The 142,159-nt window shown below is 41.7% G+C and overlaps 3 protein-coding genes across 3 annotated transcripts; all 3 read right to left on the reverse strand.

Moving 5' to 3' along the window:
• Window positions 1-12,341: 12,341 nt before the first annotated feature.
• On the reverse strand, window positions 12,342-16,932 carry LOC135212490 (charged multivesicular body protein 5-like). Its single transcript, XM_064245978.1, has 3 exons — window positions 16,787-16,932; window positions 14,942-15,103; window positions 12,342-13,992 (listed from the first exon to the last, which is right to left on the reverse strand). Exons 2-3 carry the CDS (start codon window positions 15,092-15,094, stop codon window positions 13,492-13,494), a joined length of 654 nt encoding a protein of 217 aa, XP_064102048.1. The 5' UTR covers window positions 15,095-15,103; window positions 16,787-16,932; the 3' UTR covers window positions 12,342-13,491.
• A 2,980-nt stretch (window positions 16,933-19,912) lies between these two features.
• On the reverse strand, window positions 19,913-107,877 carry LOC135212491 (symplekin-like). The gene is given in 21 exon segments (XM_064245979.1): window positions 19,913-20,889; window positions 21,370-21,465; window positions 21,915-22,091; window positions 31,678-31,865; window positions 33,555-33,678; window positions 34,117-34,277; window positions 34,836-35,014; window positions 35,800-36,044; window positions 38,218-38,434; window positions 38,636-38,855; window positions 39,752-39,817; window positions 39,820-39,994; window positions 42,559-42,635; window positions 43,205-43,370; window positions 51,214-51,450; window positions 52,368-52,531; window positions 53,005-53,153; window positions 60,815-60,970; window positions 61,215-61,448; window positions 73,980-74,176; window positions 107,719-107,877. Coding segments are annotated over 21 exon segments (3,267 nt in total). The 5' UTR covers window positions 107,752-107,877; the 3' UTR covers window positions 19,913-20,883.
• Window positions 107,878-112,740: 4,863 nt separating this feature from the next.
• LOC135212492 (mitochondrial intermembrane space import and assembly protein 40-like) lies at window positions 112,741-120,994 on the reverse strand. The gene is made up of 3 exons (XM_064245980.1): window positions 120,860-120,994; window positions 114,971-115,057; window positions 112,741-113,720 (listed from the first exon to the last, which is right to left on the reverse strand). The coding sequence occupies exons 1-3, from the start codon at window positions 120,879-120,881 to the stop codon at window positions 113,437-113,439; spliced, it is 393 nt and encodes a 130-aa protein (XP_064102050.1). The 5' UTR covers window positions 120,882-120,994; the 3' UTR covers window positions 112,741-113,436.
• Between the last annotated feature and the right edge of the window lie 21,165 nt (window positions 120,995-142,159).

Here is a 142,159-nt window from a genome sequence, read left to right on the forward strand (position 1 = left end):
CGCCTTCCAGCAGTTTTAGTTATATTTAATTAGTAAAGTAGCAGCCATGCCGTCTCCTGAAGCTACTGTTGTTGGGAGAGTGTATGTCGTAGGAATGATATTTCCGGTCTGACGGAAGCTTAGGGTAAGAGAGGCAAGTCACAGGAGTAGCTAGGCTTCGAGATGGATTTTAGGGACTTCTACAATAAGACCTATTTTCCTTCCCAATTTGCTGGCGTTGTGTTTACCACCTTTCAGGCAATGCTCGAGGCAGTTTTTTTTTTTTTTGGAAGACCCCCGTGATTCGAAACACCAAGCAGTATCGGTCTCAGTCGGCTGCGAGACGTGATCTCGGACAGAGGTCAAATTGCCAGCCTCCCAAAATTAGGCCTACCCACGACGCACTGGTGGACACGGACCCCAGACCTGAACAGAGGTCGGGACCGCATTCTTCTACAAAGGATACACAGAATATTGCATAAAGATTCCATGAGTCACGTGCCGTCTCTGCCCGCAAGTGTGCATTAACCCAAGTGAATGAAAATCAGCTTGAATTGAATGAGACTATAAGCCCCAACGTGGGGGCCAATATCATTTAACTTTTCTCCAGGCCAGCACGGGCCTTTTTGTAAATAATAGTTTTAAAGTAACGAGCTGAGTTTTCTGGCGACCTTCCCTCTAAAGAAAGTTTACGGTAAGTTCAAGCAATTCCCTCTTGAAATCCCTAAATTACTTCGTTTACGTATCTTAGTCTACAACCAAGGCCCTATATACGTAACATTGTCGACCTCGCCGAGGATCGAATCCGGGCTTGCTTAAAAAAGCTTGTAAATCGCGTTATCTGTTGTAAAACGTAAACTGTAAATTATTTTACAAAACGTAAATCAAGCACACTTGCAGGGAAAGAAGACACACTGACTCACGGTAAGGTATTCCATTCATTAATATGATTATTCTATAACCAATGTTAGCTTAAGGTACGTTTAAGTATTTTTATTGTAGAAAGTGTGTTAAACAAATGCGTAGGTAGAAATCTTATTATTTGTAACGGCGAACGCGCCAGAGCTTTATTTTAGCGGCGAGCAAACAATTTGCCCCGCGAATTCTCTGTTACTTTGTGCTGTCCTCGTCGGACGAGACAGAGCACGTGGTGTAGAATAGAATGCCAGAAAGAACCAGATCAAAAACTAGGAAGTGCTTTGCCAGGGTTTATTGCTGTGTTTGAAAGCCTAGCTAGTTTAGGAGTGTTTTACTAATAGTTACGGCAAAAGAAGTGTACAATTCTTTGTCTGTGATATGTTAGGGAATCCATTTTTAACTTAGTTTCATTCAAGTGTTGGTAACCGCTTACCTCGCTCTCAGCTTAAATTCAGCTTAGAGCATTTTCGCGCCTGCCGCGGTCTCAACCAGCTTTCGTTTTCGCTCACAGCGGCAGCCATGTTTTTATCCCTTTAAACATTACCTAAACAATTTTAAGCAAAGTAAACGTAAGTCTCAAAGTTTTAACGTAAATAATATCGATCTCGGTACTAGTATCTACGTTCTGCCAGAGAAATTAACGTAATTCGTCCTTGAATAAGAAAGTAGTATTTTGTGTTGTAAATTGCCTTCGCATTTACAGAGAACCCGCTCTTCTCCGCCTCACGTGTCTCCTCGCATCGCTCACTCGCGCGCTGAGCGAAAAATTTCATTTCACTTAACGTAACCTCATTTACAATTGTTTGCTAACATCGTTTTTCAAATCTTACCGTAATTTTTCACTTTGTCCTTAACGTAGTTAACGTAACATCTTAAAAGTAAAGTCACTTGCAAGAATTGTTAACGTAAAACGCGTCTTTGTAAAAATTCATATGAAACGCAAATCATTTCATAAGCGCGAGCCGCAATAGTAACGTAAAAAAATCGTTCACCACGACCCCGCGCGTTATCATTTTTCATTACTAAAACTTATCCAAAGCAATTCTTTCATTTCACGTTAACGTAAGTAAACAAATCATTTAACGCAAGTTGCGTCATATTAAACTAAACGTTAGTAGTTCAATTCAATATAAGGGAGTTCATTCACATAATCATTTTTTCACCCTCTCCGAGAGAGAGAGAGAGAGAGAGAGAGAGAGAGAGAGAAACCAGAAACCCAGTATTCACGAAGCCAAGAGTACTACATCTTACCATTAATTATAGCATGCCGAATTAACCTTATTTTAGGTCTCTTGTGTCTTTCATTTACACAGCGTGATACGTACGCGCATGTGTCCAGTGCAGTTTGCAAACATTTATTTGTTTCATTTATCGAGTACTTCAGCGAGTGACTGAGCATTTCTAAAATTTCCATTACCTGTCGTTGCCCGAGTGGTCTTTTCATTTTCTTTATCACGAAAGACTTGCGTATACCGCAGCACAATTCGCACAGTGTGCCACGCCAATTCATTACTCCCAGACAGGGAAGTCGTTACCAGTTTAGGACTGGCCACCCACCAGTGCACGTCAGGTCTTACCATTTCACAGTGCCACTAATTTTTGACACTGTCCATCGACTGCTGCTGAAGTACTCCCACCTTTTACTTTCTCTCCTCCACTATTACCCTCTGCCATGAGCAGTGCCATTTCACTTCAGTAATATTTAAGTATACTGCATGTAGTGTCCGGGACACACCAGCTCACGATACCAGTGCTCCAAGGAACGCCTCCATAAATGCCATTGCACTTGTACAGGCCGTACAGGTAGCCATTAAACCTGCGTGTCCGTCCTTACGGAACGCCCAATAATTAGTGTGTCCGTGTACAAGGGTCAGTGATCCTTCGGAAACACTCAACAAGGGAACGCCTCCCAAAAGTGCGCAATACCAGCACTACTAGTGCTGCCCAAGGAACGCCTCCTCATAAGTGCCGCGCACCTGTACAGACGTACAGGTAGCCCCTATACCTGCGTGTCCGTCCTACGGAACGCTCATTCATTATAGAGTATCCGCCATTTTGGATCATTGAACCAAGGAACGCCTCCTCATAAGTGCCGTGCACCTGTATTTGGACCTACAGGTAGCCCCATTCCAGCGTCTCCCAACTTAGGAACGCCCTTAAGTGTGACGTACGCCGTACACTCCATTTGATTTTTTCACCTCTTTAGAAGGTGCCAATCCAGAAGTGCCAACCAACTTAAGGGACACTTCCCAAGTGCCACAGAGCACCCATCTTCTCAGACTTTTTCTCTACCACGTCGCAGAAACACCTTTCCAAGTGAGGTGCCACTTTCCACAGTAGGCACTCCTATTCCATTCCGTACCCTTCCTGGCCATTATTTTCATTTTCATCAGAGCCTCTACTGCAGCCTAAGGGAAATGTCTTCCCCTGCTTCCCGCGACTTCTTTGCCGTAGAGCTCGAGAGGCTCCGAGTCCTCATAACTCTGGGCAAGGAGGCTGGTTACACTGGACCAGCAGACAAAGACGCAGCAGGCTGCTGCGCGCCAGCAGGGAAGGAAAGGGAAGAAAGCGAAGCAGAGAGGAAAGCCGCAGAAGCACGAGAGAAAAGAAAGAGTAAGCAGGAGGATAGCAGGATAAGCCAGAGAAGCAAGGAAAGAGAAAGAAGGAAGGAAGAAAGGCGATGAAAGCATAGCTAGCTCCCTAGATGACGCAATCTCTCTGCTAGTTTCCAAGCCCCAGACCATGAGCTGGACTCCCGGTAAGAGGTGGTTGCGGAGGTTCTGCACCACTTGTTGTGTGCGGTGGGGCATGCTGTGGATTCCGAACCAGTGCCCAAGTCGGTCTCTACCTTGGGAGGAGAGCTTCCAGGGTGAACTTCTCCAAGGCTACCATGTAGCCCTGCCTGATGAACAGTCTCTACGGCCTATCAGTGGGTACAAGTCATGGCCGACACCGAAGCCCAGGTCTCCCTTATTTCCAGAAAGGCATTGCCTAGGGGTGCCAAAATCCAGACGAACGAAGAAATTCAGTTTGAATGGATTGACGGTAACCTCTATTCTGTTCCTTCGGTCCTTCTGAATGTGGAAATGCCCTTTCTGGACCAGGAGACCAGGGAAACCACATTGTGCCGCCTGGGCGTAGTTGACCAATTTCATGATGTTTATCAGGTGATATTGGGCCGAGATCTACTAAAGCCGTATCTCCCCTGGACGCAGCTCCCACTACCAGATGCACCGGACACCTGCAGCATGCCAGATAACCACACCTCAATTTTTATTTGGTTCAGAGGCTAGTGCCTCCGATGTCCCCGACATCCTGTCTATTTGCGAACCCTGGCCCTGACCCAGTATCAGAGCCACCCGAAGTTTCTTCCGCACCATCTCAGCCTCTTACCGGCATTTTAACCAGCCTACCTCCTCCCTTTTGGAAGAGGTAAGCCCACCAGTTTGACCCCGGCTTGTTTCCGAGGGTGATCCAACAGAGGACGTTTCACCTGTGCCAGAGCACACTGCCAGCCTTGGTGACTCCACAGATTCGCAACCTGTGGGGCCATCTCGGTCTTATCATCCGTGTCCAGCCCAACTGGAAGAGGTTCTGGAACACGTTCTGCCGAGACTGGTGGCCGCAAGGGTCACATGTCTGCCCAACTAGGAGGGTGCGCAAATTTAATATTCTGCCATCGCAATGGCCGTCACCAATCCTTCTTCTCTAGGACCCCCAGCTAAGGGCCCTATAACCGTCGCACCCCTCCAAAGCATTATCAGCCAAGCCACGTCAGAGCCTACGACGACTCTGGCGCTCAAATCTCCCTGATACGGGAAGACCGAATCCCCCGAGGGGCTAATATTGACAGACGTCAACTGATAACTATTGAAGGCATCAATCACATTTAAACTGATCCTCCCTTCCGACCGTCCAATTGAGGGTCACCAGACCTCACTTCTCCAAAGAATGTACTCTTGCAGTTGCAAGCTACATCCCAGGAGGTTACGACCTCCTCCTAGGGCAAGACATGAAGTCTCCCTCACAATTCAAAAAGCCTAGGGGTCCTAACCCCATGTCAATTCACTCCAAAGCAAGGAGTCATCGAAATTCTACTTCCTCTAGGAAGTACGTCAAAAAAACACCAACAGTCTCCCCCGCTACCAAGGAGGGAGATTGATCATTCACAGTTCCGTTGCAAAACCTGCAACGTAATAGCTGGACTCCACGAATTGGCCTAGGTGCCCTAGCAAAGTTATGTGCAGCGGACACTGTCCAAAGTCCCACAAGGCTTAGCCATTCCAAAAGAGACAGGAGCCTCTGTCTCCCATAACCAAGGGCCGGGCAACGCTGAGAGGTATTGCACCTCCGGTACCCCCACAGGTCCAGTCGACCTCAACTCTCTGCCAGTACCACTTGGCAGCACTGAGCAGTGCCAAGCTCCGTCCAGCCTGGACGTAGAGCCACCACCGAACTTGACCTCTGCGCCTGGCCCCGAGATAGTGCCGCGCCTAACCTTATCAAGGATCCTCCTACAGGAGATCCTCCAACAGGCATGGAGCTTACCACAGCCCATGGCCAATCACTAGTTTCAGTATTCTTCACCCTCACCACTGTCGCCCGAGGATGAACCTCCGGCAGACCTAACATTCATACCTCCTCTGGAAAACCAGGAACTGCCCCGGACCAGGAGTCAGCCTGGAGTTTTCCCCTTAGACGGGCTGTCGCAGCAGCCGGAGTGAGGGCCTCCCCTGCAGTAGTTCCACCTCTACGACGGTTGCTGCAGATACCGAAGTAGGGTGTTCTCCTGCAATCCTTCAGGCTACCGCTGCCTCAGCTCCTGCCGGCGTTTCTGGCCTTACCCCAGAGTCGTTGCCTCCGTCTACTCCTAGGACTGGTATAGCCAGGTCCTGGAGGAATAAGAAGAAGAAGAAGAAGGGACGTAATTAACATATTAACAAAAAGAGCCACATGCTCTCCTTGACACCTGTGCCCGAGGTACAGTGTCGCATTCATTTGCAGAATGATCCTGGCACCTACCCAGAGAAGGTAGCCAGCCTGATCTCTGCCAGTAGCACTAACCCTCTAACCCCTAGCCATTGTAATACTAACCCTTACTTAAATATAACTACCTCATTGCATTTCCCTCCTGGTCAACTAACCACTCATCATCCCCAAGCATCATTACCTCTTATCATGTATCTTAACAATTCCGTCGCTGAACTACTGCTGTGCGTACCACACTCTGGAATGATTGCGTCTTCATTTAACTGTATTGAGTAGGTTAGGCTAATGATTTAGTACCAGGGCATTAGGTTAGTAGCAAGTAGAATTTTCAAGTAACCTTATCTAGGGGTAGAGTAGATTGTCGTCACAAGACAACCTGTAGTTATTTATTAGGCTAGACTACATCACTATATTAAGTTAGTACACTTAGCATCTTTGCCTATAAGTTAGGTAGGCCATTGTAGTCAGCCGTATCGCTGCTCAAAAAACTTCAAGTTAGAGTAGGAGAACTGGGTAGTCGAGGCGATCAACTTATTTAAGCCAAGACCTTCACGCCCGAAAGGGAGTGAATGCCTTCTTAACAGGGGGAGCTGCTACGTCTATAGAACGCCTCGCCTTCCCAGCAGAGTTTTAGTTATATTTAATTATAAAAGTAGCAGCCATGCCGTCTCCTGAAGCTACTGTTGTTGGGAGAGTGTATGTCGTAGGAATGATATTTCCGGTCTGACGGAAGCTTAGGGTAAGAGAGGCAAGTCACAGGAGTAGCTAGGCTTCGAGATGGATTTTAGGGACTTCTACAATAAGACCTATTTTCCTTCCCAATTTGCTGGCGTTGTGTTTACCACCTTTCAGGCAATGCTCGAGGCGGTTTTTGGAAGCCCCCGTGATTCGAAACCAAGCAGTATCGGTCTCAGTCGGCTGCGAGACGTGATCTCGGACAGAGGTCAAATTGCCAGCCTCCCAAAATTAGGCCTACCCACGACGCACTGGTGGACACGGACCCCAGACCTGAACAGAGGTCGGACCGCATTCTTCTACAAGGATACACAGAATATTGCATAAAGATTCCATGAGTCACGTGCCGTCTCTGCCCGCAAGTGTGCATTAACCCAAGTGAATGAAAATCAGCTTGAATTGAATGAGATATAAGCCCCAACGTGGGGGCCAATATCATTTAACTTTTTCTCCAGGCCAGCACGGGCCTTTTTGTAAATAAATAGTTTTAAAGTAACGAGCTGAGTTTTCTGGCGACCTTCCTCTAAAGAAAGTTTACGGTAAGTTCAAGCAATTCCTCTTGAAATCCTAAATTACTTCCGTTTACGTATCTAGTCTCTCACGAAGGCCCTATATACGTAACAATACATATATATTATATATAATATATATATTAACATAAGCAGTGTGCATTCCTAAGCTATTGTCCGCCAGTTACAAGGAAATTCTTAATTTAATTCCAGGCTAATGAGCAGGTGGGCATGGCTGACTCTTCCATCTGTCAAAGTTGGTTGTCAACGCGATTCAAGAATATTTTCAAATCCTCATTTCAATTGTTGACAAAGAGATACGTTAATGGGGGAAACTCTGTCAGTATTAAAACCTAAAATTGATAAGTTAAGAAGCCAGTAGACTGCTCATAGATATGGACTACGTCCATTTTGTTACAAATTTTTCGAAATAAAAGCAGCCTCCCACTAAAATTCGTGTTCCACAGGCCAGCAAAGCAAATAATTACACCTATACCGTGCACGGCTGTTCGCCTAACTAATTTTTGCTTACTATCAACCGGTATTTAAGCTATTGCTCTATTAACTGCAGAACCACTAATGAACTAAGTTTGCGTATTTGCCATTAAATAAGTTCGTAAGGCATCGTTGCTGTCATCAGCCAACAGTTTTAACAGAATTTTTCAAGAATTTAATGGATTTTTGGCTGACTTTGCCATATTACCCGAGACCGGAAAAGAACAGTCAAGAGGTCGTCTCTGGTGTTTTAATAAACCAGAGGGCTACGTTAGGCCTCTTAAATTTCAAGTCTGGCCCCTGTTGCTTTACGCTTGTTCCATATGAATGGGGTTCCTGTATATAGCAATATACTACTATATAATAATATTGTGGACTATTTTTCGGTAGATCTAGGTAATACCTACTGCGCGTCGGGCATTTCTTTGGAAATTACAGGTTCAAATAGTATTTGGGTTGCTTATAAAGAACTTACCGTTATTTATTTATTTTTTTTTTTTGGTGACTGTATTTATCCCCCAGCGGCTAGTACTAAACACGGCGAAATACATTAGACATCCCCAATCCCTAGTGGCTGTCGTATGCGCGGGAACGTTCCTTGCAGCCAGTGCGGAGTTATTCCTTGAATTGCCTATTTTTCCAATGGGGTTTATCTTCGGAATAATAACAGCAATACTTCACACGCGACAAAAGTTCTGTCATAGACCCCAAATCACAGATAGGTCCCAGAGCTTAATAATGTTCACAAACGTTTAGGTCATAATTTAGTGTTTACGGTGGCATTTAGCTTCGAAGGGTGTCACAATTACCCAAATTGTCGAAATCTTACAAAATTATGCATTCATTTCCCTAGACATCCCTTTCAATGGGCATTTTCAATTAAAACCCATGGTTAGTCTAACGACCAACGTCTATAAATTCAAGTATATTATCTCTCAAAGAATATAAGAAAAACTACCTTGGATTGCCTTTGTCCTTACCAGAGCCCTTGCCTTCATTTCACAAGCACTTTTTGTTTACATGCACTACTTCCCAGTCTCCTCTTTAGAACTACACTGAGGCTTCCAGTCTCTGGAAAAGGAATCGCTTTGGCCAATCAGAGGCCTCCACCATGCTCAACTTCTCTGTTCCAGTCTTGCATTGGCTGAAAACTTTAGTTTTAAGTAAACGATTTTCCCATTGGCAAGTGGGATTAGACTTAATTTTCTCAGAATTTTTCCATAGGGATCATTGTTACTTAAGCATTTAACATATATGAATAGTTTGTGAATATACGTGCATAATTGTGGAAAACAAATTAATCAATAGATCTGTGTATAGATGAAGAAGAAAAGAAAATGAGAGCAAATATAATACTACATGTATCCTAAACATACATATATGTATATGAAAGTGACTGTGCCTCTGCAAGTGTAATACACGTGTACTTCACACATTAATATAAGTAAGCCTATCTAATTTTTATGTGTCCTTATTTGCGACTTTCTTTGATATGTGGGCACCTTCCTTGGTAGTGGGCACCTGTATCTGAGACGTCTTCTTTGCGAGCATCAACCAAACTGACAGGACAGATCACTATAGGTTACAGTAGATAAATGCCATACAGGGTTTATACATTGCTTTTATGTTTTCTGAAAATTTATAGGGCGATTTAACCAAACCACCGGGTCTGAATGACCAAATCTCACTAGTGTTGCTTTGAACGGTTTGCCTGTAGTACTAAAACGTTAATATTATGCATTTAATTGCGTAACTCTTCAAAAGTTAGGTCAATAAATTTTACTGATAAATTCTCTTGATTTCAGTCAACATCTTTTGGGTATTTTACTGCCTAAAGAAACATATCCAAGAGCATTACAGCTTAAGAAATTCTTTGATGCGTTTATGGACAATTCTGTGATCTTACATCATACCTTGTCAATCACTAATCGTCAGATGTTGTGACGCGCCACAAAGATAATAACCTGATAGATTCATGAAAGATAAGCCTCCAACAGAAATTTCTTTGAGGTAACTTTTGCATTACCTAACAGAATTGCTAACGTTAAAAAATATGTAAAGGAAAACATTTCTGTTATGTACTACCATTTTTATCAATTTAAAAAATACGTTTTAACCGTATAAGAATTACATGAACGTAGATGGGTTTCCCTACATTGATGAAAGACCATGTAAAATTCTTAACCATAAACTCAGATTTTAATTTATATTATGCATTAAGTGCAGCCCTCAAATTCTGTGGACACGAGCAATGGGTCTTGTGGGTTTATCATATATCTATTGGTCAAACAAGAGTGCATAATTCAAAAACAGTACAGAATCGCTTTAACATGGTGCTCACATTCTTCGAGCACCACTCATTAAAGATGATGGATTTTGGAGATGTTAAAAATTTAATGGCCAGATACTGTTTTTGGTATTGTCTCAATTAACCTTAATGCCACTATGGTCAAGGATCCAACATACCTTCGCGTTTTTACAAACTTCATATAATTCATAGGATAAAAACCATATTTTTTTTATGATGAGATGTTAAAAATTTAATGGCCAGATACTGTTTTTTGGTATTGTCTCAATTAACCTTAATGCCACTATGGTCAAGGATCCAACATAACCTTCGTGTTTTTTTTGGTTTTTCAAACTTCATAAATTCATAGGATAAAAACCATATTTTTTATGAGATTTTTTGAATTGTTCAGAATACCTTCTACAGCACTCCTAGAGCCACTGAAGATGACCAAGTTCTCTGGTGACATACTTCTCAGACAATGACTGCTGAATTTATTTCGCACAGTTCGGTGAAAACAGAATTAATGTTTCCTAGGGAGAACAGAATTGTCTTGTTGGGTGATGTGGCAATGACGTGGCAACAAATCCTGAGATACTAAAGAACAGAGAATTTGTCATGCCACCTACATGGTTCTGTCAATTCAAGAAGGCTCACAGTGAAGGTGACACCACTATCAAGCCGAGGTAAAAGGTTACAAAGGAGAGGCAACAAATAACTATGCAACCCTCTCTCATGGAATGAGTTGCCTTTGAAGTCCTTACAGGAAGTAAAGACCTGTAGGAGGAGGAGGAGGGACAAAGTACCAGGATCGACCCCCAGCAGCACAAGAAGAAAAGAGCAGCCACCCTACCCTCCAGAAAAGTAAAATTACAACTGACATTCCTAGCCTACCTTGCTATGTTCAGTCACACAGGTGACTACAGTGTTTAACATGTAACATCATTATCAAGACACAGAAAAATGCAACACCTCAACTTAATATATGCCTGTACGTAGTTATCAGCAACATTATCACCATCATTATATTTTGCTATGTTTTGTTTGTCTGGCGTTTTTACATTGCATGGAACCAGTGGTTATTCAGCAACGGGGCCAACGGCTTTACGTGACTTCCGAACCACGTCGAGAGTGAACTTCTATTACCAGAAATACACATCTCTCACTCCTCAATGGAATGGCCGAGAATCGAACCCGCGACCACCGAGGTGAGAAGCAAACACCATACCAACCATTTTATAGGTGATGCATTTTCGATAACATAGGGTCTTTGTTACTTGCCAGAAAGCCAGACCTCAGTGTCTGTGAAACTGAGGTGCTACTGTGAAAAGCTGCTAGTATACAACATGTACAAAGTGCAATTAAAAAGTTATTAGCATTAAAGGAAAGAACTGATGTCAAAGTGTACAAGGAAAATTCTAGTAGACAAAATTACTGTACTGTACTCATAACTGGCTGTGACTGGCATAATTGATACATTATTTTTAAAACAAAAGTGAAAGGTAAAAGTGACTCATGGAAAAGTAAATTAGCAGAATAACACAAAAAATTAAAGTGAACATACAGTACTAACTCGCTGTCATCAAAGATAAAACTAAGGGGGAAGTACTGTATATTTACAAAACAAATATAATTAAACAGAAAACAATGAAATGTGAACAAAAATGTAAGTAATGATGGCTATCTCTGGACCACACAAGCATAACGGGAAATGGAAAGTTAACAAGCAAATGTGAACTCACTTCCATACACCAACTATTTGGTGACAATAAAAATGGATTTTCCTTGTAAGAACAACCTGGCAAAACAATGCAATAACAAGCTGGAATGAAAAAAATATACCAAAGAGCCACACATACAAGATGAAAAGGGGAAATAACTCGTTGAATAGAATGTTACAGACTATGAAGTAACATGTAAAAATTGCACCAACTACTTACATGGTAGAAAAATCAGTGACCACAATAAACTGGCTTCAAATGATCTGAATGTTTAGCAAAGAAAATTGAGGTAAGCTGTAATATCTACCCAAGACTCCAGTGAGATTAACTCATGTGTATGGAATGTAAAATCTAGGCCAAAGGACAAGCACAGGAACCTATGAGGTCATTCAGCACTTAAGGGAAATCGAGAGTAAAATAATTTGAAAGGTGCCACAAGAGGAAAACCTCGCAGTTGCACTATGAAAAAATTGTTAAAAGAGGGTGGTAAGATAGTTGAAATAAAATAATGAAGATACTGAAGAATCAATGTACGCCATATGCATTTTGCACAAGTTTTCTAATCAATAGCACAAGTATACTGTGTATGATATTAACTTTGGCGTTATAACCTACTGACACAGCAAACACAGCAGCAGCTGTAATTAACAAAAGCAAGTGGTTTGCGTCATGTCAAACCCTCACAAGTATAAATAACAGATCAGACAATGTGGTATATAGCATTTAATTATTTTAGAAATAAGACAATGACATTCTTAATTATACACAATTTAAAAACTAAGTCTACAATAATTTTTTTTTTTACAAAATCTATAGCTGTTTTAAGAATGGATGCCACTAAACAATAAAAAGCTTGTATAATGTTTGACCATAGTGTACTGTACTCATTACAAAATCACATATTTTACTTCAATGATAATAAAACTTGCATTACAGACAGACCCTTTGCTTTACAACATATCACAACATAAATGTAAAATTCTTGCAAGCATTTTTTGTCAGCTTAATAAGGCATTAAAAATCAATGGTCAAGTTCTGCGTGACAAAAGCATAGAAATGCACCTTTGACAACTACATGAACAAACATAATGTGTTTGTTTTTGCAATCACCTTAGCTATGTTGACTATCCACTCTGATGAAAATGAAAATGGTATATTCATGCACAAGAATCATAATTATGTTTCTCAATGACAGACCATAGACATACAACCTCCTTCATTGCTGTTAAATACGTTTTCATACAGAATTTATGAATTGAAAACATGATGATCAATTTATGTCCATTGATACTACAATATAATGTTTTTATGATCATGTATTAAATGCTTTGACAAACTTTATCACCAATATATTCAATTAAACCAACAAAAATATAAAATATACATAGCTTTCAAAATTAAAATTCAGTGAAAAACCCAATACTATTAACCAAATTACTAACTATTCAACAGTACATTTTGTGGGCAACAGTGAAAATACATGAATAGAAAATAATAAGACCCCATTTTGTCTGGCACTATCTGGAACCATTGCAGGTTCTGATTCCATGAAACAACAGACAAATAAATCATACCTCCAGCAGTTCCTTTATCTGCGACTTCTAGGAAGCAAACTGTTAAAAATAATCAATTTAACTATTTAACCACCTGCTAAAGTTGATCAAACAGTTCATATTTCCAAAAGAAATGATAGTTTAGTAGACTAGAACAAAGAGTTCAGACAAATGACAAAATTATACTGCCCACCATTCAACTTCTGACAAGAATAATCATATCACCCACCATTCAAATTTGAAAATGATAAGCCCATTGTTAGCCTTTCCTCTTTAACGCAGAGCGCTGTAAAACGTAAACTTCACTAAGTAGTCATCTGAGGTAACCCAAACTCATCCACCGGCAATCCGTCCTTGACTGTTTCTGCTCCTGGCTCCTTCTCTGGGGCATTGGGGATGTTAACGTCGTCTAGGTAAGATGCGTCATCATCCACCATGATGTCGTCTCCCAAGGCATCGAGTTCAGCTGCAAGGTCGTCCTCATCAATTTCTGGCATGCCATACGTGCGGCCCAGTGCTTCCTGGACCTCGTCAGCTTGCTCCAGCATGTCTGCCATGTCATCCTGCAAGTCCTCTATCTCGTCGATGTTGATCTTTTTGTATTCCTTCTTCATTTCCTTGACTCCAAGCTTCATGGCGGTCACTGTGGTCTTGGTGTCTTTGAGGGTCTGTGTGGCATAGTTGGCCTGCTCCATGTTGAACGCCTGGTTCCGCAAGTTTGTAGACTGAGCCTCATACATTTTCTTCTGCTTTAGGACTCTCAGTGCTTTCTGTTTCACAGCATTCTTGGCAGGACCCTCACGCATCTGCAAGTGAAAATGAACATTTCAATTCCTCTCTTCTATTTACTTTGGTTTTTCACCTAACAATGGTCATATTAGTACCAAGATATCTCTGATAGAAGGTGCTTGTCCACAAAAACATTTTAAGCTTCCCTATCATTCAATATCCATGATGATTATCTTTAAAATGAATGTGAAATATTTATTAATGTGATAATCGATGACTCAATACTCTGAACTCTTTAATGAAGAGTTACTAATACTAAATGCAAAATATTACTTACAATAAAATTCTCACTTTCAACCAACAAGCCATATCAAGTATCAGAAATATATTCTTGAGATAAATTTTGTCAAAATCTTCAACTTTATGACAATTTTCAGTTATAGCAATATAACACATACATATATATTAAACGATTCAATGTTAGTTCATTATGATCAAAAGCTTGGGGTCAGCACTATGAGTTCAGAATGTTAATTGTTTCAACTAATATTAATAACAACACTGAATGTTAAAGCAAAATATTCAAAAGTATTATATTAATATTTGTTAAGCACATTGCATGAAGAAACTCATTTCAACTACATTGTAGTTGAAGTGAAATCACCATTGAGCAGCAAAGGCAAGGAACATGCCAATGCCTAGGTGACGAGAGTCTGGGTTTTCAAATTAAGAAATGGAGCAAATAAACGGAACATTTCATTAGTCTAGGAAAAACAGCTTTAAAAATATATTACTATTATTATTTAGAAGATGAAGCCTATTCGTAAGAAACAAGCCCATCGGGACCAATGACTTGAAATTCAAGCTTCCAAAGAATGTAGTATTCATTAGGAAGGAGTAAGAGGAAGTAAAGGGAAATACGTACAGAAAGAAGAGATCTAAAAAATAAATCAATAAGCTAATAAACAGATATAAACATATTAAAATGTCAAATTATGAAAATACCAACAATTAACTAAACCATACCTTTTTCATCTGATCCTTGTACTTGACCAGCTCGGCATCAAGGCGTGCTATCTTCTTTTCAACAGACTCTGCACGGCTGTCAACATTGCCGATGCAGTCGGTAAGATTTGGAGGGGGTTCCTTGCCTTTGCCACGGCCAAATAGACGATTCATTGTTCCTACCTGCAAAATACATGTGAAATTCAGAACTTTATGTCCTTCTCTGAATTATCAAAATCTTCCTCAGTTTAAAATCAGAATCTATGATCAAAATTGAGGTTTAGCTTAACCTAACATTCTTTGACAATGAGTTTCTAACAACAGGCTAATACATACACTGCACTATACAGTTACACTATTTATCATAGTGAAAACACAGTACAGTACAGCATTAATTATTAAAACGAACTGTACCAGTTTTTACGGATCTAATTTAAGTAATTTGCAGAGAGATCTGGAGAGAGCATGGAGGCTGCTCTCACAGGCTTCTAGGTGTACACAAGAGGACACATTTTAGTTTAATCCCACCATTAATGTTAACTTTGATGCCATCCTTGGAGATTTTAGGTAGGATGCATAGATTTTTCTTTTAAATTATTTTTTAGATAATTGTTTTTAGATTATTTGTGTTTGCAGATTTTATCAGGTCATATGACCCAGGGGTTAACTTATTTTTTACCAATAGTTTTATATTTTTGTGTATGTTTCCTCATTGTATTCATGTGAGCAAATCCCCCAACAAGGTAACGTTAAATTGTTAACAAGCAACCAAAATGCTAAAGAAACTGCAATTTCTCAAGAAATACCCTCTATGTCTCGATTACTTAGAGTAACCCTTAACCATGTCACATACAGGTTAGTAATTAGCCTACCAAAGTCTCCACCAGCATGGGTAAGACTTGCAGCCTAGGCCCTATACTAAGTTAGGCTAGGGATAGTAACTAGTTAGGTGTATTAGGCTAAGATGTATATATTTAGGCAATACCAATTAGACTATAGTATTCCTTTCATATACCTAGTACTACAAGTTAATGAATAACCTACTGTAAGCAACAACATGCTGTAACATCGGGGTAGATCTATATTACTATTCCGAGGTGGCCTAGACTATAGCAGTTACAGTTTTTCTATGCAGTTTTACCTCCTTAACAAGAATTTTAAGATATATTTATTCGGACGACTGTAATTAACCCCCAGGGGCCAGTACTAAACACGGCAAAATACATTGGGCGCCCCAATCTCCAGTGGATGTCGTATTTGCGGTTACGTTCCTTGCAGTCCGTGCGGAACTATTCTGTAGAATTACCCCCTATGGCCTCGGTAAGGTTAGCCTATATGCTAGGATTGCCTTACCTACGTAGGTCTTAGGCTATTCACTCCAGTTAGGTATGTCCAGGTTAGGTTAGAAAGTGCTCCAGTGGAGTAAATCCAAATAAAAAAGGAATAAGGTGAAAAAAAAGTTTAATTTTAACAGTTTTGTTTAGCTCCTTAGGATTTAATATTTTATTATTACCTACTACTACTAGGCTAGGTAGAGTGAAAGTTAAAGTAGTGATTAGCCTAAGTAAAGGCTACAGAATTCGGGTTGTAACCAGGCTCATACCTAATTGTCCTGAATTAGCAACAGAGGCTAAATACACAGAAAAAATTATTTCTATTTAAAAGTAATACTATACAAAACCCCATTAAAACACTAAAATGAGAGAAAAAATAAAAAAATAAAATCAAATAAAAAAATCTACCTAGCTAAGGTAGACGTCCGACGTTAATGCTTCACTTCGCCCTTATAAGTTATCCTAAATCGTATATATAAGAATGCATATGGTTTAAATTTGGCATAAATAAGACAAACGAGTGCATATTTACCTGAGAAGGTTAGTTAAGAAGGTGAATGATTCACAATAGGATGACGTTCTTCCGAGACTTTTGTTTCAATAACAAACCGTTCGCTGCGGGAGCGTTTTCGGACAGTCTCAAGTAAGGGGAAAATTACGATACTTTTCTCGCTATTTACCATTTTGGATGAAATTTTCGATATTTTTTGAATTATTTAAATTATTTCATGTTATAAATAACAGGAAAATTTTGTGTGATTCACATTTCTATAATAAACGGAACCTTCTTCATGAGAAATAAGAACATTACGTAATTTCTCTCGTTTTTTCGCCTTTACGGTGCAATCATCGTTATTTTAGAGTAAATGTAAAATATTTTGTTATAAATCATATGGTGAATTGTTTATACTACTCAAGTTTCATGTTTTTATTTTAATAAAGAAACTTTCCTTTGTGGGAAGTTTTTACGTCCTGATTATGACGTCATAGATCCTTCCTAGAAATACTGCCGTTGCTAAATAGAATATCTTGACGTGTCGTTCAACTTGACTAATCGTGCTATTAAGAGACGATTGCTTTATTTTGTTTTATCTTTATATACCTAAACATCTCAGGAAGCTGCAATGTGTACCGACTGCAGTGGCAATACTGATCAAGGTGGTCGCCTCTCTATACTATAGTCGCAACCCTCTCGATTGATTACCAATTAGAGCTGTAATTTGAGCAGCACTGGCGGAATATCTAAGCTAGAACAATGTTTAAATATATGATCTATTACTCTGAAATTATCATTATTAGTTGCCCCGAGCATTTATGGAACTTTCTGCAGATAACGCAGCCAGCGAATGTCAACAGCAAATTAGCTGCAGACGGTTTCACGGTATCTATTGACTTTAGATAAGCCTTCAAATTGCTGATCCAACATTGTGCAATAGGGTCCAACTTGAAAGTGGGAGGACAAGATAACAAAACTTTCAGAAAAAAATTAAAGGCTTTTCAGTTATGACAGTGTGAACTTTACAATCAATGTGATTATGGAAAATAAATTTGCAGGTTCTACACGATACCTTGAGATGAGTTAGAGTGGCGGATTTAAGAAAGGGGTGGGCGCATATTAACCCCACTCCGAATACGAATAAATGAATAACAGGGCACTGTTTTCTGCCAATAATCATTACTGGTGGCAAACATTTGTTTAGTTAATGAAATTATTATTTCAACCACAACTAGTACAACTGTAATACACACACATACAATGAATACTTACTAAACATTCACTAAACACAAACATTCACAAAGCATTCACTAAATCCCAAACACTCACCAAACATTCACAGAATACTTACACACTTGACATTCACTAAACCCTCACTGACTGCTTATGCACTAAACATTTGTTAAACACTAACATTCATCAAACATTTTCACTAAACTCTTAACACTCAAAACTTAAACATTCATTCACTTAACACTAACATGTACTAAACCTTCATTAACCCCCTAAACACTAAACATTCACTAAATCCTAAACACTCACTAACATTCCAGGAATGCTTATGCACTAAACATTTGTAAAACTAACATTCACACAACACTTTCACTAAACTCTACACTCACTAAAGTTCACTAAATACTTACACTAAACATTAACATTCATAAGACATTCACTAAAAATTCATTGATTACTTACACACTAAACATTCATTAAAACCCTAAAGACTAACTAAACATTCACTGATTGCTTGCATAATAGATTCAATAACATTCACGAAAACCCTCACTCAACCCTAAACATCTACTCATAAACATTCAATAAACGCTTACTCACTAAACCCTATAAATTCATAAACACTTACTCATTAGACATTAATAAAAAAACCACAATGGTACTAATCCCCCATTCAATTTGCGGGTTACCATACCTTTAAAAATGGCCGCAAGGCTTTGCAGCGCCGCCCTGGTGTGCCCTGGTGTAGAGATCGCAACTCCAGGTATATACCCTCTATGGTCCAAATTCAATACTGTCTTCACTTTTGTTAACTTACCTGTTCCTTCCAAGCTTATTTTCCAGTTTCTTGTGAAGGTGAATCCAGTTCAGTCCAGGTGATTCCGAAATGTAAACATGGCTGGTAGTAGTAAGACTGGATATACATCCACGTTGGAGAAGAGACACCAAATGCTTTTTCTTCTAAGTTCCACAAGTGGTTATGAATCACATAAAAAAACTTTGTTATTGGTTTTAGTCTTAAGTCTAGCTATTGTGCTAAAGAGCCAGCTTTTTCGTGAGTTCTCTGCTAGTTAAAAATGGACAATTTACAGATACTGTCTGTTTTAGTAAAGTATTTCCATACTGGCCCTTCTTGCACTAAGAAGTACAGGGTGTTAAACAGTAGGAATGAAGAAATTAAGTTGGAATGCTAAAAAACTGATGCGGCTAAGGGCCGAAGCGATACTGGAAACTCTCTTTAGTAGTAATGCCTTTGTTGCATCCTGTAATGTACACTGAAATTAAAACTGCCAATTTAGGTATAATATATATAACCAGCCTGAGAAGAGTCTACTTGAGACTCAGAGGTCTGGAAAAACTAACTCCTATTAATAATAATAAGGTATACTATAACATAATCTTGTTAATTTTGTTGAAAAAATTTATAAAAGATTTTTTATAGTTTGCCTTCAGAAATTAAAATATTGGTAATTAATGAAATCATAACACATAATATTTTATAAACAAACAGTTACAGTAATTAATTATCTATGTATATAGCAATTTGCTGATATCTCTCCATCTAGAAGAATCTACCACTTCTTTCATATTTTTATAACTGACACAACATAGACAATCTGATATGCTCAAATAATACTTCATTTGCATTTTCTATGCTAAATGTGATTTAAAATAGCTACTGTAATACACTTTAATCCCAAACAACAGGAATCTACTGCCTTCTTAAATAAACAATATTGACAGTAACAGTAAATATACAACAATCAACCATTCTATGGTGGTTTGCTCATGTGAAAATATAAATCTTTAGGTGAATTATGTAAATCAATTGATACCAGAATTTCCCCCACGAAAGCAATAATGAATCATGTATATATATACAATACTGCATGAGTGTAATGGCATACCAAAGGAAAATAACATGCAGAATTCTGGTCACGTTTATTAACGTGACAATGAGAGTGGCAGTTTTTGATGCAACTCTCTAAGCAAAGGTGAGTCAAAAGAATTTGACCAGATGTAAAACAATAATATTTTGTTCTGGTGAAATGATTTTGGAAATGATTACAACTAATCATTTTTAACCAGTTTCCAGCTGGCAGCTGAGATTTATTCCATACGTAGACTGAAAGGATTGCACCGTGTATGAGCAATTAGGACTTTAAAGGTTGAGCCAAGCATATTTCCTGTTCCAGTGAAGAATAGTTTAAATTACAAAACTCTTGAGTGTCAAAGAATAGTTTCTTTGCTCATTTTAACCTTATAAAAATTCATTATATTACATAGTTGTTCACATTTTATAAAAAGTATGAAAGTATTGGGACTGGCTTTCAATCCAGTACACAGTTTTATGTTGAAGGATAAAAGGTTTACTATTACTAATTAATCATCACTTGAATACACATACGTATATATATATATATATATAAATTATTAAAAGAAGGTTTACACTTTAATTACTTAAATACATATACTCATATAAATTATATTTTAATATTAATTTTGTTTTAACAATTTTTCACTAGGAATGATTAGAATGAACTTTCCTTTGATGCAGGAAAATAGTACAGGGGTCCCTGAGCAGAGGAGTTGATTTTTAGAGCCAGAGCATCATGTTTGTATATTACAATCATACCTGGCAGCTTATAGATGGTCAATGGAAAGCTCAATTTAAACATTTCAAGATTCTGAAAAAATTTAGCAAATCCCTCAATAAAAAATGAGTAAAACACTTATTGACTTTCAGACCAGCCTACATGGCAGTTGGCCTGAGCTAAAATGATATTATAATTAATCAACCTTGCAGTGACCCTCAAAACTTATGACAAACAACATTCGCTGCTTTCCAGATCTTTTGGGCCTTCTTATGCACCGGGAATGCCAAGTACCGCTGTGCAAAATCAATCCTGAAAAAACAAATGGATTTAATTTATATTTTATCTACATATCTTGAGAAACAATGCATGTTAATGAAATAACATAAGAAAATATAGATGGCACAAAATATTTCAACTATAAGGTAAGATTTGTACAGGAATGGAATGGAATGGAATATAAAATTTATTCCAAAGGTTAAGTGCTGGGATATATGAAGACATTCTGTGCTGGAAGAGAAATAGAGTTTTTGAAGGTGTAACCGGGGGGAAACCTCGCAGTTGCACAATGAACCAATAATTAGGAAAAGGTGGGAAGTAAGATAGAAGAAAGAGAATATGATTGGATGTACAGCAAAAGGAAAGAAAAGGGCTACAGCTAGGGGACAAAGGAATGCTGCAAAGAATATAAAATAAAGCCTAAGGTGCACTGTGTGAGATGCACTAACATCACTATCCCTCAAAAGGTTATTTCAACTCTATGATAAGATTTGTATAAATACATGACCATACCTTTATTCCTGGTGGTGGTGGCTCTGAGGTCATTTCTGACGTACCATTGGAATTCTCTTCTATTACATCTAAAAGGCTTACTGGGATGTGTGCTCGCTGTCAAGAAAAGCGTTACACTAATTATCAATAATGACCAACAGAACAACATTTACGTCATTTGCACTCAAAAGGTGAAACATCAAAAATCTGATTTCACTTCACAGTTGACATATCATATAAAGTGCATTGTTGTGTTGTTATATACAAAGATCAAATACAACTGCTGTTTGGAAATGTCTACAAATAGGGAAGGGATTATCACACATCATCAAGTTCTGAAAAATGATCCTGAACATCAAGTGAAATGTTACATTATCTTCATGACATTACTAGTTACTTTAACTCCTATATCATCAGTCTGAATTACTATAGTGCAATTAATCAAATCTTCCTTAATTTGAAGTTTGGCTTTTGGAATTGACCTGTGTTGCTTGTGATGTTCTAATCTCCTGTGCTACCCCCAAAATCCTGCACACTGCCAGCTGGAAGCAGCTCATGATACAAACCTGGTTATCAGTTAATGTAGAAAGGTGTTGTCCCAGCTGTGTGCGCAACTCTGGTGCACTGCTGAATACATCTGAAAGTTGCTCAGCTGGGAGCTGGAGGAGAACGGTGAAACTCTGGGGTGTAGCACGTTGGCAGCACTTGATGAAACCTTCCCACACTTTCTTCTGTTTCCAAACCTACAAAAAAAAAAAAAAAAAAAAAAAAGATAGAATGTCTGTGAAAGGTTAAGGTACAAAAATCAATGCACAATATAATGGTTTGGGAAATTTTGCCTCTTAAAATGTAGTCAAGTTGAATACTTGAGATATTAATATATATGTACAGTGGTACCTAATTTGTCGAACGCTTCATATGTTGAACTTTCCGTTTTTCGAACAAAATTTTCGAGAAAATTTTGTATTGTTTGTCGAACAAATGCTCGTATGTACTTCGAACTGACTGATTATCTAGTTTATACTTGTATTCAACGGCCTACTGGGTCTTACAAGTTAAACTGTATTAATTTATTTTTTTCATTACAATATATAGTTTAATGATAATAATATTCGACAAAATAAATTAAAGTATAAAGCATTTAATATAAAATTTAGCTTTCAATATAACATTTAGCATAAAAGATGTATAAAATTGTATGTAACCGCGGTGACGTCACGCCCAGCTGACTTGAGACTGAACGAGGGAGCATTGATATGTTGAGGAGAGAAGGAGAAGAGAGAGTTAAAATATTATTGCACATAAAAAGGGAATTTCTTAATAAATTTAATGTAAAAAAAAAAAGTCTTAATTGAGCCAGTGTCTAGTGCGCTGAGTGAGACGGTCTAGTTAAACAATATTAACAAAATAGTAAATGAAAGAACGAAGCTTTTCACAGTAAAATTCACCACAAATGATTAACAAAATCATTCGTCATTGTGGTGATACACAGCTAACTTGAGGTAGAGGGAGGTAGCGTTTATATTTTTTTGGAATAATGAATGAATGATTTTAGGTAATTGTGCGTCGTGCTATTGTTGAGGAGAGAAGAAGAGACAGTAAAATCTTTACTATAATATGTACGTAAAAGCAGTACCAATTCACATAAAAAATAAAATGTTATTTCACAATAAATTGAACGAAATGATAAAATATGAAAACAATCAAATGCAATACAGAAAAAAAAAAAAAAAAAAAAAAAAAAAAAAAAAAAAAAAAAAAAAAAAAAAAAAAAAAAAGTCTTAATTGAGTTTCCGTGCTCGCTCGTTCGCCGGCCGAGTGAGATGGTCTAGTTGAACCAAGGTCTCTAGAGAATATAAGGTCTTGTCATGGGGTACAAGATTAAACAGCTAGGTGCGTGACGTCACAATAACTCCAGTCAGGCCCCTTAACCTATAGCAATCCTGCCTTTACTTTCTTTTTTATTTTTCTAAATACTCTAAGCTATTCAGTAATCAAATTAATAGTCAGATGTAGGTTCTTCATTCTACTAATAGTCAGATGTAGGTTCTTCATTCTACTATGTTAAGAAGAATAATCATAAGAGAGATCATTAGAACATTTTTGCCGAATAGCATTGAAATTATAGAAAACCTACCTTTGCTTTCTTCTTTTTATCCGTTATTAAATACTATTATGTTTCTGAAGGAAAATAATAGTCAGAATGAAAACTATATCTTAATATATCAAATAATCATGAGCGAGTTCTAAAGAACATTCTAAACAATAATATAAATATATGTCTAAATTACACATTTAACAGATCTCCATAAAATCACATTTTGCACATATATAGCTATGTTGCTAACTTTTTCAATCTATGCACTGCTTTTCTGGAACTACTAATGTGTCTGTTCAAATTTCGAATTCTAAAAACTGTATGGCATGGAACAAAATATTTTGCCTTCTTAAGTTATTTGGATGTGACAGCTAATTATATCTGCTAATTTAATTATCGCTCCTTTGAAGGCTGTTAAAACATTTTCTTCCCATGCTGAGAATTAAACATCCTATCCATACATTTCAAATGATAAAGAAACACTAGGTTTTATTAGTTTTCCTTCACTAAAGTTTATGGCACCAATCTTTGTCATCTTCCTTTGTTACTTTTGCTCCTAAATGTTCCAGTTGTGGAAACTTGTGAGCAATGAACCTGCCAACACATGGCATCTTCCCATGTTTGTTCTTAACTTCCTGGTCTTTGAAGTCATCACTTTGATCATCCTTATTAAATACTGGTAAGCAAAACAAAATTGCTGATATACTGGGTTCTTTCCGAAAGGAATTTCCTTCGTCTTCGAATGATGCGTCTTGCTTGTCTTGTCAGAGACGTGGGAAAATGAGGAGGATGTTACATTTTCACTGTTGCAGTTTTAAACGTTGCTCTTTGAGGTTACAAGTGTGCTGTCTTTTCCTAAAAGGTGGGCTCTGAGATGATGTTTAAATGCAACTGGTGATGGGTGCTGATCGTATGCTCCCATTTGACTTTTGCAACCAAAAAAGTGCCCCAACCCAGCCTGATTTAGTCTGTAATTTAGAGTATACGTCATGCCAAGATTTTATTTGGCCATTTTCAGCAAGTTAGACAAAGGATAGAGCATTGTACTTTTCTTCACTTTCATTTCTCTAGCGGTTCTATTCATGTCTTGAAAGATTTTGTCTTGCATTTACAGGTTTAGTCACGTAAGCATTTCTTGATGATTTTCTATCTGTTGGCAGTCGAGAATAAAACGTCAAACTATCTATCAACAAGCCGAATGAAATGGCTTGTAATTTTCCAGCCCTTCTCTTCAAATATCCTTGGTTGTCGAAGTGATCAAAAGATTTATAAGTACTTTTGGACCGCTGTTGCACGGCAAGTTTAACTTTCACTCGTTGCATACCTATAATAACATTGGAAAAGTAAATCCACAATAATATGTCTGATCTTGTTATTTAAAATACAAAGCAGAAAGCTTTCGAAGACCTGCACGGTCCTCCTTGTCAAGGAGGACCGTGCAGGTCTTCAAAAGCTTTCTGCTTTGTATTTTAAATAACAAGATCAGACATATTATTGTGGATTTATTTTTCCATTTTATTTTATTAACTCATGCGATTATGAGGTTTCTTTGTATAATAACATTGATATGTTTTTCAGAAAGTTTATAAGCTGTCCAAAGATCACTTCATTCCTCTTTATTAGCTCTCTAACTGGACCATTGTGAGTGTATGTACTACATACAGTTGCCTTAAAGTGTTCCTTTACCACATCCCCTTATGTTTCATGAAAATGGTCTGGTAACACAGCAATGAAGCCTGATTGTCTTGTAACGACGGATGTGAATGGTTGAGATATTGGATGCCAATGCTCATATTTTCTAATCACTACTGTAGACAATGTGCTAATGATATTAATGATATAAGAATAATAGTTTACATTACCAGTGAATTAAGTTGTTAAATATATAGAAAAATTGTATAATAACAAATGATAAAAATAGCAATGGTGAAAATCATATTCAGTGCTTACTAACCATAATCGTCAACCTTTGTTCCATTCAGGTGTGGCTGCTGCAGGCATTTACTGGGATCCTACTTTTGCCCATGGTAGATCATTATTTAGTGTCAATTTCACAACTTCACCAATATTGCTGTGTCTTCGTGGACGGCGACACAGCGATATCAGTGAGGGTGTGAAAAAAGTTATTGAAGTCAAACTAACTGCTTCAAATATCTCGTTCAATATTTAAAATTTCCCTCCACATGTGACCTAACAAAACATCAAGAAGATATCATAAGTTGTATTTCATTTTTATGAAAGTAATCTCCACGATGATCATTCGCAGAATAGTGAGGTCCATATGAGTTCATGACAACTATGGTGGTAGTTCGAGAATTCACTGGTTGTTTAAGACCCAATTGACAATAGAATTACAATGGAATTACCCTGTGTAATGTAATTAAGTGCTTTGTAAGATATTTCACTTTTAATACTGAATATTTATATGTATACAATTAGCAATTTGACCTTGCAACCAGATGCACCTTAAATGGGTAGATACATAGAAATAAAAGCTGGATTGAATTGCTTTTGCTTTTCAGTATTTGTCAGGTTTTGATTTTATTTCTTTACGTTAAACGTAAATGGCTACATTTCTCCCCTCATTTGAGCTGGTCCTTGGTCATAATCATTGCTAAAAAGTAAAACACCCAAGCTTTTTGTAATTACTTACTGGAGGCAGCATTGAAGTCTCCAAGTCACAGATAACTACTTAGTGGAGTCAGCATTGGAGTCTCCAGGAATATGGATAACTACTTACTGGAGACAGCATTGAAGTCTCCAGGGATTTAGATAACTACTTACTGGAAGCAGCATTGGAGTCTCCAGGAGACTCCAATGCTGCCTCCAGTAAATAGTTATCTGTGACCTGGAGACTTCAATGCTGCCTCCAGTAAGTAGTATCCTGTGTACCCTGTGGAGGACCTCTTCAATGCTGCCTCCAGTAAGTAGTTATCTGTGACCTGGAGAACTTCAATGCTGCCTCCAGTAATAAATAGTCTGTGACCTGGAGACTTCAAATGCTGCCTCCAGTAGTAAGTTATCTGTGACCTGGAGACTTCAATGCTGCCTCCAGTAAGTAGTTATCTGTGACCTGGAGACTTCAATGCTGCCTCCAGTAAATAGTTATCTGTGACCTGGAGACTTCAATGCTGCCTCCAGTAAGTAGTTATCTGTGACATGGAGACTCCAATGCTGCCTCCAGTAAATAGTTATCTGTGACCTGGAGAGACCAATGCTGCCTCCAGTAAGTAGTTATCTGTGACCTGGAGACTTCAATGCTGCCTCCAGTAAGTAGTTATCTGTGACATGGAGACTTCAATGCTGCCTCCAGTAAGTAGTTATCTGTGACCTGGAGACTTCAATGCTGCCTCCAGTAAATAGTTATCTGTGACCTGGAGACTTCAATGCTGCCTCCACTAAATAGTTATCTGTGACCTGGAGACTTCAATGCTGCTTCCAGTAAGTAGTTATCTACATCCCTGGAGACTCCAATGCTGCCTCCAGTAAGTAGTTATCTACATCCCTGGAGACTTCAATGCTGCCTCCAGTAAGTAGTTATAGATATTCCTGGAGACTCCAATGCTGACTCCACTAAGTAGTTTTCTGTCACATGGAGACTTCAATGCTGCCTCCAGTAAGTAGTTATCTGTGACCTTGAGACTCCAATGCTGCCTCCAGTAAGTAGTTATCTATATCCCTGGGGACTTCAATGCTGCCTCCAGTAAGTAGTTATCCATATTCCTGGATACTTCAATGGTTCTCTCCAGTAAGTAGTGATCTATATTCCTGGAGACTTCAATGCTTCCTTCCAGTAAGTAGTTATATATATTCATGGAAACTTCAATACTAATCCCTAGTAAGTAGTTATCCATATTCCTGGATATCTTTCTCTTTTTTTATTGATGCATTGTTTCATAAACCGTCCCACCTCAAAGTTTACCCAGCTTGATTAGCTGCATATTGATATATTTACCTGTCTAATAAGGGTTAAGTAGTTGTCCATATTTCTGGAGACTTCAATGCTGCTTGCTCTTCATTAAGCAGTTAACTATATACCTGGAGACTTCAATGTAGAACAGTGTTTAGTCTCTATTACAACACATCAAATATATTGCGGCTTCAGATTAAATCATCAAGGACATAGAACCCTAAACTAAGTTAATGAGTCATTCAATGAATGTCCTGCTCAAGATGTAGGCCTAGGCCAAGGTCAGAAGAATCTGGCCTTTTAGTATCGAAACTAATGACATACATTATATAAATTGTGGCCTCGGCCTAAATTTTCGAGGGCTGAAGACAAACAGACTATGACAGTTTCAGTCATGGTATTCCGATGTCAGACATAGGCCTAGGCTAAGGTCAGAAGAATCCAGCCCCGTGGTCTCTACAATACTTTCAGTGCAGTGTGTGTTTGTAAAACGTCTTTCACTTCTCATATGTAGGTTTGGTTGGTGTTGACCTGCTTAGGATGTTCATGATTGACAGGAAAAGTACCAAAAGAAGGAACAAAAAGTTTGTGCATCCTGTTGCTTTACTTTTAAAAACAGTTCCATCTCATAATTATGTCCTGAGCTGTCAGAAAGCTTGATCTGCATTTTATAAACATATATAATAGGTTGTAACGGATTTCATTGCCTCTAAAGGAAAATTAAGCTTGGTGAAATGCAAGTCAAATCAAATTTACTCAGAAAATTAAATTTTACTCAGAAAATTAAATAACGGGTTAATCATTTGTAGAAGCCTTTTGGCTACCATGTCAAGGGCAACACTAAATTCTGTTAGACCTAAGTACTGCTGCTTTCTAATCATGAGGAGAATGAATGAGTTAGGTGCTATGATCAAACCAAAACCCCCTCCCAAAAATATCAAGAACAAGAAACAAGATATTAGAATATCAAGGGTTTTACCTTTAAGCAAAGGCAAACAGAACTTATTAGACTGTAGTTCCAGAGCTTTGTAAAAGAGGGGAATAAATAGTGATGTGACCGTTGAAATTTTAGGATTACTGATTTTTCCACACCATATCTCGTGAGGAGTGACCTGGGAGGTTGCAGGGCTACCTGAAGATGGAGGGAGGGTGGGACTGGAAAATAGGTAAGGGATGGGGGGGAGGGGGGGTTGGCAGCTGGAGAATCAGTAATGGGGGTGGGGGAGCCGTTGGTTAAACAGACTCTCATTAAATTTGATCCTAATGATAAGGATAGCATAAATCGACACTTATGCTCTAATCAGGGAAGGGTCAGGATAATACAAAGCTGCAGTTACTGGAATCAGGAACAATGCTTGTTAAACATGAAAAAGAATGAATAACAATTATAGTGGATGTAGCCAAATGAACTATGTGTTCCCTTCAAGATTAGTTTGGTGCTGATTTTAACAAACAAAAAACTAATTAAATTCAGTTTCAATTAAAATTTCATTAAAAATAAAAATAAAATTAATGGACAAGGACGCAAAAATAGCAAAATGTATCTTGAATTCATTGAACTGACAAATCCACGGGATCATAAATAGTCGACAAATTCGAGACTGAAGCGACAAGAAATCAAGTCACGAATCCCACGAGACAAAAGGCTGAAATGAAAACTCATATCGACTGCAAACTATTCCTTTTTAACCACTCTTGGGTTGGTATATAAGGACCATCATATTGGTTAAGGTGTGCTGTTACTCGGATGACTCGAGTTAAATACCGGCCAGAGAAATTTCCATCTAGGCTACTCTGGTGAGAAGTGGCTCAAATAAAAAACAAGTATGAACAACACACTGGATACATTAGTTCCTTTATACATCTAGTGGTCTATAATTTTCCCCTAAAGCCTTCCATATTGTAACCTGTCAATGGCTATCATAGTTGCCTTTATGAAATTATATTTATACGTCTTGGTATTTGCGGTTTATAATTTCAATACTTTATAAATAGATGGATTGTGTAAATCCAAAGCGTACTTCCATTCAAATAACGTTCTGAAATTGACACCTAATAATAATCTACCATGAACAAAAGTAGGATCCCGGCAAGCGCCTGCACAGCCACACCTGAATGGAACAAAGGTTGACAATTATGGTCCATAAGGACTAAATATGATTTTTACCATTGCTATTTTTATTGCTCTGTTACTATACTATTTTGCTATTTGTTTACCATCGACTCAGTTCACTGGTAATGTGAACTATGATTCGTATATCATTAACACATTGTCTACAGTAGTGATTAGAAAATATGAACATTGGCATCAATAGCTCGACCATTCACATCTGTTGTTACAAAACAAACAGGCTTCATTGCTGTGTTACCAGACCATTATCATGAAACAGAAGGGGAAGGGGTAAAGGAACACTTTGTGGCAACTGTACCATACGGCAATATGAATCCATGGTCAAGAGAATTATTTCTAAAAAGCTTAACTAGATGTAGAGCATCCACAAACACGTATGGTATTTGCTGTTGTCCATTGGATTAATAAAGGACCTTCCTCGTGGTAGCCTAAGGCGAGGTTGAGTTGACGTCACGCTCTCGACCTGGCAGAAGCTTATTTTGGATCAGTGCTGACAAGACCTCCTATACTCTTTGGACCTTGAGTTGAACAATATTAACAAAAAAGTAAATGAAAGAACAAAGCTTTTCACAATAAAACTTAGCACAAATGATTAACATAATCATTCGTCATTGCGGTGACCCACAGCTAGCTTGATGTAGAGGGAGGTGGCGTTTATATTTTTAGGAATAATGAAGGAATGATTTTAAGTTATCATGTGTCGTGGTATTGTTGAGGAGAGAAGAGACAGTAAAATATTTACTATAATAAGTATGTAAAAGCAGTACCAATTCACATAAAAAATGATATTTTACAATAAATTTAACATAATGATAAAACATGAAGACAAATGCAACACAGTAAAAAAAAAAACCCTTGCTTGAGTCAGTGTTCGGTGCGCTGAGAGAGAGAGAGAGAGAGAAAAACGGCTCTGCTTACCATTGACTTATTAGCTGATCTGGGATGATTATTCCCCCATTTCTTTCACTTACACTCGATCTGCCCAAATCACTTTTATTTTTGTTACGGTAAAATACCAATTTAGTGATAATTGCTTTTTACGATATTTTTACTACTGTAAAAGTAACTCAGCTCTGTAATAAACAAACAGGCACTGCTTCCAGCTTCTGCATGCCTTTGATTGTTTGTTTAAACGGCTTCCTTGTGAAAAGTTATTTTATTTCTCTTTCATTTCTTGCACTCTTGACTTATTACTGATTTGTTTGTAAAATCCTCATCTTTGTTTTAAAAGACTGCCCTTTGCCAACAGTAAGTTGATGTATTGTGGCATAATTAATCTATTTCGTGCACTTAAGAACCAAGTATAAACACGCGGATTACTCTCTCTCTCTTCTCTCTCTCTCTCTCTCTTCTCTCTCTCCTCAGACACAATTGGACACACATAATATCGATTCCTTTAATTATCTTTGTACCTAATGTGAATAAATGTTTGTTTTATTTTTTATCAACCTTTTCATACTGCAATCAATTTGGTTTGCTCAAAAGGGTTCCCATCTCTCCTCCCTCCATCCCCCAGCCGGCTGGTACCATTTATAGCAAACAGTTCATAAATCGTACACAGGAAAAATAAAATTTAGAAAACTTTACTTCATATAACGTACTGTTTCATTACTTTACATTCTTGATTTAACTTTTGAACACATTAATAATAGAAAAAATGTGAAAAGGGGGACTTTTTGGGTTGGCTAAAACAAAGTATCCTGATTCCCTTTATTTCTTATGGGGATATTTGATTCATATTTCGAACAAATCGTACTTTGAACAGCCTTCTGGAACGGATTAAGTTCGAAATATGAGGTATTACTGTATATGATTATATTTTGCATGCCAAAGTTATATACTGCATAACTAATACAATAACCTAACATTTTAATGATGTTCAGCTCCTGAGATAAAAAAAAATATTCATTAAATTTTTCTATAAAATTTGGTCTTGAGCAAACAAATGCAGAAATAAACACAAAATACACGAATACTAAAACATTAAGTTGGATAAATTCCTATTTCCAATTTTCAACAAGTCATTCACTTGTCTTTCCATTAAATAAATGGCATACAAAATCAATCTAAACTACTCTTAAGTAAGAAGCAAAGCAACATACAAACAGTAAATGCAAGCTACCTCACCCCATAATGCTGAAATCTTACTGCTATAAGATAAGCAGATCTGTAGACACTATATTTACATACCTGCTTTGCAATAAGCCTCTGAAGAATATTCATGATGAATCCTAAGAGTTTGGGATAATGAGTAAGAGTCTGAATTACTGTCCTCATGAAGAGAGTTGGTAGATTTGGCTGTTCCATCAGCTGCTGGAGCACAAAAGCCAGCACCTCAGCTGTGTAAATATTACGTTCGGCAAAACACAAGCTAGTAGCTGTTGAAGGGATTTGTACATTAATTGTAAACACGAGGTAAAATTATAATATAAATTTATCTCTCCTTTATAGACTTTCAAAGCATCCTTTGAAAATTTATCGCCACTGTATCCAAGATAAGTAAATTTCAAAGCTGGATACATAATCGCTTCCAAATTTAAACCACAAATTTTTTACATTTACATGCAGTTTTTCATCACAAAATGAAACATCTGACAAAAAAAAAAAAAAAAAAAAAAAAAAAAAAAAAAAAAAAAAAAAAAAAAAAAAAAAAAAAAAAATAGACACCACCCTACCTACAAATATTCAACTTAAAAAATTCAGAAATACAAATGGGATCGTAAATAAAACTTATATTCAGTGAGTTCAATTTTTGTTTTGCATACCTATTCTGTAGATGCAGTACAGTAATACTTCGAACTTACGCAGGTTAGATTCCAGAACCTCTAGCACCAGGCAATGATTTGCTCAAGTTTGGGTATGGTCACTAAAAATGCTAATAAATGCTTATTTCTAGAGTTTAAACACTAAATATGACCCAAATCATGCTCCCAAATTATTAAGCTAACTCATCAATGAAATTAAAGTTACTGTAATATCATTTAAAAGTTAGCTTAATACTTTACCCTTTAAAAAGAAATATATGGTTTATGTAGAAATTGAGTAACTACTATGAACTTAATACAGTTTTCTACTATGCTAAGGTTACCTCTAATTCATGGGATGCCATTTTACTTTTCACTCATACAGTTACAGATATACACAGAAATACATAATAGATTGTAAAAATAATATGTGTGAGGGCTAACTATGAACGAGAGAGAGTATTTCATCTTATTAATATTATGTATTTGAAAATTTGTAGTTATTATTAGGAAAATCATTTATTTATCATAAAAAATAAATATACACATGTACCATAAAAATTCTCTCACCTCGAGAGAGAGAGAGAGAGAGAGAGAGAGGAGAGAGAGAGAGAGAGAGAGAGAGAGAGAGAGAGAGAGAGAAATAAATATTATCTTTATCTAATATTATTCAATTTACACAAAAAAGCTTGAAAATTTATAAATTACATAAAAACTTGAACATAAACACTTTTGCAGGGTTTCTCGAGGATTTACAAATGTCGGGTGTCTGTGGAAAAATAGTTTTACATGTCTGTGAATTCATGCAACTTGAATTGTGTATTGTGTAAGATCAATGTACTACTGTACTGTATGTACAGTATGTTCTATTTTATGATGAAAAAACATACAGTGCTGTACCTAAATAGGCATAAAGAGTAAAGTAACCAATTTACAAACAATTCAATACACAGCAGGGTGGTGTCTGTATATGTATACATAATGCTCAATATTATTTCCATGAATCTTTTTCATAAATACAAACTTTACATTATTATTATTACTATTACTATTATTATTCAGAAGAATAACCATATTCATATGGAACAAGTCTACAGAAAGGAACTGTTGACTTGAAATTCAAGCTTTTGAAGAATATGGTGTTCATTTGAAAGAAATTACCCAAGATAATGAAAGTACAGGATGAATTGTTTTAGGGCAGTAATGTATTGCATCTTCGCTTGGACTTTTGCATCAGAGATACAGGTCTTTTAAAAGATAAACAGGAACAGGTTATAGCATACATAAAGAAATTTTATAGTTTGACCCACATATCAAGCATACCTTTAATCACAGTCTTGACATCACACTTTTCATTATCAATTAGATGGAGGGCCACTAATAAATCCACAGGAGTTAGCGGAGATGTTCCAGTGTCTAAAGTCACTCCCCATAACCTGTTGAACACCTGGAAAGAAAGAATGAAAAAAAATTGTATGATATCTGATTCACCAATGCAAGTCTGTTACTTTTACTGATATTATACCTAGACAAAGATGGGAGGTTCAACTGCTAATAGTCATCACCATCATTATTTTCACATAATCTCTACTGTCTATGGGGTCAGATGTCAAATGAATTTTCTCCATTCCATTAAAGGATGAAGAGGAAATCTAAACATCCCACAACACAAATTCCTTGCTTTAGGTCACATAGAGGAAAGCCTTGCTGTTCATGCATTTATGAATATTTTAGAAACAATCAAACAACAAGGAATGTGCGTAAAGCCGCAAGAAATATGAAGTTTTATACCTATTAATCATTAAACAGCCTACTAGTGTCACAAACCTTAGGAATTAAATATTAAGGGATATTAACATTAGATATACATCATCTAGTTCCGTACCTCTTTTACGACATGTGGATTCAACTTAATCAGTTTCGGTAATACAGCTATAACTTCTTTTTTGCTAAGTCCTGTCAAGACAGGGATGAGGAATCTTACGTCTGATACACGTCGGTTGTACAGTTCTCTGACACGACACACAAGCGCTTCACTAGGTGGAGCTGGAAAAAAAATAAGTTTTGAACCTTAAAAAGAAACATCAGTGGCATAAGATGTGTCTAAATGCCAATAATATGTTATACAGACTACACACGAAAGGTGAAATAAAACACATAAGTCCGGTTACTGACTAGAAACAATTCCTTAACTAGAGACAATAACAAAAGCATACAAGGGATAATTTTAAATGACAGGAATAGATGACATCAATACCGAGGTTGCATAAAAATTATCATAAAGTGTATTTAATGTTTGCCAACAAATGTATGTATGCATCAATTTGTTGGTAGGTATGGAAACAATTCAAAATTGATTGAAGAGCAGTTACAAAACGCAATAAACAGTGATAACTGGTAGAATCAGAATGATTTCTGTATAGGTCAAACGGTAAGCCATGGACAGAACCTTATTTTGATACAATCAATGCAAGGCTGATGCTAGGGTAATTCACTGCCTTTTCCTTATTTAGGAAATTTGTAAAAATTTTGCCCTTTATAGAATTACCTATATATGAAATGAATTCTTTACAATACAACTAGATTTTGCTAAATTCCACTTACCCTTTTCAGTGAGTATATGAATAATCCTTGTGATAAGTGTTTCTCCTCCCTTCGGGCATGTTTCAACGAGCTTGAGCAAATGTGGCGAGTTCATTCCCATGTGTTGGATAGGCCCCTCCAACATTCTCAATATGGCCCTCTTGGCTTCGTTCACTGTCTTGACGTAAACTTGTGCTAACCTTGGGGGGAAAAACAGAGCACATTCTTGTTATTAAGGAACAGATTATACTATGTGTAATTCAACAAATGACATTTGCTACGATGTGTTATTAACAACCCACTACCACAAGGAGCTGCTTAAAAAATATACCAAATTGTAACTAATTTGTATTTTTCCATAAACTAACAACCTGAGGTCTTAACATTAGGATTTACTAGCGCCAAGCTGGAAACCGGTAGAATTAAAATTACACTTGTGAGATCCAGGGACTAATGGCATCTATACCAGGTCACGGGGGCATGTATACCCAGAATGCCCACGGCTACCTGTGACCCATCAGTTATTTTTCCTTACCGCCCTTTAAGAAATTAAGAACGTGTTACTGTCTATCCTCATTTAAAGCCGGTTTTTCAGTTTGCCCGTTCTTTATCCATTTCATTTTTTATTTTTTCATTCCTTTTCTTTCTCCAAGTGTGATCAGTGTGTGGTAAGAGTGTATACGTGGTATGATGGAGAATTTTGCCTCAACATCGGGATCGTCTACCGCTTCGGCTTTTCTAAAAAAAAAAAAAACACCACAGTAACATTTGACCACGATTGTGTTTTCCCAACAGAACCATGACCTGGTTGTCATATATATATTTTTTTTTATGGGAAGATAACGTGTCTATGACTATTTAGTATGTATGAAAGGGCTAATTATGAGGCATGTTATGAGTGTAAGATTAAAAAATGATTTTCATACAGAGTACTAACTCAAAATCACAAAAGTAATGACAAGACAAAAATAAAGAAACAACTTACTCGTAAATAAGTTCTTGATTCATGGGTAACAATGCCAAATACAAAAATAAGCAAGCCTTGACGGATGTCTCGGCCCACTCTACTTCCTTGTTGGGGCGTCCTAACTCATGCAAGCAGAGGACTTCAGGAGGACTTTCCAACAAAAGATATTTTAAGTAATTTGTGGCAACCTGTGCCACTGCCTCCTGTATGCTTTCATCATCCTTGCAGAGTTCCAGGATAACTGGTATGACCTGTTCTCTGACCTGTAATAAATGTATTTTAGGTAAAGGCCAAGAAATGGACCCATGACACTGGAAAATATTAAAGATATAAAATACAGGATAAGACATTGAATTTCTCCTTCCTATTCCATAAGTATGTGACAGCCCTTTGATATGCTGAGTATATAAGAGTATTAGGCATATTACTGCTCAATTTATTTCATAAAATTACTTTTTTCATCTTTCTACATGTTAGGGAGTTGTCTATTAATCCATTTTTGATGCCTAATCTGAAATTCTGATTTTTTAAAGTATTTTCTAATTGCATTTATATGCCTATCTTTGAATTATGAACGACTTCACTGGTCTGGGTATCTGTGTTATTGAGGGCAAGAAATGAAAATTATTGGATGTACATGATTGTCAAAGACTTGGAAACCAAGGCAAACTAGAGACATGTGCTGCTTGGTTGTTCCTGGTACTAGACTCAGTTCTCTTAAGGAAAAGAGTAGGTTTGTATAACTTGGACTGCACCTTAGTCTTCTACATTTTCGGTTCAGTCTCCTTGCTTAAGAATACTCATTCTTTATTTTTCTTTGCTTATTTCGTTTTTATCTGCAGAGGCTTGCCATATATGGGTATGGCCTTTTTTATTTCTTTCATGAGTAGGCTCATCATGAATAATAATAATAATAATAATAATAATAATAATATATGCAGAGACTCAAGGCAATACTCAAGTCAAAACTCAATGCTGGAAATATGACAAAAGCCATAAACACATGGGCAGTGCCAGTAATCAGATACAGCGCAGGAATAGTGGAATGGACGAAGGCAGAACTCCGCAGCATAGATCAGAAAACCAGGAAACATATGACAATACACAAAGCACTACACCCAAGAACAAATACGGACAGACTATACATAACACGAAAGGAAGGGGGGAGAGGACTACTAAGTATAGAGGACTGCGTCAACATCGAGAACAGAGCACTGGGGCAATATCTGAAAACCAGTGAAGACGAGTGGCTAAAGAGTGCATGGGAAGAAGGACTAATAAAAGTAGATGAAGACCCAGAAATATACAGAGACAGGAGATGACAGACAGAACAGAGACTGGCACAACAAACCAATGCACGGACAATACATGAGACAGACTAAAGAACTAGGGGCGCAGCGATGACACATGGCAATGGCTACAGAGGGGAGAGCTAAAGAAGGAAACTGAAGGAATGATAACAGCGGCACAAGATCAGGCCCTAAGAACCAGATATGTTCAAAGAACGATAGACGGAAATAACATCTCTCCCATACGTAGGAAGTGCAATACGAAAAATGAAACCATAAACCACATAGCAAGCGAATGCCCGGCACTTGCACAGAACCAGTACAAAAAGAGGCATGATTCAGTGGCAAAAGCCCTCCACTGGAGCCTGTGCAAGAAACATCAGCTACCTTGCAGTAATAAGTGGTACGAGCAACAACCTGAGGGAGTGATAGAAAACGATCACGCAAAGATCCTCTGGGACTATGGTATCAGGACGGATAGGGTGATACGTGCAAACAGACCAGACGTGACGTTGATTGACAAAGTTAAGAAGAAAGTATCACTCATTGATGTCGCAATACCATGGGACACCAGAGTTGAAGAGAAAGAGAGGGAAAAAATGGATAAGTATCAAGATCTGAAAATAGAAATAAGAAGGATATGGGATATGCCAGTGGAAATCGTAACCATAATCATAGGAGCACTAGGCACGATCCCAAGATCCCTGAAAAGGAATCTAGAAAAACTAGAGGCTGAAGTAGCTCCAGGACTCATGCAGAAGAGTGTGATCCTAGAAACGGCACACATAGTAAGAAAAGTGATGAACTCCTAAGGAGGCAGGATGCAGCCCGGAACACCACACAATAAATACCACCCAGTCGAATTGGAGGACTGTGATAGAGCAAAAAAAAAAATAATAATAATAATACCAATAACAATAATAATAAGAATAATAGTAATGCAAGCTTTGGGTAAATTTACCTCATACAGTTCAGACTTTTCTATTAATGCAAAGTTTACCTAAAGAACAACAAATACTCAGAAAAATAGACACTTCATTTGATACATGAACCCAATGCCATAATAATAATAATAATAAAAACAATGTTGAAAAACACACCTACTTGTTAAACACCCATGGAACAAAAGTTATAATGTAGTACTAACCTGTTCTTGATCATGCGATGCCAACAGACAAAGTGCTCTAATTGCTGGTTTTGATATTGGGGGTCTCCAAAGTATTATGTTTTTTAATATTCTTACTGTAGGTCCATATAAATCACTATTTAGAATCATATCTCCTGCACATCTTCCTAAAGCAATAAGGGACGTGACGGATTCTTCAGGCACCACTGGACTTTCCAGGAAGAGACGAAGGAAAAACCTGGAAGGATTTTGGAAGGTGAGGGGGTACACATAATAATTTTGATCATTCTATTTCCATCATTATAAAGATCTTCAGTTATCCACAGACACCTACAGTACTGGTATCTCCTCTCAAAATCAAATACACCAAAACATTTTCAAATTCTAGCAGATGCCAGTAACTACAAACTTAGATATTCTACATAATGTGAAAACTCACTCTTCCGTTTCTTTATTGACTCTTTTAGCAATGGCCTTCGATATAATGCTTGTGAATATCTGGGTGTAATTCTTTTCCTTTTTCGTGCCTGGTTTGCTGTGGCTGTGAAGAATGCTGTGGACTTTGGAGAACTCGTGGGAGACAGAATATTCTGCGTATAACCATGACAACATGAGCTCCATGTGGTTAGCCATGTCATCAAGGATGAAATCCTCTAACTCTGCATAGGAAAAAAATTCATAAACGAACATGAAGCTTATTTGTGTAAATGATGCCTGAAATCACATTTCATATGATTAATATTTATAGCCATAACTAACTGCAACAAACGGCTATATAATGGGGATTTTCCCAATAAGTTAGAACAAAATTTTAACTGTAGCTTGTTTCACAAAAAACCATTAATTATAACTGGCTCCATGTCAATGCTAACATATTTACCAATGCTCATGTTACTAAGTGTATACAACAGAAGACATGTTGACTAACAACAAACACATCTAACAATAAGTTTCACATCCTCACCACCACTTAACAATTCTCTAACTGAAGACAACAAAGCACTATGAATAACATAAGGTACCTGATAATGGTGGCCAAAATCTTTTGTATATTACACAAAATCCTGCATCACTAATCTCTCTCTCTCTCTCTCTCTCTCTCTCATTACTATGACATTTATCAGCAATCTCCATTTCACCATATCTCATTTTCATAGTCATAGACATTCTTACTTCTAATACAGTCATCTCACATACTCTTCTCCATCTTCCTTTAACAAGGAACTAAGTGTAAGTACAACCAATAATTTGAATTGGAATATAATCAAATTCACGCCAAAGGCCAAAAGCTGGGACCTATAGTGACTCAGGGCTGAAAGGGAAACTGAGAGTAAAGGAGGTTTTAAAGGCGCAGGCTAACAGGAGGAAAACCTTGCAGTTGCGCTAAGAAACAAATGCTAGGAGAGGGTGGAAAGTAAAATGGAAGAAATATAATAAAGTATGAACAGAGGTACGTACAGTAAAAGGAATGAAAGGGGTGGGAGCTATTGGCTGAAAGGATGCTATAAAGAACAAATAATAAATTACAGGCTTATTACAGTACTGAAAAACCAACCTTCACATTCCTGGGGCGAGAGGCATCCCGAGAGTACGGACACAATCCGCATCGCACCTTTGGCGTGCTACCCTGCAACAGCATCTTGTCGCAACGGAGCAGACGGCGCAAGAGAACCAGCTGCATTTTGTTGTTTGCAGGTGATGGTAATGGTTTGGTGACCTCTGCCAACTTCATTGTTCGGACTTTCTGCCTCATTGGCCTTCCTATAACTCCAGCAGGGGTGAGGACTGGTCCTGCTGGCTGAATCATTTGGAAAAGCTCAGAATGATCTTTTGTAACTTCTCAACAACACGTTCAATGGAATTTTATTTGTAACACATTCCAACAATGTTTTTCACATTTACATATTAGATTCGATTAAAAAAAATCCCTTTTTTGCTTATAAAAATGTTTCTCAGACTAAATTAATTCCTTTCTGATTGATACACTCAGTATATAAAGAAGGAACTTTTCACTTAATCAGATTGATGCTACATAGTATCATAATACTTCAAGTTATGTATCATCAGAAAAACAAATCAAGACGTGGATATTAAGACAAAAGCTAAATGACAAGAGTAATTAAGACATAAAATTCAGTTTTGCTTTCCTTACATCGATCACTATCTTAAGTACAACACTTGCTGCGTGGGAATGTGCCACTACATGCAAGAAGCATTAAGCATGAACGTAGTTTTTCTCCCAGCAGAGTATTTCACCGCAAAGTTTTCAAGCCTTGGTAAGCTGAAACTAGGGAACATTTCCTATCATGGGAGTAGAATAGAACACCAAACCAGACGCTCCAAATTATTTACAACATTAAGAAAATGGCAGTCAGTTAGTAGCTCTGTGTATGACTAGACAGATCTCGGGAGCACGACAGTTCACCGCCGCCAGTTCGCCGCGCGACAGTTCGCCGCGGACAGTTCGCCGCGTGCCAGTTCGCCGCAGAGCCAGTTCATCGCGGCGAAGTTCGCCGCCAACCTTTTTGCCGCGAACCATTTCGCCGCCAATATAAAAGCTGGCAAACATGCACAGGATATATTAAATGAGGAATAGGATAATAGGAAAGTATAGCCTAGAGATTGATAATTTATAACGTTACTATTATTATCATTATTGGTATTATTATCATTTTCTCAATGAAAAAGCCAAATTTCCCTCAATGAAGAAGCTTACGAAGCTTATACAATTTGGGTTAGCATGGTCAAACAGTTTGTCAAAATGAGTAAAGTACCTAATTATATTCCTCGCAGTTTCTCGACCGTATCTCAGAGATCAAACGGGGCAAACTACTACTAGTTGGGTAACGTGGTTAACAGTTTGCTAAATAAGTAAATCCTCGCAGTTTTTTCACTCAACTGTATCTCATTTTGTGCTACAGTGCCCCACCATCCCAGCTCTAGCCTTTGTTCCGTCTGATGACGTACCTGATGTTTTCGAGGAGCTCAGCCAACACCTTCCAGATGTTTTGCAGCCAGTGTTCGACTATTTTGAGGACACTTATATAGGACGTCCGAATCGCCGTGGATTAAGACGTGCTCCTACATTTCCAATTGAATTGTGGAATGTACATGACCGTGTCATAAATGGTGAAGACCGCACCAACAATGTTGTCGAGGCATGGCATCGTTCTGTCCAAGTCACACTGGGTGAAATTCGGCCTTCGATATGGAAATTCATTAAAGGACTTACTCGATCGCAAAAACTTAAGAGACACTGAAATTGAAGGACTCTTGGCTGGAAATCTCCCCCCCCCCCCCCCCCCCCCGGCGTCGCCCCCGATATGAACTTTTAAATGAGAGAATCGAAACTATCATGAATGATTATCGTAATAGAGATAACGTGGACTATCTACGAGGACTAGCACACAACTTCTGAAGAGACAGCACGATCTAATGTATCATACGGTATGAATCATGTTTTAGATATTATATAGTTTCAGATATAATATAGTGTTCAAATGAAGTTTCATGATTAAATTTTTCAAAACAATCTTTCTTTATTTTTGTCTATTTTTGCCTTTGATCTCTGAGATACGGTCGAGCGAAAAAACTGCGAGGATGACTTTACTCATTTGGCAAACTGTCTGACCACGCTAACCCAACTTGTGGAAGTTTGCCTCCTTTAATCTCTTGAATAAATGCGGTCGAGTAAAAAGCTATATAAGCTTTGTATTAGCTTCTTCATTTTGAGGCAAATGTTTTTTTTTCATTGACAAAATGATAATAATACTAACGTGTTAAATTATCAATCTCTAGGCTATACTTTCCTATTATCCTATTCCTAATTTAATATACCCTGTGCATGTTTGCCAGCTTTTACATTGGCGGCGAAATGGTTCGCGGCGAAAAGGCTGGCGGCGAACTGACTCTGCGGCGAACTGGCATGCGGCGAACTGTCCGCGGCGAAATGTCGCGCGGCGAACTGGCGGCGGCGAACTGTCGTAGACCCACAGATCTCAGTCTTTAGCGACTAGTATGTCTCATTATTTGTAATGTCTAAACTACAGGCTGTGAGAAATTTAAGCTGGAAACTTTTATTATAAACAAGGTTTGTATTATGCAAAAATTCTCTTTCAAATAATTACAAGACATTTTGTTTCACCACAATGTTTTGTTTCACCACAATGTTTAAAAAAAAAGCCCCAAAAATACTAGAATACATCAAACACCAATTTACAAGCCCCAACCCCCCCCCCCCCCCCCCCAACCCTTCCAAATTCATAATACAAAAACACCAGGAACCTGTGGGTGACTGATTGAGAAGGGGGGGGAAAAAAATAAGACATTACTCACATACTAATAAACAAATTCCCGTCTTACCTGAGTATGTACCTCATCTGTATATCCGGACACCAACCTCCTTATGTTCACCTCTTCGTCACTGTCATGAGCAGTTTCTACCTGCAATGGAAAAAATATGAATGAGATCTAAAACTGCAATACAAAATATACTGGACTAAGAGTGTGATTCATGTGATAATTTAGCACACTAGAAAGGAGAGTAAATGCTATACTTTGTTACCTGATAAACTCTCGTGATTATGACAGCTTTTAAATAGGCTACACACTGACACAAATTATTACCATTATTTTACAAAGAAAGTTTAATGGGTCTACTAAGGCATAGTTTAGCAGGTCAAATACTACTAGTTTTTATGAATGCTTGAAAATACATGATAAACATTTCAAGTGCAGAAACTATAAGGAAAATACAAAAAATGAGAATACCTGTCAAATATAAAAACAATATCAATTCTTTGTTTTTTTTTATACAATATGGGGATAAAAGAAGACTAAAAACATTTATATGCAGTTACTAATTCCAAATTCACACCAGACTGATACGCTATCTTGTAGAAATACCATTTGCAGTACAAATCAACTTGCCAAAGACCGTAAGTCTACAAATATGATTCTAAAGTCTTGGTAACCTACTTCATATTTATCACACTCATGATAACTTTACCTACCTCATCTTCTTTTACTTGTTCCACTCCAGGGCCTATCCCAGCCGCAGTTAACTGGGAGGCCAGGAGTCGAGCCATATGTTGGATCTGCGTATGTGATCCAGCAGCAGTAATAGGTGTGTAAGCTGCACTAAAAAGTGGTGGCATTTCCTCGGGAAGATTCAACTGAAAAAGAGCAAAAAAATTTAATCATATTTGTTATTAAACACGTTTCTAATTCCCCATCAACATTTAAACATTTATCTGAGCCAATTCTAAAAAATACCATTGTTTTCTTAGTTTTAGTTCCATAAATGCAAACCTGTTAATTTCATTATCCCTGGACACTGTGTCAAATAAGATGGTGAAATTGAAGTTTCATCAGCTATCATACCCACATCTTTCTGTGATCCAGGGACATGTGTCACTGAAAGTAAATGGGGACAGGGCATTCAGATACTAGAGAATACCAATTTCAAATTTCCCACAATTAAAAAAAGATACTGTCAAGGCATAGGAGGCTACTGTTCCTTTCCTAACTGTTCACATAGGTTAACAGCTAGCTGTTCGAAGAAGGTAGAATGTAAACCACAGCAGGCTATTGTATAGCTGCAGAATATGAGGATCTTCTCTGTTTTAGTTCATGAATAGGAATGAAGTGCCTGTTATTATAAATTTGTTTGTTTGCATGGTGCTTTTACGTTGCATGGATCCAGTGGTTATTCAGCAACGGGACCAATGGCTTTACGTGACTTCCGAACCACATCAAGAGTGAACTTCTATTACCAGAAATACACATCTCTCACTCCTCAGTGGAATGGCCGAGAATCGAACCCGCGACCACCGAGGTGGAACACCAACACCATACCAACCATGCCATTGAGGCGCTTGCCAGTTATTATAAACCAACGGGACCAACGGCTTTACATGACTTCCGAACCACGTCGAGAATGAACTTCTATCACCAGAAATACACATCTCTCACTCCTCAGTGGAATGGCCGAGAATCAAACCCGCGACCACCGAGGTGGGACACTAATACCATACTAACCACGCCGCTGAGGAGCTTGTTATTATTATAAAGGATTAGTTTATCTAGACATCTGAGCCTAATAACAGCTCTTCTTGGGCTAGTTATGAAGTGCCTGAGAGTAGTAACTTTTGATGAAGAACAGTATCTAAGCATTACTACCCATGAGTTAATTAACAGGAAATGTTCTACGATTTTCATAAAATTTTAATGTACACAAAAATGTTATTGTTATAATACAATTAAGTTTGTTCATACTTACCTGGCAGATATATATATAGCTGTATTCTCCGAAGTCCGACAGAATTTCAAAACTCGCGGCACACGCAGTGGGCGGCCAGGTGGTAGTACCCATTCCCGCCGCTGGGAGGCGGATATCAGGAACCATTCCCATTTTCTATTCATATTTTTATCAGTGCCACTGTCTCCTGAGGGGAGGTGGGTGGGCACTTAATTATATATATCTGCCAGGTAAGTATGAACAAACTTAATTGTATTATAACAATAACATTTTGTTCATGAAACTTACCTGACATATATATATAGCTGAATCCCACCTTCGGATGGTGGGAAGAGACAGAATAGGATTTGTAGGAAACTTAAATTAAGTAGATGATGTACACCTTGGTTCCTCACCTGTTAGCAAAGTAGACTCTGTGATTACTGTCACTTAAGCCTGCTTGTGCTTAATCAGAGTTGCCAGCCAGGTGGAGACCTGTAGTGCTGGTGCGCTCTGGATGCTCTGTCAACGGGGACGTGACCTCAACGTGACAAGAGCATAGAGCCATACATATGAGGGCAACGAAGCAACTGACCACCACCTGACCAACTATCCAAGACCCCCTGAACACTAAGCTAAGAGATGGGAGGTCTTCACCAAAGACTCACCACAACCAAAAAACACAACAACTAAAAACTAACCTAAACCCTAACTAATGGGATAGGGAGAGAGCTACCTTCAGCCCCCAAGACTGTGTCTGCAGAAACGTATGGCCCAAGAGAACAACAGTCCTTCGTATATCGTTCTCACATCTCTCAAGTAGTGTGAGGCGAATACTGAATTGCTCCTCCAAAAGGTGGCGTCAAGGATGTCCTTGATCGACATGTTCCTTTGGAAGGCAAGCGAGGTTGCGACAGCTCTGACCTCGTGAGCTCACTCGCAAGAGGCTCAAATCGGTCTTCTGGTAAGACGAATGAGCCTCTTTAATCACGTCCCTCAGAAAGAACGCCAAAGCATTCTTGGATAATGGTATATCGGGCCGTTTAACCGAACACCACAGATTATCTGAGGGACCTCGTACCTCCTTTGTCTTGTGGACATAAACTTTAGAGCCCTGACAGGGCACAGGGCTCTCTCAGGTTCTTGGCCCACAAGGCTTGTCATACCCTTAATTTCAAAGCTCCTTGGCCAAGGGTTAGACGGGTTTTCATTCTTTGCTAAGAAAGTGGGACTCAAAGAGCAAGACCGCATTGTCACCTTTGAAGCCCACTCGCTTACAAATGGCTTGAATTTCGCTAACTCTCTTCGCCGTCGCCAGAGCAGTTAAGGGGAAAAGAGCCTTCTTCGTCAAGTTCCTAAGAGACGCTTCATGGAGAGGTTCGAAAGGACTCGACATCAACAGTCTAAGGACTAAATCTAAGTTCCAAGAAGGAGGCCTCGCCTGAGGTATCTTGGAAATCTCAAATGATCTTCAGGAGATCGTGAAGATCTCTGTCAGACAGGTCTAGGCCTCTGTGTCGGAAGACTGCTGACAGCATACTCTTATATCCCTTGATGGTCGGGACAGCCAGCTTCTGCACATCTTTAAAATAGCAGGAAATCGGCTATCTGGCTCACAGAGGTAGTGGAAGAGGAAATTCCCTCCTTTCTACACCATGCCTGAAGGAAGCCCACTTCGACTGGTAAACAGCTCTCGAGGAAGTCCTCCTTCCTTGCGTTGGCGATCGCCTTCGCAGCTGCTTTAGAAAAACCTCTCGCTCTGGCCAACTTTTCGATAGTCTGAACGCAGTCAGACCCAGAGCGGAGAGGTTTCGGTGATATCTTGCGAAGTGGGGCTGTCTGAGTAGATCTTTCCTCCAGGGCAACGTCCTCGGAAAGTTCTATGATGAAGGACACCTTACCTCCGTGAACCATTCCTTCGCGCCACCACATCGGGCGATCAGGGTCAACCTCGTCCCCTCGATGCCCGCGAACTTCCTTACTACTTCCCCATGATCTTGAATGGCGGGAAGGCATACAAGTCCAGGTTCGTCCAGTCCCAGAGCAGAGCGTCTATAGTGACTGCTCCCGGATCCAACACAGGGGAGCAATAAAGAGGCAACCTCTTCGTTCTCCACGTCGCAAATAGGTCGACTAACGGACGCCCCCAGAGTCTCCAGAGCTCTTGACAGACGTCCTGGTGCAACGTCCATTCCGTCGGCAGGATCTGATCCTGTCGGCTGAGAAGGTCTGCTCTGACGTTCTGGACTCCTGCGATAAATCTCGTCAGGATCCTGATCCGTCTCGCATATGCCCACAGCAGAATCTCCCTCGCTAAATAAAATATAGAGGACGGGAGTGTGTACCTCCCTGATTCTTTAGGTACGCAAGGGCTGTGGTGTTGTCCGAGTTGACTTGGGCCACTTTCTCTGCAACCTTTTGCTGGAAGAACTGTAGCGCCAGGAAAACCGCCGCTAGTTCCTTCACATTGATGTGCCAGGACACCCTGTTCCCCCCTCCAGGTGCCTGACACTTCCTCCCCTCCATGTTGTGCTCCCATCCCGACACCGAGGCGTCGGAAAACAACACTAGGTCGGGGCTCAGAAGCTTTAGGGACAAACCCCTCTCGAAACTTCCGAGGATCTAACCACCATCTTAGATGGTTCTTCACCGATTTGGTGATCAAAAAGTCGCATCCAGCTCCTCCTCTGGACTCCTCCATTCGTCTGCTAAGAAAACTGGAGAGGTCTGAGGTGTAGTTAGTCTTCCCAGGGAAACAAACTTTTCCAGCGAGGAAATGGTCCCCAGCAGACTCATCCACTCCCTCGCGAGCAAAGCTTCCCTTCCCCAGGAAGGCCGAAACACCTCTCTCTAAGCCTTGCAGCTGTCGTTCCTGGGACGGAAACGCTCGAAAAGCCACTGAATCCATCTGAATCCCCAGATACACGATGGACTGTGTTGGGGTCAGATGCGACTTTTTTCGAGGTTGACCAGAAGTCCCAGGGACCTCGCCAAGGCTAACGTGAAGTGAAGGTCCTTCAGACACCTTTCTTCTGACGATGCTCTGATAAGCCAATCGTCGAGATACAGGGACACTCTTATTTCTGCAGAAGTAACCATCTCGCTACGTTCTTCATGAGCATGGTAAATACCATCGGAGCCGTGCTTAAACCGAAACAAAGGGCGGAATTGCCAACGGAAATTGCCAAAACTTAACATTAACAAACCTCAGAAACTTTCTTGAAAGAGGGTGGATAGGCACGTGAAAGTATGCGTCCTGTAGGTCCCAAGGACACCATCCAGTCGCCCGGTCTTAAGGCTCCTAGAACCGACTGAGGTGTTTCCATCTTGAATTTTTTCTTTCTATGAAAAGATTCAGGCTGCTTACGTCCAAGACTGGACGCCACCCCGACGACTGCTTTGGTACCAGGAAAAGTCTGTTTGTAATATCCTGGTGACCCCAGGTCTAAGACCTGCTCCACCGCTCTTTTCTTGATCATTTGATCTAAAAGATCTAAAAGAACCTGATGTTTCTCCCCTTGATACGACGGGGAAAGATCTCTGGGAGTTGTGGATAGAAGATGAGGGTCCACAAAGGGGATCTTGTACCCCTGTTCCACTATCTTGAGGGACCACGCATCTGTATCTCTCTCTCTCCACGCCCCGCAAAGAACTTTAGCCTGGCTCCGACCGCATCTGAAGGACTATCTTCTCACTTAGAGGATTTAGGTTTGAAGGAACCTCTTCCTCTTGCAAGCCCTCTCCCTCGAGGACAGCTCTCGAGGGAGGAGCGCCACGAAAGGGTTTTAACCTTCCTAGGAGGTCGTCCAAAAGACGGACGTGGTAGGACTGCGGGACGTCCTTGAAGACTGGGTCAGAGGTCCTGGGTAGCCTTCTCTTGTAGGCTCACTGCCAGGTCCTTTACCATAGCATGGGGGAAGAGATGCTCGAAAGAGGTGCAAAGAGAAGCTCCGCTTTCTGCGATGAAGAAACAGACCTAGCTGTAAAATTGCAGAAAAGCGCTCTCTTCTTGAGAAAAGCAGTGCCGAAATGAGACACTAACTCTCCGAACCATCCCTGACGGCCTTGTCCATGCAAGATAACACATTGGACAGCTCCCCCAGACTCAAAGAGTCAGGACTCCTAGATTGAAGATCCAGGACTCCCAGGCACCAGTCTAGAAAGTTAAAGACTTCCAGAGTCCTTAACAGACCTTTCATGTGATGGTCAATCTCCGTTGGCGTCCACGAAATCTTAGCGGTCGATAAAAGAGACCTCTTCTGTGCATCGAACAGACTAGCAAAGTCCCCTTGGGAAGACGACGGGATCTTAACTCCTACTTCTCCTTTGGTCTCATACCAAATGCCGCTTTTTCCCACTGAGTCTTGAGGCGGAAGGGCGAAAGTCGACTTGCCCCTGATCCTTCCGACGTTCCATCCAATCCTGCAACTTCTTGAACGCTCTCTTAGTGGACAAAGAAGTTTTCATCTCCAACCAAACTCCCCGGAACCTTGCACGACTTCGATGACGAAAACTGAGAGGGTGGAGACTTGGGAGCTGCAGGCTGGAACTTCTCACCAAAAGAAGAGCGTAACAGTCGAACCAGCACCTTGTAATCGATACCGACGAAACTGACGGCTGTTCCTCTCAACTGAGGTCCGCCGGACTACTAAGCTCTCCTTCCTCCCGAAAGAGGCAAAGGAGATTGAACCTCTGGAGAGGGCGTGCGCCCAACGGGTCTAGCCTTCAACAAAGGCTTTCGAGGATGACTAATATCAGCCTCTTTTCAAAGCGACCGACCTGGTCTGTCGACCTTAGAGAATCTCGAACAACGAAGAGCGTCTCTTGACCGTGCTGCGCGTCAAGAGAGGCTACTCTTACTCGCTCTCGAGGAGCCGTCCTTACGCTTTCCGCTCAAGCGTCCAGCTTTCGCTTTCAAAAGCGTCCTTCTGGCGCTCTCGAAAGCCTTTCTCAACAGGCAAAGCGTCAAGCAAAACATCCCGACGAGCGTCTTCAAAAGCGTCCTGCTAGCGTCTTCAAAAGCGTCCTCCAAGGCGTCCTGCCGAGCGTCCTCAAAAGGCGTCCTGACGCGCGGGCTGATCAGACGTCGAGAGGGAAGAAAAGCGTCCTGTCCACGAGACTTCCTACCCGCATAACGAGAACAAGGAAGCTCGAAGGAGAAGCAAGCGGAGACAGAGACGAACGAGGAGACGGAAGAAGGGGACTGCCTCGTCCTCTTGACAGGCAGTCTAGCGTCCTTCCCTATGTTTAGGCTCAACTGTGCTGGGCGAGTCTTCTGAGCCATTAAAGCCGACAATTGGTCTTGAAGAGACACAAGAATACTCTTCGTTGGCGAAAGAAACGAGAGGAGGTGAAGGGCTGCGCCTGCGAGAAGACGAGGGGCTGAGGGGGACGCCTCCTTCCTTCTCACCAGGGTACAGCAACCTGCCTCTCTGAGGCGCGAGAGAAGCGCTTCTCAGCTCGTCCTCGGAACGACGTCCTACCTCTCTTCTGTGGAGGAAACCGCGTCATACGACGCAGGCGGAAAAAGAGACCGCAACGATAGCGGAGAGAGGGACGTTTAAAGCGTCCTCCCTCGAAAAGTCCTTTTCAACGGACGCGAGTCTCTCCGAGCGCTCCACCCCTTGCGCGGGGGAGGGCGCCTCGGAGGACGAAAAACAGTCCTTAAGGATGCGAGCCTGAGCACGCTCCTTGCAGCCTGGGAACTAGCAAAACAGGGCCCTGCCGAAGGGACGCCAGATCGGTGGGGAGCCCCCCGTAACCTCTTTGCGGCTTTCGACATGCCCACTCCCCTGAGTCCTGGGATTGTCGACAGAGGTCTAGGCCTCCAGAGGCATTATGGGGCCCCGATCTGACGCCCCCTCCCACAATACACTAGGGGCACGATCACACACTTTACTTGAGCCGTTTTCTAGGGCCAACACTTTGGACTCTAGAGTGCGTAACGACTCTAGATCAGAGAAAGGGCATTACCTTCTCCAGACACAGAACTAGGGCCCTCAGGCAACAACACAGGATTAGGTGAAGCAAATTCTACTGGTGTTAAAATAGGAGAAATGTTACTTCCCTTACCTTTCGTAGAACCGCTCTTGGAGGAAGACCTCCTGATCCTATTCGCGCTCCAACTTACGCCGATAGGACTCATACACCCTTCCATCCATCATCAGTCAAACTTTTGCATTCAATGCATCGATCATCCAACAACAAACATGCCCCCTACACCCCATACATACTGTGTGGGGGTTTACCGATGATTTCGTAGCCTCACCTTGCAATCACTCCTCACACACTCTGAAGCTCACTGAACTGATCCCGACATCACGTTCACAGAAAAAAGCCAATCCAAAATCCAAAACAAAAAACAGTCCACTATCGCGTATGCCAATCCAACAATCCAGAGTCAAAAACCAAAAAGTCAATCCAGATACTTAGAACGAGTCAAATCCAAAAATCCTGGGCGAGTCTGTAAACAGGTGGTTTACCGACGGCGACAGAAAAAAATATGAATAGAAAATGGGAATGGGTTCCTGATATCCGCCTCCCAGCGGCGGGAATGGGTACCTACCACTGGCCGCCCACTGCGTGTGCCGCGAGTTTTGAAATTCTGTCGGACTTCGGAGAATACAGCTATATATATATCTGTCAGGTAAGTTTCATGAACAAAATATCTATTTCCTAACAGCTTTCATTATAATTATGCACAAAATGTCAAAGCAATTTTCTAAAGAATATTCAATTAAACCAGGTAACAATGGATATGAGACTGCAAAACGACTTACCATATTAACCATGACGAGGGATGCGACGGATTCAGTCGTCAACTTGTCTACCAGCCAGCGTTGTGTGATGTCTATAGCAGACTGCTTCTCAGAAACCTCCTTGGACTCTTTCTTTTCATCTTTGTCGATGCGAGATTTTTTGCTCGAGGGTTCTCCTCCTCCTCCTTCATCGGTTGACGACTTGTCTCTTCGCACTCTCTTGCGTATCTGGTCTTTCGATGGCATACTCTTGTTAACCTGGGTTTAGATATTTCATCATACAATTTCTATATGAGAAGTAGTTATAAATGAAATACTACAATGACATGAAAATCTCAGGTTTCATTTTTCATTTTCAGTTTGAAAAAAGTATATGGAGATTATTTTTTTTCCTAAAATATGAAGACAGTATAGATGACAAGTGTGGCATTATATAACTCTTTCAATTTCTATTTTTTGATAAACTATACGATTAACCCATTAAAGGTAATCAGAACACAATTTCCAACTATATTATGTCATAATCCATTTTGAGCATGTCAGCTCAAGTGTATAGCATTAATCATGAGTTAGCATTAATCATGAGTGATATGTTTCTGCTTTATTTTCAATGAGACTAATATTCAATAGTATTTACATATTATGTACGTACATAACAGTGAAACTATTTATCAATTACAAACTAATCTTTTGCAACATAACCTTTTCCTTAGCATCAATTTATACCTCAAGATAAAAATTACGTGTCAACCTGGTTCTTACTTAGTTTGTACATGCTTGGAAGCGCAACTTTCTGTATTCTTAATTCTTTTTTTCTTCTGTATTCCACATTGCATTTCTCAGTGTTCTTTGAGTCTATTTGTGATTTTCACAGGGCACTGTGGAAGTTTCTTTTAGTTACTTTGCCATTATAAGTTCTTATGCATATTTGCTTTTAGTTTCATGAGTATGCTGACATTTGTTAATTTTCTGAATTGCTTAACATCAATTAAAATGTGAATGGTGGCACTGGTTGGATTACTCTCACAACCTTTCACCGCAAAAATGGCATACAATTATAATTACGTACTAAAATCATAGTTATATATTATCACAAAAGTATCATTGTTTTCTAAGATATACAACCAGTGAATAACAACTTTATAAGACTAAGGAGTCAAAAATCTTATACAAACCTCTGTTGCTGTGACACCAAGGTCATTCAGAACAGTTGTGATATTTTCATGGTGGTCATAAGATGCTGGATGCTTCAGAAGATTTAGCATTTGAATCTTCAAATGTTTTCTAACGTGCGAAGGTTGCTCGTTCACTGAGACTTCGTCAATGGCGGAAAGGTTAGCTGGAATAAATTAGACAATTCATTAAAATTCATATTTGATACTGTGCCCTGGAGAAACACTTATAAACCTAGTTAAAGCCATCTACGTATTGGATAACTATATCTAAAATCTAAACAAGCATCTTTGGATAGTGATATAAATTTAATATATGAAAACTTATTTGACATTCAATAAACATTTCCTATTACTAAAAGAATCAGAATTGTTCATTATAAAAAATACTCGTTTTGCACAATAAAAATTGCTCACAGTAAACTATAAACTATACCACTGTTTTACACAGTGTGACTCACAAGGATAGTTTCAAGTAAATCTAAAGCATATAAGGTGGCTTGCTTGAATCAATCATTACATAGGCAAAATTCCAAGTTCAGTAAGTCAATCAGATCCAGTTCAAAATCTTACTTCTTAAATAGCAATCAGATATCTCACCAAATGTAAATATGCAGACAGGAGAAATCACTATACAAACCATGTAAAATCTCCAAGGCATTGATGATTTTGGCAAGAAACTGAGGACGGGCTCGAGCTATGATTGTTAGAGAAGACATGCACGTCATCAAATTGACACTGCTGATATGCAGGGAACCTTGGAATGAGATGAGCTTATTAAGGACCATTCTGAAATGAAAATAAATAAAATAAAATACCAAATTTGTAACAATAATTTGTATTTTTCATAACTAACAACCTGAGGTCTTAACATTAGGATTTACTAGCGCCAAGCTGGAAACCGGTTAGAATTAAAATTACACTTGTGAGATCCAGGGACTAATGGCATCTATACCAGGTCACGGGGCATGTTATACCCCAGAATGCCCACGGCTACCTGTGACCCATCAGTTTTATATTTCTAACCAGTTTAGACTGCTAGAGGGTGGTTCGAGGTGGGCCTTTAACTGTTAAGACCTCAGGTTTGTTAGTTATGAAAAATACAAATTAGTTACAAATTTGGTATTTGTTCATACACGAAACAAACCTTCGGTCTTAACATTAGGATAGACTTACTATTGGAGGGAGGTAAGTCTCTACAACTGACTGGAAGTTTGCCACCTTATCCATTTCCGAATATATAGGGAAATTCTAGAGAATGGACAATGAACCTAGGACCAAAGATATAAGCGGTCTATTGGTTTCCTCCCCACTGGGTGGTAGATACCATTCTACTGTTTACTCTTGTCCCTGCGACTGGATCCACCTTCACCCTCTTTCCTTATTATCCAGAGGTGTGTTGCTACTGAAAAGTATATCATCAGCTAAGATAGCTTCACAGTATGGCTGACCATCTCACCTGCATCTAGTCCGTTCCAGCACATGACGGTACTCTCCTTCATATTGCCCGTAGTTAAAGGAGTAGGAAGAAAGTAGTAAAGAAAAAAAGACCAGTCATCCCATTCATTTCTACTTTCATACCTTCATCTTTAGACAATAGACGCAAAACTGACCGCCAGGGGCACTGGATGAACTATATCACTTGTTGGGCCGCCACCACTGGACCCAAGGAAAAGGTGTCCAAGGATCTATGGGCAACATCTTTCAAATAAAATGAGGTGAAAGTTGTTTGGCGCTTCCACACGCCAGCTTTCAGAATTTTATCCACAGACATGTTCTTCTTAAATGCCAGGGAAGCACTCACACCCCTGATGTCATGAGCTCTAGCTCCCACCTGGCTATCTGACCCTCTGTCTTCTGCAGTATAAGCATTTCTGATTGTCTCCCTTAGCCAAAATGATAATGTATTCTTGGACACTTCCTTCTTGTTCCGTCCTGTACTTACGAACAACCTCTGGGCCACCCCGGCCTGAGGTGCCTTGTTCTCTTTAAGTACTCCCTTAGTGCCCTGACGGGGCACAGGAGCATTTCAGCTTTGTCGTTGTCTACAAAGTCTGCCAAGGAAGGTATGGTAAAGGAGTCGAATCTGCCGTCTACTATTGTTGGATTTTGGGTCTTTGCCACGAATTCTGGGACAAACTCACACACCATTGATCTCCAACCTCTCGAGTGCTTTATGAGATATGAGAGGCCATGTAGCTCCCCCACCCTTTTGGTTGAAGCCAGGGCCAATAAGAAGACTGTCTTCAGGGTCAGGCTCCTATCCGTGGACTGCCTTAGCGGTCCGTAAGGGGGTTTTGTCAGACTACTCAGTACCTTGGTCAGATCCCAATCTGGGGCTTTTAGCTCCTTTGGTGGGCATGACTGTTCAAAGTTCCTCCTCAGCATGGCCAACTCCCATGAAGACGATATGTCCACTCCTTTCATTCGTAAGACTGAGGCTAGAGCAGCCCTGTACCCCTTCACTGCAGATACAGACATATGTTTTTCTGTTCTGAGATATATCAGAAAAAGTCTGTAAACCAATCACAGTATGCTGACCACTTCCCTTGGTATACTGTCGCAGATGATTTTCTGATATTACCTGCCATCTGAGTTGCTGCTTTCTGCGAAAACCCTCGCTCTCGGAGGAGATACTTGACAGTCTCCACCCGTGAAGCGATAGGGACTTCACCGACTGGTGGTACCTCTCCACGTGAGGCTGACACAGAAGGTTGCTCCATGGAGGTAACTCTCTTGGCACATCTACTAGGAGTTCCAGTAGGTCTGGAAACCACTCTGCTTTCGGCCATAACGGGGCTACCAGGGTCATCTTGAGGTTCTGAGACCGCATTACCCTGTTCAGAACCTGACGGATTAGACAAATGGAGGAAATGCGTACACCGTCCAGATTGTCCCCAGGGGTGTTGTAGCGCATCTTCTGCTGCTGCCTCTGCGTCCGGGACTACTGAACAATACACTTCCAACTTTTTGTTGTACCTGGTTGCGAATAGGTCTATGATCGGTCCTTCCCACAACATGAGCATCCTGGTCCACTACCTGTTGGTGTAGGGACCACTCCGTTCCCAGAATCTGATCCCTGCGGCTCAACTTGTCGCACTATGTTTCTTTTTCCCGGAATATACCTGGCCTTGATGTCTACCAGGTTCTCTATAGCCCACTGGTGAAGTTGAACTGTCATCACATGTAACTGCCGAGAAACTAGGCCTCCTTGCTTGTTTATATAAGCTACTACTGTGGTGTTTGTCTGACATCAATACCACCGAGTGTCCCTTTACTACTCTCCCTGAATTCTTGTAGAGCCAGGAAAGCTGCTTTCACTCCAGCACGTTTATATGGAGTTCTCTGTCCTTGCAACTCCATTTTGCTGACACCATCAACTCCTCCTATGGGCTCCCCAGCCTTCTAGTGACGCATCCGAGAACAGCAAGAGGTCTGGGGAGGATTGTTGAAGGGGGACACCCACTGTCAGATTGTCGTCGTCCCACCCACCACAGCAAGTCTTTCCTCACTTCTGCCGACAAGGGAATTTGCTCGTACGGGTGTCTTACTGTTGGTGTCCAAAACTCCTTCATCCTCCATTGTAGGGACCGAAGGTGTAGCCTTCCTTGTGGTACTAGCTTCTCCAGGGAGGTTAGGATTCCCAGCACCACCTGCCACTGTCTTGCTGGCTGTGTCTGCTTTCCCAGAAAGGCATTCACCACTTGTTTGCATTTCTGTACTCTTTGGTCTGTCGGGAATACTTTGGCTTGTGTTGTGTCTATCACCATTCCCAGATATTCCAAATGTTGACTTGGATCCAGCTGCGACTTCTGCTGATTCACCACAAATACCTAGGCTGTGACAAAGCTGCAGGAGGGCCGCCCTGTCCCTGAGTAATTTCTCCCTGGACTTTGCTATCACCAGCCAATCGTCCAGATAGCTTATCAGCCTGATCCCCTGAGCGTGCGCCCACGCCGACACGAGGGTGAACATCTTGTAAAAACTTGAGGAGACGTTGTCAATCCGAAGCACAGGACCTTGAACTCGAAAGCTTTTCCCTGCAAGACTGAAGCGGAGAAAGAAATTTCCTTGAAGACTGATGGACTGGTATCTGAAAGTATGCGTCCTTTAGATCGACTGTCAGCATAAAGTCTCCGATTCTGACTGCTTGTAGAACCATTTTCGGAGTTTCCATCTTGAAACTGGTTTTCCTTATAAACAGATTCAGCGTTGACAGGTCTTATTACTGTCTTCCACTCCCCGTTGGCTTTGGGTACCAGGAAAATCCTGCTGTAAAAGCCTTTTGTCGGACTGCATACTGTTGCACAGCTCCTTTTTCCATCATCTTCTTCACTTCGTCCTGCAGAATAGTGGCTTCTGGATTGAATGGGGCATACTAAGTGACGTGGGTTAATGGTTGATCTGTCAGGGGCGGGGTTACCTCGAACGGAATCAAAATACCCGATCCTGAGAACATCCACCACCCACTGCTCTGCCCCTAGTTCCTGCCACCCCTTCCAGATTTGATTTGGCCAGGCCCACCCCCCACTGGTGCCGGCCGAGAGGTGATGGGAGGCCCATCCTATCTTCTTGAGCCTCTCCCCTTCCTCTATTGCCCCTTCCTCTGTTGTTTCTATTGTGAAAGGGCCGATGCGTTCTCCTCTTTGGGGAAGAGGTCTTGTGACTCTATTAGGGATGCTATGTCTCACTGGTTTCTTTCGAGACACTTGCTGTTGCTTCCCTCCAAAGGAATAGTTTGACTGTTAGAGGTTTTTCCTAACTGCCTGTTGCACCAACCTATCGTTAGTGTCCATCCTTCTATCTATCGCTTCTTCCAGTATGACCTCTGGCAACAGTAGTTGCGATTCCAAGATATCCCCATTGCCTCATTGCTAACAGGGAATCCAAATCCACATTGCGGCTTAGTCTAGCCAATGCTGCATCTCTCCTCATTAGCAGGATATTTGCCCAAACATTGGCACTTACGTTTGTCAGGTACGCAATCGCCTTGGACCTGACTGTAGTAATCTAATGAACAATGGTTCATCCACTACTTTCCTTGTTGCTTCCGAGGATGCAATTTTCGCCACTGCTGTTGACCAAAGGTCTAACCAGGACGCAGCCTGAAAGACAGAAGAAGCTGTTGCTTCTAACGTGGCAGCCTCTTGGTACGTTCATCGAGGGGCACTCCATTTTAACCTGATCCAAGGTTAATCCAGGCCTTAACCTTACAACATTAGGGTTCATTTGTCTAGACAGCAAAGGGACCTTCGGTGTCGTTATAATATTTCCTTTGCTTTATCATTGGAGGGGGAATAAATTAAATGATCTATTAGATCTTAAGGAATTATCCCTCCCTGCAATCTTTGCGTTTACGTGTTGCAAGACCGATTCCGCATGACTCGAACAAGGCAATTCATACGACACCTTGGTATCCCTCTTTAGTCCAAACGCCATGTCAATTCCAGGAGGAAGCATACTGGCCGGTGTTTCTGTCTTCTCCGAAAGGCTATTGAATTGACGAATCAAATCAATAACCTCTGCATACGAGGCCAGAAACTCTTGGTTTTCTCCTTCCTCCGGCTCTAGTGTACCACTCTCCGTCACGAGAGATGTTGTCTCGCCTCTATCTTCTGACAGACGGCCCGGAATTCCACGGCCGCCTGCCCCTACGGCCGCGGCCTCTTTGATCTTTGCTGGCCGCTGTTGGCTCGATCCCAGATAGTCAGCAGGGGAACGAGAACGTCTCACTCTCTCTGCTCACGGATCTAGAGCGAGAATCTCGTCTAGATCTCCAAGATGAAGGCTCCCTTAAGACAGAGGTAAGTCGTCTTTATTAACATTGGCATCGTTTTTCGAGCGTCGGCGAGCCCGGCCTCGGCCTTCTATCCAGACGGACACTGCCTTACCACGACGTATCCGCCGAGGTTGCCAACTCTCTATTTTTCGTACTTTTAATAGGAGCCTTATCGTCCTTCGTTACGTAGTTTTGAACGGCCCTTACGGGCGCAAACTGGGACCTGCATTCCATCCTCTGCTGCACCTTTGCGCCGCCAACGTCGATTTTACCAGAGGTATCGCAGTTTTTGCGATCCGAACTGGCAACTCCGCCTCGGCCGCTAGCTCGCCGGCCGTCACCTCTCTCGCTTGTTCGGACTCTTGCGAACGGCTTCGTCTGGCAACCTTGTGCTTAATAGCCACTGATTTTCCGACCTTCTTGCTGACTTGGAAAAGACAGTCTTCGTCCGAAGAAGAGGAAGAATTGATTCTTCTCCTCTTGGCCCGAGGATCCGCTAGGAACACTCCGAATCCTCCTCCAACGCTTGACTGGCGCTCGCCGTGACGTTATCGGACTTAGCGATGACGCCGAACTAGAGGAAGAAGACGAAGAAGGCGAATCACACTTTCTTTTTGCCTCTCTTATTCATTTCTCTCCTCTATATCCTGTAACTTCTGCATTACAGTTTGCATTGACGGATCAGAAGGCGTATTAGCGTCTGGGAGCCGCGAAAAAGGCCGAGAATCGGTCTGTGACGTCATCACGCCTGCCATCTCAGAGTGTGACGTATGTTGTGACGTCATCTCGTAGGGAGAGACTGAGAGGTTTCTGCTGGTAACGCACGTTTGCTGCCAAATTACCTCCCACGTTCTGCATCGCTGTAAATACTGAGTGGGATGGTGAAGCAGCGGCATTAATTCCCATAAATTGCAAGCCCGGGGGATGAGGAACATTCAGCGCTGCCGGGACCCTGCTGGAACCGTGACGTCATATAATGCGCAAGCAGACCATCCAAGGTTGGTACGCCTGGTAGGCCTAGCGCTGACCACGTACCATCTAACCTATGCGCTTGCGTAGCAGGAGCCTGGAACAAAGATGGCGGATCTCCCCTCTACTTGCTGGGAAGAAAGGAGAGTGCAAATTATTCATAAAATTACCCAAGGCCCCTCCCGACGTTTCGATACAGAACGCTAGGAGAAACCGAAGGGGTATGAGACAATTCAAAAGCAGGTGGAGAAACATATGGAGCAGCCTGGTTTATTACCGATACAAAAGAAGCGGTAAGGTTTGGTCATCCAAAGATGGCGTCACCACCCTTTCTTTTGTATTGGCTTTTTCCCATAGAAACTTCTTCCACTGTTCCACCGACCAACCGCGACAAACAGAACACGGATTAGTAACCGTACATACGTTTTCCCTGCACCTACTACACGTTGGATGAGGATCCGTCGACACCGAGGTTAGGAACCTAGAACAAGGGAAGCCACTGACTCCTGGGCATTTCCTTTGTCTCCTCTTCGAAGCGGTAGACGATCCCGATGTTGAGGCAAAATTCTCCATCATACCACGTATACACTCTTACCACACACTGATCACACTTGGAGAAAGAAAAGGAATGAAAATAAAAAATGAAATGGATAAAGAACGGGCAAAAACTGAAAAACCGGCTCTTTAAATGAGATAGACAGTAACACGTCTTATCTTAAAGGCGGTAGGAAAATAACTGATGGGTCACAGGTGTAGCCTGGGCATCTGGGTATACATGCCCCGTGACCTGGTATAGATGCCATTAGTCCCGGATCTACAAGTGTAATTTTAATTCTACGGTTTCCAGCTTGGCGCTAGTAAATCCTAATGTTAAGACCGAAGGTTTGTTTCGTGTATGAACAAACAAAGATTATTGGAGATAAACTTCCAATGTAGGTAAATGTCTGTATGTTATAATCATTACATTCATAGTTCATTAGTTATAAAAGTCATCAATTACAAGATACTGCTGGGACCTATGAGGACATTCAGCCCTAAGAATAATGTTGAAACCAATGCCAGGAGAGGGTTAAGGAGAGCAAGATGGAGGAAAGAGAATTTGAATGGAGGTATAGTAAAAGGAATGAAAGGGGTTGAGTTAGAGGCCGAAGGAACACTGCAAAGAACCTCAAGTGATGCCTACAACGTATACTATGAGGTACAAAATTTTGTTGCCCACATAATATCTGGTCTCTATCTCTTGACCAGCTATCACCCTATGGTAGCCTGAAGTAGGTTGACCAGCAAGGAAACAGGGCTAATAAGGTCTTATTAATATGGCATTTCTTACACAACCTGTGGTGTCAGTGATATTCAAAACCTGCAAATGTGGGTTGAATATGATTGAAGGACAAAATAAATTTTTCATAAAAATCTGATATTTAGAGAAATCACTGCATTTCAACTCAGCGAAGACACTATATTTCAACCGAGAAAATTATAATCAACTTTCAAAAGCTACGCATGCACAAATAATAGCAACTGCAGTAAGCCATTATAATAAAACCATGACCATTTAAAAAAAATTACTTTAGTAGCAAGAATAATGTCACCCTCTTATCAGCCAAGTCTACTACTGTATATAGCAACATTAGACAAAAGAAAATAAGTGTCCCATGTGAATTACTAGGATAACTTTAAAAATAATTTGTCCTTCACCAACCTAGCTTCTTCTTCCAGTTTCCTAGGACGAGCTGCCTTTAGTGTTAGGGGCACAAGATCCAAGTTGAACTCTCCTTCCCTGGTAACAGAATCTGCCTCTTTGTACGTCTGCAGTAAAACCAGTGACTCGAGAAACTTGATGGCCTGAGTTCTCACGCTGTAGGAGAAATCATATGTGATCAAATTATGAAATGTAGATGAAATTGTGGTGAACCATCTGCTCTTTTCTACAGTTACTGAAAATCCTTCATTTTATATCAAAGACTATAATAACACAAAATGAATGCAATAGCAGGCTCAAAACAAAACTGTGCCACCATCAAATAGTAATATGAAACACTTCACCTCAGATAAACAGTATAGAATGAGAGAAGCCCTCAAAGGCTCACAATAAAACTCACCCATCATTATCGTGATCAATCATAGAGATTATAGAGTTCTTAATCAGTGTAATGATATGCCACACCTGCTCCATCTCTGGAGTTGTGGTTCGCGCTGAAGACAGCCAAGCGAGGGTTGCCCGGTGCAGTTGTGCTGCTGCTTGAATTACGCGTTTCACTACAGCAATGGCATTGTCTGCCAGTAGGATCTGTATGTTGGGCACCAATCTGGGCAACATAGCAACATCTTTCTTACTGAAAAGATAATTTTGAGAGACTGAAAGATAATTTTGAGAGACTGAGTGTGTATGTATGTATATATATATATATATATATATATATATATATATATATATATACTATATTATATATTATATATATATATATATATATATATATATATATATATATATATATATATATATATATATATATATATATAATATAATATATATATATATATATATATATATATATATATATATATATATATATATATATATATATATATATATATATTATATATATATATATATATATATATACATATATATATATATATATATATATATATATATATAATATATATATATATATATATATATATATATATATATAGGTATATATCTAATGTCTTATCGCTTGGCGATAGACTTTTTGTGTTCTCCTTACGACTGTCATTCGTAAGTATTTTTTGGTTCCTCTCATCTCCCTTGGATATCTTAGTAGAGAGGTTCTTTCTTGACTAGAGGAGATGATTCAAACAGGCAAGTTGACAAGATAACTTTATTCTGTAACTCCATACTAGGAGATGCAGCTCGGTCGGACGACCGATATGTTTGATCGTTGGCGTGGAACTGCCATTCTAAAGCATCGCGTCGATAGCGGAACATTAGCTATCTAAGCAATTCATATAAAAACACATAACGTAGTCCGCCGGTTCGGAAGTTACAAGTTTCCGGCGTAGGTTAACAGGTCAACCGCTTCCCATGGAAGTTGTTGTGCAAAGTTATCTAACATAAAAATGTTGACAAAAGCTTTGAGCTAGATCAGGCTACTGCAGACAGCGCATAGCGTAATCTAGGTCTGCTTTGGTCACGTAGAAACCCTCCTAATGCCATGACCCCAGGTCATTGGTTTATATTTACAGATCTTGTAAATTATATATATATATGTAATTATTACATTAGGCTCGGTCTGCTACCTATTCAAGCCTTGAATAACAAAAAAAATTACTTTAAACATTGTCCATAGGAGCGTGCTCGTAACATACTAAGTGATTAAATGCATAAAAAGGTTCTGTTACATACCCTTGTTGACATATTCATAAACAAAGATAAATGCATGGAAAATATAGATCCATGTTTGGTAATAATAATGATTATGTACCCAAAAATAATAAAAAGGTAAAAATCAAAACATGTATACATGATTAATATGATAACAGGTAACCTGATTAAGAATAAAGGTACTAAAATAATGATTATAGCATGATCATGGATAATTGTTAAAGAGTACTTGACACTCTTTGTAAATAGGTAAATATAATTGTATAATAGTATAACAATGTAATTCTGCAGAAATTCAATATATAGGGCTGATATTTTATTAGGTGCCCGAAAAATACCTTTAGGAATATATTAATGTATAATATTGGGTCTATAATGATTTATTAGGCGCCCTGGAGATACTTCAACTGTTCAAATGCAAAGGCTGTGAGTCTTTCTTGTCCTACATTTTTGCCAGCATACGGACCGCTTTTCACACACAACACAATTCCAGACAATTCCCTAGGCACGAACTGAAGTGGCCCAAGTTCAGGCGGCCCTAAACGCAAACGACTTGAGTTTAACGGGTACGTCATCTAGACGGGCCAGTACGTTCCCTTGGAGATCCTTCTGTTTACGCCTTAGCCTACGCCAAGCAAAGATGTTGACGGCGATAACCAATATGGCCGTCACGCTGAACACGGCTAGCAGAATGTAGTAGCGAAGATTTTCTCCACCTGCATAAGTCGATGACGTGGGTCCATCTCAGCCAGGTTGCGTCAGACGATGAGCTACTCGCGCGTTGTATGGGAGAGGTAGTGATGGGATGATTGTGGTAGCCCACGTGTAGTTCGCGAAATACGCCTTCTCACGTATTATCGCGTTGACCCCTCTGACGGTATAGTTTTGTAGATGTCCCCGTACAAACCATCGGCTGCTACGAAGATAGGGGCATAGGGCGGTGGATGTGTCCGGACACACGACGTCGAATCCGGCCTTATCATAACGGATCAAGAACCATTATTCATCCTGTAATTGAATTTATTACCGTAAAAGGGATAAAGTTTCCCCAGACAACCTTCGCTTGTATGAGAGAGAGAGCCGCCGTTTAGCACCTATGTCTAACTCACATGAATCCGTTGATATAGGATAGAATTCAAAAGAGTCAGCTGTACAAATTTATTATCATGGCTTCTGAACAGTGAGTGAGTTATCTAAGTCTTAATGACTGTAAATGATTTCTTATCAGAAGAAATCAGTACATGCCCCGTTAAATTGGATATTACTGGATTTGAGTTATTCGTCATAAAAGTAGGAAACGGTGCTATTTTGTATGATTGCCAAGCATCGGAAGAATCAAAAGGAATTGTGATCATAATTCTATAATTTTTCAACGCTGACTGATATTAGGCTATAATAGAATTCTACTTATGGGCATATAATAAAGGAATATAACCTAGCTTCTCCCGTCCGTTTTCATAAAGTTAACGTCAGATCTTTAATAGGCATGAGGTGAGGAGATAACACACCCTTGTTGCTAACGTAATTGCTTCTACATAATCTTTTGACTTTTCAATAAAATGTGATATTTTCACACGGATATGATCTATTTTCGAACTATAGTAAGCTAAAGTAGCCAGCAAATGTTGAACTTCCATGACCTGATCGATATTATTTGAATGTTCATTAACGATATTCATTATTTGATTGATCGAAGATAACTGGCTGCGAAGTTTCTGATAAGGCCAGTTCCGTTTTGTGTTGCAAAAACTCAATTCTTTTATTTTGATTATTTTTATCTTGAGGCGATTTGAGATTCCTAAGCCTAGATTCGCAACTGATCCTAAGATGTTTAGTCCAGCTAGAATAAGCGGGTTGCGGCGTTCAAGAGTATTGTGCCGCCACAGACCACATCAGCAGGTCACGAGCGAGTTTCTCTGCCTCGGCGGTTTTATTTTTGTATGTCATAAGACAACATTTCTGCGACGCTTATTGTTTGAGCTAGTGAAATCTCTGAGTTAGCATGAAAATTACGTTCATGCATTTCCTTAAGGGAAATACCAAAAACCTCATCAGGTCATTCTTTAAGTTAAGGACGTCATCTTCAGGTAAGAAAATAGCATGCATATCTACTTCGATAACAATATTACTTGACACGATGAATACATCATCGATTCTCTCAATAATCGCAGCCATGATTAAATTCTATTTCTTTCGTCCTAGCGCTCTTTCCATACAACAAAGATGTCTGAATACACAATATCACTCCTAACAATAACAGATTCATTTGAAAACCTGCAATGAGTAAAACAGATGTAATAACTCGCGTTAAAAGAATAGGTTTACATACAATATGATTAATAGATATATATATATAAATTATTATACAAGTTTCATAAATACAACCATTTTTTCCCTCACTCCATCTACCCTTCTTTAGATTCTGATATGTGCCAATGGGACTATTCTCACATCAGTGGGGGTTTGGATACATTTTGAACCCTAACTCTATTGGCCGTAAATTTCTAAAATGTTAAACGGGCCTTCAAAACTTAGGTGTCAGTTTATAATTTAAACCTTTACGCACGTATACTTGTATGTATACCTGATCGCCCACGGCATATGTTCTAGTTGGCTTAGCTATTTTTATCATGATTTTTTTTCATTATGATCTGTGCTTCTTCTAAATTCTTACGAATTATATTATATCGACTTATGCTTGCATCCATAACATCCTTAGAGGATTTGATAAATTAGTTGTAGGCTTTAAGATGTGGACAAAGGCGTTCGGGCCGGGATACCGTACAGTGCCTCGTGCGGTGTCATTTTAATAGACACATGATACGAGTGATTAAGTGTGCTTAGCACCGCAGGTATGGCAATGTCCCAGTTGGGATCTGCCCCACCCCCCCTAAGGTGACCCTTAAAATGTTTAAAACCTTACGATTTGCCCTTTCCACTAGCCCCATTAGACTCTGGGTGATAGATCATGGTATTGATTTCTTTATACAAAGGAATTTGCACAAGGAGTTAAGGAAATGATTATTGAACTCCACCGCCCGAGTCTGAGATAATGATGTGTGGAATTCCATGTTTACAAATGTAGCACTCGTATAAACTTCCTAGCGCACTCGACCGCGGTTTTTGTTTTAAGCGCTATAAGTTCTGTATATCGAGTCAAAGCGTTCTATAATTACGTAGGAGGTGCTTATTTCCTCTGTCTGACTCGTAAAATCCTGTTAATAAATCTAAATGTACTCTTTCAAAGGGTTGATTTGGCACGGGGTAAGCCCTAGGCTGACAGGTGTCTTCGTGTGCCCCTTTGTATTCTTGACAAGTGCGACAATTTGCTATGTGCTTTTTTATATCTGTAAGCATCGTATGCCAATAAAATAAGGATTTGGCTTTCTGTGACATCAAGGTATACCCCAGGGTGTCCATGCAGTGGATTTTCATGCAAAACCACTTTAAGACAGTGGGTATGAGTGAGATAGGCACCACACCTGGTTGTTATCAACTGCGGTGTGTTGCGGGTTTTCCTCGTCACGGATCACACAGGATATTGTCCTGTAGGATATAATTCTGCTGCTTATACTTTAGGTATTCTTTTTCCTTCGGATTTCCGTTTAACGCAATGATGATTTTTTCTATTTGCGGATCTTTTCTTTGTTCCGTCTGTAATAGTTCAGCACTCCAGCCAGATCTTCCTGTTCAGATATAGTTTTAACAACGGGCATGGAGGTTGAGATATCTATTAATTCAGCTAATGGCTCGGTACAAGATGAAGAGGGGTTGCGTGATAATGCGTCAGCAATGATATTTGCTTTCCCAGGTAAATACCCGATCCTCGCGCCAAAGTCCTGAATGATCATGTGCCACCGAGTTCGCTTGGGGGCTGTGACTAAAGCCTTTAAAGAAGTCGGTTAGGGGCTTATGATCAGTGAGAACCTTGACGGGGTAACCGTATATTATGAATTTAAAGTGCACGAGTGAATTAACAATAGCGAGCCCTTCCTTGTCTATTACTGCATATTTACTTTCGGAAGGTCTCAGTTTACGTGAATAAAAAGCTATAGGGAAAAAACTGTCTATCATATTGTTGAAGCAATACCCCACCTACTCCTAGGTCTAGAGGCGTCTGTTGCTATGAAAAATTCCTTACCGAAGTCAGGAAATTTCAAGATAGGAGAACTACACAGTTCATCTTTCAGTTTATCGAACGCCTGTGATGAATTCAGACCATACGAAATCTACGCCCTTTTTTATAAGATCGGTTAGGGGAGCGGCTATGATTGAGTAGTTGCGGATGAAGCGGCGATAGTAACCGCTGCATCCTAAAAATGCTGTATTCCCTTGACGTTAGTAGGTATCGGAAAATTACGGATAGCCGACACCTTATCGTGGACGACTTTAAGACCTTCACTAGAAACCGTGAAACCTAGATAGACTAGTTCTGTTTTAAAAAAAATTCACACTTACTTATCTTTACCCTCAAATTATGCTGCCTTAACCTTTGTAACACTAACTCCAATTTACGTAAATGTTCTTCTAATGTGTTGGAAAAGATTACTAAGTCATCCATGTAGGCATGTAGGATATCTCCCAACAAGTCTCCAAACACGACGTTTATCATACGAGTAAAAGTTATAGGAGCACAACGTAAACCAAAAGGCATACGCAAAAATTCATAATGTCCCTGGCTGTGCTGAAGGCAGTGTATGGATACTTTCTTGTTCCATCGGAATCTGATGAAATCCTTTTAGTAAGTCTAGGCTTGTGAAATATTTATTCTGGCCTAGTAAAGATAGGATATCATCGGTACATGGTACTGGGAATCTGTCAGGGATTGTTTCTTCGTTTAAACGACGAAAATCTATGCATATCCGCCAAGTTCGATCTTTTTCAGGTACTACTATTAACGGAAAATTATAAGGCTGTTTGATTTCCTGATGACTCCTTCTTTAACATTTTACCTACTTCCTCTGTTATCTCATTCTGAAATTTCATAGGAAGTCGGTACGAAGGTACATAGATTACTTTCTGTTTGTCCTTGAGCCTGATTTGATGCTCGATGACATCCGTTTTTCCTAAGGTTCCATCCGTAGTGGAAAAAAACATCATGATATTAGTTAACAGATTCAAAAAAATTTCTGCTGATTCCTTCTTCTTGAATGTCCTGATTGATTTGTTCTTTATAGATTGCAAAATAAAAAAAAGGGTTTCATCCGCGACTGATTGAGCGTGATTTATCTCAGCTACGGTAAGAATGCGATGTTTATAAACTTCGGCATCCAAGATATGTTGATTTTTGTGGATTACTAAAGTGGTATTCAAAATGATTACAGACTTCGATGTTACATTGTTGTTGTGAGCCGACTGTATAAACGGCTTGTGTGACGGATAATCCGTGTGTTTTCAGAGTTTCGGAAAGGATTAATGTTTCAGATCCTGGCAAGGTTCTCTTTACACGCACTAATATATTTGAAGTTACGTTAGGCTCGAGAGTTTCGCGTGCAAGCTGATATTACGGGGAGTGAGCGAGAGTTCTGTTGGGTTGCCTGTATTATTTCTTGGTTCATGAGACAGGTGATTGGTTCCGTAATGTAAGTGACAACTCTGCCTGTCTCTTGATTATCTAAAACTGATTTTAGGGTATTAGAAGACCTATAGAATTTCCCTTGGATATACACGCCGTGTTTTGCAGGTGCTAAGATAATATTTTGAGTGCCCATAGACGGGTATCCGATAATTACTGTGGGATACATATTAATGTTTTGTACAACGACAAAGGTATCAGCAAAACGTGCGCTTACCGACCTTGTACTGTACATGAGTTACGCCCACAACATTTAATTCATTATTCCCACCCTGCCTGAGAGCCTTATTCCGGACTTTTCTATAGGGAAATTTGAAAAGAGTAAATGATGAGTCCTTAAATCCATTATATTACGTGGACTACCAGAATCAAAGAACAAAGTAAGTAGACTTATGGTCCAAATTTACTGCATGTAAGGTTGGTCGCAACTCGTTTTGACTAATAATTGCATGAATTTGTTGCAAATCTACGGGAACCTGCACAGATTTTTTTGATTCGGCCGTGTGTTTTCATAGGAAAATCAATTGTCTCACAATGATCTGATAAATGATTAAACTGATTATTTGATACAAAAGATGTTGATATTGATGACCCAACATCGCCCTCATCCCCCCTTGGAGTGAACTACGTGGTATTTGTTTTGTTTATCACACCCTGAAAAATTCGCTTGCCCTTGCGAGTTCTGGCTAGACGGCCCAGGAACAGAGGCACCTGAAGCACGATTTGTTTGTGTTTCTGCTGTTGTGCAGAATTTCCGTTTGGTTGTTTCTCTTATAGTACTGAGGACCCTTCTTTTTATTTGCACTCGCAACTGGTTGCGTGTTTGTAGCATTTTGCTGTTGATTCCTCGAGTAGCAACGGTTATATGAATGAGTTGAACTATTGTGAATTGAACAAAAACGCGTCCGACAGTCTGAAATCATGTGACCTGGTCGTTTACAGTTATAACAAACCATCCCTGCAACTTGATTATTATTATGTACCACATTTACTTGTTGTGGCTTGTTCTCATTTTTTGCAAAAACTTGAATGAGCGAAGGATCTAGGTCGGTACATTTAGACATGTGTTTTTGATTTGTTTGTTTATACACATCTAATTCCGTACTGTCGGGCTGCAATTTTTTTTATCAAAACACCTTACTAACGCTTCAGGCAACATACAGTGATAGACGTAAGGTAGATCAAACGGATAAAATCTTTCACTTTGATTTTAGCACCCGCAACCACCCGGAGTTACTTAAAACTATCCTGATATTCATTTAGCCGTCCGGTCGGCAATTAGCGCCGCCGCTCGACAACATTGAGCTGAGTCATGGAGGCTTGGTTAAGGATATTTCTCAATGCCAATACTACATCTAAAGCCTCTTCACCCCCATACACGGCACGTAATCTAATTTGAACTCGTCCCATGTAAGCGCTTCTTGGAAAGAAAAACCCCCCTTAGATACGCACTTGCGTCGCCTTTCGCAAAGTCAACGAAGCTCTTGGCCTCCTGTAATTGTACTGCTGGGTCTGTGATGCTTTTTGCATTTAAAGAGCGTCTACAGATGAGATCCATGCCTCAACATTTTGAGGCAGGAACCCATTGACCCGACCTTGAAAAGGGACTATCGCTGACCTCGCGCTAACGAGAGTCACCACGTTGGGGTTGCCAGCCGGAGTAGTTGCCATTCGGCTTTCACTTTTTTCTTATCACTTCTATTCCTTGCAATCCTATCAAAATATCTATAAGAGTACACTCGACCACTACGTAAACGCATAAGCAATGTACTGTATAAGTGTGTATAATAATAGGAAAAAATCCCCCAAAAGATACAAAAATACAGATAATATGATAAAATATTATACGGAGAATTCCTGCAAGAAATGGTTAATGACAATTAGAAAAGAAAAAAAATTAATCTGCGGGCGAGAAACCTCGTAGTTGAAGATTGGTTCTGTAATGAAGGAAGATTAATATGGCGAACAACTCACCCCAAGAATACTGGACGATCGACTCTTGATGAACAACACTTCACTGAGGAAAAGACCTGAATAGATAAAAAATGGTACTTAGCTCCAGATTATATTGCGAAGGATTGTTGACATGGGATGACGTCTCAGTTCCTGTCCACGTCTCGCGTCGGAAGTCGTGATGACGGTCACGGCCTTCTCTCGGTGCACGATGCGCACCGAGAGAAGGCCGCTCCGTTGATGTTCGATGCTGCCCTCGTCCGGTGTAGATTCTCGAAGATAAGTGACAACAGTTGCTCAAACGTCAGTGTTAAATGCTTGTATTCCTCTCGATGAAGGACATAGTTGCGTCTTCATAAACTGTTGCGTTGATTGAAGATCCCGTTTCCTCTGTTTAGTTTGATGTTGAAGGTGGAAGTTAGTTCTTGTAGACCTTCGGTCGGCTGATATGGGTCTTGTTAATTATGTTCTTCGTTTATACGCTGCCACACTTCTAATGTCTTATCGCTTGGCGATAGACTTTTTGTGTTCTCCTTACGACTGTCATTCGTAAGTATTTTTTGTTCCTCTCATCTCCCTTGGATATACTTAGTAGAGAGGTTATTTCTTGACTAGAGGAGATGATTCAAACAGGCAAGTTGACAAGATAACAACTTTATTCTGTAACTCCATACTAGGAGATGCAGCTCGGTCGGACGACCGATATGTTTGATCGTTGGCGTGGAACTGCCATTCTAAAGCATCGCGTCGATAGCGGAACATTAGCTATCTAAGCAATTCATATAAAAACACATACGTAGTCCGCCGGCTCGGAAGTTACAAGTTTCCGGCGTAGGTTAACAGGTCAACCGCTTCCCATGGAAGTTGTTGTGCAAAGTTATCATAACATAAAAATGTGGACAAAGCTTTGAGCTAGATCAGGCTACTGCAGACAGCGCATAGCGTAATCTAGTCTGCTTTGGTCACGTAGAACCCTCCTAATGCCATGACCCCAGGTCATTGGTTTATATTTACAGATCTTGTATTATATATATATATATAATTATTACATATAGGCAGTCCCCGGGTTACGACGGTGTCAGCTTATGACGTTCCAAGGTTACGACGCTTGTCAATAGACGTTATTTCCAGGGTTACGACGCCTACAACGCTCATCTGGGAGATGAAATATGACACCAAAAATGCAAAATAATCAATATTTGAAGTTTTTTTGATGAAAAATGCCATAAGAATGCAGTTTACAGTGGGGCCTTGCTTAGTCACGGATCAGCAATCACGGATTCAGTTAATCACTTGGGTTTTTCCTCAGACCACTTCTCAACAGGCTATATACAGCATCGAGGGCTTGTCCGTTGTAGGCTAAGCCTCGTCCGGTTTCCGATAACCAGCAAATGCATGAACAGATTCACATTATGATATTAACTGACAATAAAGGTAATAAAACCATTCTCACCTTATATATTATTGGCATATCTTCATAATATTGTAGCCTATTCATGAAAATAATTCCACATCATTGACATCAACTTGTAGTTGAGCGGCCAGCAGAAATGTAAACATTGAGTTACACTTAACAGCAACCTTTGCCATTCTTAACCTTTTAGAAATGTTAATAGTAATAGTGTAATGACAGTAGTAATAACATTTAGGAAAACATTACTTTTCAATTCGAACTTCATTATTGTTTTGGTATAACTAATCAACTTCTCTGAACACTGCAGTCATACAAACGATAATTGTCATAGATTATTGTATTGTTGTTTGCGATCGGCGACGAAGCGTAAATGTAATAAAACCATTTTCACCTTATATATTATTGTCATATATTCATAATAAAACGCATATCTTCATAATAAAAAGCCTCTTCAAGGAATAATTCCTTAGGGAATGCATTTTTCAAAAGACAAAAGACACTTTACATGTTTACAGCATGCAATGATTACTTTATTTTGATGTGATTACATTAATTTTACAGTATGGTACTCTAAGCAGTACAGTAACTATTTTTTTTTTCATAAATGTATATGCATTCACGAAAAAAATACGTATGACAACCGTGACGTCACCAAACCTAGTCTCGTTGGAACATACTATTTTTACACAATGTGAGTGGATACACCGTTCTACAAACTACCGATGTATTTTTACGTAAGTATCCTCTAAATTCTGTCATAAATCACTTTACTTACTTTTTTTGTGGAGCCCAAATACTATGTATATCCCCGGGAAATTAACGAAATCTCGAATTTTATCACAGACCAAGATTCACTAATTACTATGTTTTCTTCTTTTCATGACTAAATGCATTTTTAGGATACACTCATTTAAAAATTTTTAAATACTATGAATGTAGATAGCAAAATCTCTCTCTCTCTCTCTCTCTCTCTCTCTCTCTCTCTCTCTCTCTCTCTCTCTCTCTCTCTCTCTCTCTCATCACTTATTACTGATCTATTATTCTGTGATTTACGAAACTGCTTCAATACAACTTTTATAGTTGACTCAATGAATTTCACATTATAACAGTATACAAAAGAATATCTTATCACTGTCCATGTTTCATTTCTTATCACCATAAAAATATTTAAAATACAAATTTCATTTTGTTATTCTCCAGCTAAGCTAGTAACAGTATTCTCGTCCCAAGCTGCTCTCTCAAGCTACTCAACAGTTACTCTCATCCCAAGCTGTTCTCTCTCTCTCTCTCTCTCTCTCTCTCTCTCTCTCTCTCTCTCTCTCTCTCTCTCTCTCAATGAAATATGAATTACTGTATCATAATATCATAAACTATTATGTACAAAGTTAAAAATAATAATAATTCCATTAATAAATTAGTTTCTTTTAGCAACTAAATTGTTTTCCAAAATAATTCCTTCGGTAATAAACGTGCATCAGCTGATTCTAAACGTAAACAAAAGACAAAAATAGATTTTTATTGCTGTATTTTGCTGTTTATACATTAATATTATAGTTGGGTGCTGTAATCATTACAGTAAATTGTTTTTTTATCATAAATATGTTCATTCACGAAATAGATATACTATGTACTTTTAGTTTGGTGCAGAGCCAAATCATGAAAATAGAAAGGAATTGTTAGGTAATTATACTTTTGTTTGCTGATCTGATGAAGGGGAAATTGAAGATAGGAAAGAATAAACTTTGAAACTGTGCTTGAATTTAGTTTAAGGTGATATTGAAGACTATTTGGTGCTTGAACTAAAGTAGGCAGTTTATAAACATTGAAATAGTGGTCTTGGGTGGGTTATTATAAAGTAGGCAGTTTACAGCAATTTTTTAGGGGGTACCAGGATAACACGGGTATTTACTTATCACGGGGTGGGGGTTCTGGGCCTATCCCCCGTGATTAACGAGGCCCTACTGTACATAGTTTTCAATACACCCAATGCATTAAAAGCAAGGTTTTTCTTAGGATTTTTGACGATGTTCCGGCTTACGACGATTTTCGGCTTACAACGCGTCTCAAGAACGGAACCCCCATCGTAACCTGGGGACCGCTGTATATATATATATATATATATATATATATATATATATATATATATATATATATAAAGATAAGCAATCTGTAATTATTTTAATATTTTGCAAAATAAAGCCAACATCATCATTATCTTTGGTATTAATTCACATCCCTCGATAAATCACATCACCACAATTTTTTTTTTACATCAGCTTTACCCTTTATGAGGTTGACATGAAATGGGAAAGGAGTTCTCTCTATTCTCCTTTGTATAATACAAACCTAACAGTAATACACAAGTGATATGATTACATCCAATTCGAACCCTAAATCTTATCCATTTCTATCATGTAATGCAATTAAGAAATGGTAACCTATGGAATAAGATATCATTACTACAGACTGCATATGTAAACTTAACATGAGAGCTGACTGACATTATAAAAATTTCCTTCAGTCTCTTATACTCCTAAACACACTGGTGTACTTACCATGCTTCTTCAATGAACCCAACAACAAATTTTCGAACATCCGAGTTGCGGTCAGTCTGAAAAGCGGCAACTTCTTCAAAAAAGGAGTCCAGAAGCTTTTGATCAAGATGAATTATAAGCTCTTGAACCTTGGCTAAATTTGCAATCTTCTCCTTCTCAGATGTCATAAAAGTAGCAGTGTTCAACAGCTCTACAACCTGTAACAATAATATTTTATTGAATCAAGTTACTGTACAAGGTTCTTGACTTTAAAACACACGCAAATGTCAACCCCTCATAGCCTTATTTTGTTATAAAACATGGTCTGATCTGGCTAATGACATTTCCACTAGTACTTGAGAAGAGTAGTTGGTACACAACTGGCTGGGGAGTGGGAGGAAGAGAAATTAGACTTTAGCTACAACAGAAATGTTAAAAAATTTTCATAAAATTAGCATCGCCATTATTAATAACCTTTCCTTGTTTCAATTATAGTCTTTTTTTCCAAGTACAGTATCAACTATTTCCTCTTACTAGGTGCAATGTTGTTTCCTAACCAGATTCTAAATTAAACAAGCAAATGGTTCACCACAGCCTAATATGTCATATTACTGTATAAAAAGGTACAGGTTTAGGTTATATCTAGCACTAGGATAAAAACTGACCCTCTTTGTAGACATGACTTTAAATGAGACTAACAGTGACACTTGACTTGTCATCAGACTATTACATACTTCAATGAATTCTAGTATAGGTCAGGTAAGGATGGGGTTGCCAGACATCCATGTTTAGTTAAGGACCTGGTGCCCTAGGTGAAACTAGGTTCAATTCTATGACTTTTATGGTGCTCAAGTCAGGTTAGGGGGAAGAGTGCCATGTAAGGAAATGGCAGCAAAGATCAAGTTACATTAGGTTAGGATGCATTCCTGTATTTTGAGTTATAATTTTTTGGGTTCATAGAGGGAAAAAAACCCTGGCTGGGTCAAGTTAGGTTAGGTTAGGAGTAAAGGTGCAGATGAGTTGTGCACGCTACTTGCGAAAGTCACTGCTTCAAAATATGCCAAAATTGGCTACTCTGTCATATTAATGGCCAGCCTAAAAGCAGATTAACGACACATTTCAACACTGATATAACCAAACATTCCCTTAACCTTTGGTGCCATGTCCTGACCTGTTAGGGGGATCTAGCTACTTGTGTCCGACATCTTAAAACTGTCTGAACAAGCATCGACGTATCCCAAGATTAGCCTGGAGGATATCATACATAGCAACTGTTCTGTGACATTACTTTGGACTTTAGATTAAGATGCATCCTGTACTTGTGCTTACATTTTTGTGTTTTAAAAATTTTTGGATGATTGGTACTACTATTGACACATACAAAAGATGTAAGGTTTGGTAAAAATGATATTGTTATGATATAATAAAGTTTCATACATACTTACCTGGCAGATATATACATAGCTAAGACTCTGTCGTCCCCGACAGAAATTCAAATTTCGTGCTACTCGCTACAGGTAGGTCAGGTGATCTACCGGCCTGCCCTGGGCGGCAGGACTAGGAACCATTCCCGTTTTCTATCATATTTTCTCTCTTCCACCTGTCTCCTGCAGGGAGGCTGGGTGGGCCATTAATCGTATATATCTGCCAGGTAAGTATGTATGAAACTTTATTGTATCATAACAATATCATTTTCATACAATCAACTTACCTGTCAGATATATACATAGCTGATTGGCACCCTTTGGTGGAGGGTAAGAGACAGCTACTTATGGAATAGACAGGTAAACAACATATGTTGTAGGTATAAATAAACCTTGGTTCCTACCTGATAGGTGGTAGACTTCGTGGGTGCTGCCAAGGAGTCTGCATCACCTCAAGAAACTTTAGCGAGATATATGATCTATGGCCAAGAGTTCTTGTGGGTCTGCCGATGGGGTCTTATCCGCTTACTCGGCAGAGCCTGAAAGGACTTTGTCAATGGGTGCTGATCCACTTATATGACAATACACCTTATGAAGGAGCACACAACCAATCCCGACCACCTGATCCTAACCACCGTGTTAGTATTAAAAATTGTTCCGAGTTATCCCCAAACTCTTCACAACAACCATAACTCAAAAACACATTACGCACACACAAATAATTTTCAAAAAAAAAAAAAAAAAAAAAAAAAAAAAAAAAAAATACTAATCTAATAAGATATCACAAGAGTTCCTTACTGAACAATAGTGACTGGCCGCCAGTGCGACGTCTTTGTCAGCAGAAAGTCTAGAACATATCTAATAGACTGTAAGTATAAATTAAGGATTGGTGTTAGCTCCTGTACCAGTATCGTATCCGCTGACACGAAAGGACCTATAGAAAAACAATTCTCATAGGTCACACGAACATCTCTCAAGTAGTGAGATGCAAATACTGAGTTGCCTCTCCAAAAAGTCGCTTCCAAGATGTTCTTTAGCGACATATTTTTATGAAACGAGAGAGATGTCGCTACTGCTCTTACTTCATGAGCTTTCACCTTTAGAAGTCGAAAAGCGTTGTCAGGACAGATCTTATGCGCATCTGTAATGACGCTTCTAACAAAGAACACTAGAGCATTCTTGGACATCAGTCTTGTGGGGTCTTTTACCGCGCACCAAAGACCTTGTGTCGAGCCCCCCATCTGTTGTTTTCTCTGAAGATAGAATTTCAGAGCTCTTACAGGACAAAGAGATCTTTCTGCCTCTCTCCCGACGAGACTTGATAAACCTTTAACCTCGAAGGTCCTAGGCCAGGGATTCTCATTTTTAGCCAGAAATAAAGCTTTAAACAAGCAAATGGCCGAGTCCCCCTTAAATCCTACTTTATCCTCTAGAGCATGCAGTTCACTAACTCTTTTTGCTGTGGCTAAAGCTAATAGGAACAAACATTTTCTAGTCAGGTCTCGAAAAGATGCCAGATGAGGAGGTTCGAACTTATCAGAGGAAAGGAATTTTAAAACTACATCAAGGTTCCAGCTAGGAGGAGCTGGCCCCGACGACTTCGTAGTCTCAAAGGATCTTATGAGATCGTGGAGATCCTTATTCTCTGTTAGATCTAGTCCTCTATTCCCGAAGACTGCAGAAAGCATACTTCCGTAACCCTTTATTGTGGGTACCGATAGATGCGAATCTTCCCTCAAGAATAATAAGAAATCAGCGATTTCCGTCACAGAGGTAGTGGAGGAGGACAACTTCTTAGACTTACACCACCTTCTAAAGACTTCCCACTTAGACTGATATACTCGTCTAGTGGAAGCTCTGCGGGCTCTCGCAATCGCGCTTGCAACTTTGCGAGAAAACCCTCTCGCTCTGACAAGTCTTTCGATAGTCGAAAGGCAGTCAGAGCGAGAGCGGGGAGGTTTTGATGATACCTCTGGAAGTGTGGTTGTTTGAGAAGATCCGTCCTTCTTGGGAGGGATCTGGGAAAATCTACTGTCCACTCCACCACCTCTGTGAACCCGTCTTGTGCTGGCCAAAAGGGGGCTATCAGGGTCATCTGTGTTCCTTCTGAAGCCACAAATTTCTTCAGAACTAGTCCCAGGATCTTGAATGGAGGAAAAGCGTAGACGTCTATGTGAGACCAGTCTAGTAGGAAGGCGTCTACCATCAGAGCTCTGGGATCTTCTACCACCGAACAAAATACCTCCAGTCTTTTGGAAAGGAATGTGGCGAAGAGATCCACATGGGGAGTCCCCCAAAGAGACCAGAGACTCTGACACTTCTGAGTGGAGGGTCCACTGTGTGTGAAGGACCTGGTTCCTCCTGCTGAGCCTGTCCGCCCTTACTCCCTGAATAAATCTCGTAAGCAGGGAGATATTCCTCTGGGAAGTCCAAAGCAGTAGGTCTCTTGCCAGTTCGTAAAGGAACAAGGAGTGGGTCCCTCCTTGTTTCCGAATGTAGGCCAAAGCTGTGGTATTGTCCATATTTACTTGAACAACTTGGTTCGATACCAAAGGTTCTAGTCTCTTTAGAGCCAGAGGTACGGCAAAGAGCTCCTTGCAGTTTATGTTGCCAGGACGCCTGCGCTGCTTCCCAGATGCCTGACACCTCTCTCGGCGGGCCTAAAGTTGCTCCCAACCTTTCTCCGACGCGTCGGAGTATAACACTAGGTTTGGGTTCTGAACCTTCAGGGAGATTCCCTTGTTCTCCTTCAATGGGGGCAACCACCATTCCAAGTGCGGCTTCATCTCCACTGAAATGGGAAAGGCGTCTGCTAGATTCCTGTCTTCCAACTCCAAGATCTCTTGAGAAAGAATTGAAGTGGACGAATATGCAGTCTTCCTAGAGGAAAGAACTGTTCGAGCGAGGAAAGGGTTCCCAGAAGGCTTAACCATTCCCTCGCCGACGTCCGTTCTTTCCTTAAGAAGAGAGACTTTCTCCAAGCCTCTCGCGAGTCTCTCTTGCGAAGGAAATACTTGAAAACCCCGAGAATCCATCTGAATCCCCAGATAGACTAAGTTCTGTCTGGGGGTCAGCTGCGACTTCTCGAGGTTCACGAGTAATCCCAACGACTTGATCAAGTTCATGGTCAGAATAAGGTCCTCCAAACACTGTCTCTCTAATCTGGCCCTGATGAGCCAGTCGTCCAGATACAGAGAGATATTCACACCTTCAAGGTGAAGAAACCTTGCCACATTCTTCATCAGGCTTGTGAAGACCTGAGGAGCTGTGGACAGGCCGAAAAACAAGGCCCTGAACTGAAAGATCCTTCCCTCCACCATAAAAACGGAGGTACTTCTTTCGACGAATGGTGAATCGGTATGTGGGAAATAGGCGTCCTGGAGATCCAGAGACACCATCCAATCTCCTTGGCGTAAAGCTGAAAGGACTGAGGCCGAAGTCTCCATGGAGAACTTCTCCTTCTGAACAAATTTGTTCAGAGCGCTGACGTCCAGTACTGGTCTCCAGCCCCCCCGAGGCCTTTGCAACGAGAAAAAGGCGATTGTAAAACCCCGGGGAGTTTTGATCCAGTACTAGTTCTATCGCTCTCTTGTCCCACATCTGATCCACCATTAGTCGAAGAGTATCCCTCAGTACAGGATCCCTGTATTGGCTGACAGTTCCCGCGGAGTTGACGTTAGGGAGGACTGTCGTGGAAAGGTATACAGTATCCTTTCCTTATCATGGACAAAGATGAGGCGTCCGTGCCTATACGTGCCCAGGCTTCCGCAAATTCTAAGAGCCTGGTACCTACTGGTGTTTGGAGGAGAGAAGCATCATTTACCTTTTTAAAGGGATGGAAGGCAGACCTACCTCTCTTCTCAGGAGCCTTCCTTCTTGAGGGTGCTCTGGAGGTAGGGCCTCCTCGAAAGGGCTGAACCGACGTACTCGGTCCTTTCTTTTCCACCGCAGTCGCAGGTCTCTTCTTCCTTGATGACTGGGTAAGAAGGTCTTGAGTCGCCTTCTCAGTTAATGATCGGGAAATGTCTTTCACTAACTGAGAAGGAAACAAAAAGTCTGATAAGGGAGAGTACAACAGTGCTGCTCTTTGAGAGTGGGAGACCGCTTTAGTCAAAAAAGCACTGAAGACTGTCCTCTTCTTAAGAAGTCCTGCTCCAAATAAAGAGGAGATTTCTAAAGAGCCATCTTGTACCGCCTTGTCGATACACGACAGTATACAAAGGAGAACTTCTGGGTCGAGTCCTTCTGGGTCGAGTCCTTCTGAATCATGGGCCTTCTTGGACATCACCCCAAGGGACCAATCTAAGAAGTTGAAAACTTCCAATACATGGAAGAGTCCCTTGAGGAGATGATCCAGTTCTGAAATGCCCCAAGTCACACGGGCAGAGTTCAATCCTTGTCTTCTTGACGCATCGACTAACGTCGAAAAGTCCGCTTCAGCCGAAGACGGAAGAGAAAGGCCCATATTCTCTCCCATCTGATACCAAATGCCCATTTTTCCAGCGAGTCTCGCTGGGGGAATGCAGAAGACCGTCCTGACCAGCTCCTTCTTCGAATCCATCCACGAATTCAAAGACTGAAGAGCCCTCTTCATAGAAATGGTGGGTTTCATTCTCAGAAAAGACGAAGACTTCTTCGCCTTTGCGCTCGAAAACAGAGAGCGCGGAGAAGGAGGAGTGGCAGGGGTTAAAGCGTCTCCATATTCTTCAAGAAGCAGGGCTGTCAAGACTTTGTAGCTTGACAGTCCTTCTCTTCCACGATTCTCGTCTTCTGAGTTCTCCTCCAACTCGGGGTCTAGAGGAGACTCCGTCGAAAAATCAGGACGTCTTTCCTCTAGGGGAGACAAACTCCTGATAGGTGAGGGACTAAGGGAGTGATAATCTCTCCTCTTCAAAGTTTGAGCTTTGTGAGAAGCTTCACGCTTGGCTGGCGCCACACGCTTAGGTGTCTCCTCATAAAAGGATGACGCCTCTCGTCCGCCGAGCGTCCTGGCTGACGCCTCGCGCTTGGCTGACTCCTCACGTCTGGATGACGCCTCGCGCCTGGAAGACGTCTCGCACTCAACTGGCGTCCTGGGTGGCGCCAAATACTTGGCTGGCGCCTCGTGCTTTGATGACGCTTCACGTCCGGAATGAGTCCTGGCTGGAGTCTCGCGTCTGGCTGATTCCATGCCTCTGTATGACGTCTCGTGCCTGGAAGACGCCTCACGTCTAGCTGGCGTCATGTCTTGCACTTCGTGTCTGGTATATGCCTCTCTCGATCTCGATCTAGACAGAAAAACTTCTTCAACATGTTTGGAAGACGAAGCTTCATGTCTGAAAGACGCCTCGCGTTTGGCAGGAGAGAGAGGACGAGACTTCTTGATCGGAAGAGAAACGTCCTTCTTGCGAGGAGGATCTCTAGCCAAAAACTCCACCAATGAGGCGAGCTGTTCTTGGACAGCAAGAAGAATTTTCCTTGAAGCTTCTCCCACGTCTTCTTCAATGGGAGGAGAAGGAGAATTCGAAGGCGAGCGATCCGCTACGTCCATGTAGGGAGGCGTTGACGCAACCTTCGCCTTTTTGATTGAAGAGGGAGCTTCATCTGAGAAGCGCTCTGGGCTTGAATTGAAATCAGGTTCTCTAAAATGCCTTTTCAGTGGCCTGGAAAGGTCCGAATCCTTCCACCCTTGTTTAGGTGAAGGAGAGGGAGAGGAAGAGAAACACTCTCGCAAGCCGCTTTTTCTAAAGCGGTCCTGAGCAGCCTGAAGCGAAACAGAGCCTGCTGAAGGGACGTCTGACCGTTGGGGATTCCCCACGACCTCCTTAAGGCTTTCGACTTTCCTTCTCCTCTGGGCATGGGAGCTTGGAAGCGGTCTAGGCCTGGGAGCGTCGCAGAGACGATCAAACGACCCCTCCACAACACTGGGAGCACTCACTTCACTAAACACTTCACTTTCACTATCCTTACCTTGTAAGACCGCCATTTTGGACTTCATCTTAGAGATAGTAGCCTTCAAATCGGCAATTTCAGAGGCCGATTCTGAAAGTAAAGCTTGTGAATTATTCGACACAGAGGGAGAATCAAAATCATTAAGGTTAGAGATAGGGTCAATAAAAGGCTCAATAGGCCTTGTACTCACACTCTTCAAACGTCTAACTCTATCCCTCTCTAACTTCCTCAAATAAGAAGTTAGTCTTCCATTCTTCTGCATTCAACCCCTCACATTCATGACAGGTATTAGTAGAAGAACATTCAAACCTCCTACATTTACGACATACAGTGTGAGGATCAACCGAAGCCTTCGGTATCCTCACCTTGCAGCCTACATTCACACACATTCTCACACTCACATTTGAGTCAGACATACTGAGAAAAGTAAAAAAGCAAGTCCAAATTCAGTCCACAGTAGCGAATGCCAAAAACCACGATCCAGATACGTCACCAAAAAGCCGAGAAACGATGATCAAAAGGTTGAAATAGGAATCTAAGTCAGGAGGTAGTAACAACAATGTTGATACCACCGGCGACAGAGAAAATATGATAGAAAAGGGGAATGGTTCCTAGTCCTGCCGCCCAGGGCAGGCCGGTAGATCACCTGACCTACCTGTAGCGAGTGGCGCGAAATTTGAATTTCTGTCGGGGACGATGGAGTCTTAGCTATGTATATATCCTACAGGTAAGTTGATTGTATGAAACTCCTAAATACTACCACAGCCTCATTTCCACCATAAGCTGACCAAAATATATATAACATCTGTTTATGTTAATGGTATTTATTGTATTTATGTCTTTACGTTCATCCCCAAGAGGCTGGTACTAACCAGTGCTAATTTTGCAAATAAACTGATACTAGTGATCTAATTAGAGAGGTGCACTAGGTTCATAGTCTGCAGTTTTACCTAGGTATTTTTTGACTGTTTAAATTGTGAATTAATACCTTCTGAAAATATCGTTTCCCTTATTTTAGTTTTCAATCAACCGTAAACCAGTGTCCAACTCGGGTCTCCCGTAGGCTAAGGTATTTGTCAAGTACAGGGTAAGGGGGACGAAAAACCATAAAAATGGGGGTTTGCATCACTGGTAAACGTTACACATCTAAATAGGTAACCTAAATATTAAATAGCTCATAGGGAAAATATTTGGCTTAGAAATTTCCTCATAGGCTAGTTCAGTTTTAACCGGGAACCTTAAAATTAAATTTGCTGAAAGCTGCGTCCTCAGACGGCCTAACTGGCACCTAACCATCACAGTAAACCAACCAAATATGAAAGGAGCAAAAGCTAGGTACCAAACCAGTCACATCATATAGGGTAAACAATCATGGACGATCCATCGTCCTCACGCTGGCTGGGTCTTATTCACTCGATATTTAATTGGTGAAACAAGAATACAATTACAACTTTAAGCATACCATTCAAAAGATTGAAGTTTCGTCAACATAATGTGACATATGAAAGCCCCATACGAACTAAAATAAGCATGTGACGCTCTTCGTAAAATATGTTTTCAAGGCAGTTTTGAAATTCAATATGGCGGCTATCGTCAGGCTGGCCAGTCTAACCATGGACAATCCACCATCTTTCCCAGCCTTCCCAGCACTCATTTGAACAATGTTTGCGTATATATGTAACGTTTATTGATCTTACTCAAGATTGCAGTTGTAATCAGCACATAAAATGACAATTTGTCCAAAATTGCATTTTTCCTAACTTATACAAACCTGAGGTCTTTTACAATAGGAAGGTACTAGCGGCAGCTGGATAGGTCGTAAGCTTCGAACAAGGGGTTCGGTAGTTAACTGCTTGTCCGACAGGCGCGCGCAGCGCTACTGGGAGGTAAACAAATCACTTTTGCTTTTGGCCCAAGCAAAAACTGCAGAGTGAGGGGTGGCATGAGGTGGGGCTATGTGTAAAAGGACCTCAGGTTTGTATAGTTAGGAAAAATGCAATTTTGGACAAATTGTCATTTGTTCCGACACGGCATACAAACCTTCGGTCCTTTTACAATAGGAAGACTCACTTCTTGGTGGGTGGAATCTGAGTCTTTTGTGAACAGACTGGTGTTCGCCCAACCTTGGAAGCCTCCCTGGTCGTAAGAGCGAGGGAGGGATCCAAGCCTCTGTCCGATTGATCGGGGTGTGCACCGCAGGAATCAATGGTCAGACCTTCTGGACCGACAGTACTAAGAGAGAGGCAAGCGTATCTCTTCGTACCAGCAATGTAAGAACTTGTTCCTGTACAGGAGCAAAGATAAAGTCATGGTTTGACTCTATTGTAAGGCATCCACCTTCGCCCACCCCCCCTTTTGAGAAGGAAAAGTGGTGGAATATTCTGCTTTTCCGTATCCCCTAGTGAAAGGGGATTATGGATGGGGCTCTGTCATATAGATCACCGGCATCTCGTCCTTATCCAAGCAGGGTAATGACCGTATCCCTCTACCCACAGGTAGAGGGGTAGAAAAAGATAGAAATAGAAGCCAGTCACTTTCTCATTCACCTATCTATTCATACAGTCACACCAGGACTCGATGCTGTTCAGCCTGCTAGGGTCTGGGTTAGCTAGACGACGTGTTGAGCAGCCACCACGGGTCCCTAAGGAAACCGATCCAAGGACCTATGGGCAATATCCAAGAGGTATAAGGAAGGTGCCGGTGGTCTGGTTTGTACCAGACCCCTGCCTTCCATACCTGCGCCACGGAGAAGTTCTTACGAAACGCCAACGAGGGGCCAATACTTCTGACTTCGTGAGCTCTCGGACGGGACGTACGGATGTCGTCACTACCCATCAGCCTCATACGCCCTCCTGAAGACCTCACGCAGCCAGGACGAAAGAGTGTTCTTGATACTTCTTTCTTGGTGACCCCGTTGCTAACGAAGAAGGCGTCGACACTCAGGCCCGAGGTGTCGAGTTCTCTTCAGATAGCGCCGTAGCGTCCTCCCAGGACAAAGCAGCATCTCATCCACATCATTATCTGCATGAAGTTCCCGTACTCTCTTCGCCGATGCCAGGTCCGCAGAAGAGGGTCTTGTGAGTTCCCTGGGTTGGCAAGACCTTTGGAGGCTGCTCTTAAGCAAGGAGATCTCGAACGAGTTCGAGATGTCCAATCCCGTCAGTTTCAGGACGAGCGTCAAGGCGGCTCTGTATCTTTGACTGTGGGAACTTAGAGGAGCTTCCTCGGCGAAGAAAAACGAGGGAAAACGCTACCTGCTGAAGAGTGGCTCTGAGAGGAGATAGGCCCCGTCTACGACACCAACCACAGAGACGGCCGACTTCCCCTGGTACACAGCTGCAGAGGACTGACGGACGTTTCCAGCCATCTCTGTTGCTGCGCTACGAAAAAAAAAGAAAAAAGCTTCTCGTCGTTCGCAAGAGATGGTGGATAACAGCCAGCCGTGAAGACGTAGGGGACTGGACTGCTCGGTGGTACCGCTCGACGTGTGGCTGGGCGAGAAGGTTGTGCCAATGGGGAATTTCTCTCCGGTTCTCTTGCGAGAAGAGCCAGCAGGCCCTCCGGATACCAAATGGCCTGTGGCCATTTGAGGGAGCCATCAGGAATCATCCTGAGATTCGGGCATGACCAGTGCTCGACTGATCACCTTGCGAATCAGGCTGAACGGGGGAAAGGGGAAAAGAAAGGCATAGGCGAAGAGGTTGTCCCACGGGTGTTGAAGAGCGTCCTCTGCAGTTCTGCCCATGGATCCGGCACGGCCGAGAAGAACACCTGGAGCTTCCTGTTGTGCCGGATGGCTGAACAGAATCCTCGACTGGTCGCCGCCACAGGTCGAAGAGCCTTTCCGCCACGTCCTGGTGTAGAGACCATTCGGTCCCTATCACCTGATCCCGACGGCTGAGCGTGTCTGCTACTACATTCCTTCCCTGGACTGTAGCGTGCCGACAGCTCTATTGAGTGCGCCTCGGCCCACTCGTGCACCTGCCGAGTCAACTGATACAACGGGAGAGACACTAGGCCCCCCCCTGTTTTGTTGACGTAAGCCACCACCGTGTTTGTTTACGTCATCACACCACCTAGAGTCCCATCAAGCGGTCCTGGAACTCTTGTAGAGCGAGGAACGCTGCCTTGAGTTTCAAGTACATTGATGTGAAGGTGCTTGTCGTTCTCGTACCACAACTCCTGAAGTCCGGCAACTCTTCCAGGTGTGCGCGCCCCATCCCTCGGAATCGATCGTCTGAGAGCAGCTGCATGTCCCGGGGGAGAGTGCGCAGAGGCACTCCTCTTAAGGGGTTCCTGTCGTCCAGTCATCCCGGCTAGGTCCTGCCTCACCTCCTGTGTCCGTGACAATGAAAGCTTGGGGGATCCGTCGCCTGTGACCAACTCTCCTTCAGTCTCCCTGAAGAGACCGCAGGTGAAGACGCCCGTTAGGGACTGGCTTCAGTGACGAGTGTCACGACTTGCATGGCTGAGCTACCTGTTCCTGCGAGACACGAAACTGGTGCTGCCTCCCTGAATCTGCTGATCCGCGAGTCTGCGGGGAAGACTCGCCCTGCTACCGTGTCGATCCGCATACCCAGGTACTTCATCCTCTGCTTGTGCTCGAGATCGGACTTTTCGAAGTTCAGAACGATCCCCAGATCGCGACAGAACTCGAGCAGTCGATCCCTGTCCTGTAGCAACTGCGAGCGGTAGCTCGCCAGGACTAACCAATCGTCGAGATACCCCATCAGACGTATCCCGTGCGAATGGGCCCAAGCAGACACCAGAGTGAACACTCGCGTGAACACCTGTGGGGCGGTTGAGAGACCGAAGCAACAAGTGGCCTGAGCTGTACACCGTCCCGTCGAGGATGAAGCGGAGGTACATTCTGGAGGACTGATGAATGGGTATTTGTAAATACGCATCCTTCAAGTCCACTGAAAGCATGTAATCGTTCTCCCTGATAGAGTCGAGCACTGCGCGTGCCGTCTCCATCGTGAACCGGGTCTGGCGAACCAACCGGTTCAGGGGAGAGAGATCTATCACCGGGCGCCAGCCTCTCGTAGACTTTCCACCAGGAAGAGTCGGCTGTAAAAGCCCGGTGACTGATCCGTGCCGATTTCTACAGCTCTCTTGCTCAGCATGGTCTTGATCTCCTGTCTCAATGCTACGTCCTTCGATGCCCCTGGAACGTACGCCATGCTGTTGGGACCGGGTTGGAGGTGAGGGGGGGTGACCGAGATTCGAAGGTTAATAGATCTCCCTCCCGAAAGAAGGACATCTACAATCCAGGTCTCGGCGCCGTGGCGCTGCCAAGTTGCCCAATGGCTGGCGGCACGCACCCCCCCACTTCCGGCAGCAGGTGAGGGGGAACGCCGTCCTTCCACTGTGAACGTCGTCTGGGTGGGGCTAATCGACACCTGACAGGAGAGAGCCGATACCGCTCCGACTCATTCCAGTCCTCGTCGAGGTCGAAACCTCAGGAGGACCGAGAAGGGGTATTTAAATACGGTGTCCGAAGACACGTAGAAACGCCTCTGTCGCAGTAGAGGAGGTGAAGTAGCTTGTTTCGACCGTCCAGAACTGAGAGAGCCTTCTTGTCCGGAGACGAGAGACTACCTGGTTCAACCCAGTCGGCAAGCTCCGATCGCGGCAGAACCACCGTCGATTTGGGTTCCCTCTCGGGCCCCAAAACGACTCGAGCCGAGACGTGGCTCTGCTGGTGGGAGCGGCGATCCTTCCCCGAGATCATTGTGCTGACGAATCAGCGCCGTAACCTCGACAAAGTCCCTCTGGATCTCGGAAGTCACAGCATCTTGCAGAGTGGGACCGTTAAGCCCTTCGAACAAGAGCATATTCCGAGAACCTTCCTCCTCCAAGAAGGGGGAACAGCGACAGCCCTCTCGGTCTTCCCCATCCACTTGCGCATACGTCCTGGCCGGGTCCAAGAACCGTGCCTGGCACGTAGGTTGTGGTGGGATCATGAGGGGCGCACCCCTCACGATCACTCTCAATCACCTCGTCCTCCCGGTGTAACCCGAGGAGGTTGAAGGTACGGGAGAGGCAGACCTGACGCTCCCTCATTGCTCGCTGGCAGCACCAGCAGGCTTTGAGGGCTGCAGGCGATCGTCAAAACCGCGGTGGCGATCGAGCTGCAGGCCTGGTCGAACCGTCTCCTGTGGAGAACGGCTGGACTGAGCACAGCGGCCCCGATCTCGAGTATCAGAAGAGCTGGTGCTGGTTGCCGTACCCGGTCGCTTTCTGTGAGAGCGACGGTCAGGCGACCTGCAGGCTCCACTGTCACAGTGAGACCGGTGCTTGTCCTCACGGCACGTCACGTCGCTGGTTCCAGCCGTGGCTGGCACCGGCGAACAACGGGAGGACCTCTTCCCAGCCTCAGCCCGTGGTCGGTCGTGGACCGTCACGTCCCCGGGTAGCCAGCTGTTCGCCGCGAGAGTGAGAGCTGGTCTGGTGAGAGTCGCATAAGCGGCTGTCACCAGTCTTCCGCCCCGTGCCGTTGAACCTGACGCTGAGCGGACTCAGAGGTCTGGTTCCTGGCTGCACGGTCGCTGTAGGCGACCGTACACTCGGTACCTCCCGCGAACGAGAGGCCGAGACGGACCCTGATGCAGTGGCAGAACCACTGACACCAGGCGAGGAAGTACCGGTGTAGCCGGTACCCCTCTGGTCCCCGTAGTCGTCTTCCTTGCGGAAGAAGAGACGGGCCCCGTTCCCGAAGGAGCAGGAGGACCAGCGGAAGGAACCCTCCCGTCCCACCGAGGTGAGACGGGGTCCCGAGAATCTCCCGAGGGAGACTTCTTAGGAGGGAGGAGGCAACCTTCTTCTTCCTCGGCTGTGAAGCCTTCCAGAAGTCGAAGGGGAAGAGGCGGCAGCCGACGACGATGAAGAAGATGAGACGACGACGACGACACCTTCCTCCTCTTCTTCGTCAGCTTCCTCAGGACAGACGTAAGATCTGCTATCCAGGGCGGAGCCGGGCTGCTGTAGCCGAAGCCACAGGGCCCGGACGCACCGTACAGACAGACCAAAGTCTGGGGTAGTAACCACCACGAACAGGGACGACATCAGCAGGTATGGGCATCTCAGGAACAGCAGGCACAGCCAGCACAGCATCGGTAGGGACAGGGACAGCCAGGCAGACCAGCAGCAAACGGGCAGCACGGGCAGGGACAGCCAGCGCAGCAACGGGCAGCCACAGCCCATGCATGGACAGTCAGCCCAGAATCGGCAGGTACGGCAGGCAGCACCGGAAACACAGGAAGTGGAGCAGCAGCCAGCAACATCCTGGTACTGGTGGCAGGTCCAGGGGCGAGCTCTAGGGCAGCGGAAGTGTGGTCGCTGCAGCGCGGCAACCACGAGCGGCGGCGGCACGCCCCCCTCTCGGTACGGCGAACGGCACTTCACAGCGGCTGTAGGCAAGACTGTTACCACGTGAGGCGAGTACACCAGGTGAGGAGGGACGTCGTCACCTGGTTGCGTGGTCACCACTCCATGGGTGACCGCAGTAGGCCCCAGACATAGAACCGCAGCCCCTGGACACTAGCACGCCCTGCAAATGGAAGGACGCGCCCATACCTCACAAGGTCACCCTCGTGGCAGTAGCACCTGCGGAAATAACAGTAGTAGCGATTATGTGGGGGGGAAGTCCCCTCGCGCGGGGGGGTGAGCCTCTCCGAACAAGTGGAAGACCCCTAATACATTGTACATCGGGCACGAGCGCCCTCACCCCCGCGCTCGACGGATCGGGCGAGGAGAAGAACGCCGATAACCTCCCCCCCCCAAGGGGAAGGGCCATCTTGAGAGCTGAGCGGGGGGGGGGGGGTTCTCGTTCCCCACCCCCGCACAGTACCCATGTACCCAACAACAATATAAGAGCCCGAGAGCAATCGTGCCATCGGCCCGAATGCAAGGGCATAAGGATCAATTCCCTGACTGAGCGGAACTTGAACCAAATAAATATTGATGCAATCAATAATAAGGAATAAAATGAAATGCATCTTGCATACGATTCACTTCACAATGAATAAGCTCGGATCGAGCGCATTTGCACCCTAGTACCGAGCGCAAGGGTGAAAGGATCAATTCCTTACCTTTATGGATCAAGGTTTCTGGAAACCTTGATCCATAATGAATTGATGCAATCAAAAAATATATGAAAATGAAAAGACTACTGCGCGTTGCGATTTCACTTCATACAATAAAAAGGGGAAGGATCAATTCCGGGAATAGCGGAAACATTGATCCCAGTAAACAATGCAATCTCAATAAAAAATGCAAAATGAAAAAGAACTGCACTTGCGATTTCACTTCATTCAAAATAAAAAGGGGGAAGGATCAATTTCCGGGTAAGCTCGGAAACTGATCCAAAATGAGTATTGCTACAATCAAAATAATATATGAAAATGAAAAGAATACTGTACTTGCGATTCCACTTCCATACTGAATAAGTTTCCGTGCCGAGCGCATTCGTTCGGCAACGGGCATACAGGTCAAAAAAATATAAATGAAAAGAGCACTTACTTACGATTTTCATCTACACATTTCCAACCCAATCTACGCTCAGGAGCGAGCTCCCGCCCTCGGCACCGAGCATACACAATACGAGGATCATTTCTGGGAAAATGAATTCCCGCACTTACGCCCTTCAGTCCGGCACTCGGGTAATCGGAGGGCGGTGGTGGACACCAAGATCCTTTAATTCACAATTGAATTCAATGAAATGATTGTACTTACAATTCAGTTTCACTAGATAATTAGAAAAAGAAAAAAACACAATCATGCGAAAGCAAACGACGATGAAGCGGGCAGAGACGAATATACACGTCCACATGCCAGCAGGCCGAAAGCAAAAGTGATTTGTTTACCTCCCAGTCGCGCGCGCGCGCCTGTCGGACAAGCAGTTAACTACCGAACCCCTTGTTCGAAAGCTTACGACCTATCCAGCTGCCGCTAGTACCTTCCTATTGTAAAAGGACCGAAGGTTTGTATGCCGTGTCGGAACAAACAACACTTTGTTGCCTATATTAGTGAAAGTATGAAACTTGTTATTCCCGGGGTCATGGTTAGAACTGAATTCATTTTTACCTTGTAATTGGTGGTTTTATCCTTACTGCCATCACAACTGAAACTCCACAGTGCTTATTTGATTGTAATTATACACATTATTGGTTTTAATCCACTCCAAATTGCACTAGAACCACGTTGCTGTTCCTGGTTCCTAAGAGCTCGCTCCACAAACACAGTTATGAGAAGCAGATGACAACGCTGTTTATGAGGTGCAAAGCTTTATTCCCTTAATTGTTTAATTTACTCATTATCTAGTTTAACTTTACTTTACTACAAAATGTTTATTTAATTCATGCATATTATCCCTTTTTTCCAACCAAATTTCCCCAAAAATTACAGATATTTTTAAAGTAGATACAATCCAATGTTTCTAACCTTGTTGTACATCTGGCTGCCGAAAACCATCGTGGAGCAGACGACGGATTAGTGGATTATAATTTCTTTTTTTTTGCTAGCACTTTTCATTGATTCAAGTCTATATTAGTATTTTGATTTTTTATAATAACTGTATGCCAGAAATAAATGTAACTTTTAATGTTTGCATGCTAAGAATGGCAAAATCATCGTTGCCACATTAGTGGAGCTTCATACATATGCCAATGCATTATTATAAACTGTTTCCATGAATTCTAGTAGTCATAGTCATGCAATAATGATAAAATTGCTTTAATATTTATGTATATATACTTCCAATACATAGGCTAATTTCACCAATTTCCAAGTTTTGTGTAAGTCTTATACCCAGTTTGGAGGGTGAACACATACCAATTGGCAACAGAGAGTGAGAAGGGAAGGTGAAAGAAGGAAGAAGGACAGGGGTGACAGTGTGGAGGTGGGGGGAGAGGGTAGTGGCGCTTTTTTACTGCTGTGTTCGTATCCATTTCTGGTAATAAGTTTTTGTCTCTTGGTACAAGGACAAGTGTCATTATTCTTTACGATTAGTGATTCACGATACCCTTATAAATTACGGCACTGGGCGTAATACACTATAGCAAAATCTCATTCTGATATGAGTGTTCGTTACAGAAATATTGCCAAAAAACGTGCTTGCACTGTCTCTGAAACCCATAGTAGGTATGCTGTTTAGTTGTCAATCAAGTTTTTTGTAATCAAGTATTTTTTACAAGCTAGCTATTGTATAAATATGACAATTTGTCGAAAATTGCATTTTTCCTAACTATACAAACCTGAGGTCCTTTAACAATAGGAAGTAGCTAGCGGCAGCTGAACGGTCGTAAGCTTCGAACAAGGTGAGAACGGTAGTTTAACTGCTTGTCCGATCGCGCGCGCCGCGCGACTGGGAGGTAAACAAATCACTTTTGCTTTTGGCCCATGCAAATACGCAGAGTGAGGGGTGGCATGAGGAGGGACTATATGTAAAGGACCTCAGGTTTGTATAGTTAGGAAAATGCAATTTTCGACAAATTGTTCATTTGTTTCCGATACTAATACAAACCCTCGGTCCTTTAACAATAGGAAGACTCACTTCTTGGTGGGAGGAATCTGAGTCTTTTTGATGAACAGACTGGTGTTCGTCCATCCCTGGAATGCCTCCCTGGTCGTAAGAGCGAGGGAGGGATCCAAGCCTCTGTCCGATTGATCGGGGTGTGCACCGCAGGATCAATGGTCAGACCTCTGGGCCGAGTACTAAGAGAGAGGCAAGCGTATCTCTTTGTACCAGCATTGTAAGAACTTTTTCCTTTACATGAGCAAATGTAAAGTAATGGGTTTGTCTCATGTCGGCATCCCCTTTCTCCCCCTTGTTGGAGAAAGTGGTGGATATTACTCCTATCTTCTAGTTAAAGAGGTCGGATGGAGCTCTGTTGAATAGCTTACCTGCATCTGACTCCCCTTCCAGCAAGGTAACGACCGTATCCCTCTGCCCACAGGTAGAGGTAGAAAAAGATGGTGAAGAGAAGCCAGTCACTCTCTCATTCACGCATTCATTCTCCCAGTCATACCAGGAATCGATGCTGTTCTGCCTGCTCTGGGTGCTGGGTAAGCTTACACAACGTGTTGAGCAGCCATCCACAGGTCCCAAGGAAAAAGTTATCCAAGGACTTGTGGGCAATATCCCGAAGGTAGAAGGACGTGAAGGTGGTCTGGTTGGCCCAGACACCTGCCTTAGGACCTGCGCCACGGAGAAGTTCTTACGGAACGCTAAGGAGGGTCCTGATACCTCTGACTTCGTGGGCTCGGTCGGTCGGAGCGTACGGATGTCGTCGCTACCATCAGCTTCGTACGCTCTGACCTGTCACCTCACGCAGCCAGAAAGAAGCGTGTTCTTGGAGACTTCTTCTGGTAACCCCAGTGCTAACGAAGAGGCGTCGACACTCAGGCCTGAGATGTCGAGTTCTCTTCAGATAGCGCCGTAGCGCCCTCACAGGACAAAGCAGCATCTCATCCGCATCGTTATCGGTGAAGTCCAGGAGGGAGGGGATCGTGAAAGACTCGAACCTGTCGTCAGGGATCGACGGATTCTGAGTCTTAGCTACGAAGTTCGGGACGAAATCGAGCGTCACAGATCCCCAGCCTCTGTATGTTTAACATCATAAGAAAGGCCATGTAGTCCCTACTCTCTTCGCCGATGCCAGGGCCAGCAAGAAGAGGGTCTTGAGGGTCAGATCCCTGTTTGACGACTCTCGGAGTGGCTCGAAGGGTCTTCGAGTCAAACTCCTAAGTACGAGAGTCACATCCCACGCAGGGGGCCTGAGTTCCCTGGGTGGGCAAGACCTTTCGAAGCTCCTCATTAGCAAGGATATCTCGAACGAATTCGAGATGTCCAGTCCCCTCAGTTTTAGGGCGGCTCTATATCCCTTAACTGTGGGTACTGAGAGGAGCTTCTCTCGGCGAAGAAACACGAGGAAATCCGCTACCTGCTGAAGAGTGGCTCTGAGAGGAGACAGACCCTGTCTACGACACCAACCACAGAAGACGGCCCACTTCCCTGGTACACAGCTGCAGAGGACTGTCGGACGTGTCCAGCCATCTCTGTTGCTGCGCTACGAGAAAAGCCTCTCGTTCGCAAGAGATGGTGGATAACAGCCAGCGCCTGAAGTTGAAGGGACTGGACTGCTTGGTCGGTACCGTTCTACGTGTGGCTGGGCTAGAAGGTTGTGCCAAGTGGGTAGCTCTCTCGGTGCGTCCGCAAGAAGAGCCAGCAGGTCCGGATACCAAACGGCTTGTGGCCGTTTGGGAGCCACCAGGATCATTCTGAGATTGGGAGTGACCAGCGCTCGACTGATCACTTTCCGAATCAGACAGAAGGGAGGAAAGGCGTACGCGAAGAGGTTGTCCCAGGGGTGTTGGAGAGCGTCCTCTGCAGCTGCCCATGGGTCCGGCACAGCTGAAAAGAAAACCTGAAGTTTTCTGTGTTGCCGGGTGGCGAACAGGTCTACGACCGGTCGCCCCCACAGGTTGAAGAGCCTTTCCGCTACGTCTTGGTGTAGAGACCATTCGGTCCCTATCACCTGATCCCGACGGCTGAGCTTGTCTGCTACTACATTCCTCTTGCCTGGAATGTAGCGTGCTGACAGCTCTATCGAGTGAGCCGTGGCCCACTCGTGCACCTGCACCGTCAACTGATGGAGCGGAAGAGACACCAGCCCCCCCTGCTTGTTTGACATATGCCACTACTGTGGTGTTGTCGCACATCAACACCACTGAGTGTCCCACCAAGCGGTCCTGAAAACTCTTGGAGAGCGTTGAACGCCGCCTTGAGTCCAGGACATTGATTGTGAAGGTGTTTTCGTGATTGGTCCCACACACCTGCAGTCAGCAACTCCTCCAGGTGTGCGCCCCATCCCTCGGTCGATGCGTCTGAGAACAGAAGCATCCTCCGGGGGGGGAGTGCGTATGGGCACTCCTCTTAAGAGGTTCTTGTCGTCGAGCCACCAGGCTAGGGTCCTGCCTCACCTTGTCCGTGATAGCCACGGGAAAGTAAGGAGGATCCTTGGCCTGAGACCAACTCTCCCTTAGTCTCCACTGGAGAGACCGCAGGTGAAGACGCCCTGTGAGGACTAACTTCTCGAGTGATGACAGATGGCCGATCACGACTTGCCATTGCTGTGCTGCCTGTTCCTGCCGAGAACAGGAACCGGCCGGCTGCCTCCCTGAATTTGCTGATACGCAAGTCTGCGGGAAAGACTTGCCCTGCTACCGTGTCTATCAGCATACCCAGGTACTTCATCTTCTGCTTGGTTCGAGATCGGACTTCTCGTAGTTTATCACGATCCCCAGATCGCGACAAAACTTGAGGAGTCGATCTCTGTCCTGTAGCAACTGCGAGCGGGAGCTCGCCAGGACTAGCCAATCGTCGAGATACCTCAGAGACGTATCCCGTTCGAATGGGCCAGCCGACACCAGAGTGAACACTCGCAGTGAACACCTGTGGGGCGGTTGAGAGACCGAAACAAAGTGCCCTGAATTGGTACACCGTCCCGTCGAAGATGAAGCGGAGGTACTTTCTGGAGGACTGATGGATGGGGGTATTTGAAAATACGGCGTCCTTCAAGTCCACTGAAAGCATGAAATCGTTCCCCCTGATCGAGTCGAGCACTGAGCGTGCCGACTCCATCGTGAACCGCGTCGTGCGAACGAAGCGGTTCAGGGGAGAGAGGTCTATCACCGGACGCCAGCCCCCACGATGCCCTTCTCCACTAGGAAGAGGCGGCTGTAAAAGCCCGGTGACTGGTCCTCCACGATTTCTACAGCTCGTTTCGCCAGCATGGTCTTGATCTCCTGTCGAAGAGCGTTGTCCTTTGCTGATCCCCGGACCATAGGTCTGTAGATGGACCGGTTTGGAGATGAGGGGGGGCCGAGACTCGAAGGGTAGTAGATATCCCTCCCGAAGGACGTCTACTATCCAGTTCTCGGCGCCGTAGCGCTGCCAAGTCGCCCAATGGCTCGCTAGGCACCCCCCCACTTCCGGCGAGCAGGTGAGGGGGAACGCCGTCCCTAGCGTTTGTCCCTCCTCGTTTCGACTTCTTTCCAGCACCTCCTCGGGGAAAGGAGGGCTGGGAGGAGGGCTGGTTGCGGCCTCCTCTAGCAGAAGTTGAAACAACAGGAGTCTTCACACGGGGTTTGGACGGTGCAACCGTCTTCGCCGCCAGTGGAAGCGCTAGCCAAGTTCTTTGGTTTGGCCGCAGTTACTCGAGATTGCCCAGAAACCTTCGAGACTGCCTGGTGGACTAAGCGGTCACTCTCGTCAGTGCGCCCGCCGTTCCACCGCAGCGGTCCACCATCTCTCCAGGAAAGAGAGCTGGGGAACTCCTAAGAGGTCCATTTCGTAGCCCGAGTGCCGCCTCAGCCCGGCCCCCTTGGTCACTCGGGTAAGGACTGCGTCCCTACGTCGAAGAACCTAGTTGGCCCACAGGTTAGCAGTCTGATGGGCGAGGTAAGAGATTGCTCTTCCTCCAGACTGGCACAGTCTCCTGAAAGAAGCGTCGTCTTCGAGAGCAGAACTCCCAGAGCCGGCCGCTACTTTGGATATTGTGAGGGACCACAAATCCAACCAGGAAACTGCCTGGAATGCTGCCATAGAGGTAGATTCCAGGGCAAGTGCCTCCTGCTGCGAGAACATAGGTTCTCCGACAGGAGCTGCTGCAGGGACACACCTGGAGTCAGCCTCGCTAACTCCTTTTTTTTTTGGGTTAACCTGTTTCGGCAGTATCGGGTCTTCCGAACAAGGCACGTAAAATCGCCTCTGCCGCTGTGAGGAGGAGAAGCAGCTTAGAGGACCGTCCAGGATTTTAGCGAGTCCTCCCGTCCTGAGACGAGATTCTCCACCTGATCCAGGACCGAGTCCGCAAGCTCCGATCGTGGCAACCCCACCATCATTTTGGGCTCCCTCTTGGGACCCCAAAATGATTCGAGCCGGGACGTGGGCTCTGCCGGTGGTAGCGGCGATCCTTCCGCAAGGTCATTATGCAGACGCACATGCTTAATGACCTCTGCGAAGTTCCTCTGTATCTCAGGAGTTACAGCGTCTTGTGGAGTAGGGACCGTCCAGTCCCTCCAGCAAGAGCATATCCCTCGATACTCCTCCTTCAGAAGGAGGAACAGCGACAGACCCCTGACGGTCGCCTCCAAACTACTTGCGCGTACGTTCTGGTCGGTCCTAAGACCGTGCCTGAGCCGTACGGCGTCATAGCTGGGTCAACGAGCGGCGCACCTCTCTGATCGCTCCTCGGTACCTCGCTCCTCCCGGTATAGCCCGAGGAGGTTGAAGGTACGGGAGAGGCAGACCTGACGCTCCCCCCTCGCTCGCTGGCCGGACCAGCGTGCGTGGAGGGCTGCTGCTGATCATGAACCCGCGGTGACGGTCGGGCAGCAGGCCTAGCCTTGCCGCTCGCCTGGGGCGATTGGCTCGGCTGAGAACGTCGAGACCGATCTCTAGCGTCAGGCGAGCTGCCGCTGGTCACCGTCTCCGCCCGGTCCCCATCGGAGCGGCGGACGGGTGACCTGCTAGGCTCTCTGTCGCGTCGAGACCGGTCAGCGGTCCTCTCGGCGCGTCAAACCAAAAGCTGGTACCAGCCGTGGCTGGTACCGGCGGCCGTGGGGACTCCTTCCTCGCCTCAACCCGTGGCCGGGTACAGCGACCAAGGTCACGTCAGCCCGAGCAGCCAGTTGATCGCTGCGAGAGCGTCCACTGGCCTGGCGAGAGTCGTGTGCATGACTCTCGCCAGTCTTCTGCTCCGCGCCGCTGTCTTGACGGCGAGCGAGCTCGGGCGTCAAAAAATTTGGCTGGACGGTCCCTCTTTTGGAAGAGCGTCCACTCGGTGCTTCTCGCGAACGAGAAGCGGCCGAGACGGAACCTGGTTTAGCGGCAGAACCGCTAGCACCAGGTGAGGACGCACCAGCCGAGGCTGGTGCACCTCTGGTCCCCGTCGACTTCTTCTTTGCAGAAGAAGCGACGGGCCCCGTTCCCGCAGGAACAGGAGGACCAGCAGAAGAGCTCCCCGGCTCGCCTGAGCGAGCCGGGCCCTTAGAAGATCCCGAAGGAGTCTTCTTAGGGGGGGAGGAGGCAACCTTCTTCTTCTTCGGCTGTTTAGCCTTAGAAGTCGAAGGGGAAGGAGAGGCAGCAGACGACGAAGAAGACGACGAAGACGACGACGACACCTTCTTCCTCTTCCTCTTCTTCTTCGCCAGGCTCCGCAGGACAGACGTCAGGTCTTCCATCCAGGAGGGAGCCGGGGCAGTTGCCGAAGCAACAGGGCCCGACTGCACCTGTCCGGAAAGACCTGAGACTGTGACAGCCACCACAACAGCAGGAACAACAGGAACAGGTCCGGGAACAGCAGGAACGGCAGGAACATCTGAAAGAGAATGCGCAGGCCCCTGATCTGAAAAGGAATGAGCGGCTGGGACAGCAACAGGTACGGCAGGCACGGCAGGTACCACAGGAGAGCCAGGCGTCCTGTCGGCAGTTACCGTCATCCTCGGCACTGGCGGCAGGTCCAGGGGGGTACTCTTTGGGCAGCGGAAGTCCGGGGTCGGCAATACAAAGAATCCAGGTGGTGGTGGCACCGTCCTCTTTGGCACGGCAGTAATGGGTTTTTGTATAGCAGCCGTGGGTGTCACCGACATTATATGTGGCGTATACACCAGATGCGGTGGCATCTCATATGCTGGTGTCGTTACTGTGGTTGTAGTAGTGGTCACCGCACCATGAGTGACCACTGCCGACCCCGCCAACCGCTGAATCAACCCTTGGATGCTGGGCACTCCCTGCAGTCCCAGCGACTCCCACACCTGTCCCAGGTCGTCCTTCGCTGATGGCACACCTGCGGAAGCAAGAGTCGGGTTAGTTAGAGGGGTTTTCCTCACGCCTGGGGGGAGAAGCACCCCCCCAGAGCGGACGGAAGACCCCGAGAGTACAGCTGTACGTCCGGTTTGGGTAGCGGGCGCCCTCATCCACACTCGACGGATCGAGAGAGGAGAAGGACTCCGCTACCCCCCCCGCAGGGGAAGGCGCGAAACGTGGGGCAGGAAAGAGGACGAAGTGTCCGTTACCAAAGGAGTCACTGGACTTTCCGATGACTTCTTGGGCGGCCTAAGTCTCTTCCTGCCCTCGTACAGCACCCCACTGCGCCTCGGACCAATTCATACATATGACACAGGGCTCGTTGCGGGAGCACTCGTTCGCCCCCGACAACGAGTACAAACCTCGTGAGGGTCCACATCAACAAATGATCTAAAATCTACCTCCACATCTACGCCCCTCCAGCCCGGACCGGGACCACTCTAACGGGCGACTGGAGGGCGCGGTGATATCTCCATTTCTTCCTCACTCATTGCAAGATCAATAAAGAAATGTACAAGTACTTACAGTCACTCTGATTTATACAGAAAGAGAGGGCAAATACTCAAACTCAAAGCAAACGACAAAGCGGGCAGAGCGATGACGAACACGTCCTTCCCACACACGGCCGAAAGCAAAAGTGATTTGTTTACCTCCCAGTCGCGCGGCGCGCGACGATCGGACAAGCAGTTAACTACCGTTCTCTCCTTGTTCGAAGCTTACGACCGTTCCAGCTGCCGCTAGCTACTTCCTATTGTTAAAGGACCGAGGGTTTGTATTACGTATCGGAACAATTGTATTTTTCTCAATCAAAACATATGCTCCTCAATGCTAACTTTCCTCTTTTAACAACTTTCTGGTCAGTGCAAATTCGGCCCCATTAATTTCTTATGGTGCGAAAACAGACAAGAGGCCCAGGGAGAGAAAGCGATTGCGTCACACTATGGCAGTAATCCGGCAGTAAAACATCTTCATATATCCAAAAAGTAAATAATAAAGATATATATGCACATTACGATTATAACAATTACATGAATAGCTGATAACATTCTGCATGAATAACTGATAAACTGTTCTGCAAGAAAGTTGAGTATAGCAATTCATTTACAATTGGTACAAAAGTCAAGATGTCGTAACGTCATAATACAGGACTTAAAAAAAACGTTCTAATTCCAAAAAATGACAATTTGTCGAAAATTGCATTTTTCCTAACTATACAAACAAACCTGAGGTCCTTAACAATAGGAAGGTAACTAGCGGCAGCTGGGACGTCGTAAGTCTCGAACAAGGGGAGAACGGTAGTTAACTGCTTGTCCGATCGTCGCGCGCGCGCCGCGCCCGAGAGGTGAAGAATCACTTTTGCTTTAGGCCCATGCAAAAAGTTGCAGAGTGAGGGGTGGCATGAGGTTGGGACTATATGTAAAGGACCTCAGGTTTGTATAGTTAGGAAAAATGCAATTTTCGACAAATTGTATTTGTTCCGATACGTAATACAAACCCTCGGTCCTTTAACAATAGGAAGACTCATTCTTGGTGGGAGGAATCTGAGTCTTTTTGGTGAAACAGACTGGTGTTCGTCCAACCCTGGAGTGCCTCCCTGGTCGTAAGAGCAAGGGAGGGATCCAAACCTCTGTCCGATTGATCGGGGTGTGCACCGCAGGATCAATGGTCAGACCTCTGGGCCAAGTACTAAGGAGAGAAGGCAAGCGTATCTCTTCGTACCAGCAAGCAAGAACTTGTTCCTGTTTGCAAGAGACAATCATAAAATGATGGGTTTGTCTCAATTTGGCATCCACTTCCTCCCCCTTGTTGGAGGAATAAGTGTGGATATTTACTCCTATCCCTACTGAAAGGGATAGGAGGTGCTCTATTGAGTAGCCTCACCTGCATCTCGTCCTTACCCAGCAGGGTGACGACCGTGTCCCTCTACCCAAAGGTGAGGGAAGAAAAAAAGATGGGAAGAGGAGCCAGTCACACTCTCATTCCTCATCCATTCTTACGGTCACACCAGGACTCGATGCTGTTCAGCCTGCGAGGGTCTGGGTTAACTACACAACGTGTTGAGCAACCACCACGGTTCCCAAGGAAACAAAGATCCAAGGAACTGTGGGCAATATCCTGAAGGTAGAAGGAGGTGCATGCGGTCCGGTTGGACCAGGCGCCTGCCTTCATTACCTGCGCCACGGAGAAGTTCTTGCGGAACGCGAGAGAATGATGAAGAGGCGTCCACACTCATCCTGGGTGTCGAGTTTCTTCAGACAGCTCCGTCGCAACTTCACAGGACAAAGCAGCATAGCCCTCGTATTGGAGGCGGGTGACGTCCCTTAGGGAGGGTATTGTGAAGGACTCGAACCAATCGTCAGTTACCGAAGGGTTCTGAGTCTTCGCTACGAAGATCGGTACGAAATCGAGCGTCACAAATCCCCATCCCTTGTGCTTGACTTCTCAAGAGAAGTCATGCAGTTACCTAAGACGAAAAGAAGGGAATAGTCGTATGACCTATCCCTCTTCTCGACTTTGGTTATGTACAGTACTCATACTACAAGCTATTAAGACGAAGTAATGATTGCTCTGGAACAACCGAACTAAGTCCACAGCATAGTTCGTAACTGACTCGGACGCTCTGACAGCTGCCGACTGACTGGTTCGGAATACAGTAGAGGCAAGTTGTCCAAGCATCCGGGTAAGTCACGTGACTTCGCCCTTTAAAGAGTTATGCTGAGAGACCAAACAAATAAATATTTGTTAGTCACCGATGCCGGACAGGCGCGGCGATGATTCTCTTAATGCATAAGATCAAAAGGCGAAGTCAATTGCCTTCAAAAGACCGAGGTCCCTGATGGCAAGAAAATCTCATAGACGTTGAATCTCAGCTTAAGGAGAAACAACACTATGTGACGTTGAAGACGAAGGTAGGCAATGAATGCAACCTACGTCTTCCAGCTGAATCGAGAGAAGGAATCTCAAGATTCTAAACCTGTGCTTACAAATGACTGAAAACGCTAACCGCCATTTCATTGCTGTCCGTTGTGCAATGAAAGCGGGGCGTTCTTCAGTAATGAAACACAGGGGAGAGAGCCGCTTGAAGAACTGCTTCTCATGGGCTGAACGTTTGGAAGTAGAGCTGGCAGGTGTGGGAGTAGGCGATGTCTTTCAATACATCTGCTAATCCGGGGTGAACAATGAACAATTGTACACCTCCGAATACAAGATATTTTGAGGACAAACTCAGATTCCGCAAAAATCATTCGCATTATCGGGATACGATGCAGCAAGAGACTATTACAGAATTCTGTTACCGTGCGGTAAACAGAAAGATGAGAGTCGAATAGATATCTCTGTTTAAAATTCTCGCAATACCGAAGACGATGAATACTAGCGTTTCTCAGCAGCAGATGGTTCATCATGTATGCGAGAATCCCCGTTAATCCAGAGACTTAAGTCTGTGATTGTTGGGCGAGATACGGTTGTTATTCAATCAAAGCAGGTGAGAAAGACATAAACAACCGTCTACCTCAAAGCGGCAGCTGATACTGAATGCCTCGGGCAATTCATACGCAGTAGCTGTCGCTGACTCGTCATCTGAGTTGCCAAGTAATCCTTTCCACGAAGGAATGCGTTCGGCTAGAACCACCGAGCATAAAAAGATATGCTCGAGCAATTATATTTAAGTGAAACGAATTTCGGTAATATAAAAGCTTAAATGGTGTTGTTGTGACAACACCATAAGTATATAAAATTGAAACTGGAAACTCCTGGGAGGTTGCAGGCAACCCCCCGGGTTGCAGTTCATTAGAATACTTTTCGTCTAAGTCGCAATCCGTAGAATAACCAGGATATGCGCCTACCCCTCGGACCATTCAACTGCTTAGCAGAATCATGTCGCGAGGTTAATATACGTAGTATATATTTGTAGGATTCTGAAACAACGATCTCCATCCTAAATTCTTTCCTTCAAGAAAAACAAAATAAGGATTGGAGATCGACCACCTTCGTTCTCTATTAAAGAGAGTGAAGGAGAAGTCTTCCTCGAAGGAAAGCTTCAATGGTGAACAGAATACTAAGACGATAGTTCCAGCCAAACTGGATATTCCCGTCCGTTCTTCTCTATTCCAGGTTGGTCGCCTACTGTGAGATAGTCTTCTTTCAGCAGCAGTCTTCTCCTAATGCTAGAAATTCCAGGAATTCGAGCATAGGCGAGGTTCCCGATTATCGTGTAACATATCGGGGATTCTCGTCTCGTCCACTTTGGACCGTGGTCTCGCCTAAGTGTTTGGAGATCGTAAGAAACTCTAACACTCTGAATGCGCTAGAAATTCCGTAGAATTCTAAGCAGTCTGCGAAACCCCACCGAATTCGTTAAACGATATCGGCTGGTGGTCCTCTCGATTCCCGTAGAAATCGAGAATGGGGCAGGATCCCTCCTCAACGACCGGCCGGGGCTTACGTCAGTTAGGACCCGAAGGTCCCCCCTGGTAGCGCAGTCCCCAACGTGGGATCCTACGGAGAAATCTCTGTAGGATCGTTCCCCTTTCCCTCGTAGCCGTAAGGAGAGAGGGAATGGGGGAGGAATTGGATACTCGCTCGCCTTCCAGGTGGAACTAGCAGTTGGAGAAGAGTAGGAGCAGCCATCGCCTTGCGGCGATGGCCTCTCAGAGTCTGGGAAAACGTTATCGTCAGGAGGAAAACGTTTTCCCCGAGGAGGGTTACGAAACCTCACTGTAGGTAAGGGTCTGCCGCCACTTTGTGAACGTCGTCTGGGTGGGGCTGATCGACACCTGACAGGAGAGAGCCGATACCGTCCTCCGACTCATTCCAGTCCTCGTCGAGGTCGAAACCTCTCAGGAGGACCGAAGGAGTATTTAAATACGGTGTCCGAAGACACGTAGAAACGCCGCTGTCGCAGTAGAGGAGGTGGAAGTAGACTTGATCGACCGGAGGCAGAAACTGAGAGAGCCTTCTTGTCCGGAGACGAGAGACTCTGGTTCAAGACAGAATCGGCAAGCTGCGATCGCGGCATACCCACCGTCGGTTTGGGTTCCCCTCTCGGGCCCCAAAACGACGAGCAGAGACATGGGCTCTGCTGGTGGGAGCGGCGATCCTTCCCCCGGTCGTTGTGCTGACGAATCAGTGCAATAACCTGGGTTAAAGTTACTCTGAATCTCGGAAGTTACAGCGTCTTGAGGAGTAGGACCGTCCAGTCCCTCCAACAAGAGCAGCTCCCAGGACGGCTCAACCCTCCTCCTTCAGAAGAAGGACCAGCAACAGATCCCTGACGGTTGCCTCCAATCACTTGCGCGTACGTCCTGGTTGGTCCTAAGACCAACCTGGCACGTGCGGCGTCGTGACGGGATCGTGAGCGGCGCATCTCTCACGATCACTCCTATATACCTCGCTCTTCCTGGCGTATGCCGAGGAAGTTGAAGGTATCGGAGAGACAAGAACTGACGCTACCACCCCTCGCCCCCTGACTGGGTCACCTCCAAATCAACTTGCAGCGTATCCGTCCTCGGTTAAGTCCTAAGACCATACGTGGCACGAGCGGCGTCGTGACGGGATCGTGAGCGGCGCACCTCTCACGATCACTCCTAGCTACCTCGCTCTTCCGGTGTGTAGCCCGAGGAAGTTGAGGGTAGTGGAGAGACAGACCTGACGCTCCCCCCCCGCTCGCTGGCAGGACCAGCGTACGTGGGGGGCTGCAGCCGATCACAACCCGCGGTGGGGATCGATCTGCAGGCCTGGCCGCGCCGCTCACCTGTGGCGAGCGGCTCGACTGAGCACGTCGACCCCAGTCCCGTGCGTCAGACGAGCTGCTGCTGGTCACCGTATCCAGCCGCCCGGTCCCTGTGGGAGCGGCGGTCAGGTGACCTGGCATGAGCTCGCTTCCTTTCGCCGTGAGACCGGTGAGCGTCCTCGCGGCACGTCAAACCGCTGGTACCAGCCGAGGCTGGTACCGTCGGTCGAGGGGACCTGGGGGACCTCTTCCCAGCCTCAACCAACCCGTGGCCGGTCAGAGACCGTCACGTCCACCGAGGTACCGGCTGGTCGCTGCGAGAGCGGCCCGCTGGCCTGGCGAGAGTCCCACCCCTGAGCGGCTCTCGACAGTCTTCTGCTCCGTGCCTCGGTCATGACGCTGAGCGAAACTCAGGCGTCTTAACTTTGGCTGCACCGGTCACCCGAAGGAGATCGTACACTCGGAACTTCTGCGGACGAGAAACCGAGCCGGCCTACCTGGCTTAGCAGCAGAGCTGCCAAGACCAGGCGAGGGTGTACCAGCGGTAGCCAGCACACCCTTTGGTGGTCCCCGTCTTCTTCTTCTCACAGGGAAGGGGCGTACGGGCCTCGTTCCCGAAGGAACAGGAGGACCAGCAGAAGAACCCCCCCGGTCCCCACACCGGAATGTGCACCGAGCCCTTCGAAGTTCCCGAAGGAGTCTTCTTAGGGGGAATAACAAAACCCGGTTACCAGCTGGTCGCTGCGAGAGCGGCCGCTGGCCTGGCGAGAGTCACCTGAGCGGTTCTCGCCAGCCTTCTGCTCCGTGCCGTGGTCTTGGCGCCGAGCGAACTCTGGCGCCGAAACTTTGGCTGAACGGTCTCCCGAGGGAGAGCGTACACTCGGGATCTCCCTTGCGAACGAGAGGACCGAGCCGGAACCTGGCGTAGCGGCATCGCCGCTAGCACCAGGCGAGGAAGTTACCAGAGCTAACCGATACTCCTCTGGTCCCCGTCTATCTCTTCCTACGGAAGGGGAGACGGGCGCCCCGATCCCGAAGGAACCAGCAGGAGGACCAGCAGAAGGACCCCCCCGTCCCACCGAGGTGGGACGGGCCCTTAGAAGTTCCCGAAGGAGACTTCTTAGGGGGGGGGGGGAGGCAGCCTTCTTCTTCTTCGGCTTATGGGCCTTAGAAGTCGAAGAAGGGGAAGAGGCAGCAACAGACGAAGACGAAGATGACACCTTCCTCTTCTTCGTCAGCTCACGCAGGACAGTCGTCAGGTCCTCCATCCAGGCCGGAGTCGGGCCTATTGCCGAAGCAACACGGCCCACGACTGCACCTGTCCGGAAGGACCTGGGACTGGGGAAGACACACCATGGGCAGGACCAGCATGGACAGGCGCAGGAACCAGGAGCGACAGGAACAGCAACCAGCTCAGGAGCGGCAGGAACAGCGGCAGCGGTAAACACAGAAGGGACAGCCAAGCCAGTAGCGGGAACCACATCAGCGACAGGTACGCAGGCCCAGCCATCGCCTCGTAGAATCATCGGCAGCCAGCGTGGTACTGGCGGCCGGTCCAGGGGCGAGCTGCTGGAACAGCGGAAGTCTGGGGCAGGCAACACGAAGAAAACACAGGCGGCGGCGGCATACCCTCCCGGCGGTACGGCGGCGACCGGCCCTAGAAGCGGCAGACGGCGTCACCGACACAGCATGGGGAGTGTAGACCAGCGGGGGGAAGCAGCATAAGCGGCCCGTGAAGGTTGTAGTGGAGACCACTCCAAGGTCACCGCCCACCAGACCTCGCTAGACTCTGCAGCGGATCGTGGATGCTAGGCACGCCCTGCAGCCGCAGTGGTCCATACCTGTCCAAGGTCGTCTCCCACGGCTGTAGCACCTGCGGGAGAGCTTTCCGACGACTTCCTGGCAGACCTTCGCTTCCCCTACCCCCGCACAGCAGTGAAAAGTAATATGAAAATGAAACAGAATACTGCACTTGCGATTCACTTCATAGAACTTAAAGAGGGAAAAATCAATTCCCGGTAAGAGCGGAAACTTGATCCATAATAATATGATGCTATCATAAATATATATGAAAATGAACAATACTGCACTTGCTATTTTCACTTTCACAGCAATAAATCGTAAGGATTAATTCCCGGGTAAGAGCGGAAATTGATCCAAAATTAAATTTGATGCAATTAATAAATGAAAATGAAAAGAAAACTGCATTGCGAATCCACTTTCATTGCATTCTATTCATACAAAATAAGAGGCTCTTGCCGAGCGCAATCAAGCTCTCGGCAACGAACGCACAGGGCAAAAATATAATGAAAAAGAGTACTTACATCTTTCAATTACACACTTTCGCCCAAAATACATGACTCGGCGCGAGTGACGCCCGCCCTCGGCACCGAGACATAATTCAAGGGTTCAATTCATGAAAAGAGCGGAAATCGCCGTCTGTACGGCGATAGCTCCATGTTGATTCATAATTAAGTAATGAAAATGAAAACAGTGTACTTACAGTTTCATTTTCAAGTCAAACCAAACCATTAGTAGAAAACACAATATAAAACCAAAAGCATACGACGATGAAGCGGGCAGGAGAGCGATGACGAACACGTCCTTCACACCCGCGGCCCGAAAGCAAAAGTGATTCTTCACCTCTCGGCGCGCGGGCGCGCGCACGATCGGACAAGCAGTTAACTACCTTTTCTTCTCCCCTTGTTCGAAGCTTACGACCGTCCCAGCTGCCGCTAGTTACCTTCCTATTGTTAAAGGACCGAGGGTTTGTATTACGTATCGGAACAAATAATTACTTAAATTTGAGTCAGGAATCAAGTTACTTTTTCAATAACGAATATTTTCAAATTAATCATCATAAATATGTAAAATATATACTATTGATGTTTTACTATTTATTTAAATAATAATTATCTAGTGCACACTTTGTCGTCCTCTTCTACCAAAACTGTAGTTTCCTTAAAAACGTCGTGGCAAAGGAACGTTTTACAATTGTTGTGATGAAAGTGCCCCAGCGTGGTGTGCAGATTTAGCACAGGAAATTGGAAGTTTGTTGACACAAGCGACTTCACAAACATCAAGATGGCGTCAATCTTCTAAAGTTTTTTAATCGTAAGTAAAAATTTCGAAAGCGTTTTGGTGTTTTGGGCCTGTGTTGGCCACCCTTTTCATTACCCTCTGTTTAAATCCTAAAATATGGCCTTAATTTCTAACTTTGAAAAAAATACTTACCTCGAAAAGAGAGTAGAGGTCTTTAGCTCCTTCTCTCACCAACAACTCATGACTGATGACCATCTCCGGTGTCAGGACGCGTTAAAAGTACTTTTTCGGAGGGTGGCCAGCCGTGATAGTCGGTGAGTTGGCCAGTCCACGCGATGTTTTACCCTAGCTAGATCCTACGGTAGATCGGTTGCCATCATAGTATCCAACGGTCGATTGGCTGCCTAAGTCAGTCATAAGATATCCTATATATGTTTTCCTGTCTAACAAAATAAATATGTGAGGAAAACAGTCAGTCCATCTACGTGGCTAGGCTAACCTGTCAATGGCCTGCCTAACCTGTCACGTCGAACCCTACATCGGCCACCTAAGGTAAGGTAGCCTAACCAGTCATAAGATAACTTAAGTAGGGTTTTCAGCCTAAATGCCATAATAAATCAGAAACAAGTTCTCCAAAAGCTAGGTTAACCGGTGACGTTAAATAGTAGCCTAGTACCTATGGTGGATCAGCCACCTATCCTGCATTAACCAACCACACGACAAATACGCTCTCCAAAGGCCATTTTGCATCATCCTTACCCTTTCACGGGTCGTAGGTTCGGTTTCAGTCATTGTTGCCTTATTTACGACTTAACAAGTGTAACACACGACATTAAACTGAGCCAAATATTGTAGGGGACGGGATCATGCCTTAACGATGCCACAAATTTTTGTTTACTTGCTGGGGACTATGGCGTCAACGCCCGGTCAATAAGATAGGAAACGCCGCTTTTCTCAGTTACGATTAAATTGGTTAGAAAAAGATAAAAACGGTCAATAAGAAAAGGAAACGGTAAAAAAATAAGGAGAAGCGATGTAACTTGAACAAATTTTTCAAAGCTGAATAAAAATGACATAAAAAACTAATTTAAGCTATAGTCATACGTCAACGACCAGTCAATAAGGAAAGAAACGCAGCTTTCATTAGTGACGAAACTCTTGCTAAACACGATTAAAAAGGCTTGTAGGAGTAAAATAGTTAATAAAAATGGAAGAAAATGTAATTTGGAGGAAAATGAAACGAAATAAAAGGCCAGAAAAACAACTATTTTCAACTTAATAACTGCTTATAACTCAACAATACAGTATTTCACTTAGGAACCAGGAGAAACAGTTTCGAGGGAAAGAGAAAGTTTAGGAGAGAATCAGTAAATAACAAGGGAACATAGTATCATTTTGAGAAATGTAGATTGATAAATGAATGAAAATGCTATAAATCCTGTCTAAGTTAAAGAACTGCAGCTAACTCAAATAATAATTGCGTGTGTGCACATGTTTGAGTAGGCGTTTGGAAAGCAGTAGTACACAATTCTGATGAAAAAAAAAAAGTTACTTTAGTAACACTTACACGATAATTATTTATTAAAAAACGAGAGATCTTCACAATCCCTTTTAGGATTACTAACAAAGTGACAGAGTCCTAAATAAAGGCATTGCAATATAACTACATGAATACTACAGACATCGAATAGTATTCAATAATATAATTTGTTACTCAGAAGACCCAAGGTTAAAAATCTTCTCCACGATAACCGTTTTCAGTATTGGTGCATCCTATACATGATAATTGTGTTTAAACTTCCCAATTTCTACATCAGCTGCGCAAAACCCTCCATTCACATACAATCTAATATATATCCTGAACTCAGAAAATAAAAACAAACAGTAACTCTCAGCTCTCCATCAGCTAAGATACATGGAGAATAGTGCAAGACAAGATGAATTAGAAAGTCAATATTGCAATCCTGATGTGCTTATTAAATAAGAAATGGTATGAAAATGCAAACGTTTTATTAATCAAGCGTTTGCAAATACAATAAAGTAAAATATTTGCATTATTTTGTGTTTAATTTTGCCTGATAAGTGGTCAATCTTACAAGGACTTGACCCTTCCACCTGGTATAACAGATTAAGAATCGTGAAAGATTGTTTGTATGGTGCTTTTACGTTACATGGAACCAGTGATTATTCAGCAACGGGACCAACGGCTTTACGAGACTTCCAAACCACGTCGAGAGTGAACTTCTGTCACCAGAAATTCACATCTCTCATTCCTCAATGGAATGGCCGAGAATCGAACCCGCGACCACCGAGGTGGGACGCTAATACCATACCAACCACGCCGCTGAGGCGCTTTCGTTTAAGATAACGAAATTTTATTCAGAAAACACCCGAGAGGACACATATTAAGAGGCCTAGTTTTGTATCCATATATCATTTTGCTTTCAGCCAACAAAAATGCATATGGGGCGCTCCCTTTGTGGCAAATACTTAAAGATGCTAGACCAGAGCTATGAAATCCTAACCAACGTCGCTTTCAGAGTTAACCGAGTAAGCAACACTTAGCCTATATTCATAGGCATGCAGAAATCCCTGGAATCAATTACATATTCTACTGACCTATGAAGTCCTGATTATTTTATTAATCAAGCGTATTGCCACACATAATGGAATATGAAACTTAGGCTTGAAGCCAAGCACTGGAATTTTAAGTATTTTTCAGGCTATAATGAATTTGAGATGAATGTTTAAAATAAACGAATGATTTAAAAAATACAGTACAAATTTATATTTGGAGTGATATTCACCATAAAAAAATTGTAACTTCGTAATTAGGATGTGCATATAACCACAGGAGGATGATGTTTTTCTCTTCAGATAATGCAATGAGGAGCTACTGCAGTTATTGCATAATATATGTGCAAGTGCTGCAGGGGAATATGGTCACTTGTTTACCAATGAGACTTAACCTGAGGCATTCTGTTCAAGATATTTCTGAGCAATATTTGAGGAATAGCTGCTTCAGACTGCTTTTAGCAACTTTTCTGAGAAATTTCTCCTAGTTTCTGATGCTTTTTTAATGGTGATGACACCTAAAGTTTCTTTTCCTTCCATGTGAGCTGCTTATCTGGTTTCTCTTTGATGAAGGTTCCCTATTAAATCCATGTTTGTTACATACCAATATGAGGGGCTCAAACTGCTAAGTTCCACTAACATAACACTCCAAGAGTTAAGTCTACAAATATTTTTTCTTGAAACTTCACTTTACATTACAGACATATGAGAACTTTATAAAAAATCTCGGCAAGGTATATGTATACTGTATTGTAAATGTTGCTTTTCTTGAAAGCAAATAGCTTTGGGGAATCTATAGTTTTTTGTTGGTCATCACTACTGGATAGTTGGTGCCTACAAGTTTAGGTTTGTTTGTTTGTATGGTGTTTCTACATTGCATGGAACCAGTAGTTATTCAGCAACGGGACCAACGGCTTTATGTGAGTTCCGAACCATGTCAAGAGTGAACTACTTTCACCACAAATACACATACCTACCCCTCAGTGGAATGCCCGAAAATCGAACTCATGGCCACCGAGGCGGCAGGCCAAGACCGTACCGATCACACCACTGAGGCGCTCTACAAGTTTAGGCCTGAAAACCACAAAAATAAAGAACAATTAGAAAACTAAAGGGAATGAAGAACAACTGCCTGAAAGGGTAATAATTTTAAAATATCATACTAGCAGTGACAAGTTTGCTTGAAAAATACAACTTGAAAGCTTCCCTTCACAAGTATTATACTCTCGGTATGGAAAACTTTAATTATTATAGAATTTGACAGCCAAGGGAATAACAGTTTTCAGTCTTTTCAGGTCTTAGGGTTTACTGTCAACTCTTTTTAAATCCAAGACAGCTTTGTAAATTAGCTCAAAAGATGGAGAAGTCAACTTTCAGAACTGCCATTTCAAAAACTGGTTATTCCCAACCTGATGCTTTATTTTGTTTTGTGAATGTTCTACCAGTACTATAGCCATACCAAAAAATGAGTTCTAACATCAAGGATGTCTTTGTGCAGTTCTGATGCTGAGACTATGTATTGTACCTTCATTCTCCTTACATGAATCTGTAAGAATGCATACTAAATTTTCTTACACAGTAAGTCTTCTACTTACCAGTTACATTATTAAGACTGGTTTGCCAGTACCCTTCAATGAAAGATGAATTTGCAGAAAAACTGTATTACATGTTCTGCCATAAGTTTTCCTTAAGATCTTTGTTATTCACATTTAGATAACCCTGGAATGAAGGATCGTTCTTGAGGTGACAAAAGAGCAAGTGAATTTGATTTGGCATGATCCCACACAAAGATTCAGAATCAAAAGCTTTGTACTAAAGAACCTGCATAGTCACATCTTTCTACTCCATCAACACTAAAATATCTATTTATCATTCTGTAAAATTCTATGCCCTCCTCTTTAATGTGTCTTCATTTTATCATGAATATCTTAAATTCCCTATCCAGGCACAAAACATACAAAATAGTCTTCAGTACAGTTGACTAAAACCAATAAACATAAATTAACAAGGTAGTATTTAAAAACAAACAAGGTGTTTAAAAATCACAGCATGATATTCAGTATTCAGTAACATATGGAATACACTATCACCATTTTCATAAACTTACAGAATAAACTTCGATCTATGTTAAACAGAATGGTTACTCATGCACAGTTCAAAACTGACATTGCCTATACACATCTACCTAGTTACTGATACATTTTACAAATTTCTTGGCAAATACTGTACAGCCTTTTCTGTTTCATATTAAAGAACAGATTCGTTAACTTCAAAAAGTATTTTATTTACATGTCTGCTCATCTGCATATTACATAAACTTGTTGGTAAATAACAAAAATACAAAATTATCTGCATAGTAATAAGTGTCACACCTGCACATGTTCAGTTTATTATCCAACAAATTATCTTTTTCTGTCAAATTTCATAACCATAAGAAACTAGTTTTGATTCATATATAAAACTTCTATATTCACCACTGCTCAGCTGCTTCTGTAGGTGAAATGCGAACCCTGAATCACGTAACAAATGTAACCATGTAGCAAAGAGAAAGCAAGAAAATATACAGCACAGAAGGAAAACCAGATGTGTATAAAACTTGTTGTAAAATTATAATACATCCCTTTAGTTTTTTATCACCAACAATAAATAATTTAGTATTTTATTACCAACAATAAATAATTTAACAAGGCCAATGCGTTAACATTCTCAACAATCATAGAGCTGGTCCAAATGGTTTGTTCCTAAAAAATATGTATTTATTATTTAACATGTATCATTTAACCTGTAATAAATTACTACTTAAAAATATATTGAATGGATCTGATTATGATTATCATCATTATCATGATGAATTTAACCAGACCACTGAGCTACAAACTTGACATCCATGGGTCTGTTATCATTTATAAATAGTCTAACCAGACCACTGAATTATGAAAATTACCTCTCTCACAAGCTGGTCTGCTGGATGTGTTAAAAAAGAAATAAAGAAAAAAAAAAAAAACTAAGAGTAATTCGTAGGGTTGCAGCTTCCTAAAAATGTGAAATTGATTAAATGCTGGATGATGAAATCACATAAACTACACTGGAAGAGATTATATACATAAACATTACCAAATAAATAGGTGGAATTGTGTCTTCCCTGACTAAAATATTCTTCCAATTTCTAAACCTAACTCCCATTTTCCTTGCTTTATATCAGTGATTCAGGGCCTGGTAACTAACTATAAGTGGACCACATATGAGGTATCTGTAGAGACAGGTTTGTTTACATACTAGCACCTGAAATTTCTACACATTTTAGGAAATAACTATTTTATATTTTGCAGTTTCTTGACATCTACCAAAATCTAGTAATTTATTTGGCTAGTACAACATATGTATATATTCACATCACCATAGCTGGAAATGAGAGAAAACTGCGTAGGTAAGACAACTTCAAAATGAGAAGATAATCTACTTGATCAGCTTAAGGTGACTAGTGTGCGTTAATTAATGTACACTTTCAAGACGTTCTTTACTGGAACCATTAAATAATTCCCACATCAAACATCATACAAGACTGCCACAATTCATGCTACATGTTATCTTGTTTCAGTATAGCTGCACATTCTTGAATGACAAGACAAATGAGTACTGGTCTGGAATGTTTCTATCCATGTCCTCCACTGGAGTGACGATTTCATCGATACTGACCCATTTGAAATGAAAATCGCACGAATTAACAGTTTTGTACAAGGAGTTACATACATAATGTACATAAGATGTTCTTTGAAAATTCTGTAACAAAATTATCTAACCAACACTATACATCTGTTATGAAGCAACTCACATACTGCATAAAAAAAAACACAAATTTACAATATCTACAAATGCCAATTCAATACTAAAAACGAGCAAAGGCTAATCCTTTGTCATGACTTCGGATTTAGAAGATTCAGGACTGGTGTCAGTAGGTAATTCTTGGCCCTCTTTCTCATCTTTGTTTCCATACACATTTGGATATTGAGACATACACTCTGACATCTGTCTGAAGGGTTCTAGGCAATCAGAGCCTTTAATTTCCGCACTTGAGTAGTGGAAACATGTGAAAGCTTCTCGGAATTCAACTCCACATGGGCCGGTTGCCATCCCACCCAGGCAGGGACAACTCCAGTTAATTTCTCCATCTGGCTGTATTAGGCCTACTGGAAAAGAAAAAGTACATTAGGAAGTGAAGACTAAGAACACCCAGAAACTGATTAAGCATTGTGTACTGACACCAACCTATTTAAGAACATTTTCCTTACGAATGTTTGAGAGGTTAAAACGGGATTACAAATTAAAACTGTGTTCAGAGTGACTTTATACCATACTGTACTTGAACAACCCAACTTACAAACAATTCAACAACAAATGACCATCCATAACATAACTGGTGTTTGTACTACATTATTATTGATACACATTTATTTTTTAATGAGGTATACTGTACTCCAAGGTTAATTTCTAAACTAAGCATTGTATTTCACATAAACTACCATTGATGAATATCAAGTAGCAATAACAGGGTTTGGGTGGTGAATGGATCCACTCATGCTGGTACCCAATATTACATGCCATCGATTTGAAGGAATCGGGTGGGAAAGAGTTTCCTTTATATACTTCTATGGCCCATAAATTCACTAATGGTAAATTTTAGACTGGCTTAAATCAAGAAGCAGACAGCTTATGAGCTAGTTGTGATCTTGACTTCAAAGGAAGCAAATAATGCTTCTCTCACATGACATCTTATTATATATGTATTGGCTCATAAAAATACCCAGGGGTTGCTGTTGGTTTTAGTTCTTAACTTTTATAATATGTTAGTTATAACTGTAATTTTGCAAAGAAAAGTGCAAAGAAATAAAGAAGTATAATCTACAAAAGTGAATGCATCTTTGATCTTGGTAAATTTCCATAAATTTTTACAACAAATATACTGGTAAGAGATATTTTTCCTCAACAATTGGTAATATAGTTTACTGACTTCTGTGCTAAAAGTAAAATGCATCTGATACTTCAAAAAGATCTTCCAGACTATTTATGGTAATGATTTGTTTGACATGATTGTTTACCGAGGTTCTCTTCTTCCTCAAAATGTGCAGTCTAAGTAGTTTTCTCAAACAGTTAAACTGCAGAAGTGGCTGTTTACATTAAACAATTTAACTTTAAACAAAAACTTTATATAGTTTTAATGTACTGTACTACTAAACTGATATACATGGCAATTCTTATAAAAAAAAAAAAAAAAAAAAAACAAGATTCAAAGCCATTACTAAAAACATAGTACTTCACCTCTTACATACAGTACTGTTATCTTTACACACACACACACACAAAATTGCGAGGACATTCTAAACCTTACACAACAGTACATTTCTCAAGCCAAGTAAAAGCAGTTCAAGCACACAATTACCTGGTTGTTCATCGCTGTCATCAGGTAACGACACTTTAGCTGGTGTCTCATGGTCTTCCTCCGTCACAAAGATCACCCTGTCTTTCCCTGCGAAAAAGCATACATATAAAAATTCTGAACTTTTTGCTTCTTTCAACCTTGAATCAATTTTTTCCCTCTACTTTGATTCCTTGCATCTTCTTCCCCGTCCCTCCTCACCACATTTATCCATCAGATCTCCTGAAGGCTCATCACTTCAACTTTATACTTCCATAAATTTACACTTTAAAATTGGGACCGTAATTTTTAGTTTAAAGAAGAAAGGTTTCAATTTGAAGACATCTCATATCCTGAGCTTATATATTTGCAAACATGAAACACTGCAAAGAAGCCAGGTACACCCTGAGTTGGATCAGAATTTCAGGGACCTTATGATTTGACAACTTTCATATACGTACATCCTAACCAAATCTAACTTTATATGTACAGTACTTGGATATATCCTACAATACTGCAGATTTTTTCATACTCTGGAGTTGCTTGACTTGGTTATATTGCTAATCCAAAGCTGCAAAATTTTAAAGCTGTAGCTCAACAATAACAGGGGAATTATATACTTGGTGTAAGGTTAGGAAGCCATTGCCAGTTACCTAACCTACTGGCTTTCCTCTGCTGACAAAAATATGTACATTGAATTAACTCAAGTGTTGGTACTATACACTTTATATTAATGGCATGGTAAAGCTGAAGATGGCCTGGTTCCTGCTGGTTGCCTATAAGAATATTCAAGGCCTTTTATTTATGTTTACTGTCTTTTTTATGCATTTGATATTTACTGATTTTTATGTTCATCCCCAAGGGGCTGGTATTAAACATGGTGCCCAATTTGCATCTAAACTGACAATTACCAAACCACAGGGATGTTATGGTCTTCAGTTTTACCAATGGTATTAACCTACAGCCAATTACATAGTATGCTCCAAGAGTAAAATATTCCTTTACTGACTTGTCAGAGAACATAACACTAACCTAACCTTACCTAAGGTAATGTGCCCAAAGTGGTTGACTGAATGGAGGGAGACGGCTTTGGCCGCCATAATTAGGGCATATGAAGATTTTCAATATTTCTGCCGTTTCTGCAATAGGTTTGGCCTTGCATGGGAGGGAGAGGGATTCTTTGACCCTTTTCAGAAGATTTTTTATATTTTTGGCAATTTCTGATAGGCCTAGACAATATATCCTGGTCTACAGTTAACCTAACAATTCTTTAATAGGCTTACATAATATCAGGTTAAGGGAAGATCGAATCTGGGATGATGGGGAAAGGCCTAAACATGCCTCTTACAAAATACAGATCTAGGGTAACATAGCGCGACAACCTTCCCGAAAATTGTTAATTATGGCCTTAATTTGTGACTTGGGAGAAAAAACTTAGTTCGAGGGGAAAGTAGAGGTCTCAAGGTGTTGCTTCGACGGACACTGGCTCTTGACTAATGTCTATCTTGGGTTACAGGATGTGTTGAAGTACTTTTTCGGGAAGATGGTAGCGCTACGGTAGAGGCCAGCCATTCAGTATTTTGCCTTAGGCATATTTTTGGCTATAGGTTTCGTACACACAGTCATAGGGTAGAGGCATACAGTGAGCCCCCCGTATTCGCGTTCTCCGGATTCGCGGACTCACTGATTCGCTGATTTCTCTCTGGACCATATCTACCCAATATTTGCGGGGAATTCGTCTATTTGCTGGGTTTTCCGAAGATAAATAATCACTAATTAGTATATTTTGATGTTATTTTCATGCCTAAATACATTTTTATGATACAAAAATGATTTACTAATTTTAAAATATTAATATAGATCAATACTGTATTAGTAAAGTTTAATAAGATTAAATGATACCACATAATAACAATAATAATTCTCTCTCTCTCTCTTACAGAGATGTATGCTTTTTTTATGATAAATAAATGATTTACTAATTTTCAAATATTAATATTAATGTAAAGAGCAATCAATTCATTAAAGAAAATACTACAGTGAATTGGTAAGATTTTAGTATATAAATTTAAAAAATTATGTAAGACTGAAGGAAATCCCAGTCTTCACGCATCTTTCTTTCGAACTCCAGGTCCAACAGCTGTTAAATATATCAAGTAATGTGACAGGAGGGGAGGGAGTGTTCTCCTCTCTCTCTCTTTACTGAGATAACAGATTTTTATGGTACACACATGTATAATGTGTTTATTAATATTTTCAAATAATAATAATAATAATAATAATAATAATAATAATAACTGTAATTACAACAATCATATGTAAAAATATTTTACGGAAATACTACGCTAATCTCTCTCTCTCTCTCTCTTACAGAGATGTATATTTTTTGTATGATAAATAAATGATTTACTAATTTTCAGATATCAATATTAATGTAAACAGCAATAATATAAATTCGTTAAAGAAAATACTAATGTGAATTAGCAAGATTTTAGTTTATATATAAAAAAAATTATGTAAGACTTTAAGAAAATACATTCTAACCAGCATCTTGTCTTTGAACTCCAGTTAGCCAAGCTGAGATGGCTGGAGTCCAACAGCTGTCAAATATATCAAGTAATGTGACAGGAGGGGGAGTGTGTTGCCCACACCAGATCATGCAATTTCTCTCTCTCTCTCTCTCTCTTTTACTGAGATGAGAGAAGTGTAGGTATATAGTTTTCAAATATAATATTAAGTTTAATGAGATTAAACAAAAACAATAACATTCTCTCTCTCTCTCTTACTTATATATGTTTATTTGTTTTGTAGTATAAATAAATGATTTACCTTATAACTAATTTTCAAATATTTATAAGATTAATATAAAAAAAATGGTGATTCCCAGTCTTTTTATCCACTTGGAGGAGGATGGGCGGGGAAGTAAATGGCAGTTTGATATACGAATTAGCAGAGGGGAAGGAGTCGGAGTCTAGGAGTCTCTCTCTCTCTCTGTCTCAGAAATAATTCATAATAATTTCACTCTTGATGGTCAGATATATGATGTTGCCATTCAATGGTCTCTCTCTCTCTGTTATTGGCCGGAGGTATATACTTTTAATGGTAAAATGTTTAAGATGACTTTGAAATGATATTAATAATATACCTCAAAGATTAATACAGTAATAGGTTAGTAATTTTAGGTATATTTGAAGTAGGATGTTATCTAAGGTATACATTTGGTATCTGAACTTTCAAAATAGGCAGTTATAAACATTTTTAGTGGTGGTTTTAACTATTCACAGGTTTTAACTATTCATGGGGGTGCCTGGTACGCATCACCCGCGAATACGGGGGGAACACTGTATACCTAGGCATTAGGATACCTAGTCTACAATGCCTCCTTTACGTGTCTACTGAAAGAGTGGATCATGCAAAGGCTAGCGAACCCACTACCTAGGAGGAACAAACGACTGGACTAGCGGATCTAGTTTCCACCGTGTGTGGATCCACCCTCCGAAAAAGTACTTAACACGTCCTGACACCGGAGATGGGCACCAGTCACGAGTTGTTGGTGGTGAGAGCAAGAGCTCGAGACCTCTACTATCCTTTCGAAGTAAGTATTTTCTCTAAAGTTAGAAATTAAGGTCTTGTTTTAAGATTAAACAGAGGTTAATGAAAGAGGCTACGCAGTCCACACATACCTCCATGACGCTTTTGAAAATTTTACTTACAACTCCAAATATTTAGAAGATTGACGCCATCTCGATGTTTGCGGAGTCGCTTGTGTCAATAAACTTTTCATTCCATGTGCTAAATCCGCACACCACTTGTACCCATAAACGCTGGGGCACTTTCTTCATAAAAATCGTAAACAATGACTTTAAACCACGACTTATCCAAGGGAACTACGATTTTTGGTAGCAGAAGAAGAATAAGCGTGCACTAGACAATTATTTAAATAAATAGTTAAACGGCAGTATAAGGTCATGAACTGCATAATTTTTTTTACACATTCATGATTGTTAATTTGAAAATATTTATTGAAAAAGTAAATAGATTCCTGACTCAAATATCAACAGTTTTGCTGTAAACAGTACCTATGGTGTTGTTTGCGCTCTTCTATTGTTTATCAACGTTGCCAATTGGTATGTGTTTACCCTCCAAACTGGGTATAAGACTTACACAAAACCAGGGAAATAAGTGAAATTTGCGTATTTATTTGTAGTATACGTATCTACATATTACAGCAATTTTATCATTATTGCATTACTCTGACAACTAGAATTCATGGAAACAGTTTGTAAATGCATCGGCGTATGTATGAAGCTCCACTAAATTGGCAACTCAGATTTTTGCCGTCATCTGCTTGTATCTACTTTAGAAATACTTGTAATTTTTCAGGGTTAATTTGGTTGCAAAAAAGGGATAATAGACATGAATTAAATAAACATTTTGAAGTAACAAAGTAAAGTTAAACTAAATTATGAGTAAATTAAACAATTAAGGGAATAAAGCTTTGCACTTCATAAACTGCATACTCATGTGTTGCCCGCAACTGTGTTTGTGGAGTGAGAGCTTAGGAACCAAGAACCGCACCGTAGTTCAAGTGCAATTTGGAGTGAATTAAGACCAAAACATGTATAATTACAATCAAGTAAGCACTGTGGAGTTTCTGTTGTGATGGCAGTAAGGATAAAACCACTGATTACAAGGTAAAAATTAATTACAGTTCAAACCATGACCCCAGGAATGAGAAGTTTCATACTTTCACTAATATAGGCAACAAAATGTTTTCATTGGGCCGATTACAACTGCAATATTGAGTAAGATCAGTAAATGTTGCATATATACGCTAAAATTGTTTAAATGAGAGCTGGGAAGGCTGGGAAACATGTTGGATCCGCTGGGCTTATGAATGGCACCCAGGCGGTTGCAGCCATATTGGATTTCAAAACTGCCTTGAAAACATATTTTACGAAGACCTCACATGCTTATTTTAGTTCAAATCTTTTGAATGGTATGCCTAAAAATGTAGGGTAAAAAACCGCATGGTACAGGGGTGGACCATGTACGATCAATGTGTACAACCCCAAGAAAAGTACATTATAACGCGTCCTGACACCGGAGTAGAGGTCTTTAGCTCCGTTTCTCACCAACAACAAGTCGCGACTAATGCCCATCTCCGATGTCAGGACGCGTTATAATGTACTTTTTTGGGGGTTGTTCACGCTGATCGTGCATGGTCCACCCCTGTACCATGCGGTTTTTTACCCTAATTGCATTCTTGTTTCACCAATTAAATATCGGGTGAATAAGGCTGATCCACTGCGGTGTTTTCCGCTATATTTCTCAAGACAATTAACTTTGTAAATCTCGTACTCAAAATAAAATCAATGTAGCCCTAAACAACCTCATAGGGGAAACAACCGAGTGGACTAGCTGATCTAGTCTTACCCCTTTGTCGATCCACTCTCCTAAAAAGTACTTCAAAAGGAGAGTAGAGGTCTCGAGGTGTTGCTTCCACCACCGATGACTCATGACTGGTGACCATCTCCAATGTCAGGACGTGTTAAAGTACTTTTTCGGAGGGTGGATCAACAAGCGGGCGAGGACTGGATCAGCTAGTCCACTCGGTTGTTTCCCCTAAGCCTACCGGTAAGGCTACTCACTCCCAGTCAGATTTGAACAATTTCAGACCTTTAGGCCTACAAATTATACTACTTGAAAGCCATGATTATTTAAAAAAACGACCCATTTCTTTAAAAATCTCGTAACTTTAAAATACAATGGAAGGTAAACAAAACCCACAGGCCTACCGGTAAGGGAACTCAATTCCCCGTCAGTTTTGAACCGTACCCTAGGTATGGACAAACCCATACGGTAGGCCTTAAATATGAAATTATTATACTGGCTTTTAATCCATCTCCTCACCCTCTTGCTTGCAGTAAGACATAATCGTGAATTGATGACCGGAAGTCGGATTAGGGCCGAATTGGAATTTTCAGATTCACGCCGACTCGGGATCTTGTTATTGTTACGAAGGAAGCGAACGTCTCAGCGAACAGCGTACAAGCGAACAGCGTACAAGCGTAATTGAAGAATACGTATAGCTTGTCAGGTTTTTATTAGAATTTTTTTATATACTATTAAAATAATACTATAAAAGCTAAGTGATTTCTATTTGTTGAAAAATACTATAGAAATTTGTAATCGTGGGGTTAAACTGTGAGGGAGTGGATAGGAGCCTCTGGAAACATGTTGTGAACATTAATTCGTTCCTATCTCTTCAGTTTTTATGAGAATAAGTGGTTGAATAATTTACACGAAAGCTAAATTATTTATGATAACTAAAAAATACGATAGAAAGTTGTATGTATGGGTGAAAATTTAAGAGGAAGTGGATGATATCCACTAGGAATAGCTGTTACGGTATCTAACAAAAGCTATATGATGGCGTCGCACCTCATTTCATAACTCGCCGACTGCAGCCGACAACAAACCATGAAGCATGGGGCAGCTATTAGTTTTCAAAGTATTTCCTTTGTGCTACTGAATTATAACACTTATTAATTATATCATACATATTAGTAAATTGTAATTGAAAATTGCTATAGGAATAGATTTAGAAAATGTTCTTTTATAACTTTCATAACACCTATTTGCGAGGAACTTTTCTAAATTACATGAATTAGGGCCTAAATTATTTGAATTAGGGCAAACAACATAATTTTATTATACACAATACGTATATTGGTAAACTGCGCATGAAAATTGCCAAGAACATTGATGTAAAGAATGTACATTTTGTTAATCACTTTCGTGACAATTTTGCGAGAAACTTTTACAAATGAAAAAACAATTAGATCACAATCAACATAATGAAGCTATATAAACCGCAGCTGACGTTTTTAAAGTCCCGAGGGCAAAGTTAAGTTTCGAATTTGAATAAGTATTTTTATTGGAATACAAACAGTATAGATACACTACAATGATATGTGGATAATTATGCTACACAATACGAAAAACAGTAGTACGGTCTTCAATCTATAGGTTATTTACGTGATCAAAGGACGACAAAGTTTCTAGTCATATAGTATATAATTTCATCCCTTTTCTCAATGATTTCGTCCTTTATTTTCGCTTTCTAATCCATGGCAATTCCAATTCCTGTTTAACAAGACCTCTTCATCACAAACAATGGACTATTTGCATATGCCCATTCTAGCAATTACACCAACTTAATTTTATGACCTCAAAAATACTCTCAATTTTTGCTAGAAGATGGTTAAAGAGACTTAACATATGATTCTTATTCTTCCTTTTCACTTTTTAGTGTTACGGAACGCCAAACGCTCATCTATAGCCACTAGTTTTTAACAAGAAGTTGCATCATTAACCTTTCTGTGCTATATTGTAGAAAACGAAGATTAGCAGGGAAAGAAAATGTAAAATAATTTATGGCTAACTATAAATTTCTATGTAACACAACAGTGCGAAGAAAGTATGAACACAATAAATAATTTATGGTAAAATTTTGCCACAATGCAGCCAGAGTAATCCATCTTATGACCAAATTTTGCCACAGAATAGCCAGCGATGTTTAGTTTATGGCAAATTTTGCCACAAATCAGCCAGGGAAGCTTATGAAGATTTTGCAAGAAGGAGAATCTTCTCGTTCTTGTGATATAGCCTAGTATTGTATAAGGTTAAACGTCTAGTTGGAGTTAGAAAACATATAGGCCAACATTTCTCCGCGATGACCCCGTCGAAATAATCTGTGATGTACCTCCATACCAAAGTTTAAGTACAGCCAATAACAGCACTGTCATTTATAACAGCATTATCTTTTGTAATGATCAAACTGTTTGGGGGCATGCTATGTCAAACTGTACGTTTGTGTGTTTATACAGTGCCTATATGATTTTATTAATACACACACGCACACACACACACACACACACACACACACATATATATATATAAGCATATATATATATATAATATAATATATATATATATATATATATATATATATATATATATATGTATGAATATTATATATATATATATATATATATATACTATATATTATATATATATATATATATATTTATATATATATATATATATATAATATATATTATATATATATATATATATATATAATAATACATACATACATACATACACATATATCATATATATATATATATATATATATATATATATATATAATATATATATGCGTGTGTGTGTTTGTAAGTATGTGTGTGTGTAAAGACATTTGGAAAGAGGTTCTCTTTAATAACAATGTTGTTGAATACAATGGCAATTTCACCTATGTTTTTCCTATAGTCTTGTAATATTTTACAGTGTAATAGCCAGCTTTCTGAACAGTACATATATTTATACCTCCTTCAAGGCAGGCAGTCTCTAGTATTGTACAGAAAACGAGCAAGATCGATAAACAGTGTAATGCCTTGTAATGGGAAAAATATTACTTTAATTATTAGTGATTTATTTAGGAATTGATTCATCATCCTCCTCTAATATCTTTACACTGCTATTGTAAAAGTGATTGGAACTGTGAAATATTTTCATTTCTGTTGTGGACGAGTGTGGCAGGGTAGCCAGTCCCTTGTTTTGTTTATCTTTCAATTTGAATATGGGAACGCTGCCCTGAATCTTTCGTCTGCATTTTGGTAACACTAGCAACACATGTAAGGATCACGAATGCTTTCATGTGAAAGGGACGTCAACCTGTCCGCTCTTCATTTTGGCTATTTTACCAAATTATTAATACAAATGATTATCTATCCCTTGCAAGGGATCTAGTCCAGAAATCTAGTCCAGGAGTTCTGAAGACTAAATCAAGTCCAGGAGACTAGGCCTGGGAGAAATTTGGCATGATGAAATCAGCACTTCAACTGCCTCCCAGTGGGAAGACATCACCTGGCCTCATCAGTAGTAAGACCCATACACACAAGGAATATCATGTAATAGCAGGTAGGACAGGCCTACCCTATTTTCCAGGCAAGAAGACTGACAACAGTGCATATGTACAATAGTATTATTATCTTTGTATATGTATACTAATGTTATTCTTATTCTCGTATCTTAATGTCATGGTGAGGGAAAACGCCCCGCGACATTTGGTGGCAGCTGTGTTGGATCTGTAGTCCAGTGCTATTGATCCAGACTCACTGTGCCTATATATTATGTAGGTCACTTATAATGTTTTGTTGTATTGTATGCATTTCTTTATACAATATTGTTGATTTTTGTCTGATTAAGGTCATGACTTATTTACATGCATATTCATTATTTCTGTAGGGAGATGTATGGCATTGTCTCTTGATGTAGTTTACATTGTATTATTTGATTATATATAAGTGTTTGAAGTATTGTAACAATGACAACTGGTAATGATGAATCATATATCGATCTAATTCAGTTAGAACAAGAAACACAACAAACATTACAGACAGTTAAGAGCTTCACTCAATCCTACCAGGACGTTTGGTCTCAAGTGGGAGATTTAACAAATCAAATCAAGGACTTGGACCAGAAGTTGGTTGACACACAGGGGACAATACAACACCTAACACCCAAACATAATAACACTCAACCATCCATAATGTCTACACCACATACGTCTCACATTCCAGGTAATGAACAAAGGTATAATGTAAAACATTTTGTACAAGAATTCACATAGTGCCCGGGTTGGGAATGCAATTGTGGTCTTATGGGTCTTGTCTTATAGGAAATTATCAGAGTTTTGCTCTTGTAGCACTGGTTTGGTACACCTTAGAGGATAGAGTACACCACTTTCCAAACCCCTTTGAGATTCAAGTTTAGAGTCGTTTCTAGCCAATAGCTCTGATGCGTTTGATAATCATTAGGACGCCTCAATAGGAGTAAATTCTGTCTTCACATGTGGAGAACTCTTTTGTTGCAGAGTGATGTGACATCCTGTGTAAGTGGAGTCAATCTAACCCCAGTATTAGGCTAGGCAAAGCTATTAGGAAAGTTGTATTGAACGCACACCTATAGGGTAGTGTGCCCATTTAGTACTCAAGTATATCCTTGTTTTATGTTGTTGCAAGAGCCCCTTTAGTCTCTAGTTGAGATCGTTGCTTGTTTCTACTGTACAAGACCTGTTTTTCCACAGTCGCAGACCCATCTAAGGAGCTGTTTGATTCCGTTAGGAAAAGTTGTCCTTGATATTAGAGTGGACATGAATCAATTCTTCCCGAGGGAAAAGCTTTGTAATGGGAAAAATATTACTTTAATTATTAGTGATTTATTTAGGAATTGATTCATCATCCTCCTCTAATATCTTTACACTGCTATTGTAAAAGTGATTGGAACTGTGAAATATTTTCATTTCTGTTGTGGACGAGTGTGGCAGGGTAGCCAGTCCCTTGTTTTGTTTATCTTTCAATTTGAATATGGGAACGCTGCCCTGAATCTTTCGTCTGCATTTTGGTAACACTAGCAACACATGTAAGGATCACGAATGCTTTCATGTGAAAGGGACGTCAACCTGTCCGCTCTTCATTTTGGCTATTTTACCAAATTATTAATACAAATGATTATCTATCCCTTGCAAGGGATCTAGTCCAGAAATCTAGTCCAGGAGTTCTGAAGACTAGATCAAGTCCAGGAGACTAGGCCTGGGAGAAATTTGGCATGATGAAATCAGCACTTCAACTGCCTCCCAGTGGGAAGACATCACCTGGCCTCATCAGTAGTAAGACCCATACACACAAGGAATATCATGTAATAGCAGGTAGGACAGGCCTACCCTATTTTCCAGGCAAGAAGACTGACAACAGTGCATATGTACAATAGTATTATTATCTTTGTATATGTATACTAATGTTATTCTTATTCTCGTATCTTAATGTCATGGTGAGGGAAAATCCTCCCGCAACAGCCTGCTGACGGTAAAAAATGTCCCGAAACTTCTTTGGCGCAGTCGAGTTATCTGTACAGCCGCCATAGCGTATAATCAACGCGACCGAAAATAGATCGATCTTTCGGTGGTCTCGCTCTGGTATTATGCCGTATGAGCCATGTCTCATGAAACTTTGACCATGGCCCGTGGTGGACTGTCTTATATCGATCGTTGCCAGAAGCACGATTATGGCTAGATTTAAACTTAAATAAAATAAAAGCTAATGAGGCTAGAGGGCTGCAATTTGGTATGTTCGATGATTAGAGAGTGGACGATCAACGTAACAATTTGCAGCCCTCTTGCCTCGGTAGTTTTTAAGTTCTGAGGGCGGACAGAAAAGTGCGGATAGAAAAAAGTGCGGATGAACAGATAAAAGCCGGAACAATATATTTTTCTTTTACAGAAAACTAAGAACGGACCCGCCCATAGTCACCATTTCTTGGTCGTAACTCAATCAGTCTGAGTTTCCTTCTCAGGGGCGGTTTTCGCCTCGTATACGTAGACTCACTTTCGCCCCTGAAATCGCATCAGTTCCATTGTTACGTTCCCCCGTCGACATATTCCTCGTGGGACTTATAGGAATGAAGTCTCTCTCCCCTTCGCGGTTCTTGATCACCATATTCTTCGGCGATTTGCATTTTGATGAAGGAAGCTCTTGGGTCAGCCATTATTGCGCCAAAACGCTCTTCTACGTCATTTGGAGGTTTCTCTTTCGCTCCGTCTCGTCGTGGGCGGGAATTATCTTCTTTAGTCCTGGAGTCTTGATCCTTTTTTCAAAGAAGGTTTCAGTGAGGCACTATTGCATTTATATCTAATTTAGAAATATCTGTAATTTTTTGGGGTTATTTTTGTTGCAAGAAAGGGATAATAGAGATGAATTAAGATAAACATTTCGAAGTAACATAAAGTAAAGTTAAACTAAATAATGAGTAAAGTAAACAATTTAGGGAATAAAGCTTTGCACCTCATAAACAGTGTAGTGTGCCCGCAAACTGTGTTTGTGGAGTGAGCGTTTAGGAACCAGGAACCAGGAACCAAGAGGCGTCGTCTGAACCCGAAATTTTACATGAGGTACTGTTATTTTCTACGTAGTTTGATTACAGCACTGGTGTACACACAAACATATAACACCACACACACACACACACACACACACACACACACACACACATATATATATATATATATATATATATATATATATATATATATATATATATATATATATATATATATATATATATATATATATATATACAAACACAATCACCGGGCCCAGCCGAATCCCAATGAGGAATTCCCCATGGCCCACCGTCCTATTTATTTATAAACGAATCTCGCTCCGGCCGCGAAATCCGCAGAATGAATCTTTTAAAAAGCGAAATACTTATTTTTTCTAATACTCCCCGCCCCGGGGTGTTGGAGTGGGGTGGGGGGAGGGGGGGCGATTTCTAAATTCGAATGGGCTGGTCAACATTTCTGCTGAAAGACTGAGAGATGCGAATGGAAATAGAAAGGACATATTTTTTCTGCCCAACGTCTTGAGGGGTTGCAAGGTGTGGTAGGATAGCATGTTTATCTTATTAATGAATGAGTGAATTTATTATTATTATTATAATAATTATTATATTATTATTATTATTATTATTATTCGAAAGGAGACCCTCTCGTAGACATGTTTTTTTAAAAATGACTGCTGCTTCAGCACTATTAATCTTATAAAGAGTCTTCTCTATCTTTCTGATGGACGGCTTTCTCGTTGTTGCTTAGACTGGCGAGCAACGCACAAAGGGCATGGTAAAATTCGGTTGAGTCATTTGATTTATTATTGCTTATACAATTCTCTCTCTCTCTCTCTCTCTCTCTCTCTCTCTAACGCGACGTTTCCTCCTGATCGACAGGACATTATCAAGCGATAACTGCTGAGGGGACTGAATTCCAGTGGTTGTTGTTGTTTTTGATTTAGCTGACCTTGTGTCAGCACGGGCTCTGCTCACAGCCCCGCCCCTGGTATTATTCTCATGTCCGGTGGTTCGTTCCATGCGCGCTGGTACTTTCGTTAGGGGAGAGGGGTGTGTCCTCCTCACACACGTCGGTATCAGGAACGCTTCTCCTAGAAGCGCTGCTCATCCTCGAAGAAAAGCCTCCCTCAATACCACCCAAGAAGCGTTCCTGATACCGACGTGTGTGAGGAGGACCACACCCCTCTCCCCTAACGAAAGTACCAGCGCGCATGGAACGAACACCGGACATGAGAATAATACCAGGGGTGACGTCACGCAGGTAGAAGCCAATCAAGAGGCTCCCGGTGATACCCCCTACCTGAGAAGGTCTGCAAGACTGGTCAACGCCCGCCGTATGAGTCACCTTCCCGGGAACCATAAAAACTCGACCTACCGGAGAAGTGCTCTGACCGTACTGGAGAGCTCGCAACACCACGATAAAAGGAGAAGGACTCGCCACTGGAAAATTCTTTACGGGCTGCTCTGTGAGCAAGAGCCCGTGCTGGCACAAGGCCAGCTTAATCTTAAACAACAACAACAACCACTGGAATTCAGTCCCTCAGCAGTTATCGCTTGATAATGTCCTGTCGATCAGGAGGAAACGTCGCGTTAGAGAGAGAGAGAGACCTTACCTTACCTTACAGACCTTACATCTTGTTCGGGTTGCCCCAGGTCCCTCAGTGTGAGGCACCTCTAATGTCTACCAGAGAGTTGCTAGTACATCTTCCGGTATATTTTGCATCTTCCAATCTTGGATGGTCTGGGATGCAGTTTAGATATTTGTCGAGCTTATTCTTAAACACATCTACGCTCACTCCTGATATATTCCTCAGATGAGCTGGCAACGCATTGAATAGACGCTGCATTATCGATGCTGGTGCGTAGTGGATTAATGTCCTGTGTGCTTTCCTTATTTTTCCTGGTATAGTTTTGGGCACTATTAATCTACCTCTGCTTGCTCTTTCTGATATTTTTAGTTCCATGATATTTTCTGCTATTCCTTCTATCTGTTTCCATGCCTGAATTATCATGTAGCGTTCTTTCTTCTCCTTTCTAGATATATAATTTAAGAATGTAGTCTTTCCCAGTAGTCAAGGTCTTTAACTTCTTCTATTCTAGCTGTAAAGGACCTTTGTACACTCTCCATTTGTGCAATATCCTTTGATAGTGTGGGTACCATATCATATTGCAATATTCAAGTGGACTACGAACATATGTTTTATAAAGCATAATCATGTGTTCAGCTTTTCTTGTTTTGAAGTGCCGTAACAACATTCCCATTTTTGCTTTACATTTTGCCAACAGAGTTGCTATTTGATCATTGCATAACATGTCCTATTCATCATCACACCAAGGTCTTTAACTGCTTCCTTATTTGTGATTGTCTCATTATTAGGTCCCTTATATGCATATAGCTTTCTTTCTCTGTCTCCATAATTTATTGATTCAAATTTATCAGAGTTAAATACCATCCTATTTACCTCTGCCCAATCATATACTTTGTTAAGGTCTCTTTGTAGAGCGTTCCTATCTTATTCATTCAGGCAATAATTTCTCTCTTATTCTTGTGTCATCTGCGAAACTACTCACTACCGAATCCTTAACATTATTGTCTATGTCTTCAATCATAATAACAAACAGTATTGCAGCTAACACCGTACCTTGCGGCACACCGGATATTACCTTGGCTTCATCCGATTTCTCGTCGTTTGCAATAACTATCTGTTTTCTGTTGTGTAAAAATTCTTTTAACCATCTTCCTACTTTATCCACGATATTGTGTTTTCTAATTTTCTTCGCTAATATATTATGGTCTACTTTATCAAAAGCTTTTGCAAAGTCTAAATAAACCACATCTGTTTCATTTCCGCTTTTCATATTTTTGAATATGTTTCTCACGGTGGACTAACAGTTGGGTTTGTGGTACTTTTTCCGGGTACGAACCATGTTGTCCTTTATTAAACAAATTATTTTTTATTAAATGTTTCATAATATTTTTCTTCATTACCCTTTCATACACTTTCATAATATGTGATGTTAGACTCACAGGCCTATAATTACTTGCCTCTAGTCTTGATCCACTTTTGAAAGTAGGGGTAATATATGCTAATTTGTGCTCATCATAAATCTTGCCTGTATCTACACTTTGTCTTAATAATATTGCAAGTGGCTTTGCGATAGAATGAACTACTTTCTTTAACAAAATAGCAGGAATTCCATCAGGCCCTGCAGCAGCTCCATTTTTAATTTCATTAATAGCCTGCACAATATCAGCTTCATTAATATCTATGTCAGCTAAATATTCACTATTTTCATCCCTTACTTCTATATCATTATCTTCATTATCTATTCTAGGGGTGAATTCTCTCTTATATCGTTCTGCCAGTATGTTGCAAATTTCCTTTTTTTCATTCGTTAATCTCCCTTCAATTCTGAGAGGGCCTATTTCTATTCTTCTTTTATTCATCTTCTTCGCATATGAGTATAATAGTTTGGGATTTTGCTTGATATTTAATAGGGTTTTTTCTTCCAAGTCCCGTTTTTCATTTTCTTTTGATTGTATAATCTTTTGTTCTGCATTTTCTATCTTACTTTTTAGTTCTATAACTTTCCATGCATTTTTTTTTTTGCTAGACCTTTTTCCACTTTCTGATTTTCTGGAACAAGATCCTTCTGTCTCTTGGTATGCATGACTGATGTTTACTTTTCTTCTTCGGTATATATTTATCCACTATTTTCTCTAATATTTTATATAATATCTCCGTATTTACCTTTTTATGTCATCACTTACGAAAATATTATCCCAATCTTTGTTTAATTCTTCCTTATTTCTGACCATTTATATTTTTACTGTAGAAGTTGTATTTTCCATATCCTTCCCACTTTTCATTTCTTGCTTATCTCTGTTTTCACTTGCTTTGGAATGGACTGTTAATTCTATGACATTATGGTCTGAAATACTCGCATTATAAACTATTATTTCTTTAACATAATTCATCTCGTTCACAAATACTAGGTCTAAAGTATTTCCTTTCTTGTGGCTGGTGATTTATTTGTTGAATGTTGTATTCTAGTAGCATATCTAATAGCTTTTCGAATTGCCTCTTATCTTCTGCACTACTATTACTCTCTTTTTTATATGTATAAGTACATCCACAATCTCCTATTCGTTTCTTTCCAGTCTACGAAAGGAAAGTTGAAGTCTCCAGATAGGAGAATAGTCCAGTCCTTGTGATTTCTACATATATCATCCAATTTTTCTATTATTAAGTCAAACTCTTTAGTATTAGGAGGTCTATATATTACTATGTTCATTAATTTTTCAGATTCAAATTCTACTACCGCTATTAGTTCACATTCTGAGTTACTATATTTCTCATATATTTTTCCTTGTTTTTTGTCTTTCCCATATATTGCGGTTCCCCCTTGATTCCTATTTTTTCTATCTGATCTATAAGTTTGAAACCCTTTTATTTGTTTATCATCATTCCCAGTCTCTTGGGAATACCAGGTTTCACTTATATTCATTATATCTATTTTCTTTTCAATTTGGGTTAGTTCTTCTAAGTACTCTATTTTTCTTTTTGAGTTACTCGTAACTAAACCCTGCGCATTCATCACTATGATGGTTTGCATGTTTTCTCCTTCATTTAATATTGGTAATAATAAGGATTTTTTCCCCATGTCTCTTTCCTGTTCTGGTATGTTGTTCTTTTTTTTCATTTCCAGAAATTCTGACATTAAAAAATCCAACTTTTCCATAATATTTGTTCTTCCTTCATCATAATTATTCATTTTGTGTCTGAATCTGCAATTTTCTCCATATCTGCAATATCCCCTTGCATAATAAAAACAGTTATTATCTCTTGAGTAGAATCTGGGAGCTGATGCATTGAAATTTTTTGCTGGCACCTCTGCATATCTCGTGATGGCTTGAGAGAGAGAGAGAGAGAATTGTATAAGCAATAATAAATCAAATGACTCAACCGAATTTTACCATGCCTTTGGTGCGTTGCTCGCCAGTCTAGGCAACAACGAGAAAGCCGTCATCAGAAAGATAGAGAAGACTCTTTATAAGATTAATAGATGCTGAAGCAGCAGTCATTTTTTTAACAAAAACATGTCTACGAGAGGGTCTCCTTCCGAAATATACAAACATCAGGCTGCACGACCCCACAGCAAGAAATGAAGAAAGGACCAGGGACTTCGGAACGTCCCTCCTACAGCGGCAACTACGGGAGAAGACTGCCGATATGAAGACCCTGAAGGAGGAACATCACCGCCTGCGAGAAAAGAATGGGCGGAAATACATGCTGAAGCTGTCCGCCCTGATCCTGATGACAATACCAGACACGACACCCCTGCAAGAGACCACCACCACCAACCAGACGACCGAGCGGAGGACCAGCGCGAGCCTCCCACTTACGAAGATATTAACGCGCGCCTTGCCTACCTAAGAAGCGAAGAAGACATGTGTAACCGGGTTAGGGGGGCGTAACCCGCAAGCTTGTCGCCCTCAATGGCGTAAGCTACGCATTCAAGAAAAGACACAGAGGTATATCAACCTCACTCCATACCAGCCCACCCCTGAACAAAATGACATATTAAACCTCGGACTAAATACCACTTCATGTCAAAAACCGAAGAAACACGAGAAACGCCTGGAGATTGAGATGCTCCTCGACTCGATTCAGCAGTTGGAAGCAAAGAAGATCCTGACAACGACGGACGCCCTTCAACCTCTTCTGCTAGCAGAGGCCCTTACGGACAGGGGGTCATACTCGAGCGGTATCTACACCAAAGAGATGAAGGAGGCAGCCGCAGATCTGAAGAAGAAAGAAGACATCACAGTAAGGCGTGCAGACAAGACAGCCGCGTTCGTGCTCATCAGCACCTCGGAATACTTCGAGAAACTCGACGCCATCTTGTCTGATGTCTCTAAGTTCGAGAGACTTACGAAGAACCCTACAGGAAGACATCAAACGCGACGCCAACCGGGTCATCACAGCCGTGAATGCCGCTACGAATGCCACACACCTCCCGCCCATCCAAGGTGACTACAGCCTTGGCTACCTTTACGGGAACGTGAAGACCCACAAGGAAGGCAACCCCCCTATGCCCGATCATCAGCCAGACGCCCGCCCCGACTTACGCTCTGGCCAAACGCCTTAATAAAATTCTGACCCCCTATATCCCCTCCAGGTACTGCCTCACCTCATCGGTGGAATTTTTGGAGAAGATCCGCGACTCCCCCGGTGCGGGAACCATGGCGTCCTTAGACGTTGAGTCCCTATTCACCAACGTCCCAGTCGACGAGACGATAGGGATCATCATGGGAGCGGGTATATAGGAATCCCGATATGAGACCCCCTAACATCCCAGAAGACTCCTTAAGAACCCTGCTGGATATCTGTACGAAGAGAGCCCCTTTCACCACCCACCGAGGACAGATGTACCGCCAGAAGGACGGCGTAGCGATGGGGTCCCCCTTAGGAGTCCTCTTCGCTAACTTCTACATGGGAGAAGTGGAAGAAAGGGTCTTCTCGCAACACAGATGTCCCCGCACATACGCACGCTACATCGATGACTTCTTCGTGCAAGCCGACTGCGAGGATGAGGTAGAAGCCCTTCGGCAGCAGTTCCTGCAGAACAGCGCACTCAACTTCACTGTCGAGTACAGCAGCAACGATCGGCTCCCCTTCCTCGACTTCCTTGTCACGAAGAGGAATCAGAAGTTGGCGACTACCGTTTACACCAAAGCTACGAACCTCGGACTTGTCTGAATGGTGGGATAGCGAGTGTCCTGCGCGGTTCAAGACCACCACCGTCAGGGCCTTCGTCAGGAGGGCCCTCTCGCACTGTTCGACGTGGCAGGACACACACCTCGAACTCGACCGAGCATCCCAGATGCTAATTAACAATGGGTACTCGAACAAACTCGTAAACCGAGAAACTCGAGCCGCCCTTGACAAGTGGTACATGACGGAGGAAGAGAGAAGGAACATTCCGCCCCCGGAGGATATCAAACTTTTCTATAAAGCCTTCATGCACCACCAATACAAGGAAGAAGAAGCAGCCATGAAGAAAATAATAGAGGAACACGTCCGCCCCATGGAAAGAAAGAGAGTGTCCCTCATTATTTACTACAAAAATCGGCGTACGAAAGACCTCCTGATGAAGAACAACCCCTCCCCGCCCGTAGGAGACCCCCTGAAGCAGTCCAACGTCGTCTACCGATACGTATGCCCCGCCCAAGGATGCCCTGGGATTTACATCGGCATGACGACGATGCGCCTGTCAAAAAGGATTTCCTGCCACGCCCAGGAGGGCGCCATTAGGCAGCACGCCCTTGCAGTACACCGCAGAAACATCTCGAGAGAGACATCGTCAGGGATACTAAGATCATCGGGAGAGCACCTGACCCACGACGTCCTTGCGTCTCCTAGAAGCGCTGCTCATCCTCGAAGAAAAGCCTCCCCTCAATACCACCCAAGAAGCGTTCCTGATACCGACGTGTGTGAGGAGGACCACACCCCTCTCCCTAACGAAAGTACCAGCGCGCATGGAACGAACACCGGACATGAGAATAATACCAGGGGTGACGTCACGCAGGTAGAAGCCAATCAAGAGGCTCCCGGTGATACCCCCTACCTGAGAAGGTCTGCAAGACTGGTCAACGCCCGCCGTATGAGTCACCTTCCCTCCCGGGAACCAATAAAAACTCGACCTACCGGAGAAGTGCTCTGACCGTACTGGAGAGCTCGCAACACACGATAAAAGGAGAAGGACTCGCCACTGGAATTCAGTCCCTCAGCAGTATCGCTGATAATGTCCTGTCGATCAGGAGGAAACGTCGCGTTAGAGAGAGAGAGAGAGAGAGAGAGAGAGAGAGAGAGAGAGAGAGAATTGTATAAGCAATAATAAATCAAATGACTCAACCGAATTTTACCATGCCCTTTGGTGCGTTGCTCGCCAGTCTAAGCAACAACGAGAAAGCCGTCATCAGAAAGATAGAGAAGATCTCTTTATAAGATTAATAGTGCTGAAGCAAGCAGTCATTTTTAACAAAATATTATTATTATTATTATATAACTTTGCTATGTTTACTGAGGTACTGATATCTCTTACAAGAGCTTATTATTATTATTATTATTATTATTTTATTATTATTATTATTAACGAGGTGTATATATATATCTATATATATATATATATAATATATATATATATATATATATATTATATTATATATTATATATAGTATCTATTCTATATACGAAGGGTGGTATAATATAAATATAATATTACAATATACATTATTTATACATATATATATTAGGAGATAATATATATTATTAGATTATATTATATATAATATATATATAAGATATTATATTATATATATATATATATAAGACATATCACATTACCGTGGATTCATATACATATCGAGCTACAAATGTCCTTTAATATCTAATTCGCTCTACCTCGGAATTAATATATTTTCCTATATGTTTAACCGGAGGGGAATTTTTTTTTTTTTTTTTAGGTGATAATAGATTTGCCGGCACGGGCGCGAACCATCGACACCTCCAAATCCAGGACGACAGTGAAGCCCTAACCCACCCGCCACCGCAGGAGGATGTAAGTTTATGACGCCTCCCACCTCAAATACCTGTTGCTCTCAGGTATTCGTATTTGTTTGGAGACTGCACAAACCCCCTTGACCTCAGTAGCGTTGTAGTGCTTTTGTCCGCAGGTAGCCATTATATAAGTCATATCACATTACCGGGGTGGGTTAAGGCTTCACTATTGTCCTGGATTTGAAGGTGTCGATGGTTCACGCCCGTGAACTGGCAAATCTATTATCGCCTAAAAAAAAAAATTCCCCTTCGGTTAAACATATATGAAAATGTATTAATTCCGAGGTAGAGCGAATTAGATATTAAAGGACATTTGTAGCTCGATATATGCATATGAATCACGGTAATGTGATATGACTTATATAATGGCTACGTCTACGTGCAGACAAAAGCACTACACAGCTACCGAGGTCAAGGGGGTTTATGCAGTCTCCAAAACTACGAATATTGGAGAGCGACAGGTATTTGAGGTGGGAGGCGGACATAAAACTTATATCCTCTTGCGGTGGAGGGGTGGGTTAAGGCTTCACTGTCGTCCTGGATTTGAAGGTGTTGATGGTTCGCGCCCGTGAGCCAGCAAATCTATTATCGCTTGAAAAAAAAAAAATTCCCCTTTGGTTTAACATATATGAAAATATATTAATTCCAAGGTAGAGCTAATTAGATATTAAAGGACATTTGTAGCTCGATGTATGTATATGAATCACGGTAATGTGATATGACTTATATAATGGCTACGTGCGGACAAAAGCACTACAACACTACCGAGGTCGAGGGGGTTTATGCAGTCTCCAAAACTATGAATACCTGAGAGCGACAGGTATTTGAGGTGGAAGACGGCATAAACTTATATCCTCTTGATGTGGCGGGTTGGGTTAAGGCTTCACTGTCGTCCTGGATTTGAAGGTGTCGATGGTTTGTGCCTGTGAGCCGACAAATCTATTAAAGCTTAAAAAAAAAAAAAAAAAAATTCCCCTTGGTTAAACATAAATGAAAATATATTAATTCCGAGGTTAGAGCGAATTAGATATTAAAGGACATTTGTAGCTCGATAATATATATATATATATATATATATACTATATATATATATATATATATATATATATATGTGTGTGTGTGTGTGTGTGTGTGTGTGTGTTTTGTGCATGTGAATGTGTTTGTATGATACTGTCACTGTGTATGTGCTCCCTGAGATACGAAAATATGACGGTGAAGCTTCACGTAACTTCGTATGTGGATAATGATGACACAGACCGTGTACTAGTACTAACGATATACCCTCTTGAGGTGTACCGGCCCTGTGTTCAAGTGTCATTAAGCCTTTCCCCCCCCCCTTTTTCCCCCCCTCTCTCTCTTCTCTCTGCCTCTCTCTCTCTTCCTCGTCTCTCTCTCTCTCTCTCTCTATCTCTCTCTCTCTCTCCTCTCTCTCTCTCTCTCTTATGCCTCTCTACCTTCGCCTCTTTCCTTTCTTCCGTTCTTTCCATCCAGGAGGACCGAGTCTTGAAGAGCCACGAAAAAAAGTAGGCCTAGGAGTCGGGCAAATACAAATTTTGAAGGAGGGTCAACTTGAGACGACTAACTATGTTACTAGTGGGGAAGAAAATGCTCTCTCTCTCTCTCTCTCTCTCTCTCTCGGTAGGTAGGTAGCCCATTAGTCCTCTGACAAAAACGCGCACGGAAAAATATGGCTTCAGTTACTCGGATCTGTAATCGAGTGTCTTGGGAGCCCGCTAGTGCTGCTATCTAGCTTTCCTTCAAATTGAAGTGACGTCATATTCTTTATTCTCTCTCTCTCTCTTTCTCTTTCTCGCTCTCTTCTCCTACCCCCTTCTCTTCTTCTTCTTCTTTTTCCTCTCCTTCCTCCTACTACTACTACTTCTGGGCATTGGCGGAGGCGTCTGACTGAAAGAAGAAGAAGAAGAATAAGAAGAAGAAGAAGAAGAAGACGAAGAAAGGAGGTTTCTTCTGCGTGTTTGTGTGGGTTTGTGGAGAGAGAGAGAGAGAGAGAGAGAGAGAGAGACCGACCAAGTCAGGTCTCCTGGTTCTTGTCGGTGTTTGCGTCTCGTCCTGGTCCATCTGATTGATTCCCAAGGGTGGTCAGAGGAAACAAGATTTTCCTTTGAATTGAAAATTGAATTCCAAGTATGCACTTCTGGGAGGTGAGGAGAGAGAGAGAGCGAGAGAGAGAGAGTGAGGGAGAGATAAGAGAGAGAGAGAGAGAGAGTGTAGGAGGAGGAGGAGGAACTGGGATTTAGTCCACCACCCCCTGAATTTTCTTATCTCGAGTTTGGAGAAGAAGACGAGGTGGATCAAAAGACAGGCAAAACCAGAAGGTTCTCCCAGGGGAGCTTTATGTTCCTAAAACCTTATTGGATACTTGATGAATCTCTAAAAGCATGTTTGCTTTTGGCTACTTCTTCTTCTTCTTCTATGCTTTGAGAGAGAGAGAGAGAGAGGAGAGAGAGAGAGAGAGAGAGCATCATTTCCTAAGCCATCTTTTTTCTTCCGTTCCTTTGACTGAGTGGGCTATTCCCCAAGGGCTGCCGACGGGTGGTCGCGAAATAATATCTGAATCCTATTCTCTCACGCAGACGCAGTTCCAAAGGCTGGACTCGAATCCAGATCAAGGGATGGATGTAAATGCTTCTGTTAATACTTGTTTTACCCTTCGCATCGGGCACGGCTACGTCATTCTTTATTTAATTGGCTGCGAATGGCTAGGAATGAAATACTCTCACACACACATAGTATATATATATATATATATATATATATACATATATATATATATATATATATATATATATTATATATATATATATATATACAGATATATATATAGATCAAGATCAAGGTTCATAAAAAACATCATTTTATACGTCTTTTATCATCATATAATGTGGATTACAGTAAAGGACATTCGCACACACAAATATATATATATATATATATATATATATATATATATATATATATATATATATATATATATATATATATATATATATATATATATATATATATATATATATATATATATATATATATATTATAATTTCTGAAAGACAGCTATGATTTCGTATTCCGTTAATTAAAATCCATCGTAGCCTAAGTTAGCATTCCAAATAATTAATGCCATCTTGTTACGCTGTCTTGATTCATCGGCGTAATTGATGTTTACTATCACAGCTACTATCAGCTTATGATGAATGGCCACCGGCTACGACACCCATTCATTAACATTCAGTCACCAATCAGGGCAAGCCACGTGTCACGTCGCGATTGGCTGAAATGACGGGAGCGATCTGATTGACTCATTTGAAGGTGAATGACCATTCAGACGATTGCTTTGATTTAATAGTTTAATTCAGAATTACTATGTGGGAGGTTTAACTGGTGTTTTAGTTAAGTATATATTATACACACACACATATATATATATATATTCATTAAACTACAAATGTCCTTTTAATATCCAGTTTCGCTTCTACCTCGGTAATTAATAGTATTTTTCACAATCTATGTTAACTGCAGGGGATTTTTTTAAGTTGATAAAAATTTCGTCCTCTCGTGAATTCGAACCAGCGGACAGGGGAGAAATCAGGACTTTAGTGAGTTACCGACTCGGCCAACATATATATATATATATATATATATATATATATATATATATATATATATATATATATATATATATCATTCGAGCTGCAAATGCCTTTTAATATCTAATTCGCTCTACCTCGGAAATAATATATTTTTATGTGTAAACCGAAGAGGAATTTTTTAGTTGATAATAATTTCTTCTCTGTCCGCTGGGCGCCGGTTCGAACCCACGAGAGGACGAAATTATTATCAACAAAAAAATTCCCCTTCGGTTTACATATATGAAAATATATTAATTCCGAGGTAGAGAGAATTAGATATTAAAGGACATTTGCAGTTCGAATAATATATATATATATATATATATATATATATATATATATATATATATATATATAATATATATATATATATATATATATATATATATATATATATATATATATATATGTGTGTGTGTGTGTGTGTGTGTGTGTGTGTGTGTGTTGGCCGAGTCCGTAACTCACTAAAGTCCTGATATCTCCCCTGTCCACTGGTTCGAATCCACGAGAGGACGAAATCATTATCTACTAAAAAATTCACCTTCGGTTTACATATATGAAAATATATTAATTCCGAGGTAGAGAGAATTAGATATTAAAGGACATTTGTAGTTCGAACATATATATATATATATATATATATATATATATATATATAATATATATATATATATATATGCATATATGATCATCTGAAACTGCTCCCATCCAAAACCAGCTAAGTCTGCCTTAGCACAAGACTGCGGATGGAGCCACTGGAGACCGTGTTTGTCGGACAAACACGCTTGTTTATGTCATGTTTGGAAAGTTTCGTACGTGACACAGCGTAAGTTTGGCCCCGCTGAGTGAATGTTCAATCTGTTACGAATACTTCGGTGCGCACTTTCGTCCTCAGTTGTTTGCAAGCGATAGTTGTCCGGGTTTTGTATATATGCACGTCACAACTTTATTTCCAGGTCCTCGTGTGGTTTTACCTCCGTTGCTGCCTCTCTCTCTCTCTTTCTCTCTTACTCTCTCTTTTTCTGTTTCTTCGTCTCTCATCCGCTTTCTCATTCACTGGTGCATTTTGGTCTCTTGCGATCTTGATTCCATTTCTCTCTCTCCAGTCATGACACCAGATAACTAACTATGTATCAATCTCTCTCTAAATGGTGTATTTTGTAACCATGCAATTCTCTCTCTCTCTCTCTCTCTCTCTCACTGTTGTAGTTTGTACTCATGCGATTCTCTCTCTCTCTCTATCTGTCTGTCTGTCTGTCTGTCTTTGTCTCTCTGCCTCACTCGTTTTCTCTCTCACTGATATGCTGTGTACTCATGCGATTTTATTCCAAGGACCCCCCCTCCCCCCTCTCTCTCTCTGCCCTACTCCCTTTCTCTCCCCTGGTGTATTTAGCTTTTTCTTTATATATATATATAGATATTATATATATATAATATATGATATATTATATTATATAATATATATTTATTTTCCTGTTCTGTGTTGAAAATAAACTAGGCCGGGCTATCGTGGTGTCAGAGAGTGCTGTAATGGACGCCAGACCGGAATCACCTGGTCCCTAATAAATTGTGGGGCAGCGTCGACCATTTGGTGAACAGAAAGATATTCCAGTGTCAACGGACGAAAGATACTGTTGCCTTTTCGAAAATAAAGAGAAAAGAAAATAGGAAATTCCCTTCGTGAACTTTTGTGAAGTTTTTTTTTTCTATTTCTTACAGCAGGTAAGTTTAAGTTGTTCCAATAATAATTCTGGGAGGTCTTCATGATGACGAGGGATTATCTCAGTTTACTGAAAGTTACAACAGGTGAGAGTTTAGGTCGTTCCAATAATAATTCTGGAAGGTCTTGATGATGACAAGGGCTTAACTCAGTGTTGCCGAAGTGCGGAATTTTCGTCTCACGTATATACACATACATACATACATATATATATATATATATATATATATATATATATATATATATATATATATATATATGTATATACGTGAGAGTTTAAATAGTTTCAAAAATATATCTTTGGAGCTAACGTTTCATAGACAATGAAACTTCTAATATTTATATAATAGGTACATACTTGCATCTCTGCAAAACTTGTAAAGATCAAGTGGCAACCATAATTATGCGGACTAAGTATTCTATCTTCCTAGATCGCCAATTCATTATCATGTCATCTATGACACCGATGTTGAAAAAAATTAGTAGTGCACATTATTCAATCTATAGTAGATTCACATCAGCCGTGCATTTGATGTCTAGGCCAGTCCCTTATGACGCTCCTGATTGGCTGTTGATAAGGCCAGTGACAGGGCTGGAGCGTTCACATAGGCAGGATGTATGTTCCACTTCTCCTGAGGGATACTTTTGAAAGACGTATCCTTCATGAGAGGTGGAACATACATCCTCGCTCATGTGAACTCTTGAGAGAGACTGAGAGTTTCCAGCCCCGTGATTGGCTTATCAACAGCCAATCAGGAGCGTCGTAAGGGACTGGGCTAGACATCAGATACACCGGTGATGTGAATTTACTATAGTAATATCTGTTTACATCAAAATACATTTAAAATAGACCTGAAATTATGTTTTCTTTATGCAGTGAGAAGTTGAGCTTCTATTGTATTTGCACCAATATTTGATTCAGGACCCAGGACAGATTAGAACTTTTTCCCTGTCATATGTCATCATTAGTTTGTTTTCAGTAAATAATCGAAAATAAGGATAAATCAGACTCCTCCTTCTTTTCAACTGGAGAACACCCTATTTCTTCTTAATTGGTTGAACTTGAACGCCTACTGTTTCCGGTCCCACCCTTGGGGGAATCCTAGTGGGTGCCATGATCCATCGTAACCACCCACTTGATGGGTCAAGGTTCAACACTTACAACTTGCATCATCACATTTTGTTGTGTCGAAGGCGCTGGTTTTATGGGTCTCACTTTTCAAACAATTCTATTTTGCGTTCAGTTTCTACCTCT

This window comes from Macrobrachium nipponense, chromosome 41 (genome assembly GCF_015104395.2).
Source record: "Macrobrachium nipponense isolate FS-2020 chromosome 41, ASM1510439v2, whole genome shotgun sequence".
Classification (NCBI taxonomy): Eukaryota; Metazoa; Arthropoda; class Malacostraca; order Decapoda; family Palaemonidae; genus Macrobrachium; species Macrobrachium nipponense.

Excerpts from the sequence above, each read along its gene's own strand:
- LOC135212492 (XM_064245980.1), bottom strand. The coding sequence starts at position 120,881 with ATGTCTTACTGCAAGCAAGAGG. Across the intron at positions 115,058-120,859 it reads GTCTTACTGCAAGCAAGAGG|GGAAAGACAGGGTGATCTTT; the intron begins GTGAGGAGATGG and ends GCTTTTTCGCAG. Across the intron at positions 113,721-114,970 it reads TGACAGCGATGAACAACCAG|TAGGCCTAATACAGCCAGAT; the intron begins GTAATTGTGTGC and ends TTTCTTTTCCAG.
- LOC135212490 (XM_064245978.1), bottom strand. The coding sequence starts at position 15,094 with ATGAATCGTCTATTTGGCCGTGGCAAAGGCAAGGAACCCCCTCCAAAT. Across the intron at positions 13,993-14,941 it reads ACAAGGATCAGATGAAAAAG|ATGCGTGAGGGTCCTGCCAA; the intron begins GTATGGTTTAGT and ends TTTCACTTGCAG.